Below are 144,179 nucleotides of genomic sequence, written 5' to 3'. Positions count from 1 at the left end.
GAGCATGCCTGTGCGCGCTCCTAATGGAAAGTGGAATGGACAGTGCGTGAGCCCCCTCTGGTCCTGTACTTTTTCTGGGAGTGCAACGCTGCCACTGACAGCACGCTGACACATGAGCACCAGGGCATTCTGACTGCGCCGTGTTCCTCTGCTTTACCTCAGGAGCTGCTGAAATTGACCTCCCGCAGCCCCAGGGAGGATCCAAACCTGCTGAAACAAAAGGAGACACCTGAACCATGCGGCTCTGAAGGTCTCTGAAAATGCCATCCAGTAAAGAGTGAAGGTCTTCAGAACATCTTTTATGGACCCGCATGATGCCTTGCTCTCCGCTCACGTAACGATCTGACCTTTTAATAGTTTATAGAGAGACACTTCTCGTTCCTTACATCTGACCTTTTACTGTATATATTTGAACTTAACATTTTTCACCTGGCAAGTGAGGGATCATGGCTACACGATTTTGGGGGGGGTCTAATTTAAGAATTAGAATAATGATGAATATTTTTATTATTAAATATAGTCACACTTTATTTTAAGGTCCAATTCTCACTATTAACAAACAATTAACTACAATTTTTGCCTTAATATACTCCCAATTTTTCTTCTTATTAATAATTAGTTAGGTAGTTAAGTTTAGGTATTGGGTAGGATAAGGGATGTAGAATATGTTCATGCAGAATATGTGCTTTATCAGTACTAATAAAAATTGTCATTAATCACTTACCCCATGTCGTTCCAAACCTGTAAATGCTTAGTTCGTCTTCGGAACACAATTGAAGTACTTTTACTTTACTTTTAGTCATTTAGCAGACGCTTTTATCCAAAGTGACTTACAAATAAGAAAAAGTAACTACAACTAAGGCTACGTCCACACGAAGCCAGATTTCTCCGTATCCGATCTTTTTTTTTTGCCTCAAATTCCGTAAACACGGAGTCGTCTCAGGAAATATCTGCGTCCACACGGAATCACTGAAAACGACTGAAAACGATGTAGTATACATGCCAGACCAATATGTGGCGCTGTAATTCTGCCACAGAGATACACAAAAAAACAGAGAAGAAGACTTGGACCATGTGCGTAAACCTTGCGCGCTGAATACAAACTAACACACAAAGCAGAAGATTTAGCTTTAATAAAGTTAATGAGCTCAGTAGGTTCTGCAGCACGAACACAGGCACGTAGTCTGACGTTGTTGTTGTTGTCGCTGTTATGTGACGTAGCGGTGTCTGATTAGGGGCGAGACGTGGGCTGATGACGTCATCGTTTCAGAAAATATACGGATTCGCCGTCCACACGAAAACATGAAAACGGCGTTTTCAAATTTATCCACCCTGGGACCCGGTTTCAAAAATTGATCGGTTTCACTCTTCGAAAACGCCGGTTTCGTGTGGACGAAACGCCTATACGGTAAAAAATGTATGCGTATATAGAGAAACCCGTCTTCGTGTGGACTGGGCCTAAAAGTCAAAACGCTGTAACTACTATATACACACATTTAAGAAAATAAAGTAATTAAATAAAATTGACAAATGCATACAACAACATTTCAATACTAAACATTTAAATGAAAAAAATAAAAACTAAAATTTGAAATTATTTAAAAAATAAAAGCTAAAAAGAATTCAAAATATTAAAACAACAACTTGCACATAGTAAGAAATGGTTATAAAAAAAAACTGAAACAGAAGTGAAACAAGTTGTAGGAAAGAGGAAAATAAAAAGCGATACTTATCCTTTGCTGGTGTCCCTGTCCGGTGGAGTCGCACGGTAGAGTCTATGGTCTTTACACTCTTCGGTCTTCACACGACGGCTGCCGCGGTATAATAACCTTTTTTTTATACCTATCTAACAAATCACTATTTGAATTCAGCTGGACCCACTTTCCTGTTTATCACTAAAAATGGCCAAGCAAGTGCAGACACTGACAAGATACGTGATACAGTATGAGACCAAACGCGATTTCAGCAACTCTCAACACGGTAAACTCTTTAAAATTTAAGATATTTTTGATTAAAACTGGGAGATTTGTGACTGTCCCATTGACTGCCAAACAATTAACACTGTCAAGGCCCAGAAAAGTATGAAAGACATCGTCAACATAGTCCATCTGTCATCAGTGGTTCAACTGTAATTTTACGAAGCTACGAGAATGATTTTTGTACGCAAAGAAAACAAAAATAATGACGACATTCAACAATTCGTCTCCTCCGCGTCACTGTTGCACCATTTTGGACAATATCCGCTGGACGCAAACTGCGTGTCTGTTCCGTGTGGTGCGGCTGACACAGAACAGCGTACGCTGTTTGCTTTCAGCGAATATTCTCCAAAATGGTGCTACAGTGACTTGGAGGAGACTGGGAGCCAATAAAGTTTGTCTGTTGTTGATGTTAAGCTGTTCTCATTGCAAGGATGTGAAGATGGTTGGCACATGTTGCATTCCCAGATGCGTGTTAAAACAACACAAACTCGTGTGAAGCAGCATTTATTGCGAACTGAGGCACTGCAAACACAAGTGGATAATGAGCTATTCAGGTGTAAGAACACAGCCCCGCGCGTCACTCTGAAACACACAGCACAAATATTTGTTTAATTAAACTGCAGCCTTTGCCATTTGATAATTACACTAAGCCATATCGTAATTTCAGTTTTAGTTCAACTGAACGGGGAGCCTTACGCCAAATGAATGAATGGTCAGTTTAGGGACCAATTCTTACTATAACTAAATATTAACTATGACTTTTGCCTCAAACTCCTAATTTGCTGCTTATTAATAGTTAGCAAGGTAGTTGTTAAGTTAAGAGATCTAAAAATAAGGCATTGATATGTGTTTTATAAGTAGTAATATTACAGCCAATATGCTAGTAATATGCATGCTAATAAGCAACTAGTTAATAGTGAGAATTGGAACCTAAACTAAAGTGTTACCAAATAAATTATGTACATGATAAATCTGTTTGGGTTCTTTTTTAATCATGTGAGATATCATGGGGTGATATGAAAGACGTGAAACTAGCACAGCTATATTAGGCATCCATTTTCTGGGAAAATTATTAATTATAAAGTTTAGATGTTATGCAAAAATATTTGCCCATAGAATACAGCAACTGTCCAGTCGGAATCAAGTATTTCAGAGAGATGTTGAAACAATTCAGGTGGAATGTTAATTAATTAAAGGGGTCCAAAGGCAGGGAATCACAGAGCTGTGCATATTTCCATTTCATGTGGCTTAATTTGTTTGTTGACAGTTTCTCTGTAGTGCTCTTGTTGGTCGTGTGAACCATAAGACCACACAGCGTCTCGAGTCAAGACATTTTCACTGTTCGTAAAATCAGCAGTAGTCTCGCATAGCCAGACCTTCAGACTGACGGCTGAAGGTCTGGAATATATGGTAGCTTTCATTGGCCAAAGCCCGCCCATGAGGCCATTTTACCGACATGTCAAACAACCAATCACAGTTTGTTTGGTTCAGCATCATGTTTCGAGGCGTGGAAATGTTGCCACAATATCAGTGTAAAACTTGCAGATGTATTATAAAGATTTTATGCCGTAACCTTTAATTTCACATACTTTTGAAAATGCAGTGTTTAGCTGACCTGATAAGCGCTCGTCGTCACAGTTGTAAACTCGACGGCTTTTTTCTTTCGTGAGGGGGTTTGGCGCCACGGCATCTTTGTTTCCAGGCAGAACGTTAAAGAACGCGACATACACGCGTCTCCCGGAAATCCTGTATAATTCAACCAATCCGACGATGACTTCGAAACTCCTGAAGTGTTTCCAGATAAGTGTGCCATATGCATCAGACGTTTAGCCAACGTTCATGGGCATGACGTATGAGGCTGAGACTAAAGTAGCAGTAAAGGTCCCTGAGTTCGAAATTTTCGCATGTTAAAAAATAAATACGACCTCACGTTGTCTCAATCACGTTTACACACTGCCTCCGAAACCTTTGTCCGTCAAAAAAAATTCAGATCAGGTTAAATTTTCTGCGTTTTCGCATCTGTAGCGTGCATTTTGATAGGAAAGGATGGGGAAAACGGAAAAACGAATGCGAAAATTTCGGACACATTGTGCAATGACCTTAACTCAGATTAAACTGTGAGAATACTAAATCTACTTTACAATATGAATTAGCCAGTTTTATTATTATTATTTTTTACATGTTGCTATGTTATTGCTGAGGGGTTGCTTACTGCCAAGTCTTTAGATGTGGTGTAAGCCCCTGCTTTTGACTTTGAGACTTTATTTCAAACATGAAAAATAAATACAATAAAAACTATGAAACAAAAACAATACAAAACAATTTTAACACATACATGTCTGTAAAGGAGTAGGAAGTAGCATAAGTTTATTTAATCCTACCCCTTCTCCACTCCACATTGATGATAATAATCAATAATAATAATAATTATAATCAATAATCATCAATTAATTGAGAGCTATGACCTAGCAGTTATTGCTTTTGTTCCAGCAAGTTGAGCCTGGATGCTCATGCATGAGTTTAGTCCAGTCTGTGTCATCCCCTAAATCCTTCTCCGTCTTTTCCCCGTCATTTAGAAGTGTTCTTTTTCTACTAACATTACCTCATCAATAAAAATTGCAAAAAGTCTTAAAAAGATAAGAACCAGAAGATTCTTACATTGCAATTTAAGACGGGCATGAGCATTAGAGCCCTGCTAAAATTTAGGCCCTGGCCCGAGATGCTCAGGCCCTAGCCCGGCCCGTGTCCAACAGCTCATCAAAATTACCGGCCCGTCTTTTTTTTTTTTTTTTCTCTCTCTTTCTCCCATTACAGCTTATACTATAGTTCAGTTTTGTATGAAATGGCAAAGTGATTGTATTTCGTTTTGATATTTTATGAAGTTAATTTAGAGAAACGTTTGGAGCATTTTTTTATTTATTTGTTAAATGTAAGTTTTTGTTTTTTAAAGTAACGACCAAGCAGACAGTGAGTTGATCATAGCCTATGTTTGATCAATTTAGCTTTTTCAAATCATCACGACTTATCTATAATTATAAAACAGCTCCACAATGTTAGTTTAAACGCTTGATTTAGATAAGTGTGCACTGACGCATATCGAGTCGTTTGTGCGGAGAGTAGAAGCTGAAGCGCGCTTTACAGGACATAATAATAATAATAATAATAATTTGTTACATTTATGTAGCGCTTTTCTGGTTACTCGCGCTTTACATAGAAAGGTGGAATCTCCTCAACCACCACCAATGTGCAGCATCCACCTGCATGATGCGACGGCAGCCATATTGCACCAGAACGCCCACCACACACCAGCTTATTGGTGGAGAGGAGACGGTGATGAAGCCAATCTGTGTATGGGGATGATTGGGAGGCGCCAGAGCATCACTTGCATTGGAAACATTTCAAAATACGCTGTCATTTTTGCTCATAAAGGTAAGCGTAATAGGCTACGTTATTCGGAACTGTAAAGGGTCTACTTTTATTTCTGTGCACTCACAATATCAACAAAATGTGCTTTTATAAAATAAAGAAGAAAAAAAAGCAGTTTCCGTTTTGAGCAAGCGGAGCGCTTCTGAAAAACCGAAGCACAGCGAATAGGCTACTTGCCTCACTGACTTGATAAATATAGTATCTAGAAAGCTTTGAATTACTACTTTAAAACAAAATAATTTCAATCGAAAACAAAAACTTTCATTATTTAATTATAAAATCCCTAAAGATGCATTTTTCTCTAAAGGCGAAATGAGATGGCGGCGAGTCAGGATCATCATCAAATGCGTGGATTATCCAAAATGCCGCTTTTCCCAAAGCATTGGGAACTTTGTTACTCGCCATGCTCCAGCTTCTCCCTGATGCTCTGCATGGTCAACTGTCACCTGTATGCTAATGCGTGCGTATATGCGTTGGGTATTGCGTAGGTAATGTGTAATATTTATAATATAATCAGTATTTAATATAGTAGGCTAGCCATGTGTGCTCTGTGCATATATGGCCACTATAAAAGGAGATAAGCTAAATGAGCCCGATCTGTAAAAAAAAAATAAAAAAAAAATGGCCCGAGCCCAGCCCGAATGGACTCAGCATGTCGTGCGCTTGCAGACCTCTAATGAGCATCAGTTTTAGTCCTCACAAATGCTGGCTGCTGAGTGTATGACGCTCATTTTGAGTGTGATGATAAATACTCAAGATTAACTGAACACATTCTAATTATAGATTTTTTTTCCCGGCTTTTTCACATATGCATTGATGAGATTGTACATGCAGACCTGTGTTCCTAGAGTATTTTTTGGAGCTAAGATAAAACTCATAATTTCATTTATAATGACATTATAGTCTCAGCTTCATTATCTCTTCTCATTCTGACCATAGTGCCATAGGAGAGGCTGAAACGCACTATTTTTCAAGGCTAATACCACAGTGTTCATGACCCTATCTGTCCTAGACGTTGTAATGAGGCGTTATGTTGTGTTTCATCCCACCTTTGAAGGCTCTTTTATCCCAAAGAACATATTCCACGTGCTTCTGACAGTTTAATAGTTGCTCATTTTGAAATGCTGCTGCAAAATCAATTACTGCTCTGTGACTGATATCTGTGAGATGAACTTTATTAATTTTGTATAATGGCCACTGACAACAGGCCTTCTTAATGGACTGAAAGGATTCATTAGGAATATCTCAATGGACTTGTTACTGACAATATGCATGTATTTATGACTCTATTTATTTTTGCAAGAACGGGCAAAGGTTTTGACATGCTTTTTCCTCACGCTAGAATGATCTCTTTGTGCAGCCAGACTGTAATAACGTAACAAGCAACTGTTTGTTTGCTTTTGACATGTAATATAGAACAACGTGATTTATGTAAATGCTGGCTCACGTTTTTGAGGAGCACATGCTAAAACGTTGTTCTGATGTGAGTTGTCCAGATGCATCGATCACATCGCCAGCATCAAACTTTCATTAAACAGATGCAGGCCTGTGTTGCGTCCAACAACAGCTGCCTGCTGTTTGTGATCTTCAGACGACAGATATTTATAAATGGTTTGCATTTTTTTGAATATTTTGTCCATTGAGATTCGTAGTGCGTTTCAAGATACTAACATTCATTACTGCTCAAATTCAGGCCGCCGCTTCTGTCTCCTGACAATGAACCCGTGATGAGCCTCTATTTATATTTCAAACAATCATCGTCTGACAGTCAAGAATTGTTCACAAGTGAATAATGGGTAATTTGTCGCAGCGTCTGCGCTCCCCTCTGTAGTTTTGTCACAGTCCGCCTCTAGAAATCTTCACATGGCAGAAGGCGATTTGCCCTGTGGGCCGATGTAAATTGGATTGTTATTAAATTATCTCACTTGTGTGGTCCGAATACACCGAAACTTTCAAAGCTTGAAATAAACAAATTAGCCTGGCCATTTTCCAACTTCAACTAACCAATGTTCTGCTAATCAGAGCCGGGAATATTTGAAAAAGGAGTGTTGTTAAATGTGAAACGCTTAATGTGGACTCCCTCGCTCTGACCCAGAGCTGACTTTGGTCTGCTGCTGTCTCTGAGTGCTGGGAGGTGCAGATACACCTGTGTTTACAACTGTGAAATGCGTCCCTGAGGTTCACTGCGTTTGGTAATTAAGAGACTAAGGATATGTAACATTTTTATAGCCTTGAATATTGTTGCCTTGAGACTGCTTTAAGCTCTTTCCTGCTCCTGTAGTGTTGTTTGATTTGTAATTGCAACAAAAAGCCAAGAATCTCGTAATGTTACCACCAAAGCTAATAATCTCCAGACAGGCTGTTGGTTGTTTATTGCCTCCTCTAAATGTGGTCATGAGTATAAAGGAAACATTTGGCTGGGTGGAGACATCCTGAAGTATTGAGATTTCGATAATTAGGTTAATTTCTATTAATAAATGCTAAACCTATTAAAAAATATTTTTTTAAGAAATTAATACTTCTGTTAAATGCATTCAGTTGATCAAAAGTGACAGTAAAACGCGTACATATTTATTTTTTTTAATTATTGCTGTTATTTTGAACTTTAAATTGTGTATTCCCCAAAAAAAAAAAAAAATTAGCAGCACATTTATAATAATAAATGTTTCTTAAGCAGAAAATCATCATATTTGTGAAGCATCATGTGACACTGAAGACTAAAGTGATGCTGAAAAATGTTAAAATAGAAAAGTTATTTTAAATTGCATTTCATATTACATTTTTTTTTTTTTTTTTTTTTACAGTATTTTTGGTTAAGAAAATACAGCCTGAGTGAACAATCTAATAATTTAGGCCTTAAAATAAATGTTGTTATAAATGTTTTTTTTTTTTAAATATAGTAAATGTTACAATTGCTCATCCTATCCTAAGAAATGTAAAAAAAAAAAATCCTAATAGCGTTATCTGTATTGGTATCAGTGATTCTGGGCTTGATGCATGAACAGATTAACACATAATATTTAAATAGCATCATTTATATTATTTTAGTCACCTAATATTATGCAGTATGCTGTGGAAAAGTGTGCTATTAATTTTATAAGCAACTCAACTTATAAAACAGAAGAAATAGACTTGCACTGAGTGCAGTATTATGGCAGGATACACATGGGCATTCACTTTTTACTCAGCAAGAGTAAAAGTCTCGTCTGCTTATGCCATTTTAAACCATATAGCAAATGTGCTTGATATGTTCCGGATCTGATAATGAATTTCATATTGTGCTGAGCCTATAAAACCGTGCTCTGGGGTTAAATATGATTAATGGGAAATGTTGTCCGTTGCCAGCAGCTCTTATATCCTCTGTAGTTTGACACCTTTTTCGCTTGACTCTTTTTGAGTTTTTCTGAAGGTCTGAAAGTGGGCTTCTCTCATATTCTTCTATACATAAATCACTTTGCCTCAAAGTACAGTTGTCAAAGAACTGCTTTTATAAAAATAGCTTAAATAACGTGGCAGACCTCATTAATCTAGTAGTCCCTCAATTGGCAAGGCATAGCCGTTTTCCTTTCCAAGAGGAGAAATGTGCTGACTGCAGACGGTCTTCAGTGACATGTCAAGGTGAGCCAAAGGGGAGTCGCTCGGACCTGGGGATGTCCAGTTAATGAGCCTGTCTGATCAAATATCATCTTTCTCTGCACTAATATCAGTGTACACTGCCGTTCAAAAGTTCTGGGAACACTAAGATTTTTTTTTAAATGTTTTTCTTTTTGTTTTAAAGAACTATCTTATGCTCATCAACCCTTCATTTATTTGATCCAAATATTTACGTGATCAGAAAAATTCAGTGTTACATGATCTTTCAGAAATCATTCTAATATGACGATTTGTTATCAATGATGGAAACCTTTTTTGTTGCTTAATATTTTTTTGGAACCTGTGATCTTTTTTACGGATTCTTTGAATAAAAAGTTTAAAAAGAACAGCATTTATTCAAAATAGAAATATATTCTAACAATAGGAAGTCTTTACTATCACGTTTTATCAATTTGACATATCCTTGCTGAATAAAAATAGTACTTTTTTTTTTTTTTTTTTTTTTTTTTTTTAAAGAAACGGAAAAATGTACTGACCCCAAACTTTTGAATGGTAGTTATATTGTTACAAAACATTTCTGTTTTAAATAAATGCTGTACTTTTTTACTTTTTATTCATCAAAGAATCCTGAAAAATGATTACAGTTTACAAAAAATATTAAGAAGCAAAAGTGTTTCCAACGTTGATCATAAATCAGCATATTAGAAGGATTTCTGAAGGATCACGTGACCCTGAAGACTGGAGTAATAATGAAAAAACACAGGAATAAATTATATTTTAAAGTATAAAGCGATTTAAAGTACAAACCCGATTCCAAAAAAGTTGGGACACTGTACAAATTGTGAATAAAACAGAATGCAATGATGTGGAAGTTTCAAATGTCAATATTTTATTCAGAATACAACATAGATGACATATCAAATATTTAAACTGAGAAAATGTATAATTTTAAGGGAAAAATAAGTTTATTTTAAATTTCATGGCATCAACACATCTCAAAAAAGTTGGGACAAGGCCATGTTTACCACTGTGTGGCATCCCCTCTTCTTTTTATAACAGTCTGGGGACTGAGGAGACAAGTTGCTCAAGTTTAGGAATAGGAATGTTGTCCCATTCTTGTCTAATACAGGCTTCTAGTTGCTCAACTGTCTTAGGTCTTCTTTGTCGCATCTTCATCTGCCTGCGCTTTGGATCATGTTTAGATATGGCTTCTTTTTTTAACTATAGAGTTTTAGCCGGCAACGGCGAATGGCACGGTGGATTGTGTTCACCGACAATGTTTTCTGGAAGTATTCCTGAGCCCATGTTGTGATTTCCATTACAGTAGCATTCCTGTATGTGATGCAGTGCCGTCTAAGGGCCCGAAGATCACGGGCATCCAGTATGGTTTTCCGGTCTTGACTCTTACGCACAGAGATTGTTCCAGATTCTCTGAATCTTTGGATGATATTATGCACTGTAGATGATGATAACTTCAAACTCTTTGCAATTTTTCTCTTGAGAAACTCCTTTCTGATATTGCTCCACTATTTTTCGCCCCAGCATTGGGGGAATTGGTGATCCTCTTGCCATCTTGACTTCTGAGAGACACTGCCACTCTGAGAGGCTCTTTTTATACCCAATCATGTTGCCAATTGACCTAATAAGTTGCAAATTGGTCCTCCAGCTGTTCCTTATATGTACATTTAACTTTTCCGGACTCTTATTGCTACCTGTCCCAACTTTTTTGGAATGTGTAGCTCTCACGAAATCCAAAATGAGCCAATATTTGGCATGACATTTCAAAATGTCTCACTTTCAACATTTGATATGTTATCTATATTCTATTGTGAATAAAATATAAGTTTATGAGATTTGTAAATTATTGCATTCCTTTTTTATTCGTAATTTGTACAGTGTCCCAACTTTTTTGGAATCGGGTTTGTATAAATTGCAATAATATTATCACGATCACAATATTACCATTTTTTTCCCTGTATTTTTGATTAAATAAATGCAGCCTTGATGAGCATAAGAGACTTCTTTAAAAAACATTAAAATCATATTGACCCCAAACTTTTGAACAGCAGTGTATTTTGTAAAGGACAGTTTATTTAGGATGTGAAGCCAGTGTTTCAGGACTCTGGACGTGGCTGGTTGAGTGCAGAGAAACAGATGGCAGCTGTCTGCGATACAGCTCTGGTCTTGATCTCTGAAATTTGGGAAAGGACATGAATTACTAAACACTGAGCAGAGACATGAGGATGGTAGAGCTCCAGCTGTTGTCTAAAACATGCTCTGTGAAATCTTTCTGGCCGAATGATGACAGCTGCAAACTAATATAGACAAGATATCAGAGGAACGCAAACCTCTTCAGATATATTTTCTCAATATTACTATAGCTTTGATAAATGACACATTTGAGAGTCCACAATAATAAAAAAGTACAAATATTTTTAAAAGTTCGTTTAAAGCTCATTCAGAGTTTTTATAAATTTATTTTTATATTTATGATGGTTTCATATGCTTTTGAAAACTTGTGTACCACTTTCAATAAAAGTTTTCTAATTAATGACTCAAATGTCTGTAACTTTACAATAAGATCTCATTTGTTAACATTAGTTAATGCATTAATTAACATGAAGCAACAATGTACAGTATATTTTTTACAGCATTAATTTGTTCATGGTAGTGGTTCATGTAAATGGTACATTCATGTTAAGAAATACAATTAATAATAATTAATTAGTACATTTTGAATTTAATATTAACATTAAGAAATGCTATAAATATTGTTCATGTTAACTAATATAGTTCATTTAATGTTAACAAATGAAACCTTACTGCAAAATGTCATGTAGTGTAACCATCAAGTAAAAATAAATATTTTCCCTACATCTTGAATTAATGGGAGTCGACACATCTTACACATCTCATTCACATTATATATATATATATATATATATATATATATATATATATATATATATATATATATATATATATATATATATATATATATATAAATAATTGTAATTATTAATTCATAAATACCATACGTCTTAGTCTTTACAACTTGAACTAACCTGGCTTTGTTATAAAATGTTATAAGACATTATTTGACCTTGACACACAGTCATGATATCATTTCCTGTTTGTTTTTTAATAATTTATTATTTCATGCAAGGTGGTTGCACCATGTGACTTTTTTTTTTTTTTTTTTTTTTTTTTTTTTTTTTTTTTTTTTTTGCATGTTTGTCAAATATTAATAAGCGGTATTGTTTTAAGTAAATAATTATAAAAGTTTATGCCAAACTATTTTAGCAATTTTTCTTTTCAAGATTTCATCATTTATTATTTCTTTATGATATCAGGACTGGTAAATCACTCTGAAATCTTTGACTTTATTCTCTTAATGATAATTCAGAAATTAAAAACATGCTTATAATAGAATAGGTTTATTGAATTCATTGTAAGCATGCATGTATGAACTGTATTTTTAAAGTCTTTTTTAATAAATGAATAGATCTGTATAAAATGATTAGCATTATATAATTTGACTCATACAGTAATCTTTCTGCAAATTGGTGTCCTCTATCGTCACAGTAAGGAACGAATGAGTCACCGGCTGAGGACTCATAGACGCCTGTACGGTTTAGTTTGCTGGAAGAGCCGTGCTTAGAGGATCCATCAATTGATCCAGCACATGTCCTTAATGTGAATTTACTTTGCAATAGCTTTTAAAGCCTTGTTCTGCTCTCGGTCCCCGAGGGGAATCTGTCACCTGTGTCTGCTTTGTAATCTGCTTGGTGTTTGCCTCTCAAATCTTCAAAGTGACCTACATCTCAGCCCTCTTTGGGCTTAAAATTTGGCCTTTTAAAACAACATATTACAAAGAAGGCTGTCCGGTTCGGTTTGGTTTCCCTCGCCAAAGTCTTCAAGAGAGTGGGTTCAAAAGATCAGCCTTTCAGTGTTGATTTACCAGATATCCTGCTTCAAAAAGACTTGTCAAATGAGAAGTGAACAGCCGACAACCTCTACAAAATAATAATAAGTGACAGGAAGTGGGTGTGCGCTCTAATGTGTGTTCATGTGCGACAGACAGGAATTTGCCATGTGAACGTTTGAAGATTTAAAAGCTGCGGTGTATTCCCGCCGTGCACAGTGTGAAAAACAGAGGAACGTTTGGAGGACATCAGATGAGGCTTGTTTGGTGGAGAACAGTGCCTTTTGATGCCCACTTCAATCCCCTTAGTGACAGATCAAGATAACTCAAAGCAGCACGCGGCATGCCCAATGTCCTCCACTCTACATGAAATGCACTCATCAGCATTACGATCAGCTTCTGCCTTTTTACATTTTCCCTCTCCAGGGCTTGGTGCTTACTTTTTTCCTCAAGTGGCGCAATGACAATTTAGCAAATAATGTGTTTTTCCTTATACTGAAAATATATATTTTTTACAATGTTTCTAATTAAAAGTCCTGTATTATGCAAAGCTGAAATACACACAAACTCATTTTATGTAAAGTCTGTACTTTACTATCACCGGATGCTCACTGTAAAACATGTTAGGGATAAAATAGGCGCGTCTTCTACATGGTGCAATGCAAACAGCATGAAGAGCGCAGCAGCCGGAAGTGGTCTTGCGGTTTAACTTGATGTCCTTCTTCTGTCTCACCGCAGGTGCTCTGGCCGTATTGATCCCGGAGCTTGACCTGGTTATTTCTCTGGTGGGCTCCGTGAGCAGCAGCGCTCTGGCCCTCATCATCCCTCCCCTGCTTCAGATCATCACCTTCCATAATGAAGACATGAAGCTGTGGGTGATGGTCAAGGACATCGGCATCAGTGTCATTGGCTTTGTGGGCTTTGTGGCAGGGACGTACATCTCCATCCAGGAGATTGTGGCACGGAACAGCAGCAGACACAACAGCACTCACCTGCAGCTGCTGTGAACGCTGACGCAGCGACAGATTAAATGTAGGCCATGCAGACCGGCTGAATCATTTATTCACTACATGCTCCTTTGATTTCTGCTAAATTTCACTCGGGATTCTTCTTCTTTCTGAACGTCTGTTGATGGCTCATGGATTTTTTTTTTATGTGTTTTTGTCCTTCAGTTTTTGCAGCACTAAAGTCTCTTCATATCAAGTTCCCAAGTTGAAATATTTTGGTCAAACAGCCTTTATCCCAATTTTGAGGTGAAGATTAACAGAATAATATCTATATTGCTCATTTTAATGTCTTGTTTACAGTGTTTCAGTGCCACAAACGGATTCCTTTCATATTAATTTAGACTTAACAGGTTCGAATGAGTAGTTGCGAGTGGAAAGAAGCGACGTGAACAATTTCTGTTTGTAACTGTTTTTATGTATTCTTAGGGCTCTTGGTTTCAAGACAAAAAGCGAGTTATTTACTTCTGCATATTACGCACAGACTCAAGCTAGACTTGATTGTAAATATGTGGAAAATCCATTCAAAGTACAGAATGTTTGCACAATTACACAATACCTCTTAGTCTCAACCAATCAAAAGATTAGTCCGATCAGTGGTCTTTAAACACTTTTATTTGCACCGTGTCTGCTGTTTTTTTAATTGATTTATATTTTTAAGTAATGTTTTATTGGTTTATTTTTATTTGTGCCATCTCACACATCAAACAGCCTTTTATATTCAACAGGTGCCGTCAGTGAGTCAACTTGCAGAGACATCTGTTGATATAACGTTTGTTTTTTTTCTGATTGCCGCATTATCTACCAGCTGTAGTTTTTTCAGTATCTATATGGCCAGATTTAATTCCAGATGTGCAGTAGATAATTGTTTTAAAACAGGCTCCAGATCTCATGATTTTCAGCACACAAAACACTTCAAGTTCAGGCAGACCAACAGAAGTGTGTTAACCGTATGCATGTTGAGTAGCTTTCATTTTAATACGCTTTATACTGTTGTGTTAAACACACTTTTTACTGAGATACTTGAATTTCTTTTTTAGTTGTATGAAAGTCCTATATAATGCTGCTCACTAATATTGGCACCCTTGGTAAAGATGAGCAAAGGCGGCTGTGAAAATAAATCTGCATCAGTTATCTTTTTAATCTTTCATTTAAAAAAATCTAAACATTCGTTGAAGTAAAACAATTTAAAGTAGGGGGAAACTCACATTATGAAATGTTTTTCTCCAATGCATGTTAGCTACAATTATTGGGACCCCTAGAAATTCTTATGAGAAAAATATCTCTGAAGTATATTCCTATTCATATTTACATTTTTATAGCACACCAGGGTGATTATGAACATGAAATTGTCCAGCCATGACTTCCTGTTCCACAGGATTATAAATACGAGGAACACTAAGCCCAAATTCCCTTAATCAACCATCACAAGGAGTAAAGCCAAAGAATATAGTTCTGATGTACAGAACAAGATTATTGAGCATCACAAAATAGAAAGTGGCTGTAAAAAAAAAAAAAATTTAAATCCCCATTTCTACCATCAGGGGAATAATTAAGAGGTTCCAACTAAATCAACTAAAGATGTTACAAATCTGCCTGGAAGAGGACGTGTGTCTATATCGTCCTGATGCACGGTGAGGAGGAGCGTTTGAGTGGCTAAAGACTCTCTGAGGACCACAGCTGGAGAATTGCAGAGTTCAGTTGAGTCTCAGGGTTAGAAAGCTTAAATTGTCAAACAGCACCTACAAATGGGTTTCAAGAAAAAATTCTCCTGGCTCATCCAAAAACAATCTGACTGGAACTTCAAATGGGACTGGCTTCTATGGTCAGATCAAACTTAAAAAATGAGCTTTTTAACAGCAAACACTCAAGATGGGTTTGGTGCACACAGGGATAAAAAGTACCCCATGTCCATGTTTAAATACTGGATCTTTAATGTTGTGGGCCTGTTTTTCTGCCCGAGGTCCTGGACATCTTGTTTAGACGCATGGCATCATGGATTCTATCAAACAGATAAAAAATCAACAAGTGACTGACTCTGTTAGAAATCTTATAATGGACCATGTTTGGATCTTCCACCAGGACAACAAACATCAAAATAAACACAAAAAGGTGTCACCGAGCACAAAATGAAACTTGTGCCATGGCTGTCCCTGTCCTCTGACCTGAATCCTATAGAAAATGAGTGAGGTGAACTGAAGAGAAGCACCATCACCTGTGAATCTGAAGGATCTGGAGAGATTCTGGATGAAGGAATGGTCTCTGATCTCTTATCAGGTGTCCTCTAACCTCACCAGGCATTATAGGAGAAAACTCAGAGCTGTTTTTTAGGGAAAAGGACGTTGCAATAATTGGGTGCCAATAACTGTGGCAAACATGAACTAGAGAAAACCTTCCATTGTTTTACTTCAATGAAAGGTTAGAATTTTGTAAAAAATTTTGAATTAAAGATAAAAAGGATAAACAATGCAGATTTATTTTCACAGCCACCTTTGCTCATATTTACCAAGGGTGCCAATATTAGTGAGCAGCACTGTATGGTTGGCAGTGCCAAAGTTATTAACTGGAGAGGTTTTTTTTACATATATATATATAATTTACGGTCATTTTTAAGTTGCTTTTGTAATTGCAGTGTTACTTGTTTTGACTTTGTGACTTCGTGGATTTTTGTCTTATTGTACATATGTTCATTTTCAACAAGGTGAGCATGAATAAATGACCAACAGCATATGTTTAATACTTTAAAATATGTAAATATGAGATTCTACAAACAGAGAAGCGTCACATTGCTCAATTTAGTACATATTACTAGTTCATTGATTTGTTGATCGTCAACATGAGAGTTTCAATGTCTACCTGTTGAGTTGCATCATTGTGTCTTTCTAGTTCATGTAGAACAGCAGGCCTTGAGATCTGCTATGTGCTCTGTGTTTGAATTAAAGAAACGATAGCCTGTCTTGATGTTACTGCCTCTTCCTGCTGTGATTTTTCTCACTTGTGTCTTTTTGTTTCCAACCAACAGTAGGCATGCTGCAAGGGTACTTGGAAAGATTTAGCTTTGTTAAAAGTGAAGGTATTTTGAAATGATGCTGATATACTTCCTGTCTCAGCTATTTTTGTTTTACACCGTAACAGTTGGCAGCTGTCTGGCTGTTAAAAGTGGTTCTAGTCACATTATTTTAGAATAATTTTGAGAGAGCAACGCTTTGTAAAGGTAGTGCTTAGTTTAACGGTTTATAAAGACAGAATGGAAAGTCAAACCAGGTTTGTTTCTGTGAAAAGCTCAGATGAATTTAACACATGCAGTCATTCTTCTAGTTCTCATTGATGGCTGTTTAGGTAGAGGTGCTTGTCTCTGACACAGGGTTTGAAATTAACTCTTGGTTAATTATTTACTTTTTATTAAATTCACCAACCCCCGGCAATTCCTTCACAAACCCCAGTCTGGGAAACCTTCACATAATGTAATGTCTAATGCACTTCATCATGCTAACAACAATGAATTAAATATATTTTCTTTCTCTTTGTATTTTTATATTAATATGGTGCACATTTATCCTATTTAAATCAGCATGATAAATGAGTCAAAAACAAGGTCAAAAGTCATCAAAAAGTAGTCCGATTATATTACTTAAAACGTGCAATGTAATGGATTACGTTACAAACTACAATTTGTGTCATGTAGTTTGGAATCAGTAACGGATTACAATTTGCCAGTTATCTATCTAGCACTGCCAACAGAATATTGCTTATTGTGAGGGAAAATTCATTGAGAAATTGAATATCAGCATAGCTAACCTGTGTTTGCCTTCTGCAGACTTTTATAGACAATTTGTGTGAATTATAGCTTTGATACATTTCACTTTTATACCTTTCTTCTAATATGACGTCTGCTTAAATGAACGGGCTGAGAATGTTGATTTGTAATCTATGACTCTCATTGAAGTTGCATCATGGCAAAGCCTTTGATTGGCATGGTAAAAGCCGACATCCGCAATACTGTGTCAGAGATTGCAGTAAGAGTGTTTTGTACTTAGGACAGATCAAAAGGAAATTGCTATGGTAGGCTGTCATTATTTATAAGGAAAAAATACCGTGTGGGCTAAAGTCAAGTTTTGAGCATGGTCTATTATGTGGTTTGGGGCCTCAAATATCTTCAGCTGCTCGTTTTTACAAAACAACAACAAAAGAACTCCTAGTGTCCAGCCGTTTGCCGGAAGTAATGAAGATCAAGTAATATCTGACTTGCATCAAGACAGAAATACAGAAATCTTCCCGGTTCAATACAGGTTAAGCTCTACAGACAGCATCTGTGGCATGCTGTCAATTACAATACACAGCAACTTTGGCATTCCTCTGAGTTTAAAAGTAGAAATTGGGACTTGTATTTTTGACAAAATGTTGATATTTTTCCATACAATAGTGAGTGTTATTTGAGGTGTCACATTATCAACTGATTTAGCTTCCAATCCCAGCTTTTACATTAAACATTAAGTGGAGACCCAACACATAAATGGGTTTATTGTGTAATTTCATTGTTTCATGCTCTCGGCAGGCAGAAATTCGCCAAACAGAACATATTGTGGTCGACACAAACCATATTTACACTCACAGCAAGTGAAGCTGCATTTAATATAGTCTGGGTCGTGCTTTCTTTCACCTGGTGTAGTTTGTGTTCATGGATGAGAGGATGGCATAACCTGGTCACGCTGGCTTCTATGTAATTTGGCTGGCATCTACCAAGAGACAGATGAATTTTGTGAGTTTTGACTCAGCTTTTGACATCTACAAAATTTGAAGCGTGTCATGACTCATGAGAAAGTTGCAGAGTCTACCGGCTAAAGATGAAGTTAATAAGTAACAAATAAAGACGTTTCATCTATGTTTTCATTATGTATTAATCCCTCCTGATCTAGCTTGAGCGATTTCTGAAACTCTGTATTTCCAGCACTATTGACTCCTTAAGAAGAATTGCTTGTTTTATTCCTCATGTTTATGTTACATTAGATAAAGTTATGATGGGAGAAACAATATATATATATTTTTTTTGTGAACAATTATTTTTTGTTTTATTTAAAGGCAAACTCAAACACACAAAAAAAAATAACATACAGTGATACAAAAACTACACATCGAATTTACACGAGTAAATAAAGTGGGAAAAAAATTATAATTATATATTTGGTTAATTATTTATACTTATACTTTATTTATTATACTTTATTATACTTTATAATACTTATACTATACTTTATTATACTTATACTTTTTAAGGTCATGCCACAGCATCTCAGTAGGATTCAGCTCAGGACTTTGACTAGGCCACTCCAAAGTCTTCATTTTGTTTTTCTTCAGCCATTCAGAGGTGGATTTGCTGGTGTGTTTTGGATCATTGTCCTGCTGCAGAATCCAAGTTCGCTTCAGCTTGAAGTCACGAACAGATGGCCAGACATTGTCCTTCAGGATTTTTTGGTAGACAGCTGAATTTGTGGTTGCATTTATCAAAGCAAGTCTTCCAGGTCCTGAAGCAGCAAAACAGCCCCAGACCATCACACTACCACCACCATATTTTACTGTTGGCATGATGTTCTTTTTCTGAAATGCTGTGTTACTTTTACGCCAGATGTAATGGGACACACACTTTCCAAAAAGTTCAACTTTTCTCTCGTCAGTCCACAGAGTATTTTCCCAAAAGTCTTGGGGATCATCAAGATGTTTTCTGGCAAAACTGAGACGAGCCTTTATGTTCTTTTTGCTCAGCAGCGGTTTTCATCTTGGATCTCTGCCATGCAGGCCATTCTTGCCCAGTCTCTTTCTTATGGTGGAGTCATGAACACTGACCTTAACTGAGGCACGTGAGGCCTGCAGTTCTTTAGATGTTGTTGTGGGGTCTTTTGTGACCTCTTGGATGAGTCGTCGTTGCGCTCTTGGGGTAATTTTGGTCGGCTGGCCACTCCTGGGAAGGTTCACCACTGTTCCATGTTTTCTCCATTTGTGGATAATGGCTCTCACTGTGGTTCGCTGGAGTCCCAAAGCTTTAGAAATGGCTTTATAACCTTTTCCAGACTGATAGATCTCAATTACATTATTTCTCATTTGTTCCTGAATTTCTTTGGATCTCAACATGATGTGTAGCTTTTGAGGATCTTTTGGTCTACTTCACTTTGTCAGGCAGGTCCTATTTAAGTGGTTTCTTGATTGCGAACAGGTGTGGCAGTAATCAGGGGGGGGGGGGGGGGGGGGGGGGGGGGGGGGGGGGGGGGGGGGGGGGGGGGGCAAACACTTTTTCACACAGGGCCGTGTGGGTTTGGATTTTGTTTTTCCTTCATAATAAAAAAACTTCATTCAAAAACTGCATGTTGTGTTGCAGTAAATACACTTTACTTATTTTTGATGTAAGTAGTAGTTAATGCCACCTAATATAAAGTGGGACCAGTAACATTTACTGTGATTTGGGTTTAGTGTGAGTCTCATCATCTGCGAGACTTTTCCGTGTTTTCATCTCAATCCCTGAGGCATAAATCCATCATCTACAAGTTATTTGTCCTCACTGACCCACAAAGCTCCCTGTCAGAGATTTATACTTCTTCTTCAGCTGAACCTGCTCTGAATGGATAATGATGACTGGCAGCACGCCATGACGAGAACTGCCTCGGGCAACTGTTAGTTTCTAGACTTGTATTTATTGTTTGTAAAACACTTGAGGCGCTGAAAACAACATACATCTTGTCAAACATGTACTTGTTGTGTTCATCTATGAAAACAACCACATGTCAGAAAAAAAATCTTTATATTTATGAATAAAACACCCCTTCATTTTCCCACAGAGGAGTGAATATTTCAACACGTTGCACAGTGATTCAATTTTATTAAGACATCTTACTATTAAACATGAATGCAGCACTCAGATGTGCATTCATAGGAATGTTTACATATAAAAATATGATTGTTTAATAAATATTTGATCAGAAAATGTGTAGTGGAGATTTCAAATAACACAGTATTATACTTTTTGATTTCCACCTTTATACACAAAATCAAATATTTGTAGAATACATGGAAGTACTTTCCATTGCAACGCTCAGAAAAAAAAATAAAAATCATATTTCTGTGCATTTTTTGCAACATTCTAGTTCATAAATCTAATCAATTGATAAACTGCTCTAACTTTCCATTTATGGTCCATTTTCTTTGTTTTAACCAGAAAACAAGCTATAATATAAAATTTTCATATTATAATATGTATTTATACATTTGTGAAATAATTTCATAAATCATGCATTCTTTTTTGCAGCTGAGGTATCAGATAATAGAGTAAATTAATTTAGCTCAGCAAAAATATGCTCATATATGTAATCTATCAAAATCTCATTAATCCTCATTAATATATGATAACTTTAATTCATTCATAACATAGATACATTTTTCTTATTTAATAATGAATCTCAAGTCTCTCTAAATATGTGATTTCTGTCACCTTAATAACATGTAATTGATTGAGTTAATTAAATTGAGATAAAATGATATGTAGATTTAAGTATAATCATCATCTTAATTATAATCTGAAAATCCTCTTACTGATTTAATATGCTCCATTAGTACTTCAAACATTCACTAATTGTTTTCGTAGTTTTTTTCTTCCATGATCAGGACAATAATAATAAATATTTAAAAAATACAAATGACATCACATGTTTAAAAGCAATTGCATTTCAGCAATTTGTTTTATATTTAAATACTACATTTTTAGACATTTGAATATTCAACAAAATCAAGTACAGTGATTTTAATTAAATAAAAAATAGTATTTCAAATAGACATTATCAAGGGTTTTGATTAGTGTTGGGATCTTCCACATTTAGATGCCAATTACATTTTTAAATAGGAACATATTGTGTAGATGATAATGTAAACAAGGAACTCAAGTTCAAATATGTCATTTTGTGCAAATATTAGGATGTAAATACAGGGACTCAAAATATGTCCATATTTGGTATAACAAAATGCAAAACACAAAAGATGCATCATTACGCTGCACTCATAAGTCAATCGCTTTGAATAACTTACGAATTTTAAGAAAAACACAGTGCTCGTCTCATTGCGAAAACTCAACAATTAAACTTGAAAATAGCAAGTATAATCCTTTTATACTCTTTTCGAAAGTTGTGGTTTAACACTCCATATATAACACCATTGAGGCAGCTGTTGAAGTACGCCATGAAGTAGCTGGCTGTGAAGAGCCACTCAGGTATGGCTTGACCCAGTCTGGGGTGGATGGCCACTGCCAGGCCTATGAGGTTCAGTGGAGCCCAGCAGACAGCGAACAACACAAACACCACAAACATGGTGAGAAAGTTCCGGAAGTCATGAGGCTTGATCTTGGGCCGACTGTCGGGCTTGACCCGTTTGCGCACCTGTATGACGAGGATCCAGATGCGCAGGTAGCAGTACGTGACGATGCCGATGGGCAGAATGAAGTGCACCACCACCACCGTGATGGTGTAGAGCGAGCTCACAGATTGAGCGAAGGTGCAAGAGTAAACACGCGGGTCGTACTGCAGAGATTCCACAAACCAGTTTGGGACGATCGCCAGGATAGTCAGCACCCAGACTAGTATGACATAACATACTGTGTTCTTGTTGGAGAAGAGCTTGTCGTACTTAAGGCTGTGGCAGATGTAACAGTAGCGGTTGATGGCGATGCCTGTGATGTTGAAAATAGAGCCAATCACACTGAGCCCCATGAGGAAGCCGCTGATCTGACAGTGAATATCACCAGCGATCCAGCGGTCATGGAAGATGGCGGTCAGGACGAGCGGGTAGGGATAGATGGCCACGACCAGATCTGCTACTGCCAGACTCACCACAAAGGCATTACCTGTAAGGACAAGAGAGTAGAAGATCAGTGAAAGTGCCGAGTTAAGATGTGTTGTTTGTCCTGGTAGTCTAGCTATATCCAGTTGCTTTGTATGCAAGAATAAACTCCATCCCATTAGAAAATGTAACTATTTTACGAGGTAGCGATTGCATATGAATTCTTACAATGTGATTACATGACAAATATTGTTAGTACATATATACAACATATTGATCTGAAAAAAAATTAAATTGGGGAGAATCAATAGTAATAATTTACTGCCATTGGGTGAATAATATGTAATTTTGAAGTATCGTGGCATGTTCAGCTTGGCCCCATTGGTAGATGCTATACCTTGACCATTTGTTTGCATGCATGCAACATAAAACAATTTGGGGAAAAAGGTCAAGGTAATTGTTTACAAAGCATTAATGGCTGAAGCTAAAAAAAGAAGCATTCTTTAACAACAACAAAGAATAAAATGGTGTATTCCCCAGGGGCTCCTGTGCCAGTCGTGCCATTGAGACTTTCTCCAGGTATTACAGAAACATTTCAGTATGCAATGAGTCATAAAATTGAGCATGCAAGGTTAGAAGCATTCGTGTGCTTAGTGTTTCAGGCCTGAGTCAGTGTAATGCAACAGAGAAACCACAACACACCTGAATGATCATATGAAAACTTGTAATCATACAAATCACCTCAATTAGCAGTTAACAGTCCGGGTGGTAACGTCTCTTATTGGCCTCTATGGTGTTTGAAATTGACAGCCGTGTTACTTTTACATGGATTATTATCCTTTACTTTAACATAAATGCCAGCAACATATCTGTGTGATAACCCCAAAACAAACAGGGGTGCTTAATATGAGTCACAAACCTCATTTGCTGTAAATATCAATATCAAACTGTGAGTAGACAAATCCAGGAGGTTCAAAGCAGTGACGTACATGGTGTAATAGGATCCTGTAATGTTTGAGTAATGTCTTCATACTCCACTCTCACGTAACTCACGTAGCTCAAGATAGCACACATACAGGTACATCTCCAAAAATTAGAATATCGTGAAAAACGTTTTTTTTGTAACTTATTTCAAAAAGTGAAACTTTCATATATTTTAGATTCATTACATGTCAAGTAAAACATTTCAAAAGTTTTTTTTGTTTTAATTTTGATGATTAGAGCTTACAGCTCATGAAAGTCAAAAATCCAGTATCTCAAAATATTAGAATATTTCCTAAGATCAATCAAAAAAAGGATTTGCAAAACAGAAAGGTTCAAGCTCTTTAAAGTATGTTCATTTATGCACTCAATACTTGGTCGTGGGCTCCTTTAGTTCAAACTCAAGCATCAGTGAGGAATGGCATGGAAGCCTGGGGCTCTGCTGAGGCACTATTGAGCCTTCAGCTCGTCTGTATTGTTGGAGCGACTGTTTCTCATCTTTCTCTTGAAATTATCCCATAGATTCCATATGGGGTTCAGGTCAGGCATGTTGGCTGGCCAATCAAGCACCGTAATATCATGGTCAGCAAACCACTTGGAAGTGGTTTTGGCACTGTGGGCAGGTGCTAAAGTCCTGCTGGAAAAGCACATCAGTATCTCCATAAAGCTTGTCAGCAGATGGTGACCCTCTTTGTGGAGGGTGTCAATGATTGTCTTCTGGACCATTGCCAAGTCAGCAGTCTTCCCTATTATTGTGGTTTCAAAGAACAATAGATACCCTGAATTTATACTGTAGAGATGGTGCTCCAAAATCTCCTGGTAGACGGCTGCATTGACTCTGGACTTGATAAAACACAATGGACCAACACCAGCAGACGTCACGGCACCCCAAATCATCACTGACTTCAGAAACTTCACACTGGACTTCAAGCAGCTTGGGTTCTGTGCCTCTCCAGTCTTCCTCCAGACTCCAGACATTGATTTCTAAATGAAAAGCAAAATTTAAATTTATCTGAAAAGAGGACTTTGGACCACTGAGCAACAGTCCAGTTATTTTTCTCCTTAGCCCCGGTAAGATGCTTCTGACGTTATTTCTGTTTCAGAAGTGGCTTGCAGCCCTTTTCCTGAAGACGTCTGAGCGTGGTGACTCTTGATGCACTGACTCCAGTTTCAATCCACTCCTTGTAAATCTCTCCCATGTGTTTGAATCAGCTTTGCTTGACAGTATTTCTTCCATCCAGTCAACTTTGCATTTAATATGCTTTGATACAGCACTCTGTGAACAGCCACTCCTTTCAGTAACGACCCTCTGTGACTTACCCTCTTTGTGGAGGGTGTCAATGATTGTCTTCTGGATCATTGCCAAGTCAGCAGTCTTCTCCATTATTGTGGTTTCAAAGAACAAGAGATACCCTGTATTTATACTGTAGAGATGGTCATTTAATGAAACTCAAATATAAATATTGTAATATATTGAGGTACTGGATTTTGACTTTCATGAGCTGTAAGCTCTAATCATCAAAATTAAAACAAACAAACTTACTTTACTCTTACTAACTCATGTTATGAATGTAAAATATATATGAAAGTTTCACTTTTTGAAATAAGTTACAAACAAATAGTTTTTCACAATATTCATTTTTTTTAGATGTACCTGTAATAAGACCAATGCCTGGCCTTTCTTCTTTAATGAAAGGATTTGCTAGTTCTGTGTAACTACATCAATGCGATTATAAATTCTAATAAAACAATGAAATCAGGTCCGTGCCTATGGAGCGCTTTGAACACGAGGCTTTTACATTTAGTGCATGTGTGGGATCTGTTAACTGGCCTGACTTTCTTAATAAAATTCAGATTTATGCCAAGACACTAATGAAATAGTTTTTTCTATTTAAATTTCATTTTTCAACTCTCCAGGTACCACATGCTCCATTAAACAAGTGCTGTATTGACTTGTGCATCCACTTCTGTGACTGAAGTCAATGAATTGAATTCTTTGAATTACTGAGCACACGCTTCACATCCAGCTATGCTAATTCATAACATGTCGGCCAGGCTTGTGCTACGTGAACAACACATTTATTGCAAATGATTTTCACCGTCCTCTAGCAAAAGTATTAGGAGTGTGGGATGCTGGACCCATCACAATTTGGACCCAGAGATTGTTTAATTAAAACAAACTCTGGTGCGATTGCTTTGTTAGTGCAATTCATTTGAATAAGTGTGAACGCTTTGCTCAAAAGCAGACCAAGATGCCTTAAAAGGTGGGCCTTTCAAAACATGAATGCAACATAGACCAAAGACATCTAAACGAACCAAAAACAGGATGTAATGTCACTAGATGTCCCTAAAATGGACTGAATGCTCAAACATACCTGGAATTCCTGCCACTGTTTTGACTCTCGTTCCTTAACACATTTTATAAAGTTCTTTGTGAGTTACAAACTGGTAAAATACCACCATATGTAATTAATGCATTTAGCCCATCATAACTTAAGTAGTACTTGAAAATCTTCGTAGATCTACGAGTGCTCTGGAGTAATCGTAAATCCCTACGTGCATCGTAAGGAGACAGAATTATGAGATCACCTGCAGGACAGTCGGCAGATTACACCTTTAACTTTATTCAAGTGCAATGTGATTATAATTAAAGCTTTTGATTGTACTTTATTGTAACCTAATTTAATTTATAAATTAAAAAATTTAAAATAGAAATACACATTTAAATTAAATGACTGAAAAAAAAAATAATAATCTGTTAATGACGAAAACCAGCCATTTATTGGACCCAGAAATAATGTCTCTACAGATATTACAATAATATAATATTAATCTACAAGTATAATATTAATGTAATAGATATATTTATAATATATTATATAATATTATTATATATAGTAGATTATTATATTATATTATATTATCCGAGCTGTCTGGAACGCAAAATTAGGTTAACATTTAAATAAACGAGCGTGTACTACAAATACGAGCCATTCTATAAATTGACATTTCAGCACTTCACAAACGGATAGTGACTCCTAAGTAGCACTTAAAGCATGGCTACGTGCGATTGTATTAAGTGCATTTTTGGGAAACGCACGTGAAACAAGAACAAACGTTTGCAAAATGACTCGTAGAAAACGCTCTTAAGCGTTAAGATCAATCGATATCAGGAAACCCGGCCCTGGATGTTCGGCAAGTTTCTTCTCAAAATATAAGCCATAAATCTGTCCAATCAGGTTGTGACCATATCCATATGCCTTTAGTTTTGCATCTTTAGGTTCGGTGTTAACTCTTACTCTGAACAGAACTACATCAATCTGACAGGAATCTCAGAACAGCCTGATTTGAGAAAGGGGATTTTAAAATAGGGATTTTTAAAAAAACACTGGGTGGATTTTTATCATTATAGGGTGGATGTGTACACACACTTCAAACACACATTTATTGTTTGAACATTTATGTGAAGTAAAGTGAATTTTGCATCCGATGACCCCTTTAAAACACCCCTTTGGTGGGAAAAGAGTTAAAAATGACAGTATGAAAGTAAACCAGGACTAAGTGCATCACTTTCTTTTTTTGGTCCAGACCAAAACAGCCAAGATAACTGAACTAAAAGTGTGAACCAGGGTTGCCCAGTCTGCAGAATTGGGCTACTTTTATACTGTTGCCACGGGTTGTTTTTTCAGTCCGCAGGTTAAAAAGAAATCCCCCGATCACCCAGAAAACGATTTCGACACGACTTTGGAGCAATTTTGATAACCAATTGATAGTCAATTTCCCCCAGAATGTGATATCTGCTTTATCTTCTTCTTGTCAGCTCAATCAATCCCCAACAAATCAACGAATTAATGCAGTTATTGTTACTTTAATTGTCACCACTGCATTTCATGTGCAAGGCAGTATCAGCTCAGGGACTCAATGAAAATTATCTGTTTGGGTGAAGCAAAGAACATGCTAATGGTGCTTCTCTTCTCAGTCATTATGGTGCAGAAATTAGGGGCAGCTTTCTCTGAATGACTATTCAGACCCAGTCATGCGGAGAAGGGTTACAAATGTGACAAATGATATGAAGACACAATGGAGAACTGTAGTATAGTTTTACAGGATTATTGTTTTTCTCTGTTGCACAGGTAGCACTGCACAATTAATTCACAGCTCACCTGGTCTCGCTCGACAGATATCTGTGATGACAGGACACATGTAAATTCATGCCTACAGGCTGACATTTTGAAACAAGCTCCCAGCGCTGTTCTGGGAATTCAGATAGGTGAGGAAAGCAGTACACACTTTTACTGATGGACGTGTGTGAATTTTGATGGACTGGATTGTTCTTCATGTGAATTCTGGTGTCATGGAGGTACTTTCTGTGACCTGTTAGCACCAGCTTCACAAAAATATAGAGGTCAACAATACTGATGAATTTATGTGCTATAAATTCATTTGCTGGCTATTGATGAATGTGATGGAAATGTGACTCAAATTGAATTTGGCAATTGTCCATCACCCAGTCTGAAGTGTCAGGACCTGTGATGGAATAAATCATCACATTTAAAATCACTTTGATCCAGATCCACTATCTGTAATGGATCTGCCCTCACTGAGCATCAAGTGATGATATAAGTAGAGCTTCAGCTATAAGTGTTTACAATGAAAACACATTTAAAGACCAACATACAATGCCTTTTTTACTTTTACAGCAAAATAAAAAAGGTCAATTTAGAAGCAACATTGCATAAGGTATTGAGACTTGGTTTCAGAAAATATATCTTAAATTAAGTTGCTGTCAGCTTAAAATAGTTTTGAACTTAAACGAAACAACATTTAGTATGTACAACCCGAATTCCGGAAATGTTGGGATTTTTTTTTAAATTTGAATAAAATAAAAACTAAAAGACTTGAGCCAATCACATGAGCCAATATTTAATTCACAATAGAACATCGAGTAGTGTGGGGAAGTCGTGGCCTAATGGTTAGAGAGTCGGACTCTTTATCGAAAAGGTTGCAGGTTCGAGTCCCCGGCCGGCAGGGATTGTAGGTGGGGGAAGTGAATGTCCAGCGCTCTCTCCACCCTCAATACCACGACTGAGGTGCCCTTGAGCAAGGCACCGAACCCCCAACTGCTCCCCGGGCGCTGCAGCATGGCTGCCCACTGCTCCGGGTGTGTGTTCACGGTGTGTGTGTGTGTGTGTGTGTGTGTGTGTGTGTGTGTGTGTGTGTGTGTGTGTGTGTGTGTGTGTGTGTGTGTGTGTGTGTGTGTGTGTGTGTGTGTGTGTGTGTGTGTGTGCATTTGTTCACTACTCACTGCTGTGTGTGTGCGCTTGGATGGGTTAAACGCAGAGCACCAATTTCGAGTATGGGTCACCATACTTGACAATACGTCACGACTTTACCGACTTTAGTGTGAAAAAATTAAAAAGCCTTTTTTCACATGGCTTTAAGAGTTTTTTGATGATACGAAAGAATCCCGCATCCAAAGAGCACCGATTTATGGACTTTTTGCACCCCAGCAGCACTTTTTTTCATAACTTTGAATAGGAGAAATTTTACACTTTTATCCACTAAATGAGCTCATTTCAAATTTGATGCCTGCTACATGTCTCAAAAAGTTGGCACGGGTGCAAATTTTGCAAAAGAAATTTTGAAAAGATTCAGCTGGGACAACATCTAGCAACTAATTAAGTTAATTGACATCAGGTCTGTAACATGATTAGCTATAAAAGGGATGTCTTAGAGAGGCAGAGTCTCTCAGAAGTAAATCTGGGCAGAGGCTCTCCAATCTGTGAAAGAGTGCGTAAAAATATTGTGGAATACTTAAAAAAAAACGTCACATTGCAAAGGCTTTGCAAATCTCATCATCTACAGTGCATAACATCATCAAAAGTTTCAGAGAAACTGGAAAAATCTCTGTGCGTAAGCGACAAGGCCGAAGACCTTTGTTGGATGCCCGTGGTCTTCGGGCCCTCAGACGACACTGCATTACTCATCGACATGATTCTGTCATTGACATTACTAAATGGGCCCAGGAATACTACCAGAAACCACTGTCGGTAAACACAATCCGCCGTGCCATCTGCAGATGCCAACCAAAGTTCTATCGTGCAAAAAGGAAGCCATATGTGAACATGGTCCAGAAACACTCATGTGGCTCATTTAAAATGGACTGTTTCAAAGTGGAAAAGTGTTCTATGGTCAGACGAGTCCAAATTTGACACTCTTGTTGGAAATCACAGACGCTGTTTCCTCCAGGCTAAAGAGGAGGGAGACCTTTCATTGTGTCATCAGCATTCAGTTCAAAAGCCAGCATCTCTGATGGTATGTGTGTGCATAAGTGCATACGGTATGGGCAGCTTGCATGTTTTGGAAGGCACTATGAATGCTGAATGGTATATAAATGCTTTAGAGCAACATATGCTCCCCTCCAGACGACATGTATTTCAGCAGGACAATGCAAAACTACATACAGCAGCTATTACAACAGCATGGCTTCGTAGTAGAAGAGTCCGGGTGCTGAATTGGCCTGCCTGCAGTCCAGATCTTTCACCTATAGAGAACATTTGGTGCATTGTTAAACAAAAAATACATCAAAGACGACCACAAACTCTTCAGCAGCTGGAAAACTATAACAAATAAGCAAGAATGGGACCAAATTCCAACACCAAAACTTCAGAAACTCCTAACCTCGATGCCCAGACGTCTTCAAACTGTTTTGAGAAAAAGAGGAGATGCTACACCATGGTAAACATGCCCCTGTCCCAACTATTTTGAGACCTGTAGCAGGCATCAAATTTGAAATGAAATTTTGTGCATAAAATTATAAAATTTCTCAGTTTAAACATTTGTTATATTATCTATGTTCTATGTGAAAAAATATTGGCTCATGTGATTTGAAAGTCTTTTAGTTTTCATTTTATTAAAATTTAAAAAAACGTCCCAACATTTCCGGAATTCGGGTTGTAGTTTGTAAGGTTTTGCTTATAAGAAAAAAAAATCTATTTTATTCAACCATTTTTCCCCATCACAGAATTACAAAAACTAAATAAAATTAATAAAAAAATCTAATAATAAAGTAATTGGGACTTGTCTCACAATTCAGACTTTGTTTCTCATAATTCTGATGGGAAAATTGTGAGATATAAACAGCTATAATGACTTTTTTCTTGCAATTCTGAGAATTTCGCACAATTTTCTGTCAGACTTCATTCAGATTTCTATTCTCAGACTTGAAAGTTTATATTTCACAATTCTAAGTTTATATCTTGCAATTGTGACTTTTTTCCTCTGAATTCAGTTTACATCTCACAATTCTGTTTTTTTTTCCTCACCATGGAATAATAAATTAAAAAAAAGCTAAAAGAAAGAAAAAAATACTTTTTTCTCATTGCAAGTTTATATCCCACCATTTTAAGTTTATATCTTGCAATTCTGTTTGTATCTTGCAGATCTTACTTTTTCGTTTATATCTTGAAATTTCATAAATGTTTCTGAGAATTGTGAGATGTAAACTAAAGTAAATGAATAGAATTGTGAGATAAAAATGAGCAGTCACCTTTTTCTTTTCTTTTTTATTCCGTGGCAGGAAACAGTCTTCATTAATTATCTTGTGCAATTCTGCTTCTTAAGTAAATTTATTTTGTTTTAAGGGTGTTTGAATATTTTTACTGAGAAAAATGATGAAAATATTAATGAATAAATTAAATCACACCAAGACAGAACACCAAATGATGTGTAAATACTGTGCTGATGTCTCTAAAGCAACCACACACATCACATGGCAGCAAAACACTGGAGCTCTAATTACTGGAGATGTGTCAGGAGTTCATGAACCTGTCTCACTGCCAGCATTGAGTGATCTCCTGCATTAAAATGGCCTGAATGCCTGCATTTTAAGAAGAAACAACAGTTCTGTACAAGGAACAGAATTAAACATCACATATCAGGATATTTCTGTCTGGAACTATTTAGTATCCAAAACACTACACACGTTGCATTAGCCAGATGATTATAGGATCTGTATGTGTCTGGTTTTCAGCATATGCAAGCTGTCTCAGTTTCAAGCTCTGTTTGAAACTTTATTTCTCATGCAGAGAAGATCTGAGGCTGAGCTCATTAAGAGAAGTGTACTGTTTCTCATTTGTCTTTACATTCTCTCAGTGCTTGTATCTTTTAAAGGTCAATTATTAGATGGTCAGACAAAATAACTGCACCTTAGAACCACTTAAAGCTTAAATCTCCAAAGGGAGGCTGTGTGCTGTGTGTGTTCATGAGATAAGACCAGTGGCCGGACGACAGATCGAGATGTTGCATCTCAGACTAAAACTGACCATGTTAACAGGGCAGCATGCAGAGGCATTCATACAGCAGCTGCACACCACCATGCTTTTGTCTTTTCAGTATGACACCTGATGGTCTGGAACAACAACAACAATAATAATTGTTCAGCAGGACTATTGTTAATATTTGTAGTATTTTTGTGATTATTATTATATGAATTATAATAAAAATATGTTCAATATTAATAATAACCCAAATGAAAATTATTAGTATTATTGTTATTGTTAATAATAATAATAATAAATTGTAAAAAGAAAAAGATTAAAATACTAATAACTGCTGAACAATTATTATTAGTAGTAAAATTGCTATCATTAGTAGTAGTAATTATTATTATTATTATTATTATTATTATAAAAAGAAGATTAAAAGATTAATAATGACCTGCTGAAAAAAAACACAGTATTAATTGATTTTCTGGTCTTACTGGTCTGTTTTCTGGTTTTAGGTTATTTTAGTTGCTCAGGTTTAAAGACCATGCAGACCAGGTGATAATAGGCTAATTAATGTTCATAATACATATTATTTTACTCTGTCAAAGAACAGAAACAAAAACATTTCAAATCTGTTCTTAATCAGTCACAGTCAGAGATATCAATGACGAGTTTCTTCAGAAAACCTTGCCAGTAAAATATACAAATAGATGACCGTCAGCGTGAGGAATTATAGAGATGAAGATATTTACCTGCTTTCCTGAGCTTTCTGTTTCTGAAGACCGATACAATGACCAACAGGTTGCCCAGAACATCTACTATAATCGTAGTGATGAGAACACTAGAGAGTAAAGTCACCACCCAGGGGAAAGAGAGGTACTTGCTGTCCCGATTTCCTGTCGAAATGTTCCTCAAAGGGGCGTCTGTTCCCTCCACCATCCTCAATTCATCATCACCGGACAGCGGCGAGGGCTCCGGTCCTCCGCGCATCCAGACACCGCTTCAGCCGTGCGCTCTTACTGCAGCTGCCATAGAGGCATTTCAATGTGATAACAGGCGAAACAGTTATTAAATTGTAAATCAAAGAAAACTGGTTTCGTTTCAAATAAAATAGCTGTGATTCAATCTCGTTTTTAGACATAAAATCCTGTTGGGCAAACGGAGAGACATTTGCAATCCAGCGTCTCTTGGGTAGATCGTGAGAACTTAAGAAGCGCGCTGTGCTTGTCAAGACGCTCATTCATAAATCGGATCCAGAAAATATAAAACTGGTGTTCGTTCATTCACTTCTTAACCGTGCCGCCCTCATTCACAACGTTGACTCCAAAAAGCTGTCAGGAAATAAAAGAGTGGATAAACGCCCCCCAAACTTCTGAAGTTCTCTCAGTAGGCTATCATCTTGAAACGCAGCTGGAGATCCAGAGACCTTTACCATTTATATCCGCGTGTGCGCTGACATGTGTTGGCTTTGTGTGAAGCTGGATGCTGATGCTGATGCTGATGCTGAGGATGAGGATGTTCCGATCACGTGAGCGCACCTGACGGCTCCTGTCTGTTAAAGCGCACTGGTGCTGCCCTAAAAATATCGAAGCACAATGCTGGAAGTCTTAAAAGTATGTATAACATACATTTTAGAGAATACACTTTACAGTAAAAACTTTTATAAGATTGTCTTGTTAGTCAAATGCTAGGCGTTCGCGAATAGAATTTGCTTTAGAAGAAACGCAACAGTAACGGTGCTTTAATCAACTTTAGGTTTTTGCTTCAAACATCAAAATCTCTGACACATATTAGACCAATACAATCTATCTATCTATCTATCTATCTATCTATCTATCTATCTATCTATCTATCTATCTATCTATCTATCTATCTATCTATCTATCTATCTATCTATCTATCTATCTATCTATCTATCTATCTATCTATCTATCTATCATCAGACTCTATCTATCTATCTATCTATCTATCTATCTATCTATCTATCTATCTATCTATCTATCTATCTATCTATCTATCTATCTATCTATCTATCTATATAAACACACAATATTAATAAAGTGTGCTTGCATGTGTGTGTTTGTGTGTATACACATATATAATATTTGATAAATTATAATATGAATTTATTTATTAATATCGTATGTATATTTTGTAATTGATGTTTTTGGTAAATGATGTAGTTTCATTTAATTTAGTAATATAATTGGATTTAGGCTACACTGTAAGAAAAAAAAAAAAGTTGAGCCAAGTTAAAATTTTAAGGCAACCAGCTTCAGCAGATTTTTGAGTTTTCTCAACTTGTTTATTTTTTTTTACAGTGTACTAACAAGTGTTTGCTGTAGCATTTTACATTCTTCTTCATTCATATTAAAAATGTATAGTGTTTGATCAATTCTGCATTCAATAAAAAGGCACCATTAAACATAAAAAGGACTGCTCCCACATCTGATCAAATTTGACCCACATTGTAAACCAAAACAAATTCATTAATTCTTAATCACACAGCTAATAATTTCGTATAGCTTGGCGGGAAAGTACCTTATCCTACAGAAAACCATTAAAAACTGCTAGATCTGATTACTTTTTGTCTCTTTTAGAAGTAAACAAACATAACCCCAGGTATTTATTCAATACAGTAGCACAATTAACAAAAAATAAAGCATCAACAGGTGTTGACATTTCCCAACAGCACAGCAGTAATGACTTTATGAACTATTTTACTTCCAAAATCGATACTATTAGAGATCAAATTGTAACCATGCAGCCGTCAGCTACAGTATCGCATCAGATAGTGCACTATAGATCCCCTGAGGAACAGTTCCGCTCATTTTCTACTATAGGAGAGGAAGAATTGTATAAACTTGTTAAATCAGCTAAACCAATAACATGTATGTTAGTCCCTATTCCAGCTAAACTACTAAAAGAGGTGCTTCCAGAAGTCATAGATACTCTTTTGGCTATTATTAATTCGTCATTTTCATTAGGATATGTCCCCAAAACCTTTTAAGTTGGCTGTTATTAAGCCTCTCATTAAAAAAACACAACTTGACCCCAAAGATCTAGTTAATTACAGACCGATCTCGAATCTCCCCTTTCTGTCAAATATACTAGAAAAGGTAGTATCCTCACAATTATATTCCTTCTTAGAGAAAAATTATATCTGTGAGGATTTCCAGTCAGGATTTAGACCATCCCATAGTACTGAGACTGCTCTCATTAGAGTTACAAATTACCTGCTCTTATCATCGTGGTTGTATCTCTCTATTAGTGCTACTGGATCTTAGCGCTGTGTTCTACACTGTCGATCACAACATTCTTTTGAATAGACTAGAAAACTTTGTTGGCATTATTAGAAGTGCATTAGCATGGTTCAAATCATACTTATCTGACCGCCATCAATTCGTAGCAGTGAATGAAGAGATATCATATCGATCACAAGTGCAGTATGGAGTACCTCAAGGCTCAGTAATAGGGCCGTTACTTTTCACGCTTTACATGTTACCCTTGGGAAATATCATCAGGAAACACAGGGTTAGCTTTCACTGTTATGCTGATGATACTCAGCTCTATATTTCTTTGCGGCCCGGTGAAACACACCAATTTGAGAAAATTATGGAATGCATAGTCGATATAAAAAACTGGATGACGAGTAATTTCTTACTGCTAAATTCTGGAAAAACATAGGTGTTTTCGGACCTAAAACCCCCAAAAGTAATAACCTAGAACACTGTCTAACACTTGATGGCTGCTCTGTAAATTCTTCGTCATCAGCCAGGAACCTAGGTGTGCTATTTGATAATCTCTCCTTTGACAGCTACGTTTCTAGCATTTGTAAAACTTTTTTTCATCTTAAAAATATATCTAAACTGAGACCTGTGCTCTCAATGTCAAATGCAGAAATGTTAATTCATGCGTTTATGACCTCAAGGTTAGATTATTGGAATGCTTTATTGGGCGGTTGTTCTGCACGCTTAATAAACAAACTACAGATGGTTCAAAATGCAGCAGCTAGAGTTCTTACTAGAACCAGGAAGTATGACCACATTAGCCCGGTTCTGTCAACACTGCACTGGCTCCCTATTAAACATTGTATAGATTTAAATATCTTGCTAATTACTTATAAAGCCCTGAATGGTTTAGCTCCTCAGAACTTGAGCGAGCTCTTATTGCATTATAGTCCTCCACGTCCATTACGTTCTCAAAACTCTGGCCATTTGATAATACTTAGAATATCAAAATCAACTGGGGGGGGGGGGGGGGGGGGGGCATATATTGTGCAGTTGCGTTGACACAATTTCCATTGTTAAAAGCGCTATATAAATAAAGGTGACTTTGTACAGTAAAAAAAACATAACGCCTGTCCCATTTTTCACAAAAACAAACGTGTGTGTGTGTGTGTGCGTGCGTGCGTAATGCGACATTTATTTCTTTCACTTTTGACATTTCAGAAGCTCAAAAATCATCCAATTCAAAAATAATTTGCATCTTTTTAAACTGCATTCATATATGTCTCATTCACACTTCACATCATCCATCATGCCTTTTGTGCACACCTAAGTAATTTACAATGCTTCAGTAGCATTAAAGAAAAGTGGCATTCTACATATTTAAGATGATGCTTGACCGCTGTTCGATTGTTGTTGAAGAAGGGTTGGACACCAGGTGTGGGTTTATGGCTCATAATAAGCTGTCAGTAATGGCACATTTTCTCCTGATGTATTCCACTACCTCATCATCTGTCAGTCAGCCAGGTCAATAAATATTTTATCCTTTATCTTGTCATTCTTGGCTGGTTTATTGATAAGTTTATGACAGAATACTAGCGTCAAGGCATGTAGAACACGTGCACTCACTTACTACATACAGTGTGATCCTGTGTTGAAGATAAAATGATTAGTTTAATTTCATAAAAAAAAAAGATTTTTAAGGCAACAATTAAATACCTAAAATAAGTGCAAAACATTTTCTGAAATTCATGATTAATATGAACATGCCCAGTGTTTTATGCTGCACCATGAAGCCATATATAACAGACTAAACATCATCTATCAGTTTCCAAACAGACAAATGTGTCAAACCTGAGATAAGTATGAATTCCCTAATGTATCGTCTGTTTCTGACATTCATATATATATATATATATATAGAATGTCAGAAACAGACATAAATATTTGTATTTGCACGTGAGTTGTGGTCGCATGATATTCACAGTATTTTCCCCGTAGTCGATTGCTTCTCCTCTCCCCTCTTTTGAAACTGCACTACAAAAGCACTAATCTGAGTACACAAACACTGCTGCCCTCCATCTGTTGACCCAGAAATGACTAGGGTTCACATTAATAACCAGACTTTTTTGTTTGCAGAGTATGTTGATGAATGCAAAGCAGTTTGCGTTGCGCTCCAGCCACCGTATTTAACAATCCAGATGTGAGCGAGTTTACCCACAAGACTGTTTATCATGCTACGTGAGAGTGTCAAAGCCAGAGTTACATGGAGCTCACTTGTATCCTGTTAAAATTACGACTCACGCTGCTGTGTTTCAGTATGTGTGAGGGGAATGGTGTTTTTTTTTTCTTGACTGGCATCTGAATAATGCCATAATATAGAGGTTTGGGCCAAGGTTTCAACTATGTCAAGGAGTCAACTATGTGTGCATCTGCTCTTGCTCAATTTTGTACTTGAATATTAAGTTGTAAACAGCTGCACAGTGGGACATTCCTACGGTTTATTTAATTTTATGTTGACATTAAACAATACGGTATATTTGACATAAAACACGGTGATTATATGTACTGTTTAGGGCAAATGCGTAAGATTTAAAAGGAAAAGTAGCACTACTGTAACATGAACGACTGGAGAGTGTGAGACTTAAACAAATTTATGGTTTTATACATCAAAGAAAAAAAACATGTATCACAATGAATTGTATTTTATGACAAAAAGAACAAGCAAATGTATACACTAATACTCAAGTGGGGTACATCTATGCATGTTAACCATGTAGCATGAAAATTGACTACCATTTTATGTAAAATATGCAGTACCGTTTCAAGGGGGCATCCAAAATCCTGTAGGAATGTAGGAATGACCCAAAAATGAGTTAATGTCTCACTGACTCAAGTCCACCCTGCTACATTGGTGCTACTTGCCCTTTAAAATCTTAAGCATGTGCCCTAAATCACATGATTTGCCAGAAGTGACATTTCTTTTGAGGGAAAGCAATTCTGAACACAAAGTAAGTCATAAACGTTTCTCTGCCTGTCTTTCTCCTTCTGATGACACAAAAAAAAATTATTATTGAAATGTAAACATTATCACAAACCTGCCCACTCCAAAATCCACCAAGCTTCCGCAACATCTAATCGTGGACATTAATATTAAAGAGTGCCACTCAGTTGAAGTGAGTGTAAATAGTCGGTACTGTTTAACATTGCAAACAACATTCTAAACAGTTACATCCTACACTTCAGGGGAGAGGGGTTCAGCGAAAAATCGGCACCTGCCATTAAAACCGAACATATATATAAAAACCGAATATATATATGCACTCACTGGCCACTTTATTAGGTACACCATGCTAGTACCGGATTGGACCCCCTTTTGCCTTCAGAACTGCCTTAATTCTTCGTGGCATAGATTCAACAAGGTGTTGGAAACATTCCTCAGAGATTGTGGTCCGTATTGACATGATAGCATCACGCAGTTGTCGGCTGCACATCCATGATGTCAATCTCCCGTTCCACCACATCCCAAAGGTGCTCTATTGGATTGAGATCTGGTGACTGTGGAGGCCATTTGAGTAAAGTGAACTCATTGTCATGTTCAAGAAACCAGTCTGAGATGATTTGAGCTTTGTGACATGGTGCATTATCCTGCTGGAAGTAGCCATCAGAAGATGGGTACACTGTAGTCATAAAGGGATGGACATGGTCAGCAACAATACTCAGGTAGGCTGTGGCGTTTAAACGATGCTCAGTTGGTACTAAGGGGCCCAAAGTGTGCCAAGAAAATATCCCCCACACCATTACACCACCAACACCAGCCTGAACCGCTGAGACAAGGCAGGATGGATCCATGCTTTCATGTTCCTTACGCCAAATTCTGACCCTACCATCTGAATGTCGCAGCAGAAATCGAGACTCATCAGACCAGGCAACGTTTTTCCAATCATTTATTGTCCAATTTTAGTGAGCCTGTGCGAATTGTAGCCTCCGTTTCCTGTTGTTAGCTGACAGGAGCAGCACCCGGTGTGGTCTTCTGCTGCTGTAGCCCATCTGCTTCAGGGTTCGACGTGTTGTGCGTTCAGAGATGGTATTATGCATACCTAGGTTGTAAGAAGTGGTTATTTGAGTTACTGTTGCCTTTCTATCATCTCTAACCAGTCTGCCCATTCTCCTCTGACCTCTGACATCAACAAGGCATTTTCATCCACACAACTGCCGCTCATTGTATATTTTCTCTTTTTCAGATCATTCTCTGTAAACCCTAGAGATAGTTGTGCGTGAAAATCCCAGTAGATCAGTAGTTTCTGAAATACTCAGACCAGCCCATCTGGCACCAACAACCATTCCACGTTCAAAGTCACTTAAATCTCCTTTCTGATGCTCGGTTTGAACTTCAGCAAGTCGTCTTCACCACATCTAGATGCCTAAATGTATTGAGTTGCTGCCATGTGATTGGCTGATTAGCAATTTGTGTTAACAAGCAATTGAACAGGTGTACCTAATAAAGTGGCCGGTGAGTGTATGTGTGTGTGGTATATATATATATATATATATATAAAATTGTGTGTGTGCACGTATACATATCAATGTTTGTGTTAAATAAAGGATAAACACAAACACACAGAGAGAGAGATGCTTTCATAGTGCATGTTTTATTTGTATTATATAAATACTCAAACATTCAGTAAACTTATATAATGAAAGAAAAAAAACATGGGCTCATTAATGACCTTTATTTAAAATCATATTTTGCTGTGTGCGGCTTTCTTGTAGCTCAAATAGTAGAGCATGGCGCTAGCAACGCCAAGGTCATGGGTTCGATTCCCAGGGAAAGCAAGAGCTGATAAAATGTAAAAAAAAAAAAACTGTAACTTGCATGCAATGTAAGTCGCTTTGGATATAAGCGTCTGCTAAATGCATAAATGTAAATGTAAATGTGTCATGAAAGTTCAGTTTTACAATTGTAGTATTTAAAAACAACAACATTGTTTTGTTCTTGTTTAATAAAGTAGCCTTTAAATGGTATGCACTATGCAGTAAAAACCAGTGCTGTACAATGTAAACAGTCTCAAAAGCATCCCGTAAAACTTCCTGCTGTTGTCTCCTCCTTGAATGCTTCCGACATGGCTAATGTGCACTGCAAAAACTGATATGCAAAAAAACTAATGTAACTTATTTCTAAACATCACTTGTGTAAAATATATTTTATTCCCATATTCACATATACCAACCATGTGTCATTTTGGATAAGAGCAGATTCACCCACCAACTCCTTATATGGGCCATATCATGCTGAAAAGCAAAAGATAAATTTGGAAATTGATGTTTAAATTTCGAAACGTAATACCTTTTACCAATATAGAAAAGGAAAGGATACGTTACTTACGTGGGTGAGGTCAAACTATATAGCGTATATAGAATATATGTTTCACACAGTTCTTGTGCCCTCTTCATTTAATACTGTGTGTAACCTATAACCCTCTCCACACATAAGGGCTAATCCATGGATAGGTGTCCATTACATGATTTTAATGCATGAGGTGGAGGCAAAGAACCACCCGACATGAAACGGGTTGCCTCCTCCATTGAAGTCAATTAAAATTGTGTAATACACACCTGTTAAAGGTTAAAAAGTTAAGTTAAAGCTGCCCTTAAAGAGACAGCTAACCCAAAAATTTAAAATTCTGTCATTAATTAGTCACCCTTGTGTGGTTTCACACCCATAAGACCTTCATTCCTTTTTGGAACACAAACAAGGATATTTTTAAAGAAATCAGAGAGCTTTCTGACCCTGCATAGACAGCAATGCAACTTACACATTCAACTTTTGGGGTGGTGATGGCGCAGTGGATAAGACACATGCCTTTGGTGTGAGAGACCCGGGTTCGAATCCACTGTGAGACACCAATGTGTCCCTGAGCAAGACACTTAACCCCTAGTTGCTCCAGAGGCGTGCGACCTCTGACATATATAGCAATTGTAAGTCGCTTTGGATAAAAGCGTCAGCTAAATGAATAAATGTAAATGTAAACTTCCAGAATGGTAGGAAAGACCTCATTAAAGTAATTACTGTGACTCCAGTTGTTTTAACTCAATTTGATGAAGCGACACGAGTGTTTGCGTCCAAAAAAACAACAACCTAATTTACCACTTATTTACAAAAATATTGATCTGTAATGTGCATTCATGAGAGCATCACAACACATGAGTGTTTTGTTCATGCGACATAAAACTGAGGTTAAACCACTGGAGTCACATGGATTACTTTCACAATGTCTTTCCTGCTGTTCTGGAACTTAAATGAGTAAGTTGCGTTGCTGCCTATAGAGGGGTCAGAAAGTTCTCGGATTTCATCAAAAATACCTTCATTTGTGTTTTGAAGATGAGCAAAGGTATTACAGGTTTGGAATGACATGAGGATGAGTAATTAATGACAGAATTTTAATTTTTTGGAGAACTATCCCTTTAATGTTTGTGAAGTACAGTTTGACTGGAAGCGTAAAACTAAGTTAATTTTCATTAGTTTGTTTGGTTACAGGTCATTAGATCTAGCATTCTGACTGTATGTGTCAGCTACAGGAAAAGCAGCGCATCGATTGAACTGATTGTAATTATCTGCATTGATTGTTTTAATGCACACCTTCCAGTCAATCAGAGAGAATCAAAATCCAGAAAGAAAAAACTGTTGAGAGCTGATGTTAAGCATTGAGAATAATTGCTGATATAACTAGATATTCATTACCTTTCCACTCCCTCAGCTCTCTCTCTGTTTCCATGCTGAATCGGCACTAATATTGTAAATCTTCTTTTCACTCCTTGATTTCATTTAACTCCTCAATCTCTTCATGTCTGAAGATCTCTTCCATGGCTGAGGAGACAGAGGACTTGGTACACTTGATTTCTCCAGCATTCCCACAGGTCTTAGTTCCTGAAATTCAATATCAGTTATTATGCATTCGAAACTATAAAGATAATACTTTATAAAAGATCATATAAATAAAGTAGATTACTACTCACCATTATTTGAGTGCTTGTTTCACCACAGCCATCATCTTCTGTTGAATTATATTTTTGGTCTTCTTTTTTTTAGTTGTTACCAATGCATTTTCCTGAAATTAGCAATCACACACTTAAAAAAATTAAATTTCCACACATTAATATCACACTGCTGAACATAAATGCTGGTGTACAGTGCTGTGAACCCCCCCTGATTTATTCTATTGTTGAGTATATCCAGAACTAAATATTGTCAGATATTCCTAAGAAAACAAAGGCAATTACAGTATTGTATACACTGTATTTTGTGTTTATTCAGGTTGCCTGTGTTTCATGCACTTTTTTTGAAGATCTGAACCAATTTAAGTCATTCACCATTATTTATATAGTGCTTTATACAATACAGATAGTTTCAAAGCTGCTTTATAGTGATAAAAAGACAAATAATGATGCAAACAGAATTCACTTCTGCTGTGAAGCAGCTCTAAACAGTAAAAATGTCATTGTTCAGTTGAAATCAGTGTTGACTCAGCGTATATATATAAATAAAACACTAAAATACAGTTATGATGATAGTGTCCCCAAATGTAGCATCAAGACAAATACTTTGGCTTGAAGAAAATAATTCAGATGTTACCACATTAAGCACATTTATATATTGTATACAGTAAGATTTTTAAAGTCTCTTGCTGACCAATGCTGCATTTATTTGACAAATATACAGTAAAAACAGTAGTACTGTGAAATATTACAATTTATCATAACTGCTTTGTATTTGAATATTTAAAAGAAAAATATTCATTCCCAGGTGCGCTTCAATAATATACTTAAAGTGCTCTATTTTCACACACTATCTAATTTTTTATATATTAATTACAAAATTAAAGATAAACTTAAGATCATCTAAGTGTACTCAACTGTGCTATTTTGGGACACCATGGATATGAACTAAAATGTGCTTTTACTATCTCTGTATTTAAAAAATGTATTACGCTACCACTTGAACATGAACACATCTTTCATACACTAGTGATAACTGTAAACACTGTAAAAAATTGTTTCAACTTAAAATAATTTGTTATCCCGCTGCCTTTAAAATTTTTGTTTAGTCAACTTATCTCTAAGTTGTCACTTAGTGCAACTTAAAATTTTAAGTTTAGTCAACTCCAAAAACATTTAGTCAACTTTAAATGTTAAGTCAGCAAGGTAACAAATTATTTTAAGTTGACAAATTCTTTAAAGCACATTTTAGTTCATATTCATGGAGTTCCAAAATAGCACAGTTGAGTACACTTAGATGACCTTAAGTTTATCTTAAGAACAATTTTTAGTATATTAAGTACAAAATTGTATTTCAAAGAATTTTATTGAAAACTAACATTACTCTTGATAAATGCATTCTTGCTGAATTATTGAGTCTATAAGATTATAATTACTACACAGTAGATTCTGTATATTAAACAATTTTATTTGATGTATTTCATAGTATTTTTTTACATAGATGGGAAATGGCAAAGACAACACAGATTCTCTCACAGAGGAACTTATTTAAAACATGGGAGTCATCCCACATTGAATTTTCAAAATACAAAAAATTACATTCGCACTTTCCACCTACTGCACAAACATACGGCAGATCACAACAAATACTTGCCACAGCTGCCAGTAATATATACATCAACACTGTACTATGTCATTTGAAACACTATAGACTACAGTCAGTGAGGGAAGGGAGGACATGCAATATCATTTGATGACACATGCAGCAGTCCGCTAAACTTGTCCCCAAAGCCAGTCACATTCAGCTCATCTTTGCATCAATAAAATGTACTCTGTTGGAAATCCCTGTTCATAACAAAAAACACTGAACCCTAAAGATGACATCAATGTTATGAATACAGTTCAAAGACAGAAGTGCTTTAGAATATAAAATGTAGCTGTTTGTGATGTACACACACATACAGTATATATGATTCTTCAATCAGTTCAGCTTCTTTCATACTATGGCAGTATTTTTGATCATTTTAATGATTAGTAAGCATTATGGCAGTTTGTCAAGAAGCATAACTGAGCTATAAAAAGCTGCACAGAGATCTTTTATGGCTTAAGTTTGATTGCCTTTGATCACTGAAAACTTCTAAAACTGCATAACATCTGCAGCATGAGAAGATAAAGCCAGAGTTCACATTTCAAATTACGATTCACCAAGCGCAGCAATTCAGACACATCTTAATGGAATAGTTCACCAAAAAATTAAAATTTGCCCCAGGCCATTCAAGATCTAAATGAGTTTGTTTCTTCAGCATTAGAAGTTTAGCATTAGATCACTTGCTCACCATTGTGAAAAAGTCCATGTCCTGTTGTGAGAACTTGAAAATGGACTTTTTCACTTAAAGAAAGTATTATTATGGACTCATATTTTGGACAGAAGCAACAGTTTGTACATAAAATGCCTTAATGATGGATTTGTTTCAAACAAGCAGCTGTTCACTTCACAAGATGTTAATTGATGGACTGGAGTGGTGTGGATTATTGTGATGTTTTTATCAGCTGGTTGGGCTCTCATTTGAACGGCACCCATGTAATGCTAAATTTCTCCAAATCTGTTCCCATGAAAAAACAAACCTCAGGCCTGAGTATGAATACATTTTTAGCACATTTTTCAAATTTAGGAGAACTATTCCTTTTACAAAACAGTCAAAAAGTTAATTTCCCAACAACCAATGACACATCAACTTACCATGGACCTATACTTGATATCTCATTAATCTTATATTTCACATTGTGTACTAATTTTTGATACAGCGGGGAACCAGCCTCTGCTTCAGTCGCATGTACAAATCAATGTAACCTCTATACTTTCGTTGTAGTGAAATGTGCCATCGCTAAAAAAAGTTTACACCATATGCGCTTGAAAATGTTTCAAATTTCATAGCACGCTGATTTCGATGAGCACATATGGGCTCGGAGAACAACACACCTCAGCCATGTTTTACTGAAATAATCATCTGCCCTACAGCTGGTTTCCAATCTGATAATGACATGCAACGCTACAATCAGTCATTTAACATGTGCTGAAAATAAACTTTTTCCAACCAAACTGGACGGGGTGCGATTGACTCGCAATACCAAAAGAGGCCGCATTATCTCTACACACTACTAACATCATTTATAACCACACCGTAGATGTTTTAAGGTCATGCAATAATTCCACAGATTCCCAAACAATGAGGAAAGTTGAATTTCACACAAATCTGTTTGTTTTCCCTGGAAGTGACTTAATACTGATAGTGCTTCTGTGGCTTTCAGCCGTTGAGCTTCATATATTATATGTATGAGATGAGCTTCCCCTCTATAACTCCACTCATACGGGACCTTTGATCCACCTCAGTCTCTTAGAGCATGACCTCCTCGCAGCTGCCATAGTCACTCTCCACCATATCTGAGCCAGCATAACTGCGAGATGTCCTTCTAGTAGATCCAGGCTGCTTGGAGCCGTCGCCGTCCGCGTATGAAGGCTGTGCCACGCTCAAACGCATGCTGAGCCTCTTATAGCCACTGGAGACGTTGTCCAGGCTGCATGTGTGCTGGGTAGGGTAGTAGCTTATGGCAGTGTACTCATTAGGGCACTGAGAGCTGGGCAGCGGCAGGCCATCCGGCCCTAAGAAGTCATCTAAATTCTGATTGCTGTAACAAGGGGGTAATGGAGCGCGGCGGTCGGCGCGGTCCAGCGGGAAAGGGAAGCCTCCGAAGCGAGAGCTCCTGCGCGACTCAGTGGAAGCCGTCGAGTAGGTGCTTTCCACAATGTCAAACTGTGGGAACTCTTGAACCGTGGGACGGCCGTAGTAGTCAGGATCAGCTGGATACACTGTGAATGAGAGTTATTATTAGAAATCGTTTTATTTCTTGCAACTAGGGGTTGCACAAATGAGTTCTGACGGAGTTAGTGTCAACTAGTTGTACCACATGACTTCAGTTGCACTTGGTCTATACAGGTGTTCTACAAATAGTGATGCACCAATAAATTACCAAAATTATACTTTCATGTTATGGCCGATAAACACTATTGTTTGAAAGTTTGGGGTTGATAAGATTTTTAATGTTTTTAAAAGAAGGTTACCAAGGCTGAATTTATTTGATGAAAAATGCAGTGAAAACAGTAATATTGTAAAAAAAAAAAAAAATTACTATTTAAAATATTTGTTTTAACTTGTATTTAGAAGTTTTTAATATAATTTATTTGTGATGGCAAAGCTGAATTTTCTGCAGTCATTATTCCAGTCTTCAGTGTCACATGACCTTCAGAATTCATTATTATTATTATTATCATCATCATCATCATCAATAATACAGTTGTGTTGCTTAATACTTCCATTTTAAAGTGTCCTTGCCAAAGGATACTTTTATTTTCAAAAACAAACAAAAAATATTATTGACTCCAAACTTTTGAACAGTAGGGTATTTTTTTATTTACTTATTAGAAAATAAAAAAATACTTTTAAACAAAAAATAATAAACCACAAGTGAATTAAGGAATCTCAACCTTATAATGTACAGAATGAGATTTGTGTTATTAAACTGTTTTTAAAGATTTACTTTAAGTGAGAGTTAGATAACAGGGTTAAATCTATAAATAGGGAAAATAAAAAAATACAATTAAACACACAAAATATGCACCAATATATCTGATAACATACTGATATACTGATAAATTGAAAATCTCCACTATCATCCAATAATGATATGGGTACCGATACATTGTGCATCCCTAATGGCAAGAGCAGGAGAATATTCCCCTCACTGGTGTGTGAAATTAATTTTATTATTAAACCTTTAAATACCCAATATGTCCAAATATATGAAACTAATAAAGTGTCGCTAAGAGTTTTCCCACAATGCGAGTGGGATGTGAAAATCTTGCACTGTTTATGACAGTTATGACCGTTTATGGTGATCCACTCATAAACTTTCCATCAAGGCAATGTTGGATGTGCCAAAACCAGCAGAGACACAGTGTATGAGACATCTGCATTAGGTCCTGCTGACTGTTTCAATTTAGTAAATATTAGCCATGTTTTAAGTCAAAAAATAGTCAAATTCTAAGCTGTTTTTGAAATGCTTGAGTGTTAAGGATGTGCTTGAGAATTTATTATGTCACAATTCTAAATGTGATAGTTTTTAAGCCATAGCTTTTAAAAAGAGACACACAATAGAAAGCGCTCAGTGCTGCAGCAAACAGAAGATGTAATTGAAGATGACCCACACATGCTTTTCCATTGACCTACAGGTGCACACGCAGCTATTTTATGATGTGACTAAATTCCAAATGAAGTGAAGTGCCTGTTGAAGCTTGGAAAATAATAAATAAAACTCAAGTTCTCACCTTCATAGTCGTGCTCCCAGTTGTTTTTCATAATAGAGTCATTATCAGAGCTGTTAGAGGGTGTAGGAGGTAAATTGGGGGCCACGCTGCAGATCACAGGACCCTGAGGCCTGGACCGAGAGCCCCCCTGAGGGCCGAGCTCCCGCTGTTCTCGAGTTTTGAGTGAACGGAAGGGACTGCTGTCCAGATCGCCTACGGATCCAATCAGGGTGCTGATCTCCATCGGAGAGCTGATCTCGGTTTCTTTCATCATGCTTTTGGGCAATGGTGGGAAGTAGCCGTTGGAATCTTGCACACAGCCAGACTTGTGCTTCTTGCGACTGACGTAGTGTTTTCGGAAACACACAAAAGCCACGACGAGGAGGACAAGCCCCAATATGCCTGCGCAGATCTCTGCGATTTCCACATAAGGAGGAGAGGTGGTGCTCTTACAGTGGATTGAGTTTCCCGCCATTGAACAGGTAAAACCATCGAGACATGGATTGGGAGTGCATGCATTCTGACATCTGCAAAGAGAAGGAACAATTGACTGAATGTAGGAGTGTGTGTGTGTGGGCCACACTGATCTAGATATTCTCACACTCAGTCACAGAGACCATTCAATGGAAATGGCAAATGCCATCTTATCAAAATTAATATTTTTCTCATTCCAAATGTCCAGTGTACCAGATGCATTTCTTTTACATTTTCTTTAAGTATGGAAAAACAGTTATGTTATCAAGCTATCATCTAGGTGTTTCCACACAACTCTTTTCATCTTGAAATAAAATAAAAAATGCCAGCTACACACCTCTTCCTCCAGGCGTGAAGAGTATTTAATTTTTTTAATTCATTCCATATTTTTATCTTTGATATCTTTGTGCATTTGATAGTATAGAATGCTACATATGTTAACTCTTTCCCTGTCAGCTTTTTTTTTTTTTAAGTTGTCACTCACAGCCAGCATTTTTGAGCATTTTCACAAAATTATAAGATTATTTTGTTGTATGAATATCTGAAAATGCAATATGTCAAAAGTTTTTAAACACAAACAAAAAGTAATATCCTAGCTTTGTGCATTCTTTTTTTTTTATCAACACTTGAATGTGGGTAAGAAAACGAGAGAATCATTCACTCCTCTTCACTGAATAACTTTAGTAACATTAATATAAATCAATGTATATTTAATTAATACGGGGAAGACCATGTTTTATTTTCACATTTGATTATTAATTCAGTTTCTGTAGAGTAGACTATTATTTTTAGCCGGCTAAATTGTTTTACATTTTTTTCTTCTTTTTTTTCTAACATTAACATTGTGTTGGCTGCTCCAGAAAATAAGTGCATATTAACTGTTAATAAAGCTTTTTTAACACTATAGTAATACATCTAAACATACGGTCTTAGTTTAAATATATACATGCATTATACATGATGGTAAAATTTGCTTTTCTGGCCTTTGCCTTGCAATACTGGTGAATTTTTTTTTATCATTTTTAATATACATATTTTGTTTTTTTCTGAATATTATCAGCTATCATTTTGCTTAGGTTGACATGTCCAGCATTCTAGACTGTGAATACTATATAATTCCACCTACAGAAAAATAAATATTTAATTTTGCTTTTTTGACAAAAAAATCTAACATTATTTCATAAGTAAACAGTGTTTGTAAAGTTTCCAGTCTCAGAATATGCATATAAACAGTGATGCTTAGGTGACCAATACAGTGTTACGCTTTGATGCACACAGAGACAGACACACAGAAGGACATCTATTGATTGAAATTCTCACTCCATAACTAATTTGCTCAAGCTTTAGTGTTATATATGAATGAGGACAATCAATAACATTTTAATTTGTTAACTCAAAGGTGCACAGCAAATGGCATATGCACATAACGCATGTAACCTGTGTGGACAAGTATTCATTCTCATGCAAATTAATCAGACTTCTCAATGCCTTCACCAAGGACATAATATGCATGTGTGATTTCAAGAGCTTCGCTGTGTGAGTCTCACCTGTTTCCAGCCATTTGTGCAGAGCAGTTGCAGATGTACCCTTGATTATTTGGCATACACCAATCATTAGCACATGGCTGGGATGCACAATGATCGTCCGGCAAGATGCCGTTCTCACACCGAGAGACAAAGTACAGCAATGGACAGCTACAGTGAAACTCTGGAGGACAGATGGGGAAAAAAATAATCTTAGAGTAATGGTCAAGATAACAAAGACATTTCCATAGGAACTTCTCTGTGCTAAGATGAAAGTGTAGAGAATTATACTGTAATAATTAATGGCTAAAATTAAAGGAAAAGATAGATTTAATAGAGACAACAGTAACATTATTTGTATCAATGTTCCTTCGCTAATAATAGGCTAGTAAAAAGATGGAATTAAAAACACATTTAAAATATACCATCTTCATGTTGTTTCTATATTAATTTGGATGTGTGAAAATATGACAACACAAATATATTAATATGCATTTAGTCACATTTTTTAAATTACAGAACAAATGTGATTATTTTATTTTTATTGAATGGCAGACAGCACTAATGTTAACCTTTTATAGATGTTACTGTTGGTAATATTAGTTACTTTTACTGCTAAATATGCATTTAAATTTAATTTCCTATTTTATAGGCCCCCCAGATAAAGATTGGGATGGCCCCTGACCCCCTTCAAATGTTCAATTCGATAATCCAGCCGTCGAATGAAGTTAATTGAATAGCCCTAGACTGACACTGGGGTATTGAGAGATCTTTGGAATGGAGATACAGTGGAGATTATCATCTCTCTGGCTTTATTTCCATTTCTGTGTAGTGCTGCTTAGATACTCCAAAGACATTCCAGGGTTTCTGTTTGTTGTCCCTTACCGATTTGTTAAGGGACCTTGTTTAATATTCAAGAATTAATTCCCTACTTCACAGTCTTATAACATGAAGAAAAAAAAAAAAAAAAAAGGGTGAATAAGTTTGCACCACTTTAGCACAATTTCATTAACTACTTCCAACCTCCAACTTGACCAGGTTCTGGTACAGATTACTTCAATTCATTAACATTAGCTGACAGTAAACATTTTACAACATTTATTAATTTTGATTTATACAGTAAATATATTGTTTACTGTTAACTAATTGTTCATTTTTATATTTGCATAGTTTAAACGTTGTTAATTTTTTACTCTAAAGTGGTACCAATATATTAATTTCTATATTTTTTCAATTTATTTACTTATTTTTAATTCTTACAAAAATGTTTGTGTACATTTTCTAGTGATCATGGCAGCAGTAATTCATCATGCTGATTAAATTATGTATAGTAGCATAGTTATATATTACAGACATAATAATAATAATATATAAATTAATCTATACAACTTGAAATGTTACAAAAGTAAATTTTTTGGTAAAATTAACCGCTATTAATAAAGACAATTAAATTGTATTGTTCATCCTTATGTTAATGATAATCAAATGATCTTATGTTAATAATGGTAATGATTTAAATTTATTGTAAAGTGTTATCAATTCATTATTATTACTATTTTTTATTATTTTCATTGCAAACCTTCTCTATTTATTATTTCTACATATATGATTATTGTGGCAATAAAATGCATTTAATTTGACGTTTGTGTACATTTTCTAGTGATCACAGCCGCAGTATGCTGATTAAATAATGTAGCATTATAATCATCCATTTATCAAAACCATATAGCTAGTGTAGACAAGCAAGATGGGAAACTATGTTGTGCAAATGGCATTCAGATTTGCTGAGATATTTTGCATATCCGATTTTAAGAAATGGTAGGTAAAACAGTGAAGGCAGTGTGTGCAAATTTAGAGTAACATTGCTTTCCCACCTCCACTGGGTTCTTCAACACAAGTGCCTCCATTCTCACAAGGATTACTGGCACAGATATTTACATCCGAGCAGCACTGGTAGATCCCAAAGAGTCTGCCAGTCTGTGGGCCAGTTCCTGTCGTCCACTCCTCTCCTCTCACTGCCTCTCCGTTGAACTGTATGCTCTCCAAACAGCCGGTGAAGCCCAGGCGCTCTGCATCTGCACTGGGATTGGAGCTGGCCAGCACCAGGGCCCCACCGGACTGACTGAGCCTACAGGGTTGAGGCAGAACCACCGAGTTGGAGTGGATGGCATCAATGGTAAGTCTAAGGGTTGTGCCGTTGACCTCCAGAGAGACGTGGTGCCAGCGTCCATCAGCCACAGGGTGGTTGGCCACATGCAGACTGGCAGGAAGCATGTTGCCACATCTATATCTGAGCCACAGCTCCTTGTCCACCAGCTAGAAAAACAAACACACACGAGTCAATGACAAATAACAGCATTCATAATAAGAACAGGATTTTTTTAGAAATGTACTCTTTGTATTCATGTCTGTTTCATGGGGATTTGAAAAACTTAAACTATAATATTCTTAATAAAAAGGTTCAATCTAGTGACTATCCAAATATCATGTGGTGTAACCATTAAAAAAATTGGCTGGCTGCAGTGTATAGGTCATAAACCTCCATTCTAGATCTCCATGTAAACGAATGGGATCTAAGCCAAATTAATAATCAAATTACACTTTAAATAAATATTTACCAAAGATGGTTTCCATCATTTTAGGTTGTCATGCGTTTTTTTCTAATAAGTTTGGATGCTATAAAATGGTGTGCGGTGTCATGACCCTGTTGAAAAAATCAGCTTATGCTGGTTAGGTATGTTTTGAAGCATGGCTGCTGATTTGAGCTGTTGTAAGCTGGTCCTTAGCTGGTCACGTGCTGGTCCTAAGCAACTAGTTCCTGCTCAGGACCAGCTAAGGTCCAGCTTAAACAAGCTCAAACCAGCAGCAATGCTTCAAAACATACCTAACGAGCACATGCTGGTTTTTTCAGCAGGAGATTGTGAGCTTGTGATTGGTTTTGCGAGAGTTTGGGCTGGACTTTGATACCGCGACTCCAGCTCATGATCACTACTGTGCAGACTCGAGCTCCAAATTAATGACTACTGCACAAAATCAGGCTCCAACTGAATCAATACTGTGCTAACTCATGCTTCAAATGAATCACTACCATACTAGACTGACTGCAGAAGTTCTGGGAACCTTGGCCGCTTTGAATGGCAAAGGTCTGCCCAAGAGGCCACATGACTGATAGGTAAAGCAACCAATCACGTTTCGTTTTGTGCCGCGTCATGGTTGAACTACATTAACAAATTAACAATCTTGACAAAGCTGTAAAATACTAAACAGATACTCAAACAATTGTAGAGGAGGTTCAACTCGAAAAAATCTGAATTTAAAACTTCAAAAGAAAAGGGTCACTCTTACTCTACAAACATAGACTTGACTTTTATTTAAAACAGTGATGTTTCGGCCAACTTTAAAGGGTTACTCCACCCCAAAATGAAAATTGTCATTAATCACTTACCCCGATGTCATTCCAAACCCGTAAAAGCTTAGTTCGTCATCGGAACACAATTTAAGATATTTTGGATGAAAACTGGGAGGCTTGTGACTGTCCCATTGACTGCCAAACAATTAACACTGTCAAGGCCCAGAAAAGTATGAAAGACATCGTCAACATAGTCCATCTGTCATCAGTGGTTCAACTGTAATTTTACGAAGCTACGAGAATCCTTTTTGTACGCAAAGAAATTTTTCATTTTGGGGTGGAGTAACCATTTAAGGCCTCCATTCGACAAAAGAAATAAAGTCAAGTCTATGTTTGTAGTAGAGTAGAAAATTAACACGTTCATCACTAAAGAGACATAGTCAAGTCACTGCATGTATGAATTGCATATTGAATGTATTTTTGAAAAAGCTAAAAGAAAAATTAGCATCACGTCACTGACCCAGAAAAGCACCTTCAGTCTGGTAAATATACAAAAAAACATCAAAACAAAAGTACACACTTATTAGCTTTAGCCAGATGTCTACGGCTTGAATAAAGTTACATATTTACAGACTGGGCCCAGGTTGCTGAAGAGCCAGCGAAGCTCTTGCTGAGGTAGGTTAGATAGGTTGTGTTTTTGCACAGTTGGAAGCGTGTGCTCCCTGCGCTCGCTCCATGGGAGATAAGAAGCCCTTTGTGTGCGCTGAAGGTAGTTGTGAAAGACAGAGCTCGTGGGAGAACGCGGTTAATTCTCCTTCAATCACACCAACAACTTTGTGATGCAAAGCATTCAAACAGACGCTCTCATTATGCCTCCTCAGTGATCCACCCACAAATAATGGATCACTCAAATATGCATGTATTAGTTTCATGTTCTGTGCATTAAAAAAACATAGCTTGTGTGTGTGTGTGCACTTTTCAAAGTATTACACTGATGCTGAGAGTATGCATTATTAACAATCATCTCCTTCACACTAGCCTCTTAATTGCTGCGGCAGAATCTTCAGAGAGTTTTGCGATGAGGGAAGCGAAGCACAGAGCCTTTTGCTCTGATCTGATACCAGTCAGCCCGTGGGTTTTGCTCATTTGCTTTCATTGGATGGAGCTGCTGTTTGATTTTGCTGTGCTGGGCTGAATTCAATTGATTTTGTATGAATGAATTTATACTAGTTTGGGGTCAGTAAGACTTTTAAGTGTTATAAAGAAGTCTCCAAGGCAGCATTTATTATTACCCAAAAGTGCAGTAAACACATCAATATTGTGAAATATGATTCCAATTTAAAATAATTAGGTCATAATTTGAATGTATTTCAAAATGTAATTTATTACTGTGATGCAAAGCTGAATTTTCAGCATCATTACTCCAGTCTTCAGTGTCACATGATCCTTCAGAAATCACTCTAATATGCCGATTTGCTGCTCAAGAAACATTTATTTTTATTACTAATAATGTTGAAAGCAGTTGTGCTGCTTAACGTATTTAGTTAGTTATTTTTACAGTCATTATTTGATGAATAGAAAGTCCAAACAGCATAAACAGCATTTGTTTGACATAGAAATCTTTTGTAAAATTATAGATGTCTTTTCTGTCACTTTTGAGCAATATAATGCATCCTTGCTGAATAAAAACATTAATTTCTTACAAAAAAAACCCTAAACTTATGAATGGTGCATGTACATCTCAAAAAATTTAAATATCGTGAAAAAGTTCTTTTTTTTTCTTGTAACATTTCAAAAAGTGAAACTTTCATATATTTTAGATTAATTACATGTAAAGTAAAACATTTAAAAAGTTTTGTTTTAATTTTGATGATTAGAGCTTACAGATCATGAAAGTCAAAAATCAGTATCTCAAAATATTAGAATATTTACATTTGAGTTTCAATTAATGACCATCCCTACAGTATAAATTCCTGGTATCTCTGGTTCTTTGAGACCACAATAATGGGGAAGACTGCTGACTTGGCAATGATCCAGAAGATGAACACTGACACCCTCCACAAAGAGGGTAAGTCACAGAGGGTCGTTACTGAAAGCTGTGGCTGTTTACAGAGTGCTGTATCAAAGCATATTAAATGCAAAGTTGACTGGAAGGAAGAATTTGGGTAGGAAAAGGTGCACAAGCAACAGGGATGACCACAAGCTTGAGAATACTGTCAAGAAAAGCTGATTCAAACACTTGGGAGAGCTTCACAAGGAGTGGACTGAAGCTGGAGTCAGTGCATCAAGAGTCACCACGCTCAGACGTCTTCAGGAAAAGGGCTACCAAGCCACTTCTGAACCAGAGACAACATCAGAAGCATGTTACCTGGGCTGTGGAGAAAGAGAACTGGATTGTTGCTCAGTGATCCAAAGTCCTCTTTTCAGATGAAAGTAAATTTTGCATTTAATTTGGAAATCAAGGTCCCAGAGTCTGGAGGAAGAATGGAGAGGCACAGAATCCATGTTGCTTGAAGTCCAGTGTGAAGTTTCCACAGTCAGTGATGATTTGGGCTTCCATGTCATCTGCTGGTGTTGGTCCACTGTGTTTTCTGAAGTCCACAGTCAACGCAGCCATCTACCAGGAAATTTTAGAGCACTTCATGCTTCCTTCTGCTGACCAGCTTTATGGAGATGCTGATTTCATTTTCCAGCAGGACTTGGCACCTGCCCACACTGCCAAAGGTACCAAAAGCTGGTTCAATGACCATGGTGTTACTGTGCTTGATTGGCCAGCAAACTCGCTTGACCTGAACCCCACAGAGGCATTGTCAAGAGGAAGATGAGACACCAGACCCAACAATGCAGATGACCTGAAGGCCGCTATCAAAGCAACCTGGGCTTCCATTACACCTGAGCAGTGCCACAGGCTGATTGCCTCCATGCCACGCCGCATTGATGCAGTAATTCATGCAAAAGGAGGCCCAACCAAGTATTGAGTGCATAGAAATTAACATACTTTTCAGAAGCCTGACATTTCTGTTTAAAATTTCCTTTGTTTATTGATCTTATGTAATATTCCAATTTTCTGAGACACTGAATTTTCTGTAAGCCATAATCATCAAAATTTCAAGAAATAAAGGCTTGAAATATTGCACTCTATGTCTAATGAATCTATATAATATATGGGTCTCACTTTCTGAAATGAGTGACAAAAAATATTGACCTTTCTCATAATATTCACATTTTTTGAGATGTACCTGTATATATTTACCATTTATAAACAAATCTAAATTTCTCAATTCTATCTGCCATCTTGCATAAACTTTTGCAATAGAATTTGGCCAAATAATGGATCTTAGATGAATCATTTGGTTCCCTGCTGTTTGGAATCAGGATTGTGTCTGCGATGCCTTACAACGCTGTCTAGGTAGGTTTTGTAACAGACCTCCTGATGTGAGTCCGGTTAGAAGAAAAACCTAATTATTGCGCTCAATGCCCCCATGCTCGGACTCCTCACTGCATTAAAGCATATCAGTTCCAGCGTATCTATCCCACCACAGATCTCGTTTCTCTTAATAATGTTAGATCGCAGCTGTCAGTATTCATAAATGCTACAGCTGCTTAACTGACAAGTCACCTTTTCTTCCCTTTCTCTTGTCAGAGGTGGCTTTGCTAAAACAGGCTCGATTTCTATTTGAAAGTAATTACTTAAAAGGTAAGAAAACTGAAAGTACTAACTTAGCAGCTGATTCAAATTTTACAAGTTTCCAAAGCACGAGATGTCACTCCTCTCAAATTAATAGACTGATAGGAATTTGCTGAGGCGCGCCAGAATTGTTAATTCTCCAGAGAGACACATGAATTATGTCATGTATAGCTTTGCAACGTGTGAAGATGAATGCCCTGAAAATTTCTTGGATGACCATGTTTAACAATTCCTTTTGAAGCCCCTCTGCAACAATGAAATGATCCAGCTTGCCAAGTTTCAAAACCCAGAGGTAAAGCTTTGAAAAAAAGGAGAGTGCACTTTTGATGTTGCAAGCCATTTAAATTGAATATTCAATTATGATGCATAAATGAAGTGTCCTCCGAGAGAGATGTCATAAGATTTTGAAGCAGAGGTCAGCGTTTCAATTCATGCTTTCTGCATTATTTTTCTTACTCACAATGTATAGAACATGAATGCACTTTACAGTCTTTTGTGCAGAACCATAAAGACTTCCTCTAGCTGAAGCTTCAAAGCTGCATTAGGCCGTTTAAATAAACAAATACTCAAAGAGCCCTCACTGCGCCTCGGAGTCAAAGAAGGAGAGCAGTGAGCCATGAATTCATCACAACACTCATTTCAGAAATACAGGTTGATTTATCCCTGATGTGCTCAAAGGGTGGGATGAAATCCACATCACAAGCGCTTTCATTCCCTTTTGGAATGCGCTCCTGAATATTAACGCGTTTAATGTGCAGTTAGTCGTTCATGAGAACAAACAAGCGTCTACTGCACACGTTTGAACATTGCATTTGTCATGGGGTGGAGTGAAGTTTCCTGTGATCGGTCTATTGTGATCTGGATGGTGGGTTTTCTTTGTATTTTAGATTTATACCTACAGCAATTCACTCTTTGTTGAAGACAAAAGAAGTTAAAGACTCTTTTGTCAGTGATTTTGAAAAATGTCATACCTCTAATCTCCCCCAGTCAGAGGCATTGGTGGACATCACTGTGCCTTCTTCTGCAGACGTCTTGAGTCGAAGAGACAGATGGAAGTTTTCTTTGCCCTCTTCCATTTGATAGAGGTATTTCAGATAACCCGTGCCATCAAACCTCACAGCAGACTCTGCAACGCAGGAAGCATAAATAGTCAAAACATTTGGCAAAATGTGCAGCAGCTGTTTGCTTCCTGTTGAAACTAATAACTGGAATCAAGTCAAACAGGCCTATTAACAGACATCATGACAGACATCTTAAAGGAAGAGTTCACCAAAACAAATCTAAGTACTGTACTATTTACATATAGGCTAAAATTATTCAAAGGTTTGGGATCAGTAAGATTTTTTTAAAAGAAAATACTTTTATTCAGGATTCATTAACCTCATCAAAAATTACAGTAAACACACACAAAGTTATAAAAGATTTTTTAAATAAATGCTGTTCTTTCTATTCATCACAAAATCCTGAATAAAATAATAAAAATACTGTTTTTTAACATTGATAATAAGAAGAAATGTTTCTTGAGAAGCAAACCAGCATATTGTAATTAATTCTGAAGTATCACGTGACACTGAAGACTGCAATAATGATTCATTTTTGTCATCACAGGAATAAAATATATTAAAATATAAAATGTCCTTTCTGTTTTTACTGTATTTTTGATCAAATAAATGCAGCAATGTTCAAATAAATGATCAAATAAATGAGGGACAATGTTTTGTGAATAGCAAAATTTTTTCGACCATATAACCTTGGACACCTTGGAGTATAATGATAATAAAGTTTTATAGGACAGTGGTCTTCAAGGCCCCCAATGTCCAGAACAATATCCAAATAACTCAAATAACTTTTCCATGTTGCATGCAATTTACTGGATCAATTGGGGGGGGGGGGGGGGATCACAGTATTAAAATGAGGTGGGAAACAAAAATTGAGGTTTGTCAGACACAAAAACAGTTGTTGAGGGGGTGAATTATAAGAAATATCTTGATTGTTTAGCTTATTTCAGATCTTATTTTGTATTACTTTGTGATATTTTAAGTAATCTTGAGGGCCCTAGCCACCTGGTTGAGAACCACCGATATAGACTATCGCTCCTTGTGCAGCTTGAAGTTTCCACTAAACATCTTCTTTTGTGTTTTCTGGACAATGAAAGTCATATTATTCTGGAACGATATGAGGGTGCATTTCATTTAGGGTGAACTTTCCCTTTAAGGCAAACCCAAAAAGGTGCAACTAAGTGAGAAACAAGATAATATTCAAGGCCTCCGGGTTTGTCTAAATCCTTAGTGGAATGCAAAATAAGACGCTGGTGGTCTCGCCGCTTACCGTTGCAGGAGCACACGCTCTCCCAGCTGTGCTGTGGGGTGATGAAGTTTGCACGTGCTGTGGCGTAGTTACTCATTCTCCCCTGCCTCATCACCACAGCGTTCCTGCAACCCCGAGGTGGGCAACCAGTGCCCACACAACCATCATGCTTCAGTCTCAAGATGTTCAAACCCAGCGTATCTTCTACGGTGGAAAGGACTCCGGTGAGGCGCTGAGTAGACACGGGCTGGACGGAGCCGTCCTGTGCTCTCCGGACCAGAAGGACCTCCATGTTGACGGAGTTTGGCTGCTGTTGCAAGCTGGCGATGTGCAGCTCTTGTCTGGGGATGTTCAGCTCCAAGCCCAGGCTTCGCTGGAGGCCTCGCCAGTGATCGGACACGAACTCTTCCGCCGAAACTCCAGCCAACTGCAACGTGAAGCCCTGATCCAGATCGTGTTGAGCGGCAGCCCAAACATGGACCTTCACTCCAGCCCAGATGCTAAATTTCCCATCGAACACGCTCACGTTCAAGTAGTACAGGCCTGGATCCAGGTTCCTCTCCACCACGATCTTCCCATCCACTGCATCCACAGAGAACAGGCCTTGGTCTAGGCCATCAGAAACCAGTTTGTAAGACAGGATGTCTTGGGGATCTTGGTCCGTGGCATGCAGCTTGCCGATTACACGCTTCGAGAACGTCCCACCGGCGGTGGTGATGAAAACCTCTAGCGGAGTCACAGTGGGTGGATATCGGCTCTGCTCTGTGATGTTGATTTTCACCACGCATATTGAGGACAGAGGAGGGTGGCCGCTGTCAGTGACCTGTAGAGATGATATTTATGTGATGTGTGAAAAAACATTGCGAAGTACGAACAATACACTAACCTTTGAAGAGTGCTTTAAATAATTTAAGACGGTGTGGTAGAATCACTGGTACAATTTATTTAAAATTAAAATGTAAATGTAAATTCAAGGAAACTGTAGTATAATTATAATAATTATGATAAGTATAATATATAGCATAATATATAATTATAATATATATTATACTACAGTATAATGTAGTATAATATATAATTATAATAAGTATAATTAACTAGCAAATGAAAGTATGTCAAGACAAATTTGTAAGGTTGGGATAACAACGCCTGAAAACCTTGAATTCCATGAATCGCCTGAATTCTTGAAGGTCATGTAGGTTATAAAGAGAGGCAGACAAATAAATAGATCTGAACTTAAAATTTTGCAACTTATTGGAATGTATATTTACAATATAATATAATATAATAATAATAATAAAATAACAATGTATGACTTTAACGAAAGTTGTACATAGCTGTCCTTTCTTGAAAGTAGATGAAATATTAGCATATCTATTTTTTGTTCTTTATCATTAATATAATATAATATAATAATTCTGCATCTTGAATTGAAAGGGAGCAAATTTTTTAATTCTCAACTAAAATGATGAGGTTGCTGAGCTTTAAAAGTAAAAAGGAAAACATTTTTAAAAAACAACAACATTATGGCTTCTGAAGGTTTGGAATAGTCCTATGGCATACAATTTGTGTTTTATGGTAGTTTCACAGTGTTTAGGGTTTTCATAGTAAATGATGACAGTCTTTAAACTTTCACTTCAATCTTAAAACGAGCATGTGTTGTAAACATGCGCTGCACTCGTAACTGAAATTAATGAATGAAATCTTTCACCTGGATTTTTAGCAGATGCTGAGGCTTGCCTCTCCTCCTCAGCGGGGAGGATACGGACAGCAGTCCTCCTCGGTCAATGTGAAAGCTCCTGTCCTCATTTCCCGAGACAATATAGAAGGAGAAGGGAGGGCCGTTTTGAGGCGTATCTCTGTCTGTTACCAGCAGCTGCAGAATTCCACCGCCCACAGCCTCCCCTTCCTGTGTCCAGAAAAACACCATTAATCAAGCTGCACATGCTTGGAAAATACCGCCCGACTTTTAGGAAACTTGTAGCTGTCCTTTCTCGAAACTAGATGAACAATTAACATAAATGTGTTCTTTATATTACGCAGGTGATTCTGGAGTTCACTCCTCTGAGTTTTATTGTATTCTATCGCTCTGGAAACAGAAGGTATCATGGCAAACACAGAAGAATTGCTGGAAAAGAATAACATTAATCAATCCACCCTGATGTTTGTATGTTCCTTGCTGTTTTTCAAATCGATAGTGTATTTCTGTCACGGGACGCGTTTTCAATGCCAGATTCTTCTGTGCAAACAATTCTAAGCTTGAAGAAACAGCCCAATTCTGTCTAAATGAAAACACAGCAAGAACAGCTGGTGATTTTTATCACTCTGTCTGCATTTGTCAACAAAGTGCTACCGATTGGACCGACATGTGCTCCTCGTCTTCCTTCAAGCTGGCACAATTGGAACAGGTAATTGAAACGGAGTGCTCGGCTGGCAGAGATGAGCGTAATTGTTACTGACCACCTACATGGTGGCAAATAGACACTGCACTCTGAAGTCAGCAGAGTTGAACCTATAATTAGAAGCAATGGATCCGGCTGACTCTGAAAGGGTAAACAGAGTCCGAACACTGCTGCAGAAAAAAATGACTATATTATACATGGCTGATTGGCTCTTTAGCCTGAACTCTTGTCTTCCCCTGTGCATCACAAATGTGATGACAACCGTGTCCTGTTTTTGCACCTTCGATGACCCACAATCCTATGATTGTGATTCAGTGCATTGAACCGAAAAAAAAATGGTGGAGAAACACTCAGAAAATGCAACACTGATTAAAAAAGGGGTAACGCTTACTTAAGGCCTTTATGTGTAATGCGTTACACGAGTATTATAATGTACACTGTAATGCATTACATCTTTTCATAAATAAATGCAACCAAAGTTTGTATTTTAATGCAATACATTTACTAAAGGTGTAACAGTGAATAGAAAGGCATTATAATGTATTATAACTGTGGTTAAAATTATTCATGAGATCATACAATGTTTTATGACAAGACATAATTAATGCATTAAAAGTAATGTTAGTATTCATTATATGCAAAGGCTTCAAGTAAAGTGTCACTAAAAGTTTTTTTTTAAGTTATCAATAAAACAAGACTATTGGATTACGTTTGACAAGAAATTACTATTTAATTCTTTCATGATAGCATGTTACTAGCATTTTGTTTGTAATAAATTGTGAAATTTACTAGCAGCTGAGTGAAAATTGGTTATTTGAACCTGATGGAGCGGCAAGAAGCAAATATCCATTTTTAACATATTCTTTCATGTCTACCATGAAATAACCATTTTAGTCATCAAATGTTTGCTTGGTTAGCTCATTTGAATTTCTTCTAGATCGTTAGGCGTGCTATTGCGGCGCTGTCTGACTTAAGAAAGCGAAATCATTGACTAACTGGGCATGCAGGGAGGCAAAACGGTAGACTTCGGCCGTGTGTTTTTACCTGAAGAACGAGGCTGTGATTGATCTGCGAGAACATCGGTGGGTTGTCGTTGACGTCAGATATGGTCACTGTCACCTGGACGGCGGAGGATAAAGGGGGATAGCCTTCATCGGCAGCTTGCACGGTTAATGAGTAGTGTGTTATCTGAAAGGCGAGCGACCGTGTCAGTGGGATTATGAAGATATATACATCAAGGCACTGACGTTCAATAACAGAAGTCAAATACGCACAGTAGTGATTAAAATGTTCATCTGTAATCACAGGATTCAACAGACACAACTAAATCCCTGATAAAACAAATGAGTTCGTGCTCTGGGCAGTGATTCAGAAGTGAAAGTGAAACCCACCTCTTCCCTGTCCAGCGTGGAGCGCACCGTTATGTGGCCGGTGCGAGGGTCGATGCTGAACTGCGGCTTTGGATCACCGCTCACAATAGAGTAGATGATGAAGTTATTTGGAGGCCCATCAAGGTCGACGGCTCTTACCTGAGACAGATGCACAGTTAGAAAAGGAAAGGAAGATGAGCACACCTGAGTGGTATTAAACAAAGCTTTAAAGCTCTCGATTACTGCAGATTCGTCTAATCTAGCAGTATGCATCAGACACGGCTACTGTCACAACGAATCGCTGAGCAGACTGTGAATGCTCATATACAATCTCCATTAGCTGATTGCTCCATTCAAACTGTTTTTCTGACTGCTCAACTGACAGATGCAGTAAATCATTCACTCAGCAGCTGCCACAATAGCCTGTCTCAATCTCGTCACCAGATTGACAACAGTTGGCGTTATTTAGCTTCACAGAAAGCGTTGTGGAAAAATTCTGAGACGCCTTACATATGAAGTCAAAGGCAATTGATAACCGTCCAGAAAGAGCATTACAAATAATGTTTGTAATTTTCCATTAAAAATCTTTAGAACAAGATGCATTCAGTGTTTACTAAAAGTAAAGCTATTTTATTTTTTTTGTTAATTGAAATAAAGCTGTAAATCAAATAAAATGTTAATATTAAATTAATTTTTTAAATGTACAAAAATGAGGAATGTTGACTTGGCAGCTAACTCAAATAATTTTAAGTTGAAGTACTAAAATTACTAAAAATAAATTGAAGCTAAATAGAAATATATATATATAAAAAAAAGACAAAACCACATAATCAAGTGATTAAAACTTAAAGTAAAATTTTAATTATAACTGAAATATAAAAATAACTAAGATAATTGTATATAAATAATACTAAAATAACACTGTATTTGTTTGTTTACAAGTTGTGTATAGATATTACTTAAACTTAAAATTTGTTAAAAACGGAGGACATCATTTTTCCCCTAACTAACTAACTTACTCTTTATTTATTTATTTATTTTCTTTCTTTAAAGCTGTTTAAGCATTAAACCAGAAAAAATATCATTTTCTGATGTGGTAAGAAAAATGCACTTAATTCAAGATAATTATATTTCACTTAATATATAACTCTTACCCCCGGTTTCACAGACAAGGCTTAAGCCTAGTCCCAGACTAAAATGTAATTCTGAGCTGTTTCAACTGTAATAACCTTGCACTGACTAATCTTAAAACATATCAGTGCATTTGTTTTCTCTCAAGATGCATGCCAGTAATGTTTTTTCTAATGCATGTTAATAAAAATTACTCAAATGCCCTAATTGAACTATGACCTAATCCTGGCTTAGTCTAAGCCCTGTCTGTGAAACCAGGCCTTAATGTCTGTATATAATTATTGCATATTAATATCTTTATACAATTTTTTATCTTGATATGCAGTGTTTTTTATTGATTTTTACATGGAAAAACTAAGAAAATTATGGTAACACTTTATAATAGGAAACACTTATTAACTATTACCTACGACTTTTCCCTCAGTAAAATAAATAATTTACTGCTTATTAATAGTTAGTAAGGTAGTTGTTAAGTTTAGGTATTAGGTAGGATTAGGGATGTAGAATAAAGCATTAATATGTGCTTAATTGCAACTAATAAATGGCTAATATTCTATTAATATGCATGCTAATTAGCAACTAGTTAAGAGACCCTATAATAAAGTGTTATCAAAATTATATATTGTTGTGCACCTTCAGGAATAACAGAGCCTTATTTTGAAAAGTTGGTAACACTTCAGTTTAGTGAACAGTTCTCACTATTAACTAGTTGGTTATTAGCATGCATATAACTAGCATATGGGATGTTTATTAATAATTATAAAGCACATTTTCTGCATGACCATATTCTACATCCCTAATCCTACCCAATACCTAAATTTAACAACTACCTTACTTAGCACTAATTAGGAGTTAATTGCGGCAAAAGTCATAGCTAATATTTAATACTAGTTAGAATTGGATTTATTTTATAAAATAAAGTGTGACTGAAAAGTTTTATCATTGGATGTTGAGTGACAGGTAAGGGAAAGCGTGATACCTGCAGAACCATGTCCCCAGGTGAACTGTCCTCTGCCATCACAGCACTGTAGCTACTGCGGTTAAAGACAGGAGGGTTGTCGTTGACGTCTGTGATATTGATGATAACCGTGGCAATGTCACTGAGCGACGGTTTGCCCCTTGCTCCCTCCACTGACAGGTAATACTCGCGGCAGAGCTCGAAATCCAGCGCAGAGTTCACCAACAGCAAACCTGTGGCACAAAACAACAAAATCACATCCAGGCCTGGGCCATCTCTTCATCAGTTTCCAGCTGGATCAAAGTAATTGCAAAAATGGCAAAGAAAAGTAAAGTTTGCTCTGAAATTTTTTTTTTTCAAAAAGCTTCATCTGAATGGTATGAAACCTGGTGACTTTTATGGCATTTGAATAGTGAACACACAAAAAAATTGAGGGCTTGATTCGAGCAGGCTAAGTGGTCGGAAAAAAAATTGTCACACTTGTGGTCTTCGGTCAAAAATGACCGACCATAGGAAATTAATGGAAAATTGACAAAAACACACAAAAAAAAAATTCTGCGAAATCTGCCACAATGCAGAAAAAAAAAGTACGAAGCAATGATGAGGTGAAACTCTAAAACATCAAGAGTGCAAAACCAACACATCCACACACACACACACACTTATACACACACCAATGAACTGGTGTGACTGTAGTTGAATTATTGCTTTTATTTTATATATTTGCTGTGTTACAAAGCAGTAAAAAAGTGGACAGCAAGGAAGGGGTTACACTCTGAAACATCAAGAGTGCAAAACAGACACATCCACTCACACACTCACACACACACACACACACACACTCACACACACACACATAAACAATTATACACATTCAAATTAATTGGTATGGTTATAACCATATAGCCAAGAAAACAGAAATAAGAGGTTGAAATCAGATCAGACCCAGAAGGATTAAGCTCTGATCCTGTTCGTTTTTGTTATTTTTTATAGAATTTTAATATATTGTGTAACAAAATGCTTTCTCTGTGTTCAGGTTGGACTGTAGTAATAATAATTAAAAAACTGACGCTTTAAATCAACATTTCGAACCAATACAAAATCTAAAAATCTGAACAAAATATTGTCTTTGAAAATGTCTAAATCTATATCCACAAACCTACAATTTAATAAAAATAAGAATTTATGTCTAAAAGCAATTAGAGAATTAATAGGCCTTTTATATAGAGCTATATGGGAATCTATGGACTAAACCATGGAATTGCAGAAGTTTTTCTTATTTTACTCCCACCAGATGGCACTGATCTGGCTTCAAAAATGAGATTTTAAAGGCATTGGCTCTATTTTAACATGAAATACTGACATAATTGAAAAGTAATAGAAAATATTAGTTTTTTTTTTTCAAAGGGAAAATTTATTAATTGCATAAATATTAATTATAGTTCCAAGAAATTCTCTCAAAATACAAAAGAAAAAATATTATTTAAAGAAAATATGTTACATGAATTTTACTGGGGGGGAAAAAGGTTCAATTTGACCATGAAGATCACAAGTGTGACTCCCAAATAAGAAGCACCAGAGGGTTTAAAATACAAAATACAGTGCTGGCAGGATACAAAATCTCTTGGGTTGGATGAGTTTGTTTTGCATATCCCCAGTGACAGAAGCACGTTACCAGCTGGTCCGTGGGTTTTTGTGTGAAGTGTGATAATGAACGATTTATTGTTCAAAGTTTATGCTCATCTGCTTTAGATTTATCCAAACTAAACTGCTGTTTTGTGTGCCTAACATACTGTATGCTCAGTACAGAATAGTGCTGACGGAAACTTAGATAGAATGAGGTTTGAAAGCATTTCAAAATAACACCAGCTGATTTTCTTTTATTGCTGCATCCGCTGACCACATAGAAAACTCACATTCCAACATGACCAATAACTCTCATGTACTTCCCAGTGGAGTTGGACTGAATGCATGATATCTTTTATGCAATGTTGCCTTTTCTGTTTTTGCAAAGCAGTTGATTCCTACAAGAAGCTGATTCATCTAAAGCATTTGAAAAGCCGGTGGGATTTGCTCTGTGCATTATGGGTAGACGCTGCTATTTTATGTCTCATTCTCAAGCAGAAGAGAAAGTTTACTACTGGACGTTTTGCTGGTCTGCTCACATTATTTAGAGTAAAACGAGACGGCACTGATTAACAAAAACACTGGCATTTTGCTTAGCTCAAGAATCCAGTTTGCAACAAGTGCAAAATTGCTTTTTTTATTGATTTTAAAGATCAAGGGCTATGTTGTGTCACTTAATGGCTTTCTTAGAGATCCTCCACCGTATTATTAACAGGGCTTTGTTTGTCCTTGGCACACGTTCTGTCAATATAGGTGTGTTTGTGCTTGTGTTTGACCATAGAGCTTGTGTTCAATGAAAGAGTGGACAGCAATAGTAATCCACGTCTAAGCAAAAGGAGCACTTGTCAATGTCAAGTGTGATGAAGATGCATCAGTGTGTTCTCTGTTTCTCTGCCAAATGTGTATTTTTGTAAATCAATTAATGGAGAATGATGCAGCTTGGCATTCATAAAAATAACAGTCCATGTGGATTGTAACAGCCATCAGTGTCAGACATCAGTTTATGTCTGTTCTTTTTCATTTGCTTTGACTGAAAGAAATAAGCATTCTATCTGTGCAGAGATCACAGCCCTGGGACCATATCTTGTCTTGAGAGATGCAATGTGACACTGAACCTTGGGTAATAAGATGTAAAACGGAGACATCTACTGGGAGATGCAAAAACTGGAAAATTATTTTATGAGTTATGGGTTATATGATTAAAAGTTACTTATAGTTATTAGAATGTCTAAATTGTATCATCAAAATAAATTGTAACCCATGAATTATATAACCCATAACTCATAAAATAATGTAATTTTTCCGTTTTTTCCAGAATGTCTAAAGTAGTCAGTAGTCCCATTCATGAGTTCCTGTAATTGAAAAATCATGTGCTTTATCATGTCAGAATGTCTAAAAACAGTTATGAATCTATAGCATAAAATAGCTCCTATTATCCTGTAATGTTGATGTCACACATACGGTGTGATAATAAAGGATTATGTCCCTTCAGCTCACAATGACAAATACTGTGTTGAGTAGCTTTGCCTGTTTTCATAATTATTGTGAGAATGGACAGCTTTACTTGACTGATGATCAACACCCAGATTACAAAAGTACAACCTGTTGAACAGACTGTACATCTATCCCTCACTGCCTTATCGTCACTCACCAAAACAAAAAAGAAAGTGCATCTATCCCTCATCGCCTCATTGTCATTCACCATTAAAAACAAATTAACTAAATGCCGTTTACCTTGACTAAGGTCTGTATGGGTGGGGGAAAATAACCTAGTTAATTAGCCGACAGTAACCTGCAAAACGACTCACTTGCACAAAATTAACTCTTGTGGAGCTTCCAGTTTTAACGAAAAGCGCAAACTTGCCAGTTCAACAATTAGCTCAAGTAAGCAGTGATATTCTCATTTTTATAGTTTTTCTTTTTAAAAGTGCAGTAGCAAACTGATATTTTAAAGTCTTTCTTGAGGCTATTTGTAGTGATATATCTATTAGATAACTGTATTTCTGTGACATTTCATTAAGCCCCCCTGATTTAAGAGTTCTTTTGAAATGTCAGCGGTGTTATGTTGTTAATCAAACTATGATCACTTTTTCACCAGAGTAGGTCAGGTGATTGTCTAATGTGGTCATATTTTATATTTCTGTAATTCATGGCTACATCATGTAAATCATCTTACTCATGAATCCATAAGTGTTACTGGTTCTTATTGCGTTTAATTAGGTTTAAGAGATGTAAATTAAATGCAATTATTTTTACAATTATTGTGAAAAAGGCTAAATAATATAGTGCAAGTGGTTTAATGTATGATTGATGAACTTGAATTATTTCATGACATGCAAAAAATATTCTCATGTACAAACAGTCTTTGATTATTAAAGTTAAAACGTGATTAGCTGCCCCTTTTTGGACACCTGAGAACAATTGAATTTCTATCGAAATGCAGTGGTATAAAAATACATGCAAACTTCCACTGAAAGAAAATATTGCTGACATAGAAAACTGCTGTTGAACTACAATAAATCATCTATTTTCTTTACTTTCTTATACCATATAAAGGTCTAGATAGCACATCTTAAAAAGAATCACTACACTCTAGGCAAAATCTAATGCAAACCTAGCAGACCCGAGCTTGACTGTGATGTGCTATGAGACTATAAGCAACTACACAGTGAATTTATAGATTTTGGATTGAAATGATCTCTAAATAGCCAATTTATTTGTGCAGAAAGCCTGCTAGCAGAACTAAAAGTAGTATATTGTTTGACAGCTAATAAAGAGTTTGGCTCAATTTCTCACAAAAGTCCTACAGCACAAAGGCTCTGAGGATTCGCGATAAGAGGACATGAGCGAGAGAGAGAGAGAGAAGAGACTAAGAGGAATGAACAGATGGGAATAAACAAGCTGGCAAGTGCCTGTGTGGATTCAAAACATGTCAGCACAGGTTCTTCTGTTCAACATTTACTCATGCTGAAGAAAATTCCAGCTACACGCAACAGGAATAAGCCACAGAGGATCAATGGCAGCATTCTAATATATCATGTCTAATGATGAGTACTGCACATAGATCACAAACATATTCAGCCTCAAAGTCAGTGTAATTGTTTTGTGTTACATGGGCTGCAGTCAAATCAGATTTTTTAGTTAAAAGGTCTCTAAAAAGTAAGTGTGTGTAATATAAAAGAACTTTCAGTAACACTTTATTTTAAGGACCAATTCCAATGCATATTTCTAGCATACTGGCTGTTCATAAGTACTTATAAAGCACATGTTAATGCATTATTGTGCATGACCATAATTTAGATCCCTTAATCCTTAACTTAACAAACTACTATTAATAAGCAGCAAATTAGGAGTTCATTGATGCAAAAGTCATAGTTCATTTTTAGCTAATAGTGAGAATTGGACCTTAAAATAAAGACACTTTAAAAATGCCACATAACCATCAAGTGAAAAGTAAAAACAGTTTCCGTACACCTTCAATATGTGCGAGTGCATTAAATACATAGAAGTAATACATAGAAGTATTTTTTATATCATTCATTCATAAATAACATTGTTTGGGGGGGTTGATATTTAACGATGCAAACTAACCATAACTTCTTATTTTTCTTGTTGGTTGCACTTTGATTTTATCATAATAAAAGATCTTAAACTACCAAAAATAAACCTAAATCTACCTCTGAAATTTAAAGTGTTTCTATACAGTATGTAAAAATGTTTGATGCTGTATATTTCATCAACCGATTTCTTTTACATGCATCAAAAAAGAAACCTCAATTAAAAAGCACGTACCTGTTATGGGGTTTATCTGGAATCGGCCGTCTTCATTGCCAGAGATGATAGTATATCGCACAGGCTCACTTTCAGTGCTATCTTTGGTGAGGGCGGACACGCTGATCACCTCCGATCCGATCTGAAGTGATTCTGGGATCTGTACAGAGTACTCCGAGCTAAGAAACAACGGCTGGTAATCACTCAGGATGACCACGTGTACTGTAATGATGGCGAAGGAGAAAAGGTGGCGAGGGAGGCCTCGGTCAGTGGCTTTCACTTTCATCTCATAAGTGGACTTGGTCTCATCGGCTAGAGATCTCTCCAGTCTCAGAATGCCTGAGATTTCATCTAGGGAGAAGAAGCCGCTGTCTGCGCCTTGAAGAGAGTATCTCACCTCTGAGTTTATACCTGGAAGAGTTATATAACATAATATTCTCAGTATTTCAGTTCAGGCATGGCAGAACAATAGATGCCTAAAATGACTTGGGGTCTTAAAAGTAATATGTTTATTTCTCACTATTAACTGCGACTTTACCTCAATAAACTCTTAATTAGCTGCTTATTAATAGTTAGTGAGGTGGTTGTTAAGTTTAGGATTAAGGGATCTAAAATATGGTCATGCAGAATAATGCATTAATATTTGCTAATAAACAGCCAATATATTAGTAATATGCATACTAGTTAATAGTGAGAGTTAGTCCTTAATATAAAATGTTAACGCATAATTATTTAATTGGTTTCTGTTGATTTACACTTTGATTTTATTATTATAAAGTAACTTTGCTATTGTCATTAATTTGCAAGTACATGTCAACTAACACTCATTTCAGTATTAAAAAAGTGAAAGTGACGTGACTTACGGCCAAGTATGGTGACCCATACTCGGAATTCGTGCTCTGCATTTAACTCATCCAAAGTGAACACAAACACACCGTGAACACACAGCAGTGGGCAGCCATTTTTATGCTGCGGCGCCCAGGGAGCAGTTGGGTGTTCAGTGCCTTGCTCAAGGGCACCTCAGTTGTGGTATTGAGGGTGGAGAGAGCGCTGGATATTCACTCCCCCCACCTACAATTCCTGCTGGCCTGAGACTCAAACTCGCAACCTTTGGATTACAAGTCCGACTCTCTAACCATTAGGCCACAACTTCCCACTAGACTGTTAGGTTAGGGTTATGGTTGGTAGAATAAGTTGACGTACTTGCAGAGTTGCTTAGTCATACTAAAATGTTAGCAGATATTAAGCAGACAGTCTACTAATACTCTACTGTTAGCTGACATCTAGTTGCTAATAGTTAGCAAAGTGTTACCATTGATTGATGTTCACATTGCAAGATAAACATGTTCTGTTCTTTGACTTTGCACATTTGCGTAATACTTGTGCTTAGAGAGGGTAATGTCATTAATTCGCTTGAAGACATTCTATAAAGGCAAAGTAGTTCAAATTCACATGAATCCCTGTGACAGTAGTCAGTATGTGTACATGTTCACACACATCTCCAGGTGTGGTCTGTCCCTCCCTAATCATGTTTCTCTGTCACAGCCTTCAATCCCACATCAAACGATGCATACCTTTAGGATTTCAACCTGCGTGCAATGGGTCAAGGAAAAGACCTGGGATCTTTTAATGATTTCTGAGTGGATAAGCCGAAAATAGTCTGTGTTTTTTGCTTTAAAGCAGCCATTCGTGACAAGAGAAGCAGTACCATACCTGTGTCTGGGTCTTTGGCATAGATGACGGCGATAGGCGTCCTAATCGTTGTGTTGTCAAACACTGTGATTTCATAGTGGCTTGTGGAGAATTGTGGCGGGTTGTCGTTCATGTCTTGCACCATGAGTGTGATGTCTGCCTGACAAGAGCGGCCACCGCCATCAGTCGCTTTGACAACAAGATCATATTCTGTTTCCCGCTCCCGGTCCAAGACAGCAAAGGTGTACAGCTCTCCTAAAAAAAAAAAAAGAAAAAAAAGAAAATACGCATATGCTCGAAACAAGGCTTTACTGACAATAACAGGGGAGGGTTAAACACAAGGTGTTGTAACATGTATGGTATCTAAGACAAGCCCTGACTAGTTATTTATCCGATAAAGGTGTGCAACAGATTATTTACTTGGAATTAGTGGTTTCTTTTCTTTAATATGGCTACAAAAAAAACAAAGAAAGTTGCTGTTTCAGGAATTTAACACTACAAAGCTGGACACGGTCCTTCATTTCTACCTTTGCCCAAAGCATTTCATGCATCTTGTATCTTGGAAACCCAATATAACCGTCTTAAAAGATGTTACATTTAGATAGGATACTCTGGAATAATTTTCATAAATCGAATACTCTCATTGTTTACAAGGAATTCCAAAATTTCCTAATGCCCTTTGAAAGTTGCCTCTTATCTATGTTGTTGATTTGACTTCCTCAAAACAGTAGTAAGCAAAGGCAATCTCTAACTGTTTCTAACTACTTTTAAACAGTGAATTCTTCTAGGAAAATGTAGGAGGAGCTAGATCTGGAGATTAAAATTACCAGTTCTGGAATCAAGATGAAACTTGTCTGCATTAGGTCCATGAAGAGTGAATGACACTTGGCCATTTGTCCCAATGTCGGGGTCAGAAGCAGAGATCTTCAGGATGAACAAGCCTGATGGGGAATTCTCCATGATAGCCTCAGTATAAAGTAACTGGGAAAAGGGATAAAGTTACTAAATATATTCCAAGTGGGAAGTTTTAAAAAAAAATTGCTTGCCATCATATTTCAACATTAACATCTTATTTTGTCAAGTTTTATAATTTGTGAAAAATAACCCAAGTATTTTTAGTATTTGGGTGTTTCTACAGGCACTTTTATGGGATTTTTCTTGAACGATTTTCAATGTTTTCAATCATAACATATTGGAAACTTTTTCCTGTGCAATCATTGTTTATTTCTTCCTACATTCAAAAAAATGAATTCATTTCACCAGATTTATTTATTACTATTTTGCATTTATTTTCTACATGTCCACAGAGACAAAGAGTCCATAGTTGAAGAAGCACACATATACATATATCTTCTGGAGAATATCTGACTTACTTGCTCACACAAAGGACTGTTGTCATTGAGGTCAAGAACATGGACCTCTACATTAGCAAATGTTTGAAACCTTCCATCTGTGGCAATTATCTTAAGGTTATATCTGTCTTTGTCTTCTCTGTCAAGCGGACTTTTGGAAATCACTGTCCACTCCTCCCCTGCTTCTGTGACTGAGAACTGGCCCAATGGGTCTCCATCTTCAGAGATGAAAACACCAACAGTATTTGTTTAAAACCAAAATACATAACTTCACCCATGCAAAACTGTTTATACAACAGTCAGACTTGAAGTAAAATGTCAAAGCTGAACTGTAAAGCCAGAAGAACTACCAGAACTTAGTTTCATGAGTGATTTAAACTTGGTAATGACAACTGTAATCTCTACAGACAATGAGGTAACATTTAACTGCAGAAGTGACTTTGCATACCTGTTATATAACATACAATCTGTCTGTTTTCTGCAGTCACATCTTTATCAGCAGTCGTCAGAGTGACTATGGTTTCTCCAGGCCTGCTGTTCTCAAGGATGGACCCTTGGTACAGTTCCTCTGTAAACTGAGGTGGGTTATCATTTTCATCTGTGATAGTAACCTCAACTAGTGCAGAAGAGGATAGTTTAACAGAGTCACCATGATCAGTGGCCACCACATAGAATCTATAAAGCTGTTTGGTCTCAGAATCAGCCCTCTTTAAGGTAGTAATCCAGCCAGTCTGCGAATCAATGATAAACATATCAGCATTATCATCTGACTCTGTCTCAAGCGTATATGAGACTTCTCCATTGACGTTTGTATCTGCATCATTAGCTGTCACTTGAATGACCGTGGTGCCAGGGGGCAAATTCTCAGCCAGGAAGGCCTCGTACGGGTCAGCCTCAAACATAGGTTGATTGTCATTAACATCTTGAACCTCTATGTGAACAGATACAAGAGATGCTACATCGGTGCCATTGTGATGTCCTTGAGCGATCACATCGATCTTGTACACCTTGGTTTTTTCGTGGTCAATGTTCTTCTGCATTACAAGAGTACCGCTGTCTTTGTCAACAGCAAAAACATGTTCGTTGTTGCTGTCTATAGTGTTGCCATTCACCAAGCTGTATATCAGTGGCATGTCAGCGTCTGCCTTGATTGTGCCTATCTCATATCCGATTGGGAGGTCTTCAGATGCCGAGAACGAGTACAATGGCTCAGTAAACTGGGGCAGAGTGACCTCCGGTGGGACCACTTTGACCTGTACTGGCACAGAGGAGTTGTAAAAAGGTATGCCTCCATCTCTGGCCTTAACTTTGAAGCTGAAAATCTTATTCTCCAAACCAACCAGACTCTCTTTGACGCTGACCACTCCGGTAAAAGGGTTGACCTCAATAACATCTTCTGTAACCTCTTCTGCTTCTTCTACTGTGTAAGTGACGTCAGCGTTTTTACCTTCATCTGCGTCATAAGCTATTATCTGTATAACCGGTGAGCCTTTGTTCACCGTGGATTGAATGGAAATCTGATACTCTGAGGCTTTAAACTGAGGGGCGTTATCATTTTCATCTGTTAGAATAATCTTTACAGTGCAAAACCCCACTCTTCCTCCTCCATCCTTAGCCATGACCTTAATTGCGATCACGCGTTGCGATGGATTTTCTCTGTCCAAAGACTGAGAAGTCACAATTTGTCCGTCTTCGTCGATAGAGAACTTCTCGTCAGCAAGCTTGTTAATGATAGTGTAATCGACACTGCCATATGGACCATCGTCCGGGTCAATAGCAGCCAATCGAATCACACGAGTTCCCACTTCTGCATTCTCTGCCAGATCTGCCTCATAAATGTTCTGACTAAAATAGGGGCTGTGCTTGTTGCCGTTTGTCATGTCAATGTTAACAGGGGCAGTCTTCTGAAAAACTCCGTCGGAAACCGCAACGGTGAGATTATAAAACGGATCCAGGTTTCTCTTGCACACATTCGAGAACGAGATAAGTCCGGATGATTCATTAATAGAGAAATATCTCCCTTCATTGCCTGACAGGATCTTATATTGGAGGTCATCCTTAATATCGGGGTCTGAAGCCTGAACTTTGATAACGATGTGGCCACAAGTGGCCTTTTCATCAAGAGAGGCCCGATAAGACGGCTCGCTAAAATCTGGAGGGTTATCATTTACATCAATGACATTCAAAATGATTTGAGCCTCACCGCTGAGAGGTGGTGTGCCTTTATCTGTGGCTTTAACTTTCAGAGTGAACTGTTGCGAGGTTTCATAGTCCAATACTTGCGATGTCGCCAAAATCCCACTTAGTGGGTCAATTTCAAAAAAATAATTTTCTTTGTCGACCAGCTGGTAAGTTATATCTGAATTCCTGCCTGAATCTCTATCAACAGCCGAGACTTGTAAAACAGATGTGCCTATTGGAAGGCCTTCTGACACATCTGCAACATAAGACAGACTCTGAAAGACAGGGGCATTGTCGTTTACATCTTCTACGTCAATATCTACTTTGGCTTCGGTAAAGGTACCAGTCACCGAATCCGTGGCACGAACAGTCAAAATATGCTTTGTTTGAGTCTCAAAGTCTAGGAAATCAGTGACACTTAAGACCCCTGTTTTGAAATCGATGTTAAAGAACCTGGAGGCATTGTCTTCCTCTAGATTGTAGATAAGGCGGTATCCTTCAGGATTTCTTGCTTGCACATGCAGGATCGTTGTAAATGGCTTAATATTCTCAGGTAATTTCAATGGGTAGTACAGGCTTTGAAATATGGGATGAGAACGATTTTGCACTTGGACATACAGCGTCCCGGCAGCGGACAGACTCGGTTCACCCTCATCTGACGCCAGTACAGTGAGGACATATTTATTCATAGACTCAAAATCTAAAGGTCTTAGTAACGATACATCTCCAAGATAACGGTCGATTCTGAAGAGACTGAAATCGTCCTCCAGTGAAAATAGTATGGATCCATTCTCACCGGAGTCTTTGTCGGTTGCTAGTACTTGAAAGAGAACATCCCCTGGTTCGGTTTCATCTGATATCTTCAGCGAATGAGGCAAATTTGATATTTCTGGGGCATTGTCATTGATATCATCTATATAGACCTTAACATGAGTGACATCCACACGTGGAGGATGCCTCATGTCTCGGACCTCCACAGCCACATCGTACTCATTCCGTTCCTCCCGGTCAAATGGAACGCCGGTGGTCTGCAGGATTCCAGACGATGGAATCACTGCAAACTTCCCTTGTGGGTTCAAGACGGTGTACTGCAAGGGCTCACTCAGGTAACTACCTGTTGCTCTCATAACGACTAAAATTTTAATAGATGTACTGTTCTCAAGTACAGTGGCTACATGCATCCTGTCCTTGAACTTCAGACTAGTCTTTGTTGCATTGGTGATATTGAATCTCACTAGGGTAGTGTCTTTATATAAACCATCTGAGGCTGTGATCTTTAACTCATTATGAGACTCTAGTTCAGATGAATCATTCACCGAGATGATTCCAGTGGACTGGTCTATTTTAAAAGCATTTTTACTAGTACTCTCTGAAATCATGTAGGCAACTGCTGAATCTGCATCATGAGCTGTCACTTGGATCACATCCATGTCTTCAAAAACCGGTAAAGTGAGGGCAGTTTCATATACAGGTAAATCAAATTTGGGAGGACAATCATTAATGTCCAGGACATGAATGTTTACTCTGCATGGCTTGAAAGCACTTAGTGATGGCTCACCAGAATCCCACACCTGAACTGTGAAGAAAAATTCAGGTGTTGCCTCAAAGTCAACTGTAGACTTTAAGGAGATGGTACCCATGCTTGGGTCTATTTTAAACACTTTCTGAGCAGCAGGCTCAAGGATTTGGAAGACCAGAAGAGCGTTTGTGTCTTTGTCCGCATCTGATGCCTTAATCACTAATGGTGTGTTGTTCTCCCCAGTTAGCATGCTGTTGATGGGCGCAGACTCACTAATTTGCCCATAATAAGTGTCCTGATGGAAAACAGGAGCGTTGTCATTTTCATCTATCACATAAATGTAAACCACTGCGTCAGATGAGACTCCCGCTGTATTTGTAGCTCTTATTGTCAGACGGTAGGAAGGGTGTTGCTCAAAATCAAGTGCGTTTCGGACAGACAAGAGTCCAGAGTTTATGTTGATGTGGAACGTCCCATTGGGGTCGCCGTCATTGATCCTGTACAGCACTGAAAACGGGCAGATGGCGGAGACAGACAGTGCAGGGGAGCCAGGAGGCATGGCCTCACTTATCTCAGTGATGTATTCTTCAAAGGAGAACCTGGGTGGTGTGAATTCAGACAGCTTCACGGTGATGGTAACGGGGCATAGGGCACTGCGCTGGGGAAAGCCCTGATCTGTGGCTTTTACTGTGAGGTGATACTGCTCCTTTGGAAGTTTATCTAATGCATCAGACACACGAATGCTTCCCGTCTCCTGATCGATTTCAAAAGCACCATCTATATTCCCACCTGGACGAAAAAAAAGAGATAATTTACTTTATTTTATGTTAAATGTCAAAAACAGATTAAACATGATTATTATTTTTTAATTGCCACCATAAATTATAAAAAAATGCCACATTAAAATGAAATATTAAGGCAAGACTTGTATCTGTGCTTTCCATGAACGCAAAAGTTGTTAAAAAGTAAAGGTAACAGTGCTCCAGGCAAAAGTCTTACCAGAGTGAAAGGAATAAACAATCTCTGCATTGCTCCCTGTATCCTTGTCCAGGGCTTTGACTCGTAGCATTTCGGTGCCAGTGAGTGCCAGATTACTTATGGTGGCCTCATAATGAGTACTCAGAAAAGATGGGTTGTGGTCATTACAGTCTTCTACATGCACAACGACCTTCGCAAAGTTCTTTTTTATTGGGATCTTCTCATCTCGTACCTGGAATGATAAAGTACACGGGTTAATGTGTGTGTGGTGCTAGGGTCAGGAAGATAACTTTTGACCACTGATGTTTTTTTTTTCTCTTTTAGGTGCTTAATTGAGGTCAGGAATGTTTTAGGAATGTGGTTTTATGGTCTTCCATGTGCTCTGACCCCATCTATATCATTATGTGAGGGACTTGCGATGATTAAATGAATTGTAATATAATTCAACTGGAAAAATGTTTTCATGCCCATTTAATCAAAGCTTGTCCGTAATTGTGAGAGATTGCACTGGCTACTATTTACATAAGACCTTGAGATGAGATGAGTCAAGTCAAGTATTTATTTACCATCACAATCAGAGTATGAGTGGAGATGGTCTCGTAGTCTAGCTCTTCTTTCATGACAAGCACACCGCTCCTTTGGTCCAGGTGAAAGTACTTGAGGCTGTCTGGGTTAAGGCAGCTGTGGATGGAGTAAAAGAGTCCACTCTTGGCATCTGCGTCGTGGGCACTGATGTGAAGGATCTCCTTCCATGGAGATGTGTCCTCTGGCACTCTGACCTCATAGAGGCTCTTCAAGAACATAGGTCGATGCTCATTGATATCCACTACTTGAATGTAGGCCTTAGAGAAGAAAGACAAACCACTACAATCTCAGCTGTCCATAGGCTTAAATGTAAGACATATTAAAATGCTGACAAGATAACAATGGCAAATCTTTCATCTCGCATTCTATTTGCACGCTATGAATTTATTGACTCTGCATTCATTGTGTGATGGATTTGGCATGTGTGCTCATACCTGAGTGGTTATGGCCTGAAATCCATCTGTGACTCTGACTGTTAAGTTGTAATGAGATTTTCTGCCTGCATCCAGACGTCTAGCTTTCACAATGCTCCCTGTGTTCTTCTCAATGTAGAAGTCCTGCTCTTCATCACCACCTAAGGTATAACATCAGCTACTGGTTAGATCGGTGCTTCTCAACCCATCGGTCTGTAACTAACCACATAAATGCAACCACAAAAAAGGCTTGTCAACTTTAAAAGGAAAAAAAGAAAATTCCCATGTTTTATACTCAAAGGGCATGTATATCCAATCAAACTTGATGGTGCATATTCATTTGTTGCTTCTCTAGCTGGTCTATTAATAATTTTTTATGTATTTAAATGTAATATTCCAGTAATATTTTTTAAATGTATGCATATCAATATTACACAATTACAACAATCCATAAAAATAATAACTTATTAAATTGTTTGTATACAGTAGTGCTTTTAATTATAAATTTATGTAACCACATAGCTTTATTTCAGTTTATATACATGATTTTTGCATTACTGACTGCTAATATTACAATTCAATATTATATTAATATAATGAAGATTAGTGCATTATAATGTTTGATTTGAAGATAATTGTTTACGTTTGTACTGTCAACACTCAGTGTCCAATGTAAAATCTGCTGCGTTAGAAAATGACACGAAAATTCACACATCTGATGGTTTACCATCAATACCTCTGAGTGAACCTTTGTGGGTGAACCCGTATTCATTACTTTAGGGCTGAGTAACATGAAGTGTTGTGATTCAGGTGAACTGTAATAAACATACAATCCTCTAAATCTTGCATCAGCAAAATAAGTACAAGGGTCGCACCAAAAAAAGCCTGGATGAAAAGCACCAGCATACTGTAGATTTCACATTTCAGAGAATGGATCCCAATCATGCAATTTCTCTCTAACACCCACATGAGACTTTGTTATTATACCCATCCTGGTACAATAATGACAGAAAACAATGGCACTCCTGTGACACTATTAATCAGATCTATTGTTTAAAGGAAAATATTTGGCACATGCATAAAAAAGACCAGACGTCTTACTCAGTGGGGGTAAATTCATGCTTGCTTTAACAGATGGTGTTTATTAAAAATTCCACCTATTGAAGGTTTTCTGGTCCTGATTTAATAACTATATTTCCAGGTGCCTATTCACTATGTTTATTTCTAAACTTTACAAAGCAGTCTTCAAATGGATCTCTCTCTTTGCTGAAGATCAACCATATCTAATACTGGCCTTGATGGAAGTTTTGAGATTTATTCTGAACAAAAGCCTGTTGATCTTTTTTAATTAATACATAATTTGCTATAATTTCATGGGCTGCTACAGTGAAACAAAGCCTTCAAACAAAAAATCCAGGGTTAGGGTTAAAGTTAAACACACTAGAGATGCAATCATTCAACTTCTAACCAACACTGCACTAAGATTCAGACCTTTTATTCTCTATAATCTTATATTCTCATCAAATATGAATATTCTTTCTGCTGTTTATGTAAATTATTGCTTTTAATATAAATTAATACTTTGAGGTCCATGATAAAACCATTATAGAATATTTAATGCTTTAATGAACAAATCAACTATGCACTGTTAATTCAGGCATGCACAGTAATAACCCATGACTTATTACAATATCTGCGTATTTTTGTCATTGGTTTTCTTCCTTATGAAATAGGTGCAGGGTTTACAGACTAGCACTTTTAATTATACATTTAAGTAATCACTTCAAACTGTCTAGCTTCATTTATCAAGTACAGAATCACATTAAAAATCATAATTTAAAGCACAAAGTGAAACCACATATATGACCTAACATTAATAAATCACAAAATTATGCATGACAAATTCAGGGCTATGTGCAAGTTATCTGAAATGTATGACTCGGGGTCTCGTATCAAAGAGTCTTTTTCATCAGAATGACCACAGTCTTCTGGTTAAAATATAATGTGTTCGTATCTAAGAGTAAGATAACGAATGTAAATTAATGCGGGCCTCGCTGTCTTCATATCAGAACCACGCTGAGATAAAACAAGATCTGTACCCAACAGGTGACTTCTCTTCCAGGCGATTTTTCCCTTCCTACTACAAATGCTTGTGATTTATTTCCACTGAAGCTCATTTCTCTCGGAGTGAGTCTGCAGGGCTGAAGGCAAGAATGCGGGAGCAGAGTGAAGGTCAGGTTCAGCCCTTAACCACAGGCGAATATGTGCTGCTTGCATGGCTACAGAGAGACTGATGGCAGAGCTGTGAGGAAGGCAGCTCCTCTGGTGCTCTGGCTTGTCATCTGAAGAAATGTGTCACAGCTAAGATCAGCCTCCTGGCACAGATCTCATCACAGTGACACCAGACCCCCTACATGCTGTACTGTACCATGATACCCAATATACTTACTGTTTGACTCTAATACAGTTAAGTTTGATAAGTGATAGAGAGGTGCTTACCAATAATGTCAAACAAGAGAAGGTTCTGCGGCATCTCCGTTCTGATGATTCCCACCATGTCAGTGACAGGATCTGTCTCCATCACCACATAGTTAAAGGGGGGCTCATCAAAAGCCAGCACATCGGAGCTGGGCTCAGGTTGAGGCAGCCATTCAACATGCAGACGGGTCTTAGACATTCTTGGAGGGTTGCCTTGGTCTGTTGCTTGAATCTATGATAGGGAAGGAGAAAACAAAAGGTGAAAAACATATAGCATATTGTCACGCTGCACAGGGAGCAAGGAACGAAGAGACACGGAGATTCCAATAGCAACGTTTATTTCAATTCAATACACGGAACGAGGAGCGTGGGGATATGACGAACAACACAGGACATGGGAGACAGGGAGACACAGGGCTTAAGAACACAGGGAAATCAACGAGGAAGAACAGAAACAGGTGTGGAGTAATTAAACACAGGGCTAGGGACTAATGAACTAATGATTACAGGGAACGAGGACAGGAACAGGAAGGCCAAATATGGACACGAGAGGCGGGGAAACACGAGACACAGTCTGACATTATGCCCCCCTCCGGAAGGCGCGTCCACGCGCCATACACCATCCAATGGGCTACCGGCCTCCAGAGCGGGGCCCGTTCCGGGAGCCATGGCAGGACAGGAGACACAGGAAGCCACGGCAGATCCGGGGACTCAGGAGGCCATGGAGGAACAAGGGACTCGGGGGGCAATGGCGGGACAGGGGACTCGGGAGGCCACGGCCTTATTTTTTCAGGTAGCCAAGACGGGTAAAGGGGTTCTGTGGCCTTGGCCCTCGGCCCGGCCACACAGGTCGTGACCCTATAGCCCCCCCCCCAAAATTTTCTTGGGGAAGTTCCCCTCTGGGAGCCACTGAGGAGGAGCAGGCACTAGGGGGTGCTTTGATGGCGAGGTCACTTGGGGGCGCTCGGGCGGCGCGGGCACTCGGGGGCACTCGGGCGGCACGGGCATTCGGGGGCACTCTTGAAGCGTGGACTCTAGGGGGCGCTCTTTCAGCGCGGACTCTCGGGGGCACTCCTGCAGCGCGGACCTGGACGGAACCAGCAGAGACGCAAGAGAGCTGGACGGGACCAGCGGAGACGCAGGAGAGCTGGACGGGACCAGCGGAGACACCGGAGGGCACCTGCGAGGAGCAGGCACTGGAGGGCACTGGCGAGGAGCAGGCACTGGAGGGCACTGGCAAGGAGCAGGCACCGGAGGACACTTGTTCATATCTGGCGGGCTTGCCACCTTCTCGTATGGCTGGCTTGCCTTATTTTCGGAAGGCGGGTTCAAAAGCGGGGGGTGAAAAGTGCCGCTTACTGCTGTATCGGCCCTGTATTATGTCACGTTGCACTGGGAGCAAGGAGCGAGGAGACACGGAGATTCCAATAGCAACATTTATTTCAATTCAATACACGGAACGAGGAGCGTGGGGCTATGACGAACAATACAGGACATGGGAGACAGGGAAACACAGGGCTTAAGAACACAGGGAAATCAATGAGGAAGAACAGAAACAGGTGTGGAGTAATTAAACACAGGGCTAGGGACTAATGAACTAATGATTACAGGGAACGAGGACAGGAACAGGAAGACCAAATATGGACACAAGAGGCGGGGAAACACGAGACACAGTCTGACACATATACTGTATCATGTGATATTTGTTGCCATAAATTTAGTTTATGTGTGTAGAATGTAAAGACTTGGTTAAAAATACTGCAGATTCATATACATCATTCTTGAAATATGACTATTGAATTGTGGATCATTTGCACTACTGGTAATTTTTATTTTTTATAATTATGATTTTAAAATATATTTATGCTTACCAATGCTGTTTATTTGATTTAAAAAAATACAGTAACCACAATTGAATTGTGAAATAGTTTTCTATGTGAATATATTTTAAAATATTTGTTCCTGTGATGGTAAAGCTGAATTTTCAGCATCATTATTCTAGCCTTCATTGTCACATAATGTTTTAGAAATTATTCTGTATCATGGTTTCCACAAAACGTTGCTAATAAGAAATAAGAAATAAATTATTGAGCAGCAAATAAGCCTATTAGAATGAATTCTGAAGGATCATGCGACACTGAAGACTAGAGTATGATGCTGAAAATTCAGCTTTCATAATTCAAAAGTCATATTTCAAGAAATATGCATATGAATATACAGTATTTTTAAGCAATATATCCTGAAATCAAGTCGTTGATTTCACTAAAACATTCACCAAGCATAAATATTTTTTTTACCAACAAACATCACAATATATTCCATAAAAATTTGGTGCTGAAAATTTAGCTGTCATCACAGAAATAAATGACGTTTTAAAAATATTCAAATAGAAAAAAGTTCCTTTATATTGTAATGATGTACTTATATCACTGTACTTATGATCAAATAAATGCAGCCTTAGTGAGCAACAGATACTTAAAAAAATCTTAATAAAAAAAAAAAAAAAGTTTAAATCTTAACTTTTGACTTGTAGTGTAATTCTTACTACAAAAAAATTACACCTCATGTGTGATTTCCCCCCAAAGCTGTGATAGTACTGTGACATGAGTAATGAGTTAACAACAGTATGACACAACTGAAATATTTCTTGACTTATAACTTCAGAGGAAAGAACTTTAGAAGAAAGAACTGTATAAATGCATTTTAAAAATACTGATTCAAATGGTTGTTCCAAACCAAATTAAAACAGCGTGACTCACACTGAATCCCTGTCAACCTAAAAACCCATAGCCCTAATTTGTATCCATACCGTCAGAATACCGTAGTTGCCCCGAACAAACTCTCCTCTAGCTGTCACCACCCCGGTCTCAGGATGAATATCAAACCGATCCTCACTGCTGTCATCCAGACTGTACTTGATCATGCCGTTGGGCCCCACATCGTCATCACGGGCCACTATCCTGTAGATCGCCTGAGGCCCAGCCGTGCTCTGCCGCTCAGGGAGTTTTACCTGGAAAAGCTTATGGCTGAACTGAGGGCTGTTATCATTCTCATCCAGGACTTCAATGACTACGGTTGCAGTCGAGCTTAATGGAGGGGCCCCTTCATCTGATACCATGACCTAAACAACAGCAGGAGAGGGAAACATCATGAACATCATGCGCACAAATCAAAAACCTATGTCTTTAAATAAACAGCTGTTCCACAGAGTATTTAACTCTATGTTGTATGCATTATGAAATTTTAAAAATCTTATAACACTGTGTGACAGTAATAAAACTGGCTCTTAGGTTCACTAATCCAAATTTTACTTAAACATTAAGGTTACACTTTAGTTTAAGATGTCCTTGTGTTTATGCATAATCATTAATTATATGCAATTACATTAATTATATGCATAAATAATGCATGTAATTAATGTAATTATGCATAATCTGTTGTTATTATAATAGTAAGTACATCTAAAGTGTAACATCAACACCATAAAATAAAATGTTTCCAACATTAAATAAATATTAAAAACAGAGATATTTAATAATGAATAATATAACAGTCTAAATAAAAAATATTATAACTGCAATATTCTTTATATTAGCATTTACTGTAACCATATCTACAGAATTAATATCCATTTTACTTTAATATTTATTTCTTTGAGGCAGCACATTTAAACAACTCTTCATAAATAATGTATGTGACTGTAACTGTTTTAAAGTTAAGTTTACTCACTATATGATTCAAATGTGAATTTTCAGCTCATTTTTATCAAAAATGTAATGTAATTTTTTTATGGGTGATCAAAAATGTTTTCAAAATCAACCAAAATCAATTTATGATTACCAATTATTAACCACGCTACAAATATGCTTCATGTACTTATCACAAAATGAAATGCTGTTACTTTTTATAGGACTAATTTCAAGTGAATCTTCATGTATTTCTTTACCACACAACAACAGTGCCATATCAAATGATTCAAAATGATCATGTTTGATTAGTGAATCAGATTTAAAAAAAAAAAAAAACTGGCTCAAAAGAGTGATTCGTTCACAAATTGGACAGATCTGGTTCTCTGATTCAACACTGACTCAATGATTCGGTCACAATAGATCTGAAGTTAACAGCACACTAGAGGAAATGATTATGAGTGAATCATTTTACATTTCTGTCTGTTCAGCACTCAAAACTTGGCTTGGCTTTATCATGCTTTTTGTCATTTTGGAGCTTATGGACATGCATAGCAAAGGCAAACTTGAATATTCTCCAATATTTCTCCTTTATGTGTAACTTACAACTACCCCTTTAAGACTATAATACATAACACAAAACACAAACAGCAACCTGTTCTCAACAATCAGCCAGAGAAACGCTCAGGCCTGAGGTTCATGACCTAGTAAACAGAAGGAAGCAAGTGAACCAACCTCAATGATATGCTCTGCTTTTTGTTCCCGGTCCAGGGGAGCAAGGGTGCTGATCACACCTAAACAAACACAGAGGAAGAACAGACAGGCTGATCAATGCCACCAGCTTCAGATGGATGGCACACCTGTTCGTTCACCCCAGGCTGCCCGTTTTACTTTCCCTTCCCACAGCTTTGTTTTTCAAGCTTTATTTGTTTTGTTCCACTGTTTATACTAGGTCAACCTGTGGTATACAAGCCGTGGGAACAACGGTTATTATTCACGTCCGTGTCAGTGAGGATTTAGCCACCGCTGACTTAGACCAAAAGACCAGTCTTGCCAAGAAACTGACAGAAAATGAGCCACGGCTTAAGAGCCACTGAAGTGTTGTGAATTAGTACAAGAGGTTTTCAGGCACCTTTTTACAACTGGGTGTTAGGGGCTTGGATAAGTGTGCTTCATGGCTCAACAGCTGATTTCAGGTTAAGGGCAGACAAAATGCACCAATGACAGTGGTTTACCACCACTGCAATAAACACTTAAGAGTGTCATTTCAGTAGAAGAGGGCTGGCAGAGACCCACAGTGTCGATCAACTTGTGCAGCACTCAAAACAAACCCTGCTGGGCTTTTATGACGGCCTGTATTTATGCAGGCAATCCTGAAAGTGTGGTTTTGGCATTAATGCCCACCTGTGAAAAGATCGCTCTATCGTGCATGGGACAATAGGCAAATGCATGGATTAAAAACACGTCTTTAGTACTTTCAGCATGCAAAAAGAAATGACAAAGCATCCCTTTTTGTCTCGATTCTTGTGTCTTAATCTCCCTTAGAGCATATGGCTTTTTATAATGTAAACTCTGTTCCCAACCCACACAAGAAATATTTGGCTTGCCAATATTCAATAAATGCAATGGTTTAGTGGTGCTAAGCTGTTAAGGCGGTTAGCTTAGTCACGGTGTTATTTTTAGTGATTAGTCATCTCAGTCCGTCCTGTCTTGACATGGAGAGCCAATAAAACTCTAGTCCTTTTAGCCCTGAGGGAAGCAGGCTAAAACGCACTGAAGTGTGATTTGTTGCTGTCTCTGCTGGCTCTTAAGATGTAGCATTGACTATATTACACTTTTATATTCATTTAGCATTCTCCTTGATCCTCCTGGACTATACAGTGCATGCATACAATATTCATAGAGATTTCTTTTCAAAGTAATGCTTCACACCGGTTGGGTTTTTGACAGAACTTTTCACCTCAAGCTTCCAGCCAAACCCGCCAGCACTTTAACAATGGAAATGCAAACATCTACATTTTTTAAACATCTACAAATGAACATTTCAGTGTGGTAGATCCTTTATATAATACAACCCAACCCCCTGTTTTCTTTGTAATCCTTGACTATTAACTCAGGGTGGGGCATATGAAACAACAAAGAGACAGGACTTAGTAAAGACAAGTGCAAGCATGAGTTAATGCAGTTCTAATTTTCATAGTTAGTGTTCAAAGGCTAGGTTGAGCTGCAAAAAGGGTCAGAGGTGTTGCGGGTTGTGTGACTCTGTGGGCATGCTTAACAACTGTCCTCACCCTTGACATAAAATGACACACACTGATCATAGTATTCACAATAATTAGATGTCCTATTCACTGTGCCCTTCACAAGGCATACCACCCTTATAAAAAAAAAAAACATGTGCTTAGACACGTTTTATCAATCCATCAAGGATTGCATGACATGAATCACCAACTTGTGCCATTTCATCATTCTCATAAAATGCCAAAACTGATGAACAAATACTTTCTGATGGACCATTTGAAGTATAGAGTTTACCTGTTTTTGCGTCTATGGTGAAATATACACGTTGAGAATCTAGGATCTGGAAAGTAAGCTTCCCCTCAGAGGACTTGTCCCTGTCTGTGGCAGATACTTTTAGCACAGATTTGTCCTTTGGCAAATTCTCTTGCACTGAGCCAAAGTAGACAGGCTGGGACAGCTCAGGGGGATTGTCATTAATATCCCAAACTTCAATGTAGACCTCGGTCCAGGATACCAGTGGTACAGTGCCCAGATCTTTTGCATAAACTGTCAGCCAATAGTGTGGCACGGCTTCACGATCCAGAAGGCCTGCGGTCCGAATAACACCTGCAAAATGTAATTGTCTTGAATTACTAACCAATAGCAACAGCAATGTACTGCACATTTAACAATAAAGTGTGTGCTTGCCTTCATATAATATTAAACATTTGGTTATACATTATTTTAGGACCAATTCTCACTATTAACTAGTTGCTTATTAGCATGCATATTACTAGCATATCAGCTGTTTATTAGTACTTATAAAGCACATATTAATGCCTTATCCTGCATGACCATATTTTAGATCCCTTAACCCTAACCCAGACCTAAACTTAAAGGGATAGTTCACCCAAAAATTAAAATTAAAACAACCTTTGTTCATCTTCGGAACACAAATTAAAATATTTTTGATGAAATCCGAGAGCGTTCTGACTCTCCATAGACAGCAATACAACTGACAACATAACAACGTCCTTACTACTGTACCTTTCTGGGCCCTGAACGTGGTAGTTGCGTTGCTGTCTATGGAGGGGTCAGAAAGCTCTCGGATTTCATTAAAAATATCTTAATTTGTGTTCTGAAGATGAACAAAGGTCTTACGGGTTTGAAACGACATGAGGGTGAGTGATTAATGACAGACATTTTTGGGTGAACAATGCCTTTACAACACAACTTACTAACTATTAATAAGCAGGAGTTAATTGAGGGAAAACTCTTAGGTAAAAGTGCACATGTGTTCCCTAATCTAAAGTATTATCAAACATTCATAAAAAGTATCAACATTTGTTTTGTTTTTTGTCCTTTAATTCTTAAATCACTTCATCATACAATGTGCACAAGAACTGCAAAACTCAACCCAATAATTATGTAGTCAAAGAATAATAGTTTATGTAATGTAACAAATGTTAATGTCAAATGCCTAAAATCTTTCAACCTGCAGGAGAAAGCCATGTATCATTTTGTCTTTACATATGTTTGGTATACCTAATGACTGATCTGTAAATGTTTGAACATGCAGTGTTGACCCAACATGCTTAAGGCAGGTGCTGTAATAGAAAAGGTCAGCAATATCCATGAGGTATTTTTGTATCTAGGTAAAGCATGTGAGATGTGTTGTAATCACAATCATACCTGTCTCTTCATCAATTGTGAAGACGCCAAGCCCTGAGCCATCATGAATGTAATATCTGACTACTCCATCTCGTCCCAGGTCGTTATCTACAGCAGTTAGTGTCAATACTGAGGTTCCTACTGTAGCATCCTCCGTAACGGCTGCGTTATGCACAAACTGGGTAAAGAGGGGCCGGTTCAGGTTTTCGTTTACATCTAACACTTCAACCTCAATGAAACATGAAGATGATAAAGACCGGGGCTTTCCGTGGTCTACAGCTCGAACAGTTAGATTATACGACTGCTGCTTCTCAAAGTCCAGTTCATGCTCCAGAGTCAAGCACCCTGTGGATGTATCCAGGAAAAACGTCCCTGCTTCGCTGTTCTTCAAGTTGTAGCTTATGAGACCTCCGCTCTCCAGATCTAAATCAAAGCTTTCGACCCATAACAGCACTGTGCCTGGAGGAACATCCTCAGGAACTAAGATCCTGTAAATTGTAGGTACAAACTTTGGAGGATTGTCATTGATGTCCTCCAGTACTACCACCAGATCTGTAAATGAGAAAAGCTGTGGGTCCAGTTTGGCTTGATCTCTGGCCTCAATTGTTAGGTCATATCTACTAAAGGTCTCTCTGTCTAAAGGCCCAGTTACTTTCACCACCCCAGTGATTTCATCAATCTTGAACAAATCGGTGAAGGTTAGCAATGAAAATTTAAATGCTCCATTGTCTTCAGAGTCAAAATCGACTGCATTGACTTTGAATATGCTTTTGTCAACCTCTGTGTTTTCTGGGATGTTCACAACATATCTTGGCTGAGAAAATAACGGAGGATTATCGTTTGCATCAAGAACGTTAACAGCAAGAAGCTTCCATGTAGAGGTTTGTGGAGATCCCAGGTCATACACGGTTATGTTGAGAATATAAAACTCCTTTTGCTTTCTATCCAAAGCACTGATTATCTGCAGTTCACCAGTGTTCATGTCAATAGTAAAACATCCATCCTCATTTCCACTGGAAATTGCATAGACAAGCTTTCCGTTAAAGCCAGAGTCATTGTCAGTGACATTAAACTGCAACACAGATCTATCGAGAGCAAAGTCTTCCCTGATGTCGATCGAGCTTTGTGTGCCTGCGATAAACTTTGGAGAGTGCTGGTTAATTATATGAACGTCTGAGATATACTCTTCTTCTTTGGCATTGAGAGACGGCTTAAATGACTCAATAAGCTTCTCTGTCAACTGCCTTGTAATTCCGGTCTCCTCGCAATGTGTGGTGGGAACTTCACCCTTGCTTGAGATACGCACAGTCACAGTGTTGGGATCAGCACTATATTTGCCATCAGTTGCTGTTATTTTAAGTATAAATAAATGATTTTCTGTGCCTTCGTACTTTGAGGGAATTACTCTAGCAAGTTTAATGGACCCAGAAACAGGGTTAATTGTAAAGAGTCCATCATCATTCCCAGACTCTATCCTGTATATGATCTGCTGTAGCTCATCCAGATCGAGTGCTGACATCTCTACAATACTCTCCCCCACAGCAAAGTCTCGGGGTATGGAGGCATTGCATGCCACCCGCTCAAACACTGGAACATTGTCGTTGACGTTGGTCATGGTGATGGTTGCTGAGCATTCGCTTACTCTGTTAAATGGGCTTCCGCTATCAGAGGCCCAGATTCTCAGGTGATACAATCTCTTCATGAGCTCATAATCAAACTCCTGGGAGGTCGAAATCACACCGGTCAGTGGGTCTATATTGAAAGGAACCGGACTTGTGTTTGCTATAGAGTATGTTACAAAACCGTTGTTATCTTTGTCCACATCAATAGCAGAGACAGCCAAGATGCTTGTTCCGATCGGGATGTTTTCAGGCAGAGAAGCCTGGTATGAGGGCACCATGAACCTGGGGGCATTATCATTTTCATCAATTATATCCACAACGACACGGGTAAACGCTTCTCCATCATTTGCTGTGACATCAAACTCGTAATGAGAGTGCTTTTCAAAGTCAAGAGTCTGAGAAGTCATTATCACACCAGTTTTGGCACTGATTTTGAATTTATAGCTATCCGGGTTTTCTTTGATGCTGTAGGTTATATTTTTGAAACTCAAACCTACAGATACTCTAACTACGTGACTTTTCGGTGGAGAAAATTCACTGAGAGTGACATAATAGAGTTCTTGTTCAAATGCCAAAGGTTTAACTTGAAGAGGAGGAGGGATATGCACGGTTTTTATTGGCGTTAGCAAAGGAGGGTTTCTTCTGTCTTTGGCTTGCAGGGAAATGTTTAGTCCAAATGGGTTTTGCAACCAATCAATCCATTTTGTTGAGACTAATTGAAAGCCACCATCATGCAACATCGATGGAATAATCTGAAAGCACTTCAGCGGATCCCCTTCAACTATACTTAAAGATGCCACTTTCTCCTTCTCCTTGGGTTCCGTTTTTATGTTCACACTTATTTTGTCGTCGTCCGTTTGTGAAGTCGCTGCACTGGTGGGTGTGACAAGGGTAAAGTTTTCTGTCACGTTTTGTATGGTCACAACAACCTTTGCAACATTTCCAAACTTCTGCACGCCAGAGATTTTCTTTGTCCTGTCCTCTGCCAGCACAGTCAGCTCATACCTGTCTCTCTGACTGGCGTCAAGCGTCTTGATAAGTGTAACAATGCCTGTGAACGGATCAACGGCAAAGGGGTGTGATCTAGTGGTGAATGAGTAATAAAATTCTGCATTGCTGCCAATATCAGCATCCGTTGCGCTCACTCTCACCAGACTCGACTTGATCGGTGTGTCTTCTTTGATTAGCGCATGATAAGAGGCAGGGTAGAAGAGTGGTTTCAGATCATTTGTGTCAAGCACTTGGATCGATACCTTTGTTCTAGCTCGGTTGTCATAGGTGCTTTCGGTAGCCTCGACGGTGAGAGTGTAAATGTCTCGTACCTCTCTGTTCAGCACAGCTGAGTAACTGCTTCGGGTTTTGATTCTCAGAAAGCAGAAATCTCCTACGGTTACCTCCTCGGCTTTGAAAAGGCCATCGTCATCGCCATAGACAATCTTGTACTTAACCTCCCAGAAGGGATCAGATAGTATGATGCCCATTCGGACCGGGCTCTCCGTATAGGACCTGGGGGCAGAGTTCTCATAAATGCTGGCATTATACAAATGATGAGTGAACCTCAGCAGAGAGTTGTCTTTAACCAGGCTCCCCTGACATCTGGTTAGCGTTCCTAGGACTGCTGTGACAATGAGAATTATGGCTGTGTCTCTGAAAGCCATTCTCACTGTCTCAACCTGGTCCCGCAGACCTGAAGAGAAGGAAAAAAAAATTAAATCTCCTTTAATTTTTATGACAAGTAAACCACAACATGGTTTTACTATGAGCTGATATGACCAAGTAATATTACAATGACCATTATCTAACCACATACTGAAACTAGAAGGTGCAAAACCCACACATGCATATTCATCTCATTGTCTGTTTCACCTAGTGAAAGACCATAGACAGGTATTTTTTGTCCCGTTTTGACATGTCTTGACAAGCTACATTACATTGTTTAACCGTGAGAAGAGCACCAGAACTCCTTAAAGCAGATGATACATTTTCACATAGTTGAGCCAGTTTTCTTTAACTACAAGTCAACTACAACTAGCATATGAAAATGGGTTTTGTAACTTAAACTACATTGAGATGCTATTTAAATCGGGTAGTAAAATTATTTATTTTGGGGGTGCCTGACATTGAGCTTCCCTTCCTCACCCTCTTGTTCGACATCTATTTTTAACAAAAATATTTAACCCAATGTGAGGCAAAAGTCATATTTAATGGTTTGTTAATGGCAAAAATTGGAGCTAAAAAATAAACTGTGACCATATATTTTAGCTTTGGAGCCATGAAAATTCATTTCAGTTTAGTCTTTAATTTAATTTATTTTTTCAGTTAAATTAGCTTGAATTTCAAATATTATATATTTCAGGTGTTTTTACTTAAAAGTTAGCACACTGACTGAAAGTGTACTTTGAGAGGTGCCAAATATTGTATTGCATTAACGGATTATCATGCCCCTGATTTAACTACAATACAGTATGTGACACAATGTAATAAAAAAGGAGACTAACGAAATGAAAGCAAGCTGAACTAATTTACTAATTTACTAATATTATTCTCTGTCAGTCTCCTGTATATTTATGTAGATGTATGATAACAGTTCTAACCGCCATCTCTAGATGGGGGTGGGGTAAATGGAGCTATATTCCCTGGAACGCATTAATGGGCTAGAGGTAGTAACAGAGAATTAATCTGTCCCATACTGGTTAGACTTCAATAAAACTTGTGTTTCTGTGTGGGTTTCAGCAATAATACTTCTTAACTCTTTTGAAATCTCTTGAAATCCAACAGGTAAGAGTTGTGAAATCCCTCAGGGTGAGTCTGTTAGCAGTAGGATGTGCAGTGTGCTGCCCTCCAGCCTACACTCTCACAGCTACCTGCCGCCACACGTTCAGCCAGGCAGCACATACTCGGATCAGGTTTCACTATCAGATCTCACTTTGCCAGTTTTGTTAGATTTAATGACATTTAAGGATACTGTGAACAGTTCAGCATGCTTACACTCTTGTAATAGTACTAAATCAAACTTTACATGCAGCAAGCACTAATAACACTCAGAAAAGTCACATCAAAGCAAACTGTAGCATGTTTTTAAAACATGCACTGTAACCACAAGTAAGCCAACAAAGTGCATTCTTCAACTATTGCACATACTGCAATTTTTCATACTCTACAGGAGTTCTTATTACTTTCCCTGCACGATCAATGCTTTGTAATGCATGGATTACTATAGGATCACACAAGCTCTTGCTGTTGGTTTATTGTTTGAAAAAGTTGTGGCCAGAGCCAAGCATCAACATGCCCACAGATGCGTAATTTTTAACAGAACAGCTAGTTCGGCGGTGTTGAGACATTACGGATGACGCTGAATTGAACTTCCTCCCAAAATGTTTTTGAACTGCCTGCTAATTAAATTATGATAAATGCAATTATCTTTATTTAAAGCAAAGCAATGAATGCATGTTTTTTTAAGTCATATTCCATCGGAGATTAAAGATTAAATCCTTTCCTCAGAAAAAAAAAAAAAAAAAAAAATCTGAAAAATCTTTACAACATTTTTGTCTGTGAGTAGGTTCCCCATCTGTCTATGGATACTTACGTGAGGACCTCACATAAATGTCCTCACATCCACACCTAGTGACACAGGGAAGCAATTATCTATATTGCTAGGAGGGCTTCTGAGAAAGGATAGTTTAGACAACTGGCTTAAACCCCGTTTATTTGGACATGGACATTTAAGGTGACCACCTTCTTGTTGTCGTCAAGGTGTCCACCTTCATCTATAACCACCTTGTTCTACAAAATGTTCAATATGTAATCAAGTCAATGTTCAATATATGTGACCTTGGACCACAAAACCAGTCATAAGGGTCAATTTTTCGAAATTGAGATTTATACATCATCTGAAAGCTGAATAAATTAGTTTTGAAACCACTGATGTATGGTTTGTTATGATAGGACAATATTTGACCAAGATACAACTATTAGAAAATCTGGAATCTGAGGGTGCTAAATCTAAATATTGAGAAAATCACCTTTAAAGTTGTCCAAATGAAGTTCTTAGCAATGCATATTACTGATCAAAAATTAGGTTTTGCTATATTTACAGTAGGAAATTTACAAAATATCTTCATGGATCTTTACTTAATATCTTAATGATTTTTGGCATAAAAGAGAAATCTATCATTTTGACCCATACAATGTATTTTTTGGATATTGCTGCAAATATACCCCAGCGACTTAAGACTGGTTTTGTGGTCCAGGGTCACATATCAACCACACCACGGTAAAGGCCTTGATGGATGACATGTGAAATTGCTATGTGTATTTAGGAAAAAATAATATTTAATATTGACCGAGATTACCATAGGCCCCAGTCACACGGTGTTAGAATAGAGGAGAGCTTCTGTTTGTGTTTTAGATGACAAGTCAAACATTTGAATTAACAATAATAATATAAAAAGAATATTATATGTGCTTTAATAGCTATTTTTTATAAACCCATACACCTGTGAAAAGCACTTGCACTCTTCACATTAGTAATTGCTAGCAACTTTTTGTTTGTACCAATATTTAAAATACTTTTATCTGTATTAGAAAATGAAAAACACTTTATTTTAAGGACCAATTCATGCATATTACTATTATATTGGCTGTTAATTAGTACTTATAAAGCACATATTAATGCCTTATTATGAATGGACATATTTTAGATCCCTTAATCCTAAACTTAAGAACTACCTTACTTACTATTAATAAACTGAAAATGAGGAGTTTATTGAAGCAAAAGTTGTAGTTAATAGTGAGAATTAGGCCTTAAAATAAAGTGTGATTACATGGGTTTCATCTGCTTAATTGCAACACAGCCTACCTGCAGCCCAAAGAAATGCTTACCACAGCAAAATAACAAGATTTATAAAATCCAACAAAGCACCACTAACACACTTTTGGATGTAGATTAAAATTCACAAACAGAAATGAAGCAAAGAAGTTTGGCAAACTGACACCGCATGCCTGACATCTCAGAAACTCACCTGAGGTCCTCGACTGCGTCTATGCATAAAACTTTTCCCAAAGTCCTCACACCTTTGGTATGACAGTATTCCAGTGCGCAAATAAATCTAATCGCTTTTCATCCATAATGAACACTAAAACTCTGCCAGAAAAGTTGACGGTTCCAGCTAATTTAGCATGTTCACGAGACTAAAGAGTTGCAAGGCTGTTGAGACACCTCATTCCCTGAGGAATCAGGTTGATCTTCTCCTCCCCAATCCTGATGACATTGTCCCTCCCTCTGAAACCCTCCCCCTCAGCCCAACACCCGTCAACCATCAGCCGGGCACACAGATTGGAGGCGTTTTTACCCTTTCTCTCTCTCTCGGTGTCTGTCTTTTTATTTGTTTTAACCTTTGGGCGAGGTAGATCTCGGAGTTTTACACAAAGTCCCGTTCAAAGTAAAAACACACCTCATAGGTTTCATATTGCTGAGTACAGTACAGAGTCTCTGCTTTGTGTTAGATGCAGTCACCTCAATGCTTTTGAAGTCTGTGGACAAAATACTGAAACGGACTTAAGAAAATTAGTGGCTGATTAACTCACGAAAGCTAAACACGAAACCGCTCCAACGAATACCAGAAGGTAATTACCTATTATTAGTGCTAGCACTACTGCTAACAGCCTGAAGCACATAGTCTTTGTTGGACTGTTATGTAAACAGAGATCACCGTTCACACTCAGGCTACCTATAGTGTAATGCGTATCATGTTGAGATGCAAGGTGATCAGCAGATTCCCCAATTAAAAGTTCTCCACAGTCACAGACCCAAAATGGCTTCAGAACTGTACGTTGAGGTACGACAGCACTTTTGCGTCCAACTACCCGCCAGAGATGATGTAAACAGACCCCACTCTCTGTGCCAAGACCTGCCGTGGAGCGAGAGAGGATGAGCACATGGAGCAGTCACGGCCCACAAATAAGACTCAACAGACGGTGGGCACCGGGCCACCGGCAGCAGGTGGACTTCGCCGAAGTGCATTTTGAGGATGAAGTGAAAAATGTGCAACCCTAAGGGCACGAGAGAAAGCCACATGCATCTACATTTCACAATGCAGCTTATTTGGACCATTTTTATGAGTGGATTAAGCATGTTCACATCAGTATTTAGTAACATCCTGTCTTTTGAGAGCTTGTGGACCGACATGATTTCACACCATATCTTGATAATGGATCAATCATCACTTACAAAATGCAAGGAAGGAAACCAAACCCCTTAAACCTAGGATCCACAAACTAAAAGATACAAAGCGTTTCTTGGCACAGCCTCAGAGCGAAGCGTTCACTATCAGTCAGCAGAAAAAGCAGTTTCATCTGGGTTTGACAGACTTGAATGACAGCTCTGTTTTATCTGCATCCTCTCAGATAATGTGCTGACCTTCTCTTTGTGTGCTTCTCTGATTCTTCATGTCCTCATTTAACTTGAATTTGCATTAACCGTCAGAGGACTGTGAAGGAGTGAAACAGAGTGTGTCGTTATGTTCAGCTTCCCTTAAAAAACGCTAAACTTTAATTAAGTCATTGTACTCATTCAGAATGTGAATTATTTGCAGTAAGTCACCATCGGTCTTTCCAGACATGGTGTGTCAATTTTAAAAAGCCATTTCAGGAGTGATGCTGTAGTAATAAGCAAATAAATGGATTTTGGTAGAGACTTAATTATTTCTTATTTCTTTTTAATGGCTATTGGGAAACAATTAATTATTGATTATCTGATCAAGATTATTTATGCAATAATGTTAGAGTGCATATGAATGGATGGATTTTGCACTACTATTAATATTAAATAATAGTACTTTTAAATAATTTAAACTGAAAGCAATGGTTTGAGTTTTACATTTAACAAATTTTAAATAAAAATTATTTTGATGTCCAACATCAATTAATACTGTTTATAATGTTAGTATACATATAAAGCTACATGATATAAAAATATACAAAAGTTTTTATTTATTTATTTTATTTTTACTTTTAAGAAAGGTAAATCATAACACAAACAACAACAATGCAAACCCTTAAAAGGAGCACTTATTTTTAATAAATTGAAAAAAATATATATTTTTTTTGTTTTATATAGAGTTTTTTCTTTACTTACAAATTTGAAGTTAACATCTTTAACTTTTCCATTACAATATATTGTACACTGATTTGTATGATACATCCACAAACACAACAGTCTTTTTTCTGCCCCAAACTGGCCCAAAAAATCATTTATTTTTGTTTATCTCATCTGCACTGTTCCCAGCAGCCTCTGGGGCATGCATGAATAATTAATATGGTTGCACTGTTTGATCCAGTTCCAGTTTTAATTGCATTGTTGTTGTATTTTGTGATTGCATTTAGTAACTAGTTGGTTTGTATGTCATGAGTTTGTCCCTGTACTCAAAATGATCAGTTAGATCATTTTTTCCTTTTCATGTAAGTACTGCTCACAACATTTTAATATACTTCATAAATATTTTTTGTCTCTTTGGTGTCTATGTGATGAGGGTTCATCAGGTGATGTCAACAGATAATTACTTTCCTCTCAATGGCAAACAGCTCTAATAAATGAAGCTGACAATATAACGATTTAAAAGAAAGGGTACAACTATTTAAATTGGTAAAAATATAGAAATACTCAAAAACAAGCAAACATCTACAAATAAACTACTTGTGTTTGTAGTGTAGCTGACATGGCTAATGTGGAGAGGAAGTACTATAAACCACTGTTTATATTTACTGGCTGTCAGACAGACCTAGCTGTTGGTCTGTCAAAGTAAAGGAGCAGATGTAAACCGCACACTGTTAACAGTATCCTGCACTCACTGACCACGAGGCTGTCAGGCTTGTCAAAAGACTCTTAGTGCTGATGACTGCTGGGAAAGGGGTCATTTCTGGACAGACCAACAGCCGTGTGTTCAGTTCAGTCACAATCAGCAGGTATTACAGTCACTTTTTTCAGTTACACTTTATTTTAAGGTCCAATTCTTGTTATTAACAAGCCATTAACTATGACTTTTCCCTTAACTCCTAATAGTTAGTATAGTTGTTAAGTTCTATTGGATAGGGATGGTAGGATTAGGGATGTAGAATATAGTCATGCAGAATATGTGCTTTATAATTATTAATAAGCAGCCAATATGTTAATATAGGCATGCTATAAGCAACTAGTAGTGAGAATTGGCCCCATACCAAAATATTACCATCTTTTGTTCTTTTTAAAGGGATATTTTACTTATTATAACAATTCTGTAATTAATCACTTTCAATGTTTCATTATTGAAACATTGAATTATAAAAAAAAACTGTAAATCCTGTTTTCTGTAAATCCTTATGCAGCTCTTTTCCATACTGCAACAATTCATAGCAATCAAAAAAGCTTTAAAAAGACAAAACACCGTACATGTGGTCTATATAACTCATGCATTACACTTCAAGCCTACTGAAGCGATATGATAAGTTTGTGTGTTAATGGCAGACTTTTCATGTAGAAGAAGTAAACGGCATAGGGAGTGCTACACAACGATATCTTTCCTCCAGGGCTATATATAATTATAGTCTCATAGTGCCAAAACTATCATACATTTTTAGTTATTGTAAATAGAGACTGATCAAAGCTTGTCACCAGAGTTTATTAAGCATGGCAACTGGGAATTTGTTTCATGTTAGGCTGACGGCAGAATGTTCTCAGATGTTGAGAGCTCCTGCAGATTTTACTGATCGTTTGTATAAACCTAAAGCCCTGTCTGTGACTTTCTCTCAATCTGAGTATTATATAGTCATATGGTTCTGAATATTGCATGTATTGATTACCATGTGGATTTCAATGTGTTGGTTTCAGGAGCATGATGTGGTTTCTAACATGATAAGCAGTAAGAATGAAACAGATTAGCGAGTTTACAGCACTGACAGATGCCCCAGCTTTACTTTGCTACCTGAAAACACCTGATGAAAGCAGCCAGAAAACAAGCATGGAGAAATACCACAGTGGTACGATGAAACATATTTGCCTTTGCAATATCAAATAATTGACTTGTCTTATCTTGATTAAAAGCATATTTCACCCAAAAATTAAAATGAACTGAAAATGTACTCATCCTCAGGCCATCCAAGATGTAGTGAGTTTGTCTCATCATCAGAACAGATTTGGAGAAATGTAGCATTACATCACTTGCTCACCAATGGATCCTCTGCAGTGAATGGGTGCCGTCAGAATGAGAGTCCAAACAGCTGATAAAAACATCACAATAATCCACAAGTAATCCACACCACTCCAGTCCATCAGTTAACATCTTGTGAAGAGAAAAGCTGCATGTTTGTGAGATTCAAAACTATCATTAAGATGTTTTTAACATTGCTTCTGGCCAAAAAAATTAGTCCATAATCCGTAATAATACTTCCCCCAGTAAACAAAAACTTTTGTCTTTTGTCCTCTCACATCAAAATTAAACAATCTATTTGTTTAGAGCTGTTTTGGACTGTTTTCACTCGTAAACAGTGTTTGATCTGTGCGTATTTCTCTCCTGATTCAGACCTTTTCACTGGAGAAATAAATATTATGGATAGATGAATAGTATTTGAGCCATGGAAGCAACTGAAGCAAGTTAAAAATACCTTAATGATATATTTGTTTCTTACAAACAGACAGCATTTTACTTCACAAGACATTAATTGATGGACTACAGTGGTGTTGAAAATTATGGAAAATAGTTTTTATCAGCTTTTTGGACTCTCATTGTGACGGCACCCATTCACTGCAGAGGATCCATTGGCGAGCAAGTCGTGTAATACTAAATTTCTTCAAATCTGTTCCAATGAAAAAAACCTAATTTACATCTTGGATGACCTGAGAGTGAGCACATTTTTGGCAAATTTTCATTTTTGGGTAAACTATTCCTTGAAATGGATGGTTTCGTCAAACATTGATTGATCTCATTGCCTCATGTAATTCCAAATCTAAATTTTTCTCAAACCAGAAAATAAGATTTAAGAAGGTTTATGGTGGTTTTTGCAATTTTATCTTGACAATCCCTGGTCATCATTAACTTAATTTTATGGAAAAGAGCAGCATGAACATTGTGATAAACCTCTCCTTTTCCATTTCATTGAAGAAAGAAAATCTCAGGTGTGAAACAACATGACGATGAGTAAATGATTTTGAACTTTGAATCATTGGCGCATGTCTACATTCCTCAAAGAACGTGATACACAGTTGGTTACATTAACTCAGACTGCCAATCATCTGGCATTTCAATTGTTGAGATTAGGCAACTCTTGATGATCTCTGATTGAAATGCTGGCCAATGAACGGCACAGTTGCTACTAATGTTTATAGCGCTTGGACCTGTCATGGACGCATTAACTGCATCATTAGAATGAGAACAGCTGCTTGCAGCCTGCATAACAATTCACACGGAGATCACAGCGGCAGCGGGAGACGGATCAGGACAGCTATGAGTTTTAGCTCACTCATATGTCAGTCTGACTCTGCAATGCTAATCAGAAGATTCTCATACTGCCTGTTTCTGTAAGATAATGAAGGTCCCATCAGAGCAAATCACTGGCTTATTGTGTTCACATGACAGGGAAGACTATGATCCTCCTGTATTATTTAACAAACCAGGTATTTGAATAGAGAGATGTTAATCTGAATCGAGTCCTGGTTGAATGTTATTTCATGTACGGCTTTAGACTGCATTGTCCAAGTGCACAAAGAATTCCTGTCGGTTCAGTTCTTCTACAACTGACTACAAGGCATACTGTGCATGATAAACCACAACTACACATGTAATCGTTAACATTAAGAGGTTTATGTTTCTATTGCTCAGCTGTTTGCAGTTTTCTTCTAGTGTAAAGCCTGGTTGTGACATAGATGTGTTGTTACAGGCATTGGAGTTTGGGCAAGACAAGTAAATCAGTTGTAGTACCTTCTATTCAAAAGTATGCTGCCATTCCATCTTCTTTCCTAAGATGAGAGCAATTTTCTTTCAGCAGGCCTTTTTGTCCTACGGTGGAGGAAATAGAAGGAACTCTTTATTGTTAAATATGTGTCACTTTTGCTTGCAGGTATGAAAAAGTGGATCGAAGTCACCTTGAAGAATAAGGTCTGCTTTGGACTAGTCTGGGTGTATGCATTGTTTTGATTGTAGCAGATCAAGCAGACCTGCCAAATATTTCAGATAAAGTAAAGTTCACTGGGTCAGACTGGAGGATAAAACTTTACCCACCTGCTGGAACCGAAGATATTGCGTTTAAAGGTTAAAGAGATAATGAAATGTGAAAATTTTGTCATATTTAATCACCTAATGTGTCAAAACAATCCTGACTTCAAATCCCCCGATAGTTAGTAAGTCAAATTTGTGCAATGTATTTATATAAACATTAAAAGTTATCTATCATCATACACAAGCATTAAAAAGTAAGATTTTTATAAAGAAATTAAAACTTTTATTCTGCAAGGATGCACTTAATTGATCAAAAGTCAGAGTAAATGCATTTATAATGTTATAAAATAATTCTATTTCAAATAAATTATGTCCTTTTGAACTTTCTATTCATCAAAGAATCCTGAAAAAAGCTTGCTTGTTTACTATGGAAGCTTGTTTCACCAACAGGATAAAAAAAGGTCACAATTCTGACGTTTTTCCTGCAATTATGAGTTTATATCTAACAATTCAGGCTGAATTGTGAAATATAAACTCATAACTGCAAGAAAAAAATATCTAAAGTCTAAAAAATCAATTGTAAGAAAAAAAAAAAGATGTGAGTTGTGAGATAAAAAGTTGCAATTACCTTGTGCGTTTTATTCCACGGTGTAAAAAACAGAATTGCAAAAAAATATAAACAGAATTGTGAAAATTATCAACTCACAGTTCTGAGAAAGAATGTCTAAATTGTGAGATTAAAAAAAAAAAAAAAAAAAAATTTATTCCGTAATGGAAACAAGCTTCCATAATTGTCTACATAATGAGAAATCATATAAATAATAAAATCAGTATTGAATGATTTCTGAAGGATCATGTGGCACTGAAGATGGATGAATGATGCTGAAAATTCAGCTTTGATCACAGGAATAAATTACATTTCAACATTTTAAATTGTAATAATATTACAGTTTTTACTGTATTTTTGATCAGTAAATGCAGCCTTGATAAGCAGAAGAGACGTCTTTCAAAAGCACTTAAAAAAAAAACTTTTGAAATGATTTGTATCCACAAAAACATTACAAATACGAATTTTTGGCCATACCAGCAAAAAAAAAAAATTCAATGGTGGCAGAACTAAATGAGGCAGAAACAAAAGCATCTCAAAAAAAGGCTCTGAGACGTGTTCCCACTTTCTGTTGAGCTATAGGCTGTAATTACTAGTTTTAAATGTGAATTCTACCATGCAAATCTCCCATTAGTGTAACAAAATGTGCATCGAATCCTCTTTAATTTTATCAGTCGTATATGTGAGCAGCTCAAACACATGCATCATCCGAGTCACTGAGATCTCAGCAGCAATGCAAAACTTCACAAGCAATGTTTTCATAGTCTTACAAAAACAAGTCTGGGTATTACTCAGTTCACCACACAAAGCCAGCAACTTTTCTCACTCGAGGCATTATTGTGCGGCATGTTATTATCCACCCTGTTCTGTCGTAAGTGTGCCGCACGCCAACAGGGAACGAAGAGTGCTAGAGGGGAGATAACCTTTCCTCGTGTCACGTCATCATCGCATGCCACGAGGGTGGGGGGGTTTGTGGGCGGGTTGAAATGCTGTTTAGTTACTGGAGGAGAGAGAGAGGAGGATGAGGAGTGGGAGAGGCAGATGGCGCGTGGTTGGGGAGAGAGGGGACAGGACTAGGCCCAGCGCAGCACGCCCAGGAAACACAATCAAACTCCCAGCAGACCCGCTGAGTCTGACATACAACACATCTCTCTCTTTCTCAATCTCAGTCTCTCTTTAAACATTACCATATACCTGCTATGGCCATTTGCTATAACTTAAACGTGTTTCCAAAAGGTCACTAATATTGTGACCTCTTCTAGACACGTTTCTGGACAGAAAACTGCTGAGACTGAAATAATATGCACATATGTGTTTGGATGCATATACTGTATGTGCTCTGTGATACAGGAAGTCACATATTAAAGGCAGAAAACACAGCCGCTGTATTAGAAACACCCTCACATAACATTCACACAACACTTTTCTTTTTATAATTTGATGCAAAGGTATATAATACTAAGTATAATGTTATAAATGTACATATTTTTAATGAAAGACAGGATTTATCGTTCAATTAATTCAACACTTTTTCAACAGCTTTTTCCAGAAATTATGAGGAAGAAGGTGATTGAAACACATCAGTCTTCGAAGGGATACAAAGCTATTTCAGAGGCTCTCAGAGTCCAAAGAGCCACAGTGAGAGCCGATATCTCCAAATGGAAAAAAACTCAGCACTGTAGCAAACCTTCCCAGAAGTGTCCAGCCTTGTGAAATTCCTCCAAGAGTACATCGACGACTCATCCAGGAAGTCACAAAAGACCCAAGGACCAAACTAGATTATATTTTCAGAGTGACCTTGTTAAAGTCGTGGCTTGAACCCAATTGAGATGCAGTGACAGGATCTTAAACGGGCTAATAAGCAACTAGTTAAGAGACCCTAAAATGAAGTGTTACCGAATTTATTTTGCAATAATGACTCCCTGAGTCTATTTTCTCATGCTTAGTAGATGGCTCTACTTTTTACTACTACAATTGAATACAAACACACCTTATTATCATCACACATAAATAGGCCACACAATGCTGAAAATGACCAATCAGAATTAAGTATTTAAAATTCTGTCTATTAAATGTAAAAAGTGATAGTAAAAAGTAATATGTACAATATAATATATACAGTTAAGTATACTGGATTTGTGGACTAAACTGAAAACCGGTTTAACCAGCACGGATTTGCTTGATTTGCATTGTAAATCTATGATGACATCCTGTTGTGGAGGTTTATGTCCGTTTTATAATTAATTAGGTCATTTATCTGCTCATAAGCCCCTATATCTCCGGCCATCAGTATAGTACTGAATGACTGATGATCTCCAAAACTTCTTTTAATTTTGATGGCATTTAAATTCCACTGTCCTCTCAGCCATCCTTAATGCATAAAATACAGCAGCGCTCCAGCTCCATTTAAGCCTGATGAAAGTGTTGTATTCCTAAGTGCTCAGACAAGGACTTTGTCAAGGATTTGAGCTTGGCTTATTGTGACAACATAGTTCAGCTGCAGAAAGTCAGAGCGAGAAGTAGCATTCAGATAAGATTAAATGTTTTTCTCATTTGGAACAAAGACCTTTTTGATGAAGAAGTTGATGTTCGCACCAATAGAAGCAAAAAGAAAGATTACATTGTGTAACACAAACAGATAAGGGAGCATGCAGATGTCTTCGGAGGAAAGCCTTGGCCATGATCTACACTCCCACTCCCACTCACACAACACACAGGTCAAAGGTCTGCCGGTAAATATTCAGCATTATCTAGAGAGGAGAAACCTGGACCCCGAGCAAGATGCTCATGAAGGTTTGATGGAAATACATTGCTTTTAACATTAAAGTCCAGCAAATTCTGGAAAAGATCTACCGTACTGTATATTTCAAGGTAGGATAAAGAAGAACGAATGAAGGATGAGATAACTAGGCTTCACTATCCTATTGAGTTTCCGTACTGAATAACAGCTGTTATGAACATGCATTGTTAAGCAGCAAATGACAAAGCTGCATTATGAGAACTGAGGAATGGGCACCTGTACAAATGCGGCCGGCCAGGATATGTGGAATGTTAAAAACAGACTACAGCAAAGATTTTCTCTTTTTGGATAGATTTTATTCTACGTAACCTTTCACCCAGTCTATTATTCAGCTAGAGCGTGTTCCTCTATCACAGTATCAGTTTCTCTCTCAGGCTTTGCCTCAGCAACTCTGCTTGTGCAGGCAAATGCATTCAGTGCAGTTGCTCAACATTGCTTCAGGCGCAGCTTAGAACTGGCAAAGTCTGAGCTTTCACAGGGTTCGTTGTCGATCATGCCACCCTTGAAGCGTTTGAATCTCACCCAAAACATCAACAGAAATAACTGACTCAAATCAACTGCAGATAAGGACTTGATTCAAACGAAATACTAGTTTTAATGTAATGTAAAAACAGGTCTGTCGGTATGTTACTGCACCTACTGCTACTTTATGTTAACAAGACCAAACTTAGACAAGTGTAAGGAATGCTGTAGCATTCTAGACAAACACTTTCCTTGACACAGTAGTGTAAAAACTATAATATAAAATAGTTTGGGATCAGAATTTATTTCTAAAATTAATAGTTCTATTCATCAAGGAACCATTTAATTCAATCAACAGTGACAGTAAATATATTTATAATGTTACAAAATATTTATATTTAAAATAAATGCTGTTATTTTGAACGTTCTATTCATTAAAGAATCATAAAAAAGGTTTTTAAAAATTTTAAAAATGTTCTTACTATTCCTTATTACTTCATAACATAATAATAATAATAATAAGTGCTTCTTGAGCAGCAAATCATTATTTCTTAAGGATCACACTAAAGACTGGAGTAACAATGCTGAAAATTCAACTTTGCATCACAAGAAAGAAAGAAAGAAGGAAAGAAAGAAAGAAAGAAAGAAAGAAAGAAAGAAAGAAAGAAAGAAAGAAAGAAAGAAAGAAAGAAAAATTTTATAATAATAGTATTAAATAAATAATACAATTTCATAATATTGTTTTACTGTATTTTTATCAAATGAATGCTTTTTCTGATTTGTGAGACTTCTATCAGAACTATTTAAGTCATTTAAAAACATAAAAAAACATTTAAAAAACAGTAAATTATTTAAACTTTTGAACTGGAATTTTGTTCATAAAGTGTTTAATAATGCTCTCAAATAATGGTTGGTCAACATATACATTTATTCAGAGAAAGTGCTGGTTATAATAAAAATAAAATATGCATGCATGCATGTATGTACGTATGAATGAATGAATGAATGAATGTTTGTTTGTAGTGACTAAAGCAAATGTCCAGATAGTCAGAGTGATGTTTCTGCAGTCAGGTTTGGCATCCATGCTAATTTATCTATATTGTGCTACAAAACTGGGTTGTAAAAAAATATTCCAAAGAAAATCCTAGAAAAATCTAGTGCAGAAATGTAAATCATGTGGCCTTTTTCTTATGAGTATGTTGTATTTATGTTTGATGATACTGAATATTGGCATTTAGAAATGTCAGCTATATTTCACAAGCCTCCAGAAAGCTGCAGCGCAGGACTGTCAACACAGGTTTTACTTGCGCAAAGATTCTTGGATTGTGATTTATTGTCATCTGCAGAAATCTGTTCTCAACTGAAATTGGCAAAAACCCTTGGTGTATTATTTAAGCAAGTGTCCTGGGTGTACTGTAACGCTGAAGGCGCCTACACATCCCCGCAGCCATGATATTTTAAAGAAACATTGGCGAGTGAACTTGTCAGGGAACCTGGCATATTATGTTATAAAAGTATTGTCATGCATGAATTCACCCGCAGAATGCAAGGCAGAGTGAAACCCTCATTCATTCCTGTACCTACAGGGTGCATCTGTGAGAGTTATGGGGTAACATTATCACCCTGGGAGACGCATGAATTGTTTGCCTGACGTAGAGAGAGAGAGAGAGAAGCTGGCTATTCGTTTCACTCAGCTGCGTTTGAATGTATTAGACCATCTACAGATGAACGATGGTGCAAGAGACCACAGTGTGTACATAACAGATTTAATGGAGTGTATCTTGGGCTTTACTTGTTTTAAACATACTGAAATATGTGTGTATAGAGTATATAGTTTATAAAAATGTGTTGTTTGAAAAAAAAAAAAAGAATTGCATGGCCATACTTGATAACACAGACATAATATATGTGCACAGTATACAATGGAAGCCCGTTGTTTGGAATAATTAAGTCTTTTATGCTCTTATGCAAACTGTAAAATATTATTATAATTAAAAATAACATATATATTTGATTATTACTGTGATGCAAAGCTGAATTTTTGGCATCATTACTCCAGTCTTCAGTGTTACATAATCCTTCAGAAATGATTCTAATATGCCGATTTGCTGCTTGATTATTATCAATAATATTGGTGCTCGGTTATTAATAATGGTTCTTATTACTATCTATGTTGAAAACAGATTTTGCAGCTTTAATATGTTTGTAGAAACATTTTTTTTCAGGATTTTTTTAATAGCTATGTGAACAGTAATAATTTAATAGTTTACTTTTTTGTAACAAAATCAATTTAATGCATGCTTGCTGAATAAAAGTATTAATTTCTTCTTTTTTTATAATATTTGCCTCAAACTGTTGAATGGCAGTGTATCACAGTTTCCAAAAATTTTAAGAAGCAAAATTGCTTTCAACATTGATAATATGATTTCTGAAGGATCATGTGACACTGAAGACTGGAGTAATGATGCTGAAAATTCAGCTTTGATCACAGGAATCAATTACATTTGAATATATATAGAAAACATTTATTTTAAATTGTAATAATATTTCACAATATTACTGTTATTTGTACTGTATTTTTGATCAAATATATGCAGCCTTGGTAAGCATAAGAGTCTTCTTTCAAAAACATAAAAAAATATATATATATTTACTACTTTTTTCTGGCAGTGTATATATTTATACATCTGCAATGCAAGAGCTGGTGACAAAAATTGTGATTTAGTAAAACTAAAAAGTACAAATATTTTTAGTAAAAAAAAATTAAAAAAATCTCAATGCCTCTCTTGCTTTTCAGTGAGTTAAATAACTTATGGTCATATGAAAGGCTAATTTATACACATTTACAGAAACTTTATACAGATTCTTCATGAAGGATAGTCATTGGCATACAATACTGAACTGCAGAGAGCCAATATAATGTTTTCCAAACAGTTAAGCTGATCCACATAAGTATCTCAATATAAAATGAGAAAAATCAATACAGGAATAAAGAATGGACACTTACGCACAATACAAGATGTACTTGTGAGCCAGTCATTCAGTTTGTTTGGAAAAGACATTCGGGTCTGTATTACCACATATACTGTGCATCCTCATCTCAAAATCTATAAGCAGCAATCTCTGGCAAAATATTCCAACAACCAACAACACTTTCTATCATCATAGCAACAGAGGCGTATCTCTTGTTGAATATACACACCATATCTCATAGCATTCATCTCCATATACTGTGAAAATCAAAGAGCGTGTGTGGTTAAGTGCTCTACATGTTAGTGTTTAAACTAACCTGTTTGCTAAGGAGTAACCTTTAGAGAATCTGTTTTAACAAGGGAATGTTGCTGAAAGAATCAGGCTCGTTGTTAAATATGAGAATAAAGAAAGATATATAAAATACATTTAGTCAATACTCACCATACTGACGGACAAAGGTTTGGAATAAGTATGATTTCTTTTTTTTTCGATATTTTTGAAGACATGTCTTAGGCTCACCAAGCTGCATTGATTTGATCAAAAATACAGTGAAATATTATTACAATTTAAAACAACTGTTTTCTATTTGAATATATTTTAAAAAGTAATTTATTCTTGTGATGGTGAAACTGAATTTTCAGCATCGTTACTCCAGTGTCACATGATCCTTCAGAAATCATTCTAATAAGAAAGAAAGAAAGAAAGAAAGAAAGAAAGAAAGAAAGAAAGAAAGAAAGAAAGAAAGAAAGAAAGAAAGAAAGAAAGAAAGAAAGAAAGAGAAAAATTCAACAAGGACACATAAAATTGATCAAACGTGACAATAAATAAATTTTTAATGTTAGAAAAGATTTCTGTTTCAAATAAATGCTGTTCTTTTGAACTTTGTATTGATCAAAGAATGCTGAAATAATATTAATATCCTTGAAAGCTTGAAATAATACAACCCAAATTCCGGAAATGTTGGGACATTTTTTATAATTTGAATAAAATTAAAACTAAAAGAATTTCAAATCACATGAGCCAATACATTATTCACAATAGAGCATAGATAAAATAACAAATGTTTAAACTGAGAAATGTTACAATTTTATGCACAAAATGAGCTCATTTCAAATTTGATGCCTGCTACAGGTCTCAAAATAGTTGGTACGGGGGCATGTTTACCATGGTGTAGCATCTCCTCTTCAAAACAGTTTGAAGACGTCTGAGCATCAAGGTTATGAGTTTCTGGAGTTTTGGTGTTGGAATTTGGTCCCATTCTTGCCTGATATAGTTTTCCAGCTGCTGATGAGTTCGTGGTCATCTTTGATGCATTTTTCGTTTAATGATGCACCAAATGTTCTCTATAGGTGAAAGATCTGGACTGCAGGCAGGCCAATTCAGCACCCGGACTCTTCTACTACGAAGCCATGCTGTTGTAATAGCTGCAGTATGTGGTTTTGCATTGTCCTGCTGAAATACACAAGGCATTCCCTGAAATAGACATCCTCTGGAGGGGAGCATATGTTGCTCTAAAACCTTTATATACCATTCAGCATTCATAGTGCCTTCCAAAACATGCAAGCTGCCCATACCATATGCACTTATGCACCTTCATACCATCAGAGATGCTAGCTTTTGAACTGAACGCTGATGACACGCTGGAAGGTCTCCCTCCTCTTCAGAACAGAGCACACAGCGTCTGTGATTTCCAACAAGAGTGTCAAATTTGGACTCGTCTAACCATAGAACACTTTTCCACTTTGAAACAGTCCATTTTAAATGAGCCTTGGCCCACAGGACACGACGGTGTTTCTGGACCATGTTCACATATGGCTTCCTTTTTGCACGATAGAGCTTTAGTTGGCATCTGAAGATGGCACGGTGGATTGTGTTTACCGAAAGTGATTTCTGGAAGTATTCCTGGGCCCATTTAGTAATGTCAATGACAGAATCATACCGATGTGTGATGCAGTGTTGTCTGAGGACCCGAAGACCACGGGCATCCAACAAAGGTTTTCGGCCTTGTCCCTTACGCACAGAGATTTCTCCAGTTTCTCTGAATCTTTTGATGATGTTATGCACTGTAGATGATGAGATTTGCAAATTTGACGTTGAGGAACGTTGTTTTTAAAGTATTCCACAATCTTTTTACGTACTCTTTCACAGATTGGAGAGCCTCTGCCCATCTTTACTTCTGAGAGACTCTGCCTCTCTAAGGGTGCTTTCACACTAGCACTTTTGGTGCGCACATGGGTTCATTTGACATCAGAGTTCGGTTCAGTTGGATGATGTGAACGCTGTTATCCGACCTCGGGTGCGCACCCGCAAACTATACCCGAGTCCGCTTAAAAAGGGTGATCTGGGGTTCGCTGCTGATTTGAACACCACCATTTATGACGTATTATTTGATAAAAATGTGTGTTTGTGTACGTTTCCCTCACTTTCCTGACGAGCGTGACTCATGCGCTGCAAGCAGAGAGCTGTATATCTCATTTTTGTTCGCCTTCAGTGTTCTTTAGAGCATTTGCTGTACATTTGTAAGACAGACGTAAGTGCTGTTATGTACCGAAGCTTTGTAAACAAAACGAACGGTTCAAAAATGTAAATATATAAAAGTGCATAGAGCAATGATATGCATTTTGCCGCCTTCTCCTGCACTGCCGTTACTTAGCAACGGGGTAAACAGCTGCTGACTTGATGAAGCAAACGAACCGCGGTTTGGACCCAAATAAAATAATATGAACACAGTCCAGCGGGGGCAGAGGGAGGGGGGGCCAATCGAACTCGGGTTCGGCCCAGGCAATCGAACCAAGTGTGAAGCACCCTAAGACATCTCTTTTATAGCTAATCATGTTACAGTCCTGATGTCAATTAACTTTATTAGTTTCTAGATGTTCTCCCAGCTGAATCTTTTCAAAATTTCTTGCTTTTTCAGCCCTTTGTTGCCCCCGTGCAAACTTTTTTTAGACCTGTAGCAGGCATCAAATTTGAAATGAGCTCATTTAGTGGATAAAAGTGTAAAATTTCTCAGTTTAAACATTTGTTATTGTTTTCATTTTATTTTACATTTTAAAAAACGTCCAAACATTTCCGGAATTCGGGTTATAGAAAATATTAAGCAGCACAACTGTTTTCAACAATGATGATAATAAAAAAATATTAGAATTATTTCTGAAGGATCATGTGACACTGAAGGCTGGAGTAATGATGCTAAACGTTTCACAATATTACTGTTTTTACTGTATTTCTGATCAAATAAATGCTGCCTTGGTGAGCATATCACTTCTTTCAAAACAAAAAAAAAACATTCTTTCAAACTTTTGACTGCCAATGTATAATTATTTTGCTGCTAACCAATTTCAACACTCACCTAAGATTTATGAGTGTTTTCAGAGGTAACGTGCTTCAACATGGGTTATGCGCATTTAATCTCTTTTTACACCTCATGACATATTTTGCTATGTAGTTATAATGCATATAGAGGTGCATCTCAAAAAAATTTAATATCATGAAAAAGTTCATTTTTTCTTGTAACTTATTTCAAAAAGCAAAACTTTCATATATTTTAGATTCATTACATGTAAAGTAAAACATTTCAAAAGTTGTTTTGTTTTAATTTTGATGATTAGAGCTTACAGCTCATCAAAGTCAAAAATCCAGTATCTCAAAATATTAGAATATTTCCTAAGATCAATCAAAAAAAGGATTTGCAAAACAGAAAAGTTCAAGTATGTTCATTTATGCACACAATACTTGGTCGGGGCTCCTTTAGCACAAATTCCAGCATCAGTGAGGAATGGCATGGAAGCGATCAGCCTGTGGCACTGCTGAGGCACTATTGAGCATTCGGCTGATCTGTATTGTTTGATTGACTGTTTCTCGTCTTTCTCTTGAAAATATCCCATAGATTCCATATGGGGTTCAGGTCAGGCATGTTTGTTGGCCAATCAAGCACAGTAATATCATGGTCAGCAAACCACTTGGAAGTGGTTTTGGCAGTGTGGGCAGGTGCTAAAGTCCTGCTGGAAAAGGAAATCAGCATCTCCATAAAGCTTGTCAGCAGATGGAAGCATAAAGTGCTACAAAATCTCCTGGTAGACGGCTCCATTGACTTTGGACTTGATAAAGCCCCGGTAAGATGCTTCTGACGTTATTTCTGTTTCAGAAGTGGCTTGGTCGCCCTTTTCCTGAAGACGTCTGAGCGTGGTGACTCTTGATGCACTGACTCCAGCTTCAGTCCACTCCTTGTGAAGCTCTCCCAAGTATTTGAATCAGCTTTGCTTGACAGTATTCTCAAGCTTGCAGTCATCCCTGTTGCTTGTGCACCTTTTCCTACTCAAATTCTTCCTTCCAGTCAACTTTGCATTTAATATGCTTTGATACAGCACTCTGTGAACAGCCACACCTTTCAGTAACGACCCTCTGTGACTTACCCTTTATGGAGGGCATCAATGTTCGTCTTCTGGACCATTGCCAATTCAGCAGTCTTCCCCATTATTGTGGTTTCAAAGAGCAAGAGATATCCGGAATTTATACTGTAGGGACGGTCATTTATTGAAACTCAAATGAAAATATTCTAATATTTTGAGATACTGATTTTTGACTTTCATGAGCTGTAAGCTCTAATCATCAAAATTAAAACAAAAAAACTTTTTAAATGTTTTACTTTACATGTAATGAATCTAAAATATATGAAATTTTCACTTTTTGAAATAAGTTATAAGAAAAAATTTACTTTTTCACTATATTAAACTTTTTTGAGATGCACCTATAGCTTAAGTACAATACATGGCCTCTGAAAACAGTGAGAAATCCCTGGGCGAGTATGTAGAGTAATTTGATAAGCGTGATTTTCTCCAGCACTGTTTAGGAATTAAACTTTACGAACAATGCTGTGTTTGAAGAGCGCACGTACCTCTAGATCGAAACATTAGGTGATTATTTGGCACATATGGGCTGGCATTTACCTGCAGGCACATGCAGGGAGATTAAAGGTGACTCATGCACACTTACAGTATCATCATATGGCCTGTGAATACAAGCGCTGCATCAAATAAAACCCCAACCCCTAATTAATGCACTCTTTTGTGATTCATAACAGAAGTAAACACGATACTGACATAGAAAATTACATAGCCTTGTATTTCTCATGAAGTGATTGTAGGATGCAACTCTGCATGGGAATTTCTCCCATAAAACTATTCAGCTTTAAAATGTGTGTGTGTTAATAGCTTTGTATCAGATTGAAGTTTATGTGCACTGAATTCATATCCCCGTGGTTTAGGAAATGTATAGACTTATTTATACTTCTGACAAACTCAAAGCGAATTTGCATAGATCACAGCATGACTCTAAGCACGAATACAAGATCTCCATCTTGTGGCCACAGGGATGACAACAACAAAAGAAAGTAACTGGTCAATTGAATTTCAGCATTTCTTCAAAAATAAAAGATTGCTATTTAAATGGCAATCTACATACAAGACAAAGGACAACCAGTACTGTGTGTTTTGAAACAAATCACCTTTTTTGACCTCCTTTCAAAACAAATCCTTGTAGGCAAAGGAGAAAGAGACCACTGATAAAAATCTATTTCTCCTCCTTTCAAAACACTTCACTGACAACTTTGAACATGTTAATTAAATTAAATGAAGTTAAATTAAAAATTTTACTTTCACACAATAAGCAGCATCAGACAAATAAAAATAGAATTCTGAAAATATTTGCTAAAAATAATACATTTTATTTTCAAAAAATAATTTCAGCAGTAAAAAGCCTGTCAAATTTTTGACAACAAAGCCATCTAAGTCAATAAAAATAAAGCACAATGTAATATGGAGGAATTTTACGTATTGATTTTTCACAGGTGTCTTTTCCCATATTTTGAATTATGCATTGTTGTGTTGTAGGTTGAATGAACGTGTCCGTAAACTTAACCAAAGGAGAAAATTAATTACCATTTTCAGTTTTTCTATGGATTCTAGAGTTTCTACTTCTTTTTTTTTGGGGGGGGGGGGGCTTTTGTTTAATGTTATAATTCAGAGTGAAAATATATTTCAGCAACTGAAAATGCATTCATAAGGTGAATGTATAACTTCTTAAGGTAAAAGGTTAACAGATGGGTAGAGGCTATCACACAAGAAGCGAAGAGTGAGTGTGTGGTAGACCGTATTTAGAACAAGGCCATCCAGAAGCTGATGGTAACTTTGACACTATAACTATAACCACATCACGTCATGTTTTTTTTACTAACACTTCTGTGTGAAGAGATCTGTGCAAAGAATCAGATACAGAAAAAAGTTTTTCAGTATGTCTACAAAGATCTTTCCATCTGTTTAAAGAACACCATTCCATGCCATGTACATTTTTGTGTGATAAGTTGGTAGGGAAAAATCTGATTCAAAACTACAACTCAAGCATAAATGGGTTAATGTCATCATAAACACATATATTGAACACAGAAGACATTTTGCTTTTCTGGTACTACTGCTATATATATGCAACTAACTAACTAACAGGACCTACATACAGTAAGTAAGTAAAATGTATTTGTATAGCACCTTTCACAGACAAGGAGTCACAAAGTGCTTTACAGTGAGAAAATAAAACCAAAACAAATTAAGTACCAGCTGTACAAATTCCACAAAATTCAATAACAGCTAACCATATTGTTAATTAAAAGCTTGTCCAATCACTTATTGATTTTTTTTATCTGTTGGTATTTGATCGAATCCATGATGCCATGTGTCTAAAAAAGATGTTCAGGACCTCCAGCAGAAATATAGGCCCACAACATCAGAAATACAGCAGTATATTTCATTGTACACATGGGGTACTTTTTATCCCTGTGTTCACCAAACCCATCTTGAGTGTTTGCTGCTAAAAGCTAAATTTTTAGTTACATCTAGTATACACACGTCCTCTTCCAGGCAGTTTCATAACATTTTCTGTTGATTGGAAATTCTTAATTATTGCCCTGACGGTGGAAATGTTCATTTTCACTGCTCTAGCTCTTTTCGCTAATTTGTGAAGCTCAATTATCTTTTGCTGCACATCAGAAATATATTCTTTGTTTTTTCTCATTGTGATGGATGATTAATTTGGAAATTGGCCTTTGTGTTGTTTTCCCTCCTATTTATATTTCTGTGAAACAGGAAGCCATGGCTGGATAATTTCATGTTCATAATCACCCTGGAGTGCTCAAAATTGTGAATATGAATGGGAATATACTTTAGAGATATTTTACTCATAAAAATTTCTAGGGGTGCCAATAATTGTGTCCAATTTGTTTTTGAGAAAAAACATTTATTTCATAATGATATTTCCCCCTATTTTAAATTCTTATTATCCAATGAAAGGTTATATTTTTGTGTTTTTTTTTTTAAATAAAAGATCAAAAGGATTGACAATGCAGATTTATTTCCACAGCCTAATTTGATCATATTTACCAAGGGTGCCAACAATTCTGATCACGTGTGCATAAAGAGTAACGTGTGATGTAAGTTATAGGCTATATAAAACCAAATAAAACAAAAAAGATTATAAACTCACCAGAGCCTTGTTGTTGAACTCATAGCAGGTGATTTGGAAAGAAGATATGTCAACATGAAGATATGTTTTGATGTTACCTGATTTAATAAATGATTTCTTAAACATTTGACCATGTTCAAAAAACATGGTATGGTAATTGTATAGTTAATTGTAAGCACCAAAAAATATCCTTTTCTTTGATAGTTGTTGTCAGCATCTTTGCAAACCACGTTTATTACTGGCCTGATGTTATTCCTCCTGCCTTTAGAGGACGCTGTAACACTGTATAGAACAGAAAATGCGGAAAGTATGTGGCAAAGTATTTAAATGCCTCAACACACTCACATGACGGGCTCTGGCAGTTCCTGATGGGAAGTGAATAGTCTTCAACGCCTTTTATAGTCCTGTTGTTGTGTCAGGTGCTGTTAAATCACATCGCGTTGCAGTGCTTGTGTTTGGTGAAGCTCTCTAACATTAGTTAAGCAAAATTTCAAGTTACATTTCGTGTTTTTTGAATATAAACCGTGCAAAATGAAAAGCTGCGTTTCCGTGTTTATTGCTGTCTTCTCTGTGAACTGTTTATTGCTGGAAGGCTCGAGTCTGTTGCTCGACAGGAGAGTCTCTGAATCCACTAAGGTAAGTGAAATATTGTGCTCAGACTGTTTATATCATTTATTTAAATTGCCATTTGTTCATTATTCTCATCGAATAGGTGTGGGGCTTTTCTTGGCAAAACTGCGGTGCACAAGATGATCCTGCAAAGATGAAGAGTCTCAGTATTTCTCCAGATCCCATTTCCATCCCAGGACAGCTGACAGCTGCGGCGTCCGGCTCAACATCAGTACCACTGACATCTCCTCTCTCTGTAAGACAATACAGAAATATATCAGCAATCTAGAAAGCCCTGCACCCTTTTAGATTTTCATCTGGGACACAACATTTCGTGTTTTTGTGGGTGACTTCTTTTTTATTAATATTATTTAATATAATTTTATTAATAAGTAAATATCCAGGTATTTGTTAAGCTGAGATGCCAAAAAACGTCCTCTTTTTAGGAAGTCACAATTCCGTATTTTTTTGTAGAAAGAGGAACTCTATTGTACTGTGCTTATCACTTATTTACATGTTTATTATTTATTAATTTACGAAAAAATTATATTATATGAGATGCATGCTAAAACAAAATCGGGCTCTGTTTAAGGTTGAAAACACCCAGATTTGACTTTGAATCTACAGATAGATAAATAAATCAGGAAGTACTTTAATATATTTAAAAATATATATATAATTTGTAATAATGCTCATTATATAGTCAAGAAACTTATACACTTGCCTATTTAAAGCAAACATTTGTAATTCACCTGTGTGCTGGTATGCTTAGGAAAAAGTTTATTTAAGTTTGTATGTATAATATATGACCCTGGACCACAAAACCAGACATAAGTGTCAATTTTTCCAAATTGAGATTTCTACATCATCTGAAAGCTGAATAAATAAGCTTTCCATTGATATTGTTAGGATCTGACAATATTTGGCCGAGATACAACTATTTGGAATCTGAGGGTGCAAAAAAATCAAAATACTGAGAAAATCGCCTTTAAAGTTGTCCAAATGAAGTTCTTAGCAAAGCATATTACTAATCAAAAATTAAGTTTTTATATATTTACAGTAGGAAATTCACAAAATATCTTCATGGAACATGATCTTTACTTAATATCCTTATGATTTTTGGCATAAAAGAAAAATGGATAATTTTGACCCATACGATGCGTTTTTGGCTATTGCTATAAATACACCCCAGCGACTTAAAGGGGTCATATGCTGCGATTTTAAAGAACATTATTTTGTGTATTTGGTGTAACCGAATATGTTGACATGCTTTAATGTTCAAAAAACAGATTATTTTTCATATACAGGTCTCAAAAAATCTCAAAAAATTTATATATCGTGAAAAAGGTCAATATTTTTTGTCACTCATTTCAGAAAGTGAAACTCCTATATTATATAGATTCATTACACATAGAGTGAAATATTTCAAGCCTTTATTTCTTGACGATTATGGTTTACAGATTATTAGAAAATAATCTAATCAGAAAATTACAATATTACATAAGATCAATAAAAAAAAGGATATTTGAAACAGAAATGTCAGGCTTCTGAAAAGTATGTTCATTTCTATGCACTCAATACTTGGTTGGGGCTCCTACTGGTACTTTATCAAAATAAAATACAAACATCAGCGCGCCCACCTCTGTGTCACCGTTGGAATGTGACTGAAGAACAAAGCCTACAATTTACATAAATAAGAGTTTAGCATTCAGATACATTACATTGCAAATATGAAAATATTATGGAATATCTGGATTTGTGCCGGATGAGAGAGGTAGGATACACGAGCACAAAGCTCCATTTCGCAAACAGTTGAGTGCACAAGCCTTTAAAATATACTCCTTTGTAGTCTATGTGAGAGACGCGTACAGAATCAGCACATGGTCACTGTCTAGGGTGCTTTGTTTTCAAGTGTGCAACTCCTGGCATTCGCTGTTCGTCTGCTGGCGGTTATCAAACAGCGTTGCATTGCTGCGGGCGCCCCCTTATGGGTTGAGGGTGAATTGCCTGTATTTGTTGTAAGGCCTCATGCACCGAACCGAGATGCCCGTACCGTGACGGTTCGGTACGAATGCATGTACCGTGCCACCCCTCATTTAGCAGACGCTTTTATCCAAAGCAACTTACAAATGAGGACATAAGAAGCAATCAAAACCAACAAAAGAGTAACAACGTGCAAGTGCTATTACAAGTCTTGGTTAGCCTTTTTTTTTCACCCCTTATATATATGGTAACACTAGAATAGGGAACACTTATTCACTATTAACTATGACTTTTCCCTCAATAAATTCTTAATTTGCTGCGTATTAATAGTTAGTAAGGTAGTTGTTAAATTTAGGTATTGGGTAGGATTAGGGATGTAGAATAAGGCATTATAATATAATGCTTAATTACTACTAATAAATGGCTAATATTCTAGTAATATGCATGCTAATAAGCAACTAGTTAAGAGACCCTAAAATAAAGTAGCATCTTGGCTTAATTTTCCCTATAATTTCTGAAGCTATTGTAATGCAAATGCAAATACTATGACATTTAAGAAAAAAAACAAAAATGAGGCTTAGGAATGGAGTTCAGAGGTTTCCGGCCATTCTCGTGACCTAGTGAAATAAATGTTTTATGCCTGAGTCTTCAGTTGGCTGTCTTGTGACTATCACAAGAGGCTGTAAACCTCCATGATTGTCACTTTTTATAATCTGTGCCTCCGTAAGGGATTTTTTTACAACTTAATTCCATGTTCGCACCATGTTATTTGTTTCAGGTGAACGTGACGTTGGAAAGAGAAATAGCAGGTTTATGGGTGAAAATACCGTGTCTGGATGAAATAGGAAGTTGTCATTATCCTAATGCCTGTGACCTGCTCGATCAGCTCATCCCTCCAGGACAGGACTGTCCCGAGCCTCTGCACACATACGGCCTGCCCTGCCACTGCCCGTTCAAAGCTGTGAGTGTGTCCCCATTCATTTTACTCAACATGCAAGTGTTTATGGGTTAATAATGTATTCTTATTGTGACCAAAAAATCTGTCTTGCCTTTTCAGAGTCATAACATTTATCATCTCATTTTTACAGGGCGATTATGCTTTGCCATTGTCCGACATCGTTATACCGGACATCGAACTGCCTGGCTGGCTGACCAATGGCAAATACAGAGTACAGGGCATTTTAGGGAGCTCTGAGAAAGAACTGGGATGCCTCAAAATCAGCTTCTCGTTGCATTCCTCGAATTGACATTTTCAGTCATAATGAGCACATTTCTTTTTAACTAATGAGAAATTTCATTGAATTGTTTTTAAATGATTGGTTTTAGTTGTAAATATTGTTTACTTTATAAAACACTGGACTGCACATTTTGGTTTTCCTTTTTATTTTATTGCTTATTTTAATTAACATGTTAACAATGCTTTGTCTAGTTTTAACTGCTGCTTTTGTGATTTGGTTTTGTTCTCTGCAACGAAGTTGGAAGGTTTCTCAGTTTTCTTAATTTTTTCTTAATAAACATTCAAGCGTTTAGTAGTGATGATGATATAAATTGTATAATGAATTTTAGATAGATATTATAGCTGTTAATTCATATAATTTATTGCACATCATATTTTGGCTGAGAAATCACCCTTAAAAAATCGTTATTGTTTTAAATGAGAAAAAGCATTAATTAGACATTACAAAATGTAGCTTTAGAAAGAACAATTTTATTTGAGTCAACATAAATTGAATTTTGAGAATACAAGAAATGTGTCTGAAATTTATTCTTATCTCTCTCTCTCTCTATATATTTATTTATTTTTGAAGTAAAATACTCTTTACGAATAGGCTGTTGAATCATTGAAGTCGTTCAGAACACATTCATTCAGAAATGAAACACCGCTGAGTGTTGCTTGGAGATGCAGAACAGTTCTGCTGTAAGAATTTAGTAATACTTTCATCATCAAAATTGAAAAACAGACAATATTGTCTCTAAAATATTAATAACTTTTATTAATATTTTCCATTAACCATGGTTTTACTATAGCCTAGTAAAATTTTATTTGCCGTATTTGATTCACATTATATATTTTTTTATAACTGATTAATTCAATTATATATATTATATCAAATTTGATCACTACATAATCCTATTTTTTATAGCAATAGTCTATCAGTGCTGCATTCCTCAAACATGTGACAGAGTAGTGTTTAAAGGAGCCAAAACTATTTTTATATTTATTTAACTATTTGTTATTATTATTAAAGCTATCGTTAGCATCATTCATTGTTTTAAAGGGTTCTCGTGGTACCGTGTGAATCAGCCTGTAGAGGTCGCTGTATAATTGTTTTCATAAATGACAAAAAGAAGCACGAAAAAAACAAACATTACCATAAGGAACTCACATTACAAACAGTTCCTTAAATGTCTTTGATATGGCATAGATCGCATTGGTGTTTCCGAGTATTCATATCGTAAATGCATCTTCATTAGAAATGAATGGTCTGCTGTAGCCTAAATCAAGAGTGCCAAATGAAAAGCTGCATTTCTGTGTTTATCGCTCTGTTCGCTGCCAGCAGTCTTTTGTTGGAAGTCTGGAGCAAATGGCACAGCAAGAGAAGCTTTGCATTTACAAAAGTAAGAACGTGAGATATTGAAATGAGATTGTTTTAATACCGTACACATACAGTGCTTTCTATTACTGGTGACACACAGCAGCCAACAGCACTTACTGCGATTCTATCAAATATAGAAAATATTAATAGGATATTTTTTTCTCTTTTGGAAGCTACATTCAAAATCCACTTGGATCAAAAATCTGAGGGGCACGTGCCCGCTTACTTTGAATGGGCATGACACCACTGGTTTTACTTATTTCAGGTGAACTTGACACTGGACAGAGAAGTTGCTGGTGTGTGGGTAAAAGTACCTTGTGTTGACGACTTAGGAAGTTATTATCCTGATGCCTGTGATATTATGACAGTCCCAGAGCTCTGTCCTGAACCTAAACGTTCATCTAGCTGTGAGTGTGTCCTCATTCACTGACCATCCACAGCAAACGTTTATTTTATATCAGTACTATTGGCCATCATCTGGTATCTACATACCAATTTTTGTACTCCCTAACAGTGTGACCAATTTCAGATTACAGATCATTTTAGGAAACTCTGCATTAGAGCTGGGATGCCTTAAAGTCAGCTTCTCAATAGCATCAGTACTGCACAACCAACACAATGAAATGTAGTTGCTGTCATGAAGCAGTCTGCACTTTAACTGGCTTTTGGGAAACGGTAAAAAAAGAGCCAAAAGTCCAGGACTGATCTTGAGATGGGACGGGTTCAGGATTCAAACTCTTGTAAGCTCTACCCTTCCCATCATGATTAATGCACTAATGTGATTAATGATGAGTGATGCACTAATGTAATGCAGTGGCTAAATAAAGCCAATTCAGTTACTGATAAATAAAATATTTTGTTTAAATTGTTGTCTTAATTAACATTCAAATCAATAACAGTTTTCTTTAGTTATGTATTATATTTTTCCCAGTGACTCTGTAATGCTACACTAGTTTATTATTTTTTAAATGTTATTTTCCTCTCATGTCAGCGATGCAAAATGCCCAAATAACCAAAAGTTTAAATATATGGAAATACTAATGAGAGAGCGGCAGTGAGGGGAAGTTGCTTGGACTGCTTACTTTATTATGTTTTTTTAGCTTGATTTCCCCTGGTCCCTGTATGATTATGTTTTATGGAGCAAAGTGCACAAAATATTTTGCTTTCAACAGAAGAATATCAGTTAAGGCTGGAATAAACTACATTACTTTTAAAATCTGGACAAATTTTAAAACCCTATAGGCATCATTCAGACACTTGATGACTTTGTGTGGAAACACTAACAGACTTTATAGTTGTTCTAAATACAACAAACTCATACAGAAACATGGATCTCATTGCTTAGACGACCAGACACAGGAACAGTTTCTTCCCTCTGGCAATCCATCTCATGAACACACAACACTATTATAAATTATTTATTCACCACACATACTTATTTTTTTATTTCAAATTTGCACATGTCAGACCTGTACACACATAATTGTCTATATTATATTGTGTTTTTGCTGTTTTGTACATTGCCTATTTGTATATTATTCTTTTATTATCTGTGTCCTGTCCTGTGGCTGCACTGTGGAGCTTCTGTCAACAAATTCCTCGTATGTGTAAACATACCTGGCCAATAAAGCTCATTCTGATTCTGATTCTGAAAATCAAAAAAATATAATTTGGCAAAATAATTTAAAATTCTTTCATAACAGCGAAGATTTTAAAATGAAGATGATTGATCAATTTCTTATGCCGATATACATTTTTTCCCAGAATATGCTAGACTGTAAAACATCAGCCAGGTTTGTTCTCCTCCTGTAAACATTGTTTGCATTCCTGATTTTTCAGGCTGTCTTTCAAGAGTTATACAGCCCTCAATCCAGATGTCCAGGTGGAATACCCACCACAGCAGATTTCCCCCGAGAGCAAGACTAGCCATGTTCTTCATTTTTAATGATTGCTGAACCCAGATGGGACATCACTTGTAAAACTTTCCTGACATGTGAAATGTGCTGTTTACTAAAAAGCACATATACACACTTATCTCTGAATTTTAGAACCCTCAGCCGTATGTGAACAGCATAGTGTATTATTATGCATAACAATTTTTATTTTTGCCGTTTTAATTAAACCTGTGAATTATCAGTAGGACTTGTATGTTTTATTTTGCCCTTTGAAAATGCAGAGGTTTTGCGAGGCCTTGAGGCTTACACCATGCCTGGGGTCGGAGGGGGAGCAACGGAAAGAATGTTATCTCCTGGCTAGCTGAGAGTTTGCATCTGGGTTTTTTAAGAGCTTTGTGGCACAAAGCACGTTCATAAAGCTTTGTGGCACATACTACTCCTGGCTGGCAGAATACATGCATTTACCATGCAGAAAATCACACCCAACAACATTAGAAATGGATAAATATACTATGTGAACTCAAACAATGAACTTAAAGCAACTCCATGTATATTTGCACATTAAAATATCAATTCAAAATCCATTGACTTTTAATAAGGCGAAAGGTCACATTCCCCCTAAACATCTGTTCTGGGAGTATAAATGGCAGATTGCTTTGCACCAGCATTAAATGCATGTGTACAACTATCTATGGGATCCAGTTTTCGCCAGGGAATAAAGAAAAAAAGGTAATTGTGACTTTTTATTTCATAATTTCTGACTTTTTCTTTCAATTCTGAGAAAAAAGTAAGAATTGTGAGAGAGAAACTCAGAATTGTGAGATAAACTCACAGTTTTAAGAAACAAAGTCAGAACTGTGAGATAAAAAGTTGCAATTACCTTTTTTATTTTTTAAACTATCCACTGTAATTATGACAGTGATATATTTATGACAGTAAATTACACTCATTTAACTGTAGGGGGTTTCAAAGTCACAAAAATACGTAAAAACTACATACACTTGCTTTAAAGGGATAGTTCACCCAAAAAGAAAACGCTGTCATCCTTCACTCACACTCATGCTGTTCCAAACTTATACACCTGAACACAAAAGAAGATATTTTGAAAAATGATGGTAACCAAACAGTTGACGGCAGCCATTGACTTCCACAGTATGGATAAAAAATACTATGGAAGTCCATGGCTACCGTCAACTGTCAGCATTCATCAAAATATCTTCCTTTGTGTTCAACAGAAAAAAAAAGTTCCAAGATACAAACCAAAAATCATTATTGTCCAAAAATGGTACCAAAACAATTCAGAATTCATGCAGGGAAATGTGTCCTGACGAGTGTTAAGGAAATCGGGCTTGATTTATTGTTCTCCCTTCAAACCCTGACCTCATACAGTGCCCTCCAAAAGTAACAGTACGGCCAATTCCTTTATTTTTGCTGTAGACTGAAAACATTTGGGTTTGACATCAAAAGATGAATATGAGATGAGAGATTAACATTTCGACTTCTATTTACAGGTATTTTCATCTGGATCTGATACACAACTTAGAAGATAGCACCTTTTGTTTGAACCCACCCATTTTTTGCACTGTATGTGTGATAAGCCTCTTAATTTTGGCAAATCCTATGTTAAATCCAAACATACTGTTTTGTGTGATTGCTGTGTTTTTGTTCCTGTAGATAACTGGAGAGCAGATCTATAGCAGACGGCTCACTTTATTATTGTCACCGCTAAGCTGCCGAGTCCCTGCAGCTGCCTGTCAATGGAAAGTTTGTCATGACGCACACTTCTCAGCAACAACTGCTCTATCGTTTTTATGACAGATTAGAAACCCTACTATAAATAGACAGAGTTTCGACAAAAAAGGAAAGTCTCAAATTACCCAGAAGATCTAAAGTCGATGTATCATATTAACACTTAATATATACCAAACAAGAGAGCCAAGAGGCCAAAGATAGATGCATCTCTGACACACTACTGTATGCACCATATAGAGCAGTGAATGTGATGAGCTCAGATCTACCCGTTTATATTTTCTCCACTGAATATTTGACAGTATGTTATGTTACAATAGGCAGTGACAGAATGCTAGAAAGCTTTAAATATCCATGCTTCTCTCTTTCTAAATTTACACTTAGTGTTTAACTCATTTGTCATTAAAATGGCACTGGTGATGAAATCATAACTAGCAGCCAGTATAAACCTTGTAATGTTTGCATTCAGCATGTGCATCCACATACCTCAGCGCTGACTATGGATCACTGCTGTTTTGACAGTTTCTCTAAACAGAATTCCTCTACAGCAGCGGGATGACAATATGGTTGATTAAAACACATTACATCTTACGATTCACCCTGTTGACCTTTTGAAGAGAGCTGACTTAGGGAAAGAAACTAATGCTAAATTTGCTCATTGCAATGTTTTTCTAGTTGACCGGATAGTAACTATAGGCCTATAGTTAAGCCTCAAACATCAAGTTTTCCCTTTTAATCTTATTTTTTATACAAGCTTTAGAAGGAGACCAGATATTTAACTTTTACAAACTGTGATCTTAACTGTATAATCTACGGTGTCCATTACTTCAATGTGTTTGAACTACCATGTGATCTGTAACTATGGCCTCCTTATGGCATAAACATAAATTAAACATTGTCAGTGAAAGTGGTTTAGCTCCAAATATGATATGCAGTTTTCATGTTCATATGATACGAAATTTGTTGGTGTGCATCTATCCCACAACCCTAACCCTACCCATCGCGTATGCCAAAGTCCATTTTTGCATATCAATACCACTAGTTTTCATTTTTATTTGGCATACTATTTATACACACTTTCATCCATATACATACATACATGTATACATACAATAAAATTTTTTAAAAAGTACTAGCATAAACAACGTATATATACACTTTCCATTACTGTAAATAATGTAACTATGTATATGTCTATTTAAAATAAAAATATTATGCATTTTGATTAACAATATGTAATATTCATATTTAATAAATACATATTTTGTTGATATTTCTATAATAATGTTAAATTATTTAATAAACAATTACCTTCATTATTTAATAAGCACTTGATTTAACTTTATTATATTTAGGGACACTTGCTCAGGAAATAGAAATGTGAAAAAATATATGCCAAGGAAAAGAGCCAGGGGTTCAAGGATGGCCAAACAATACATAAAATTCAAAGGAGAGGAGGAAAAATATTAAATAGAAAGAAATAATGGAAGAAATGAGGGGGGGGGGTGAAATAAATAAGCAAATCACATAACAATAAACATAATATTTAGGGACATACTATTGTATTGACCAAAAACTTTTTTTTTTTTTGCATTTGAGGAAGCTGCGGTGCATCTGTTTACGCAGCTGTGCACAGATTCGCCAATTTCCCGATTGTCTCTGTTTAAATTGTTCATGTAAATGCAGCCTGACTCTGCAGTCCCCGCCCCTCTGCTCAGGCCCCGCCCCTCTGCTCAGTCTCTATTCGACAATGAGGGTCAATGAGAGCTCAGCTCATATTTGAACTGCTGCAGACAAACAACGCTTACCAGCGACAACGGGGTAGAATATAGAGGCAGAGCAGAGGAGCATGGGTTGTCACAACAGCAAAGTTTGTGGCCAAGTCTCCCGGAAAAAGGTGGGTCGTTTTGAAACCTTCTCAGGATGTTCACAAGTCATGCAAATTTACCGAGAGCCGCAGCAACGTAAGAGACGAGAAATGTTGCAAATACAGCACGTGTAAATACAGCAAGTACAGCTCGTGTAAATGTGTCTGTATCATGAGAGCCGCTCTTGTTTTGTTCTCAAATCACTTGTTACTTCCTCCCTAATGCGCTAGTCAATGCGAAAGCTCTCATGTTAGTTTGTCGACTTGAGAAAGTTTTAACTAGAAACAGATGTCGGGTTCAACAGATGAGGTCTACTGTTGTGCTGCTGACATCCTTTATGATGAATTAAAAGCGCGTTATCCAGCTTTTCAGAGAAATCACTTTGTGCTCGCTTTTAAATTGTTCCGCATTTCGGTCAAATCAGGACATACGAGGTGAATAAAGAGGTGAAGTCCTTTTAAATGTAGTTTTTAGACACGGGACACTCTTATATACCTGCTGTTTTCAGACGTTTTGGAAATAATTTGTTCCAGTATCTGTAAATGTTATAATTTAGTGGTTTTAATGAGTGTGTTTTGGTACACAGCCTTGTAAATATAATTCACTTTTAGTCATAGCTTAGTTTTTTTCTTTGTTTTCATAAGCGATATGTAAAAAATAAAAATAATCAATGATATTTATGGAAACTTTTTTTTAATTTAAGAATTTCAGTATTTAAATTTGACCTTTTTTATTTAGTATCATGTTTTTTTTTTTTTTTTTTACCTAGTTATTTTGACTGTGAATTGCATTTTTAATGTATTTTTGAATGCATTAAAGGGAAAAAAAAGTGGTTCATGCTTTTCAGTATAGAATATTTTTATACAGATATTTTTTATTCTTTAGTACAAAGACGTTTCCTTAAGGTTATTCTGTTTTAAGAAAATGTGATGTTTGAACTGACCTTAACACGCATGCGTGAGGGTCTGCAGAGGTCTTGTCTGTTTTATGTTGATTGTCAAACTACTTATTTAAATATTTCTGTTTTTCAAGAAGTTCAGCATTTTAATTGTAATATTCCACCTAACTCTGGGCAGTCGCACCACATAGTCATGTTGAAAATGTTCATCATAGAGTCATATATAGCCATTTATTTTAGTAAATTGCATTTTAATGTTTTTTTTTCATGCATGCTTTAAAAGGAAAATTATTAGAACATCATTGGCACTTTAGATTTGATATTTTTTATGTAAATGCATGAGAAAAATCAATGCGTTCCTGGGGCCTTCAAACATGCAGGGAAATCTGGCTTTGATAGCAACAGGGTCAAGCTTTCATTAGCCCAGATTGCTGAAGGATTTAGATTCACTGAGCGTGGATGTGACAGACACAGGGTCCCGAGTTTCTCACTGCAAGTTTTAATGTGACCTATAAACAGCCAGAGTTCATTTGGTCCTGTTAATCACATAGACATGTGTCAGTATACTTGACATGGACAACTGGAGAAGTGTGAAAAGTCTCTGAAGACTAAACAGAGAAAGCCTTACACTCACTATTACAGCCTCTATTGGAGTTGCATCAAAAGCACATAACCACAAGACGGGGAAGTGCAATAAAGCCATGGGTTCATTAAAGTTCCAGGACATTTGGTTCCCTGCCACAGAGAGCATAATAGCGTTGTTGTGGATTAAACCGAATTATGAGATGGAAGCAGTTCCTGTTCTGGGTTTTTATTGCTGATTAATTTTTGAAAAGTAAGCCTAGCCTACTAAATTGTTTCACTGTTGTAGACCTTTAAAATGCTATTCATAGTTTTCGGCCACATGACTGGCGTGAAGGCAAAACATCCATCCAACTGCAGCATAACCAAGTGAAATTTCCATCTGTTTCAAGCCACAAATTTAGATCACCTCTCAAAAGAAGAAAAACAAAGATATGTCAACAAACTAAGTTTTGGGCACTTGCAATCCATATAAAACACCTGCAGTATTTCAATGACTAAAAACAGTGGATAATGTAAAAAATGCATGATGTGTCCTAATGTATTAAGTGATATTAAATTCAACATACACCTTACTGATCATGCAAACTATATATAAGCAAGCGGCTGAGCCCAGAATATGAATGCATTATTGCATTTAGCAATATTAAGCAGTTTCTTTATAATGCTTTGTGTGCAAATTTAGCAAGCTGAATTCATATTCTGGTTTCATCTGGACATAGTTTTCATGATTAATAAAGTGTATACTGAGTTTGCTCTTTTAATATCACTGTCTTAGTGCATTAGTTCCTAATATAAACCTGGTAAAAATAAGTGGCATTCAGCAGAGGAAAGCTGAATGCCCTCCAGGTGGGCGTTTCGATACATGTATACATGGGCAGGATGACATCATTTGCTTTTGGTTCCTTTCAAACTGTGGCTTGCATGAAGCATAAGTGTCATGTTTTGGTTGGCTTGTATCCCACCCTGACACTTAACCGCACATGTCTTGTCATTTCTCATTTAAACAGTCCCATGTGACAGTGAGAATCTCTGGAGTTATTAACCAGGATGATTTGACATGGTTTGACTCATTTTGTTCTTGAATGAGGGTGTTGACTTCAAAGTGGAGTTGAAGAGAAGGGGGCCATCAAGCCCCAAAAATCACAATGATAGAAGTTGAAAGTCCTGCTAAATGTGAAATTGAACTCACTTTAGCTCTCAAATCTTAACATGCTATTCATAGACATGACATGATCAAGCTGTGAAAAATACTTTTTTGTTGAGAAACCCATCTCTTAAGTAATTTAGGCGATTTTGCTCCCAACGGAGAGACATTTTGCATTTGTGAGTGTTTTGAGGCATTGGTTAGGCTATGTCTCTCCAGATATTTGGCATGTAAGCTTCAAAATGTTAAATCACCTGTGAGCATTGCCGACCTTGAGCTCATCTTCAAACGTTCACACTGGAATGCCGCATTCTTTACTCCCTTTGGATGTATGACAGCATTCTTCCTGAATTTCAGGGCTTGTTAATTGTGTGGAGAGCATGATGATAAACTGAACAATAAGCTTATTAATGTTTTGAGCAGGAAGAAGACCACCCTGTTGGAGGAGTTAGAATGTTTGTCTTTAGCACTTTTATAACCCATAATAGGGGTGCTTTAAAGGTGCTGTATTTATTATTATTTTTTTCGACTGTACTAAAGCATGAAAATATCTCAGTATATTTGCAGATATTTAGGAAACATGCTAAGTTCACATACTTGTCTCTCTGAAAAGCAATGTTAGAGTCAGGGGTGTATTCCAGAAAGCAGGTTATGTGACATACCCGGGTAAGTTTGAGGATAAGAGAGCGGATAACCTCAGCTTTCGGTTCCAAAGTTGGAGGTTACTTTCAGGGTATGCAAGTAACCATAGTAACTTGCTCTCTGAAGATAACCTGCTCCGGAGTAGGTTATGTTCCAGGGTTAGTTCCCTTCAGCGCTATCAGCACATGCGTGATCTACTGACGAGACTTCAGTGGGCGTGACGGATAACACGCAACATTGTAATATAGCCTTGTATAGCACTAATAGAAGTAATAAATAAGGTAATATAATATTCTAATATGGTTATTTTATTTATATTATTGGCATATATATGTTATCTGTATAAATTATTAAACACTATGACAAGGTAATGTTTAATTATATTATATATTTATTACATTTTATACTATCTTCTCTCACATGGATCGACATTTTCTATAATGCATTTCTATAATTAAAATACATATCTGATATGACTTAATATATAATTAGCATCAAACAAAAAATATGTAATTCTCAAGAATTAAAGATTAAATGGGGAAAAAATGATTGCACAACCATCAATTAGGTGGCGATATGCACTAAGCGTGTAAACGACCATTGAACAAAAGACGAAAGAAACAGCATGGCGTGCTTTTTCATAACCTCCGTTTCCATAGTGATTCGTCGCTCTGTTGAGAATGTCTCGAGTTTTAACCAGGAACATACTCGGAGTTGAATGAACTTACTCCCAGGTGCGTTTTTGGGACCACATACCTTGAGTAAGCAAGGTTTGGGGTTAATCAACCCAAAGTTCAGAATTTAGCTGAAGGTAGGTTAACCATGCTTTCTGGAATACACCCCAGCTATTCTACTTTGAAATGTGTGTTCCGTGTCAGAATGTTTGTTTTTGTTTTGGTCTGTGTGGCTCCGCCCACTGCCCGTTTATCCAATAGTATTCCGACACCCCGGGTTGCAAGTTGGTGGAAAACACAGCGTATTGCAGCTATAGAACCCAACAAACGAACTCGGAGATCGCAGATTCCTAAAAAGCCTGCAGCATATTAAAACACGGATAAATCAACTCATCAGCTTACAGTGTACGCCTCGTTGCCTTCTGCTGTCAGTTGTGCTCGTTCCTATTTCAATCACTCTGTCAATATTACATGCCGCACTTTTAAAGTAAACTAGATTTCACTTGTCCCACCTATTGAGAAATACAACTCAAGTTTTCAAAGTGTGCTGTACTACTGCAAGTGGTTTTTCATTGATGGTTGTGCAATCTTGAACACATTTCTCACCGATAACTGCTTTGGAATGCAACAAATATAAATTTATATGACACTTCTGTGAAATGTTAAAGTCGTGCATGGATTGAATTTGTCAGATGGTTTTCGAATGATTGATCCTGTGTCTCCAATGTCTTTCAGAAAAAAAATAAAGCACAAGGAGCTGAGAAGCACATAAAAGACATCAAACTTCAAGACGGAAGTGGTAAGTGGTTTCTCTCAATCATGTCATGTGAACTTGTGCAGATGTTCTTTAGAAAACAGAAAATGCATTGTGACTGAGATATTCTAGTCATGGACTATTTCAGTAGCTTGTTTTGCACTTTTAGATCGTGTGCTACGGTTATTATCTATTAATGTGTGCTTTTCAATGTCCCACGATTCCATTGTGAAGTGTGTTGTTCTTGGCAGACCGCAGGGTTTGGTAGCGCTGATGTTGGGTTGCAGGGACCTGTTAATGCTCTTGTGTTGCTAGCCGTGGGCAATCCTGGCTTAAGCTCATGGAGATATTGTTTCAGATGTATCCCAGAGCAAACAATGTATGTTCAATTGCTCTCCCCCAGGTATACGCTCATCTGAGGAGAATCTGTTGGAGACTTATGAGTGTCAGCTAAAGATACTACATGTGGTTTTGGCGGCTTCAGGAGACCAGGAGAGAGACCAGCTCCTCAAGGACCATCCTGGAGACATCTGCACTTTAGTCCACAGCATTATAGAGAAGGCAGAGTTTGAAAGCTCTTCGTATTCACAGCCCTTTCTTTTTGTCTTGTGAATGGAATACATTGCAAGTACATGTAGCTTCATGTAGGCATTCAAGAACGACTAGTATCCTGATGCCAGATTATGTCAGCGGGTTATACGTTATGAAGCTGTCAGCGGCAATAAACAAGACGTGCTTTTCCATTACAGCATAATTGGGAACAAGGCCGATTCTGTGCCTGAACAGACACCAGAACGTGTGCTTTGGTACATCTGTCCTTGTGCTAACCTCTGACCAACAAAGCTAAACCTGTTTGCAGGGAGGGATGTTATTCATTGCCCTGTAAAGAGGGCAAAGAGGGTTTGTGTGTTTAAACACAGTAGAGCACTGCTTGTTTTAACAAGAGAAAACAAAGATTGCGCTTTTTTTTTTTTTTTTTTCCCTTTTTTTGTAGTCTAGAACTTTGCAGACTAATTTATTATGTAAAATTATTAACAGTTAAACACAATTATATACCAATATAATTGGGAACATTTCATAAAACATTCCATTGTTTGTATAAAATCTATGTATAAATAATATAACCTATCCCAAATGGAAACATCTGTACAAAACATTATTTATTTTCATTTATTTAAATTTTCTTGTTTACTTTTTTAATAGTTTTTTTTACAAGTAAATAATTGCCCAAAAGGAGGTTTTTGACCGATATCCAGCTCTGGCCATTATCTAAACATACTTTTATTAGGTGCACGTATTTGCTAGGCACTTCTTTACTATAATGAGCTGGAATGGATAGTAAAGTAAAAGTATTGTAAATTTATACTGTATTCTTTTCTTTTTTTAAATAGGTTTGCTTAAGTTTTACTGGTAGTTTGACAGATATTCAGATTTATTTTTCACTTTATTGTTATTGCAATTGATTTTAATGTATCATATAATTATAACTTATTTATTGCATATTATTTATCTATTTATTTTATTTATCCAAATTTCTGTATCGTGTCTTAAATGGATTTATTTAAATATTTCATTAATGAATTAAGTGTCCTTTGGTACATTTCTATCAAATATCAAACTGAAAGATCTCGTGTAAACTTTTTTTTATTTATTTTTAATTTTTTTAAGTTTAGAAGTTATATTAACAATCACAAATGCAAAAAACAGTAACCAACATAGGATAACAAAATACACACATTTATACCCACACAGACAAACAAACAAACAAAAAACCAGGCCTGCCTCAATTAACAAATATATACAACATAGTTATTGAAAAATATATAATATATAAAAATATAATATATAAACACAAATGACAATATTCACAATTGTTTTATAAATCCAGTACATCATGTATATTTAAAAAAGGGGAGGTTTACAGAATACAGAAATTAAATTTCCAAGAGTCTCAAGATAGCTCTCCAAGTGGCTTCAAATCTTTTCTGTGAGGAGAGCTCACCAAAACATAACTGTTCCATTTGGATAATGTAGAGCATCTCATTTAACCATCTCTGAAAACAAGGGGCTTGTGGAGATTTCCAATTGAGTAGTATCACTTTTTTGGCTGCAATCATGCCAGCCATTAGAGTCCGTTGATGAGTATGGGGAAGAGCATCCATTACTTCAGAATAGCCAGACTGGTCAGGTTGAATATTCATTTTGTAAGCACTAGAAAACAATTCGAAAATTTTAGACCAGAAAACATACAGAACAGGACAAAACCAAAATAAATGTGCCAGTGTCCCCTCCGCCCTATTGCATCGATCACATTGAGAAGATATAGAGGGAAATATTTTATTTAATCTAGTTTTGGAATAATTAAGACTATAACTGAACTGGATCAGTATTTTTTTTTTTATATTTAAAATAATGCATAACATTCTTTGAAGTTTCTTATTTTATTTTCTACTACATCACCATGAAAATAGCCTTTGCTGCTGATATGGTGTTAAATAATAAATAAATGCATCATGTCTTGTGTTAACAGGTAAAGACCGAGATAACCGCTGATCTAAATGATCTTCATGAAAAACAGATGAGGAGCACCTTAGAGCAGCATCAGAGCGCAACAGAAGGTCAGAGCACAGCAGCACTGTAATACTAACAACAGCTGACAAGCACAGAAATATTCTAACATTTTCTAAGAGCATAAATGTTTGTGTGTGTGTGTATATATATATATATATATATATATATATATATATATATATATATATATATATATATATATATATATATATATATATATATATATATATATATATATATATATGAGAGAGAGAGATAATCTTTGGCTAAATAGTAATAGTCAATAATTGTTTACTTTGCAGAGCTACAGCGATTAAGCAATGAAGAGAAGAATGTTTTAAATGAGTCTCATGCAGCAGCTGAGAATGCACTGAAGGTAAAACGCATCTATTTGTAACATCACTGCTCCGATTAGCCTTAATACATTTGATTAAGAGCTGATCTAATATACTTCCCACGTCAAGCTAGACGTACCAGACTTGATTTTGAAGTGATCGGTCTGAATTTCCTATGAACTCAGGATCAGATTGAAGGGCTGATGTCAGAACTGAAGCTGTTCAACGAGTTAAAGCGCAGAGCGGAGGAGTCCATGCTCAAGAGAGACCTTCAGAGAAATATTGAGGTTTGTTACGAGAATGGAGATCTGGTGGCAAAGCGTGCTTCAGATAGCTATACAGTATTCAGCTGTATCTGTCTTTTCATCCCAGACTCATGGCAGCCCTGGTGCGTTCTGGGAGCAGGAGCAGGAGAGTCTGTTATTTGTCATCGAAATGAAGCGTGAGCGTTTACAGGACCAGGGGAACAAGCTGCTGCAGATGGAAACACTGGTATGAACTTCTATTGGTAGTTACTGTGGGCCACTAACTCGTGATCTTCAGATTAGCGGTCACTCAATATGTAGTTTTCAGTGGCAGATTCTTACATTTTTACATTTGGTCCCTCCATCTAAAACAATTGGTTATGCACTTTTTTTAAACAAGTCATCTGCTTTATACTCCGTCACTTGATGCATTGAAATAAGAGCAGGTGCATTATTTGTGTATTCATGCGTTTATTTGAATGTGGCAAATTGATCTATTTGTTTGCATAAAGAAATACACAAGTCACCAACTCAAACCAAAACCATTTTTTCCCCCAATATGTCAGCTATTTTGATAACTTTCTGCTTCTTGTTGTGTTGTGTTGTGAGGTGGAGAAGAATCTGTCGCTGGAGGATCAGCTCCTGCAGGCTCTCCAGCAGAGCGAAGACTTCAGAGTGCGGATAGACAACTACCAAAGCCTCATACAGTACGTGTTTACCTCAAACTAAATCTGTGTGACCACTTCTTTCTGGGTGAAAAAGTTTGACAAGAGTAAAGAAATATTAATTATCTAGATTCACTTTAAATGTGTTATCTTACTCATCTCTCAGCTTAATATGAATTTTTAGGGGTTGATCCTATCAAAATGTGTAAACGCTTTGTGCTTTTGTAGTGCTATCAAAACAGGACTATTTGTTTGTCCAGCCAATGGCAGAATTATTGCAATTCTGTTTGGTAATGTAAGTAGCACATGCATCATCTCAGAAATTTTACAAGGAGTTTATGAAGACTCAATATGGCAACGGATAAGACTCATATTTTTTTATTTAATTTTGTCTAACCCTGCAAACCTGACATATGAAATAATAGTAAGATATTTTTAAGGGAACGGTTTGACACTTTAGATAAAACATTTTTAATAATTAAAAAATCACATGCAAACCTTTTTTCTTTTTTAAATCATATTTGATCCATCAGGCTTTTATGGCTCATATAGTATGATATAAGAGAATATGAAGCAAGAATATGTAATATTCTTGTCGTATAGCTAAAAAGTAAAAAAAATTCTGACAGCTTGTAATGTAAATCAATGAGATCTTTATAACAATATAGTGGACTCTTTACATAAAATGCATTTTTTTCATAATTACTAGTCACTTTAAATTTCCGAGTAATATGTTTTATGATTAAAGCTTTGTAGTTTTTATTGTGTGTGGTGTGGGGGGGCATGCAATACAACGACGATAGAAAAAATAAATAAATAAATGTATCAAATATGATGCATCAGGCTTTTGAGGAACATTTTAACATGATTTTTGTAAAAAAAACAAATAATAAAAGCAAATGTTCATCTTGAAATATTACTAACAATATAATAGTTACTCTTACATTTACTTAATAAAATTCAGTAAAGATTTCACAGAAATCAGCAAAGTTTTGATCATGTTGATAATTTAGAGGCCTTTTAGATTTATCTCAAATATGATACAGTAGGCTTTCATTTGCTAGTCTCTAACTTGCTATTGTCCAAATATATTTAATTTTAAAATCAAGTTTTGCTGGTGTCATTTTATTCTTTTGTTTTGTTAGCTCAAATGCTTGTATGTGACGCCACCTGGCGTTTAGATGCTTAAAATAACATTTCCTTGCTATTTCCAGGATTGCCCAGTCATCTGTTTGAAATTTTAATAGACCGAATGCATGTCTACATAAAATATATATAAAGCCTTTTCTTTTTTTTTTTGATATAATATTATTTTCCGCTTTTCCGTAAACCTCTTTCAGACAGCTGTCCAAGGAGCAGAACAAGCTGCAGGAGGCGCTAGAGAAGCAGTCCCTGCAGAACCAGAAGCTCAGCCAGGAGAAAGAGGAGCTGCTCTTTAAACTCATACACCGCAGAGACTCATGCTCCTCCTTCCACCTTCCTTCTGTCATACCCACACAAGCGTCTCCCAGCTGACTGCAGCATCCACCCTCATCACTGTATCCTCACCCTGCCTGGCCTCGGTGCCGTCGCAGCGGGGGTTTGTTTAATGCCAGTTTATTACGGAGTGCTGTGAACATGCAGTGCTGATATGGACTTACTCGCTGCATTTTAACTGGCCAAACAAATATTTTTTTACATTTTGTTTGTATCAGAAATGTTTGGTTGCTTTTTAAAATAGCTGTGGATCTATGCAGTAGTTACTCATGTTAAGTCTTTGTCATTGTACAAGGTGTAGTAGCAGTTCTTGCCAATTTTTGATATTGGTTTTATTATTATTTTTATTTCCAGGAAACAGTAGGTATTGTTAGCAAAAAAAAAACTTATATTTTTGCCTTAAAACATTATTGGAGCCAGAGCACTTGGATGTGTAGCATGAATATCTGGGATCTTTTCAGATGCACTTGCACTTTTATCAGTGTTTTATTTGTTGGAGAGATAATGGGCTTTTCGTAATTACCAATATGCTTTCACCCTACACTTTGCACACCGTATTTCCGTTTTTAATCCTGCTTTTCAGTGGTAGATAAAGTACTGGGGTCCTGTTGGATAAAATCTAGTCATTTTAGCTCAGGCAAACACTGTGTTGGCTCAACCAGCACACATTTATTTCAAGTTTGGCAAATCCAAACTTTAAAAGAATAATCTGAACAATCCCAGTATGCTTCTACTTTAAGGATTAGTTCACACAGAATTTACAATTTTCTGAAAATGTACTCGCCCTCAGGTCATCCAAGCTTTTTTTCTTTTAATTGCAGTGATTTGATTTTCAGATTTTAAAAGCATGAGTGGTAAATAGTTTGCCTTGGTGCCCATATATTTTTTTAATCTCCCAGTTTTTTAAGATATTGTGAATTATTGTAAATGTTCTGCCATATATGTTTACTTCTGAATCAGTGCCTTTGGTTTAAGGTGTTTCCTGGAAAAATCAAGCAATAAAAGCTGCATCAGAGGGACTGTATGTGCAATTCTGTACAGTATTCCAGAACAAAATAGTTCAACCAAAGAGCTGCTTTGGGAAAATCCCACACAAATTACTCCAGAAACGACAACACAAGTATTCAGCAGGGTAATGTTTGTTTAGAGTGGTGGTCACATGTTTTTCCACAGTCTTGGTTCTCCTAAATTAATATTAAGTTTGGTCAAATTAGGCTGTCAAGATTAATTAAATGAATGCAATTCAAACATCCCAAAAGGTTTAGATGTTAATACACAGATTTTGACTCTAGGGGGCGCAAGAACTCAAGATTAAAACAGGCCTGAGAATTTTTGTTGTTGCTCTGACAAGTTTTTAAGTTGTTTGGGTGTTTCACTTTGGCTTGTCAATATGCTTTGAATAACAGCTACATGCAAGTCATTCTTCATTCAGCAATAATGTAAAAATATTGGTTTACTATTATGTCGTAGTGCCTGATGTTAGAATAGTCTGGTCCAGACTGAAGCCATTTAAATAGCTAAATTAATATATTAAAGTAGCCTATTATTAATATTCCCCTTTGCTTTTTGGCCCACAACTGACTTTGCCTCTCATGTATAAGGTCACTCACCCCACAACTTTCACTGTTGCATGTAATGAGACACTGATTGGTGGGTGTCTCTCGACAAATATGAGCATAAAGCCCAGCTGATTGACAGACTGAGATGTTTGCCCCATGGTGCCCCCCTATTAGACAACACCAGCACTTAACGTGGAGAACAGCCCGGCTCTTTTTGCTGGTTGAGCGGAAGTTAGGTTCACTGCTTCCCTGAATGTTTGACATGTTTGGACAATACCTGCCTAGCCACTAAGATAAGCACAGGTCAGCCCCCTGTAGTGATGTCAGGAGGTTCCCAGAGCATTTAACAGCCACCTGGAGAATCTCAAGTGTTTTCACTCCAGCCCAAGTGAACACTAGCAGATCTCAAGTCAACGTCCGGATTAAGTCATGGTGTCAATAAAACAACTTTTGCATTCAAACATTGTAAAGCAACTCTAGTAAGCATTTGTATATATTTGCAGCAAAATAACTTGGGTTGCCCATTTATTTTAATAATGCTACGTTGGTGAATGTGCACCCTGCTGAAAAAAACAACAAACAGAACCCAAAACACAATAGAAAATGTAATTGATTTAATGGTTATAATGGGAATTGTATTGGTTTTAATGGAAGCATATAACTGGTATGTGATGGATTCTATTGGTGGGGTGTTAAATCCTATTGGAAAAATGCCCAAAGCACACTACAAAAATGAATTTTGTAATGGTTTTACTGGAAAAAGCTAATGGAAACCATTGGAATTTCTGTGATGGTTTCTATTGGGCTTCTGTTGTTTTTTTTTAGCAGGGAGTTTAGTCAGAACATCAAGTGGGCTAGTGACTGACTACTTTATTAAATACAAAAGATAGCATATTTGTCAGAAATAACGCATATCAAACGAAAGCATGCAGACATCAAATACAGCGTCTCTGCTGACGAGGGTCCACACGAAAAGCAAAACTCTTATGAAATGTTATCTCTCGTGCTAAATCTTTTTGTTATTGTACAAGGTGTAGTACCGAAATTTTGCCAGTTATTGTTTTTATTATTAGGCTATTTTTATTATTTATTTTCAGGAAGCATTAGTGAAACATGTTTGCACTTTTATCAGCGTTATAGCTATTTGTCAAAGAGATAAGGGCTTTTGGTGATTATTGTAGATAGGTTATTATAACGCGCTGCATATACAAATTACCTACATTGTCTAATTTAATCAGCTGTTTGTCTAATAATAACAACCTGAAATTCGGTAACATTTTGTATTTAAAAAATGCTTGATACTCCAACAGATCAAGGTTACTGGACTTATGCACCAATCTTACAGATATTCTAATTGTCCCATTTTAAGAATGCATGAATGTTTAGGGTACAAATAATAATAATTTTTAGGATAATTGTTTAAATCATATAGATCATTTTTAATATATATATTTGATAAAAAATGGAGAATATTTGGCGGGGATGCGCGCGGGTTTAGTCTTGTAGCCGCACACCTGAGTTCACGCGCTGTCCCTCAATGACATCACCATCAGCCACATGCATGTAATACAATACCTGTCTTTCATTCCGTTATCTGCTAATTGCCCAGCAGAAGCGTCCCCATATGCATTAACAGTGCGGAAAATAATGTGTTGCTATTAACTTACATCTGCTCTCGTGCACTGCCTTTGATAATGTGCGGAACGGGCGCGCGCTCCAACGGGTTGTTTATTACAATTTCAGTTTATTACAGAAAAAATAACCTTTAAATTGTCAGGCACGAATTTTCTCAAATAAGATGATTGCTATTTGGGGCTGCGGAGTTGCTCCTTATCACTTTGACTTAGAACAAAAAAGGTGAAAATTGCACCCCGGGGAAAACAGCTTTGATTAAAAGGTGTGGGGCTGGTTATCACCCCACTTTTTTACACACCATAATCAGCTTTATTTCCTAAACTCCTGTTTCACTGCCGCAGTGTAATATTTTAAACACGACATGGATAGACAGATGGGTTTTAAACCAGTGGATCATTTCACAAACAACGATATTAACTGAAGCATAACTGTTTGGACATAACCAAGGCTTCATCCATCAATGCATAAATAGAGTTGCATGGGGATTCGCGTTGTTTAGCTAAAACTGCTTTATGTCTGTGGAGGTAAAACGAAAAAAAAAAAAAAAAGTCTGATTAAAAGGCTGAAATTGTTGAGAGGGAGAAAGCTAAATGTTTGCATAATTAGTTCTTTTTAATAATTCTTTAAAAAAAATTTTTTTTACAATGACATTTTGTTTTAGGCTATTTTTTTCTACTTGAGACATCGTAGAGCTATATATATATATAAAAAAGTATTTTTTTAATATAGGCCGCTATAAAGTTGCGTATATTAATGTGTGGCCTATTTAAAGCGCACATAAAGCATAGCCTATCGTACGTTTCTAGGTTACACCACTTGACATCTTTAGAGTTATTAAATTATGATTACTAAATTTTTTTACCCAAACATGAATACAAAGATTGTATTTCTATAAACTTGGTACGTGTATAAAAGTGGATTATTAGAATATTTCTGCTTTATTTGTAGCTTATTTGATGCACGTTTCACAGGACTTTTCATCTTCACATTTCTGAGGGACTTAAAAATCACAAATAACCTCCCCTGGGAAAAATCTGCAAAAAGGGATTTGTTCTCACATATAGGCTAACAAGCTGAATACTGGCATACATGTTACTCTTCTTCACACACAGAGCTCTGAAGAGCTGAGCGTCTCGTTCTCAATAGACTACTGTTGCAGTGTAATGCCATTCATCACCACTAGAGCGCGCTGTGCTGCAGTCATGCGTGTTCCTCCCAATTTGGGCTTCAATCCTAATTCAAATCAGATAAAATACAACATGTTTGCACTGACTACTCGTCGTAATTTGTCGAGATGATAGCGCCATGTGTCTGCTTGATTAATAAATCTAGTGATTTGATGTATAGAGCTGATCATTGAAACGATACCACCTTTATTGTCTGGTAAAAAAAAGACTTATCATCTTTACATTTTTATTCAAATGTGCAAATTATTTAAATGTGGAGGCTTCATTATGAGGTAATAAAAGTAATGTAATGTGCTAGTTTAACTATATTATTATTATTTTTCGCGTCAGTGGTAGAAAGTTCAGGTTTCTATTTGCTATATAGACTATAATGCAATATGCTTACTTTTCCTTTCTTTTAATCTTCAAACAAATTCATTATGGTTTCCAATGCTTAGATTTCCAAATGTCCCTCATTTAGAGGGACAGGTAAACTGACAGCTTCGATGAGGTAGTGAATGAGTTGTTTCTGTCACTTTGAAATATGTGCTCAAGGTCTTCAGAAACTCCTTCATATGTCTTCAGTTGCCCAGAGATATGGTGAGTTATGGCATTTTTTGCATAGCTCTCATACAGGTGAAAACATGCAGAAGAGATTCAGTTGAGTTAATAGTACACCACCCCTGAAGCAAAGTGTCCCCAGAAACAAAACATAAATTACCGTCTAAAAGCTAACTATTACTACCTTTACTGCTAGACAAAGTCGGACATGAAAATGACACCAAATTGCATGGATTAAACAGCTTGCTTTTGCACACTATCACATAATTATGCTAAATGCTCACAGTATAGACTACAGTATTTCCCTTATGGGGTCAAGGGCACTAGTGTGCACTTAAAAGGTGACTCCCCAATGAGTCTATATAGGTGCTCTTGGCTGATACAGGCAGACTAATTACATTTACATTTAGTCATTTGGCAGACGCTTTTATCCAAAGCGACTTACAATTGGGATCACTTACAATTACTTGGATCAGGAAGTCTGTGTGCTTTATGAATCTGCCACCAGGGATCTTGCTCATGAGGTTTGTTTTTTTGGATGCACAATAGAAGTGAAGTGAAGTGACATTCAGCCAAGTATGGTGACCCATACTCGGAATTCGTGCTCTGCATTTAACCCATCCAACGTGCACACACACAGCAGTGAACACACACACACACCGTGAACACACACCCGGAGCAGTGGGACACAATAGACCAGTGTGTTTGAAGTTGCAGAGCGTTGCGGTGTAGCAATCAAATTGGACTGTTGTTTAACGACACACATGGACCTGTCCAAATCCTGACTTATTTATATTAACAATATTTTTCAGGATTAATGGCTTGTTGTCAGCTTAGTCTGTGGGCATCAGGCATCTCTAAACCTGTCAGATGTGGTATTGGTGCCAGTATTGGGTGAGGATTGCCCTGCGGCCGGGCTGAGAGCGGGAATGAGCATGACTGACATGTGCCTTACATCAGTGGTGGATGATGGACAAGAGATGCAGCTTAGCCACATTCCTGCCATACACGAGTCCACAATCTCTCTCTCTCGCTCGGTGGGATGTGTCATGTCAATTTATATCATATTTGCAGGAAGAAACAAATTTGAGTCAATCATCAGCGAGGATGCGTTTCAAAGTCAGTCCTCTGAGCAAATGTTTCCTGCCATAATCTATCAACCTGTTAGCGCTTTAGCTGAGTCATTCAGAGTCATTTAGTTGGAAAAAAGCCTCATACTTGAGAAAGAATTATACTTGTGCATAATGTTTGCTATAGTTAATTCACCAAATGCCCCAAAAATTAAACCCCTGACATCATTTACTGGCTTATTATGTCTTTTAAAAGCATGAATTTATGGAATATAAAAGAAGTAGTGCTGTCAAATGATTAATCGTGATTAATCGCATCCAAAATAAAAGTTTTTGTTTACATAATATATGTGTGTACTGTGTATATTATGTATATATAAAGACACACACATACAGCATGCATTTTGAAAATATTTACATGTATTTGCATGTATATATTTATATTCATATATAAATATATTTAATATATAAACGTAAAATATAAATACACATGCATGTGTGTGTATTTATATATATACATAATAAATATACACAGTACACACACATATATTATGTAAACAAAAACTTTTATTTTGGATGTGATTAATCATTTGACTGCACTAATTTAAAGAAGATATTCTGAAGAATATCAGTGTATTTATTTCAGAACAATTAAAGACAATAGGATCTATTGTTGTTTTGACAAGGTTGTTGTGCGAAAAAAAGAAACTGGCTTTAAAAAATGTTGCCAAACAGTAATTCCCAGGCGATCTGACCAATCATAACGCCCAACAAACAAATCAGACAAGAGAGTATATTAACCTCGGTGGATTTAAACTTGAAAAATGTTGTGTATTGACATCTTTCCGCGGTTAAAATAAAATACTTTATGATGTTCATTCATGTTTATGTTGTGCTTTAAGTAAATATGAAAAGAGGATCGGTTCACATGCCGCTTGAACTGAGGCAAGACAGAGATCTGTCACGACACATTAAAGAGCCACAAAACGGTATTTATTGTTTGAATTTCTTTAAAAAAAAGATACAATTTTATACCAGAATTAACCTCCTGTTATGTTCCCAATTAGATTTCTAGGGGCAAAAGGGAAGTAACGTTTTATAGTAAAGATTTGAACCGTTCTCAGTCCCAGCACTCAGTACACAAGCTCTAAGATGCCAGTAAATTTATTTACAATAAACAAATGACGACATATATACAATGCAAAAAGATCTCTCTTCAGGAGTGGGTAAAGCCAAAATAACAAACAAAATATAAGAATGATACCCATACGAATGAAATCTAGCTAACCTCTAAGGATAAAAATAAATACAAATAAACAACAGAATTCTTACCTGACTTCCTAACTAGCAAAAACAGGAGAAAACTAGGACAAAAGAAAATAGGACA

At 36.8% G+C, this 144,179-nt stretch overlaps 5 protein-coding genes across 6 annotated transcripts in view; 3 read left to right on the top strand and 2 right to left on the bottom strand.

Annotated features, from left to right (window-relative positions):
* LOC306883554 (proton-coupled amino acid transporter 1-like) overlaps window positions 1-16,883 on the top strand; it is a 38,651-nt gene extending 21,768 nt beyond the window's left edge. Inside the window, exons 12-13 of one of the 2 annotated variants that reach the window (XR_013785365.1) lie at window positions 13,663-14,990; window positions 16,439-16,883. Coding sequence is in view for 1 of the 2 variants with exons in the window: in XM_079438891.1 (XP_079295017.1) it covers window positions 13,663-13,931 (269 nt within the window). In the remaining variant the exon portion in view is untranslated. Of the gene's footprint in view, window positions 1-13,662 lie in introns of both variants that reach the window. The other variant, XM_079438891.1, reaches the window with a different exon arrangement.
* Window positions 16,884-21,625: 4,742 nt separating this feature from the next.
* LOC306883384 (melatonin receptor type 1A-like) lies at window positions 21,626-33,288 on the bottom strand. The gene is made up of 2 exons (XM_079438589.1): window positions 32,743-33,288; window positions 21,626-22,806 (listed from the first exon to the last, which is right to left on the bottom strand). Exons 1-2 carry the CDS (start codon window positions 32,978-32,980, stop codon window positions 22,037-22,039), a joined length of 1,008 nt encoding a protein of 335 aa, XP_079294715.1. The 5' UTR covers window positions 32,981-33,288; the 3' UTR covers window positions 21,626-22,036.
* Window positions 33,289-43,662: 10,374 nt separating this feature from the next.
* Window positions 43,663-95,799, bottom strand: LOC306883134 (protocadherin Fat 2-like). The gene is made up of 24 exons (XM_079438238.1): window positions 95,593-95,799; window positions 88,971-92,258; window positions 87,594-87,905; window positions 85,794-85,852; window positions 84,182-84,493; window positions 81,394-81,604; window positions 78,916-79,055; window positions 78,463-78,738; window positions 77,918-78,128; window positions 73,667-77,707; window positions 73,240-73,436; window positions 72,694-72,847; window positions 71,888-72,121; window positions 70,196-70,585; window positions 64,799-65,010; window positions 62,710-62,847; window positions 62,363-62,506; window positions 60,628-60,825; window positions 58,938-59,739; window positions 57,581-57,735; window positions 51,447-51,888; window positions 49,597-49,756; window positions 47,597-48,102; window positions 43,663-46,081 (listed from the first exon to the last, which is right to left on the bottom strand). Exons 2-24 carry the CDS (start codon window positions 92,227-92,229, stop codon window positions 45,609-45,611), a joined length of 13,026 nt encoding a protein of 4,341 aa, XP_079294364.1. The 5' UTR covers window positions 92,230-92,258; window positions 95,593-95,799; the 3' UTR covers window positions 43,663-45,608.
* A 20,615-nt stretch (window positions 95,800-116,414) lies between these two features.
* On the top strand, window positions 116,415-120,527 carry LOC306883347 (ganglioside GM2 activator-like). Its single transcript, XM_079438537.1, has 4 exons — window positions 116,415-116,747; window positions 116,824-116,976; window positions 119,482-119,664; window positions 119,792-120,527. The coding sequence occupies exons 1-4, from the start codon at window positions 116,643-116,645 to the stop codon at window positions 119,948-119,950; spliced, it is 600 nt and encodes a 199-aa protein (XP_079294663.1). The 5' UTR covers window positions 116,415-116,642; the 3' UTR covers window positions 119,951-120,527.
* Window positions 120,528-126,686: 6,159 nt separating this feature from the next.
* Window positions 126,687-138,827, top strand: LOC306883779 (coiled-coil domain-containing protein 69-like). The gene is made up of 9 exons (XM_079439261.1): window positions 126,687-126,841; window positions 131,491-131,554; window positions 131,913-132,070; window positions 134,040-134,127; window positions 134,383-134,456; window positions 134,601-134,702; window positions 134,788-134,907; window positions 135,270-135,367; window positions 136,666-138,827. The coding sequence occupies exons 1-9, from the start codon at window positions 126,794-126,796 to the stop codon at window positions 136,838-136,840; spliced, it is 927 nt and encodes a 308-aa protein (XP_079295387.1). The 5' UTR covers window positions 126,687-126,793; the 3' UTR covers window positions 136,841-138,827.
* Window positions 138,828-144,179: the final 5,352 nt, after the last annotated feature.

This window comes from Barbus barbus (assembly GCF_936440315.1).
Source record: "Barbus barbus genome assembly, chromosome: 17".
NCBI classification, from domain to species: Eukaryota; Metazoa; Chordata; class Actinopteri; order Cypriniformes; family Cyprinidae; genus Barbus; species Barbus barbus.
This window is presented reverse-complemented; position numbering and strand designations above follow the sequence as displayed.

Excerpts from the sequence above, each read along its gene's own strand:
- LOC306883384 (XM_079438589.1), bottom strand. The coding sequence starts at position 32,980 with ATGCGCGGAGGACCGGAGCCCTCGCCGCTGTCCGGTGATGATGAATTG. Across the intron at positions 22,807-32,742 it reads CAGAAAGCTCAGGAAAGCAG|GTAATGCCTTTGTGGTGAGT; the intron begins GTAAATATCTTC and ends TTGTCCTTACAG.
- LOC306883134 (XM_079438238.1), bottom strand. The coding sequence starts at position 92,229 with ATGGCTTTCAGAGACACAGCCATAATTCTCATTGTCACAGCAGTCCTA. Across the intron at positions 87,906-88,970 it reads CACAATTGATGAAGAGACAG|GTGTTATTCGGACCGCAGGC; the intron begins GTATGATTGTGA and ends TACATTTTGCAG. Across the intron at positions 85,853-87,593 it reads CACCATAGACGCAAAAACAG|GTGTGATCAGCACCCTTGCT; the intron begins GTAAACTCTATA and ends GTGTTTGTTTAG.
- LOC306883347 (XM_079438537.1), top strand. The coding sequence starts at position 116,643 with ATGAAAAGCTGCGTTTCCGTGTTTATTGCTGTCTTCTCTGTGAACTGT. Across the intron at positions 116,748-116,823 it reads GAGTCTCTGAATCCACTAAG|GTGTGGGGCTTTTCTTGGCA; the intron begins GTAAGTGAAATA and ends CTCATCGAATAG. Across the intron at positions 116,977-119,481 it reads CACTGACATCTCCTCTCTCT|GTGAACGTGACGTTGGAAAG; the intron begins GTAAGACAATAC and ends TATTTGTTTCAG.
- LOC306883779 (XM_079439261.1), top strand. The coding sequence starts at position 126,794 with ATGGGTTGTCACAACAGCAAAGTTTGTGGCCAAGTCTCCCGGAAAAAG. Across the intron at positions 134,457-134,600 it reads CAGCTGAGAATGCACTGAAG|GATCAGATTGAAGGGCTGAT; the intron begins GTAAAACGCATC and ends CTATGAACTCAG. Across the intron at positions 134,908-135,269 it reads TGCTGCAGATGGAAACACTG|GTGGAGAAGAATCTGTCGCT; the intron begins GTATGAACTTCT and ends TTGTGTTGTGAG.